Source organism: Bos mutus, chromosome 22, assembly GCF_027580195.1.
Source record: "Bos mutus isolate GX-2022 chromosome 22, NWIPB_WYAK_1.1, whole genome shotgun sequence".
Taxonomy (NCBI): domain Eukaryota; kingdom Metazoa; phylum Chordata; class Mammalia; order Artiodactyla; family Bovidae; genus Bos; species Bos mutus.
Genome location: NC_091638.1, coordinates 10,992,506 through 11,136,684, shown reverse-complemented (window position 1 = coordinate 11,136,684; position 144,179 = coordinate 10,992,506). Strand labels below are relative to the sequence as shown.

Below are 144,179 nucleotides of genomic sequence, written 5' to 3'. Positions count from 1 at the left end.
TCCAGTGTTCTTGCCTGGAGAATCCCAGGGACGGGGGAGCCTGGTGGGCTGCCGTCTATAGGGTCGCACAGAGTCGGACATGACTGAAGTGACTTAGCAGCAGCAGCAGGGAACCAGGGGCCCTAAGGAAGGCAGAGTCAGGAAGGACCCCACTCCCCTGAGTGTAGAACATCCACTTCAGGACCCGAGCTGGTGCAGAGGTGGTGCCAGGACCCTGCATACTGCTGCCCTTGGAGGGGCCTGCACACAGCCAACTTTGCTCTGGGGTGTGTGCGTGTTGCAGCATTTCCAGGCTAGACAGTCCAGAAGGGCTGGGAGAGGTTCAACATACCAACAGATGAACTGAGATGGAAGAAATTCATCCCATGCCTTTTTGATGCTGAGCTTTGCAGGGGGTGGGGGGCAGACCTAAATCATCTTTGCTCTCATACTTCTGGCCATTTATACAGAAATTCTGAGTCTGAGTGGGTTTCTTTAACAATATTACAAATCCAGGGGTGAATCCTGAACACCAGCAGAGGTGGCATCCTTCCCCATCTACTCTCCAAAGGAAACTTTTTCAGTAAGCCGTGGGAGCCAGGAGCACTCAAGGGAGCAGATGGAGGGAGGGAAACCCAGAGAGGTTAGGATGGATACAGGGAATTCCAGAATGTTCCATATTTCCTAGGACATATCTGTCCTAACTGTGACCTAGGGTGAGCGAAGACCCTACAAACATCCCTGGCAGGATGACTGGTCCCTCTTTCCTGAGGGACTGAGCATCTCTGGAAAGCAAAACCCCAGTATCTCCACACAGGTAGCCAGTGGGTCCTGAATAAACATCTGCAAAGGGTGTCATTGGTAAGCTTCCAGAACCTTCTCAGGAAAGCAGGACAGAGTCTCACAACACAGATGTCTGGGTGCCTTGAGGCCCTAAACTCTTCTTGAGAGGCAAAGGTGCAGGCCTCAGTTCAACTACTCTGTCCCTCCATGCCTCAGTTTCCCCCTTGTGAATGAGGCTACAATGACGACTAGCTGAAGCAATTGTAGGGAATGTTGAGTCAATACACATGAAGCAGGTAGAACGGTACTCAACATGGGCTAAGCAATCAGCAGTGCTGTGGCTGCTGCTGCTACAAATTTAAACTCGTAACAAGAGTCCCAGAAAAGCAGAAACTGGGGACCAAGTGACCCTGTGGTTTCAAAGACTGGATTCTCACCAATCTTGGATTCGCTTTCACTTCCTAAGGCTCCCTCTAGCAAAAAAAAAAAAAAAAAGGTGATGATCAAACACTTTTCTCTGCTTCGGCCTCAGTTCAACTACTCTGTCCCTCCAAATCCACACGGCTTAAGGCTTTGTGGGTCACAAGATACCAGGGTTGCAGCTCTGGTCAGAGGCTCAGGATAAGGTGGGAGCTCTCTTCCTCCTCCGCCCCTCGCCTGTGATTTCCCCGAGGTCAGGAAGAGTCACCCTGCAAGTCTGCTTCGGGGCTTATCCTAACAGCCCAGAATCCCAGCACTGCCTGGGCTGATACAGCAGGATGAGCAGGAGCACAGATTATCCCAGCCACGCCACAGGCCGAGGGACACACCTCACACGACCCTTCACACATGACGGGCTCCGTGTCCACCACTGAGCCCAGCACCTCGTCCATCGGGCTGCAAGGGGACAGTGAGCTGACAGCCGCCAGCTGCCACCCCTTTCAGGCAATCAAGCTGAGGCCAGGCCTTCCCCAGGCAACCACGGGGGCTGACTATGATCATATGGGGTGCTGGGGATTGGGGATGCCCCTGTTGAGTTAGCTAAGACTTCTTCTTACTGATGTTTATTGAAGTATAGTTGAATTACAACGTTGTTAATTCCTACTATAGAGCAAAGTGATTCAGTTGTGTGTATATATATATATTATATATATATACACATTCTTTTTTTAAATATTCTTTTCCACTATGGCTTATCATAGGGTATTTTTTAAATTGGAGGACAGTTACTTTACAATGTTGTGTTAGTTTCTGCTGTACAGCAATGTGAATCAGCTGTTAAGTATACTTATATCTTATTCCTCTTGACTCTCCCTCCCACCCCCTCATCGCACCCATCTAGGTCATCACGGAGCACCAGGCTGAGTTCCCTATTCTATACAGCAGCTTCCCCCTAAGTTGACTGAGACTTTTATCAGGCCCGCATCACCGTCTGAGGCTTTCCCTGCCCAATTCTGTTTCATCTCCCCTGTTCTTTCATCCGCCTTACTCCCCGTACCCATAATTCTTTTCAACTCCTATCTCTGTCTTAGCATCTGCTTCCCGGAGGACCCAGACTGACCGAGGGCCCCAGTGCACACTGATTAGCCAAGGCTGGAATGGACCCTGGTCAAGGCATGTAACTCCGTGAGCCTTACTTCTCCATCTGGCAAACTAGACACCAGTCACCATGTGGTCCTGAAGATTCCCCTAGAGACTATCACACTTGTGAAAGATTGGACCTCTTGCAGATGCCCAGCAAGTCCTATCTGATGGGGTCATTTGTTTTGATTTCTTAAAGTTACATTTCTTAAAGTTTCAAGTTAAACCCTTGAAAGCAAGTGGTTTCTGAGAACACCATGGCTGCTTTTAATAAATGTGACAACAGCATCCTCCGCAGACAGATCACAATGGGAGTTATCAGAAGGAGACCGTTTCCTGACCAGCAGCAGCTCGCTGGGGACTCAGAGCTGGCCGGGGCCCGGCCCTTCACACTCTCACACTCTGGGCTGTTAGAGACTGGCTGGAGAGAGTCTGTCTTCTTGCCTTGGAAGGTTCTCTCCAGAGTGTGACAGCTGCCTCTGCCCCGGCCAGTGTTCAGCACTAGCTCAGGAAACAGCACCCTTGCCAGTTTCTTGAGATCTTCAGGGAAATGTCACGGAAACCCTCAAGGGATGCTGTCCAGGGCCCCTTAGAACTGGGGCCTCATACGCGTGTCATCTCTTCTTGAGCACTTTCAAAAAGCAGGCACTGCAGGGCTAGTAAGAACCTGGAACAAGATCTGAAAAAGCTACTTCCAGAAAACCCAGATGGGGAAGTGGGGTTACAGCCCAGCCTGAGAGCTGGGCAAAGACCTCGCCACAGGGGTTATGAGACAGCCTGGCTGCCACCAGCATCTCTGGGTGCCTCTGCACAAAGCCAGGTCGGGGTGGGGAACAGGGCCCATGATCCCAGCATCCCCCTTCCAAAGGTTCTATTTTCATGGGGCTCTTTTCTGCCTATCAGAACTCCCCCTGCCTGCCTGAGGACCTGCCCTCCCACATCGGAGCCCACATCTTATTTCTGCCTGACGTACAAGGCGAGAAGCCCACAGTCTTCTCATCCATCAGGCTGAGTGCATTTTTCATTCTTGAATCGCTAGCCCTCAGCATAGAGCAGGCACTCCAATGTTTGATGGATGAAAAGAGGCTGACAGCTATTAAGTTTTAATTAAATTTAAGCTCCCTCATTTCAGTTTTAATACTCAGATATGCAGAGGCTGACTTTTTTTTCTTGGTTACATTGCCTTTGGATCTCTATTGAGCTGTTTAAGACACAAGTCAGGGACTTCCCTGGCAGTCTGGTGGTTAAGACTTCACCTTCCAATGCAGGGGGTGCCAGTTTGATCCCTGATCAGGGAACTAAGATACCACATGCCTCATGGCCAAAAAATCAAAACATAATACAGAAGTGATATTGTAACAAATTCAATAGTAACTAAAAAAAAAAAAAAAGACACAAGTCATTGCTTCAAACAAGCACTGGAACTCTCCACAATGGTGAAAATGTTCTGTGTGCTGTTGAAAACAGCACCCATAAGGCACCTGTGGCTACTGACAAGTTGAAATGTGGTGGTGTGACTGCAGGTCTGAATTCTTCATTTTATTTGGCTGCAATTTTTTTTTTTTTTTTTTTGGCTACACGGTATGGGATGCAGGATCTTAGCTCCCCAACCAGGGATCAAACCCATGCCCTCAGCAGTGAAAGCACAGTCTTAACCACTGGACCACCTGGGAAATCCCTGGTAGTAATTAATTCAAATGGCAATACAGCTGGCTCGTGGCCACTGCACTGGCAGTGCAGAACCAGCTAGCTTGTTCTCTTAATTCTCAAGCTTCATGCAAATGAGAGGATGCCATGTTCCCCTCGGCTCTGAATCGCCTCCTGTTCCTCACTGAGTGATGCTCAGACAACCTTAACAAAGCGAATGCCGGCGCCTCTTCCATTTCCGAGCACTTGCTCTGGGCCGGAGCACAGCCGTCTTGATGTGTCCCGGGAGATGGGGCAGGAAGCACGTCTCCAGAAAGGAAGCCAGGGCACCCAACCGCCTCAGACTCCGGGGCGTCTGGGGCCCAGAGGAAGGAGGGGAGGGGAGGGTGTGAAAGAACCCCGTTCCGGGGCCTGGACGCCTGCCGGGCTGCATGTATTTATCTCACAGGGTGTCACAGTTGTCTGCCCTGCAGCTGAGGGACTGTCCATGTCTACAGGAAGGGGACAGAAATCTGCTCTGTCCGTGTTCCCTGGTACCTCTTGCTTGTTGTTCAAATGGGGCAAGAAGAGCTGGGGGTGGCAGGTTTGGGAGAGGACGCTAGCTCAGGGCAGGCAGACAGGGATCACTGGGAAAAAACAGAAACCGAGTCCCTTGCTGTTTGCATCCAAACCGATACCAGCGACGTCTATCACACTCCCTGGGGTACTGCGGTCCATCTGGCCAGGGGGACAACGCTCACTGCCCAGAGCATGCGGCAGAGGCCACTCAAGCCACACCCTCGGAGAGAGGTGGGTCGTGCTCCGTTCTCAACGCAGCATGACTGCAAGTGCAGGATGAGGGTCCGCGGCTCAGAAGGCAAGCCCCCCACCACCACCCCACACACGGAGAGCTAGGACCTCAGGTCAGTGACAATTCTGGTTTAAAAACGAAATGCTTGGAATGCTCAGTTATGGGGTTCGAGAAGACACAGACTAGTCCCCATAACTAGTTCTGCTGACAGAGCACATGCGGGTGCTCTGTGATGTGTGCGTGGGGGGCCCTCGGTCCGGGGACCCCTCCTCTCTGACCCCTGCAGAGCCCCCACTCTCCCCGCCACGCAGCACTCCCCTCCCTCCTTACCTTACACAAGACAAATCCTCCCACCTGTAAAAAGGTGTTTAATTAGCATGAGGCAAAACTATTAAACCATGAAAGACTGAATGAAGAAGCTACAGAATAATCTCTGCTCAAGAAGAAAGACGAAAGACATGAGGTTTAGTGAACACTGCCTTCTGTTCCATTCAGAGTTTCAATACATGACTTTTCCTCGTCAAGTCTACCACTTACACCCAACCCGACTCTGTCATCTTTTTGAAGTCTCCTTCATGTAGGTGGCTCTGCTCCCCCATTGGACTGGAGCAGCCCTTTGGTACATTACTCCACAATTAATACATCCCCCTAAAGTTCACATTTCAGCTTCATTGGCACTATGGAAACTCAGAGAAAATGCCTGAAAGCCTCCCTCCCTCTCTGACAGAGTGATTCTAAGCCCAGGAACTTATGCAAAGGAAATAATTAAGGATGTCCGCAAGGCTTTTGTTAGAAGGATGTTTACCCTGCTGCTGTTTATAATCGTGAATCATTGGAAACAACTTGCCTGTCCCTCAAGCAAAGCTAAAAGATCCAGGACCCAAGAACTGCCTGGTAGGTAGAGCCCAACCATCAGTCACTAAGTCAATCAATAAACCCCAGAGCTGAAAGTTAAGGTAGAGACCGAGTAGCAGTTCCAGATTCCACAGGGCCTGAATCCTACAAATACAGGACAACTACCCTTAAGAAAATGAATACAAAATTATGAGTACAGAATTAAGCACAGGGCCTGGGTAGAGGCCTATGCAAGTGGGAGGCCTTTGGAGGAAGTTTCGTGATTATCACAGTAAGTCTAGCCTCTAAAGATAGAAGGAAAAGAAAGAAGAAAATAGGAGATGCTGGAAGTCTCTTCCTTCAAAGGCCATGGTACACCAAGACTGGGCAACCCAGTCAGCAGAGAATAATGTTCAAGGTCTAAGACCGAGAAGCGAGAGAAGGGAGACAAGATGCTTGGCGCTGGTTGAGTCGCTCAGTCATGTCTGAGCCCATGGACTGTAGCCTGCCAGGCCCCTCTGTCCATGGGATTCTCCAGGCAAGAATACTGGAGTGGGTTGCCATTCCCTTCTCCAGAGGATCTTCCTGATGCAGGAATCAAACCTGGGTCTCCTGCATTGCAGGCAGATTCTTTACTGACTAAGCTATGACAAAAGCCCAAGATGCTTGGAAGAAACAGCAGAAGGATACAAGTCAAGGAGATAAGCAAGAACTAATACAAAATCAAGGCAGTGTGGAGTAGGGGAGAGGCAAAGGAAAAGCTGCTTTAAATAGATCACAGGAGGGATTAGTTGGTACTTGAAAATTTATAGGGACAAGAAGTCAGATAAAAAGAGCAGGCTGTTGGGTGATTGAGATTCTACTATGTGTAAAATAGGAAATTAATGAGAACCTACTGTAGAGCATAGGGAACCCTACATAATACTCTGTGGTGATAGAAAGGGAAAGGAAATCCAAGCAAGAGGGGATATACATACATGTATCACTGATTCACCTTGTACAGTGGAAACTAACATGACACTGTAAAGCAACTATACTCCAAGAGAATTTAATAAAAATAAGTCGTGGAGATGTAATATGCAGCACGGTGACTATAGTTAACAATATTGTATTGCATATTTAAAAGTTGCTAAGAGAGTAGTAAGTCTTCAAAGTTCTCATGGCACACCAAATTGTAACTGTGTCTGATGACCGATGTTAGGATGAACTTATTGTGGTGACCATTTCAAAATATATATGTATATCAAGTCATTATGCTGTACACCTGGAATTAATGTTATGTGTGAATTATATCTCAATAATAATATAAAAAAAGAATAAGAAAAAAAAGAGCAGCCCACTCAGTATAAGAAGCAGAGAGAAAGCTTTTGAGACCAGCAGCCTGGCTGTGATGAGGGGCTCCTCTGAATCCCTGAAATATCTGCCCCACATCTCCCGTGACACCACGGCCACTAACCAGCATGACCCTCCATCCTCAACCCCTCTCTGCCACATACCCTGGGTCTTTCCCTGCACTTGCCAAATTTATTCACATCACACAGGCTTTCCTCATCCCCTTTTTTAAAACAAAGCAGACTGGGAACATCCCTGGTGGTCCAATAGTTAAGACTGTGCTTCCACTGCAGGGGGCCCAGGTTTGATCTCTGGTTGGGGACCTAAAGATCCTACATGCAGTGCGGCTTGGCCAAAAGACTTTAAAAACACAAAAAGCAGACTGAACTCTTTTTCCAGGTCTTGACTCCCCCTACTTGCTCTGAGCTAGGGCAGCTTCCACCTGCGGCCCGTCCAAGTCCAGGAGGTAGGTCCTGGCAGCTCTCTGTACGGTAAAGGTCCTCCCGCATCAGTGATGCTTCAGCTTCCCCGCCTGCCCCTCCTCAGCAGCCCCCTGCCCCAACTAGTCCTATTTTTGACAGCCCTCCCCACACGCTTTGTGCCAAGGTCACACAGTCCCCGAGCCTAGCCTCGGATCCTGGGATGTGTTCTCTACCTGCTCCTGCCCAGGCCACCTTCTCTACCAAATTCAAAGTCCACAGGGCACACTGAGTACACGGGAGGACACAGAAAAGGTGTCAGCCTGCTTTGCTGTCAAGGGGGGATTTGGCAATTGCAGGAAATGACAGTTGGCCTTTAACTCAGGAACTGGGGTAAACAGTAGGGAGGGAGACAGGGAACTGGGCAGGAGCTACACAGACCTTCAAAGCTGGTTCTCCTGGAGGCAGCTCTCCTAAACGTCATGATTGTTAAAGGGCTGGCAGGTCACAAAGTTCCCGATTTTCCAGGAATGCTCAAGACGAATCTACCAACCCTCCCAGTTCCATCAGTCTCTGTCCAATTCCAGGCGGAACTGCAAGCTGAGCACAGAGGAGGTCTTTGCCCTTCCAGCCTGCAATCCCTAAGGATGCTCACAATAAAACCAGTCCAGGACTAGCTGCCGCCTAGGCCCCACTGGGGAACTATCCACCCTCTAACTCTTTGAGGAGTGCCTGACCCCTCCTGGGGTTGTTTCATTTGCCCTTAGGCGGGAGGAAAGGGCCAAGGGGAGACCAACCTCCCTGGTGCTTCTCCTCTGGGGTTGGCCACTCAAGCTCTGTGCCGCTTTGCAGATGGTGCCTAATGAGGAGAGCTCTCAGGGGGACTTTCAGGGGGCAGCTGTCCTCCTCGACCTCTATACAGTGCTTGTCTCCAGGGCAGCCGCCTCCATGTGTGGTGAGACCCAGGCCGCCCCAGAAATCACTCACTAGCCAGCCCTACCGGCCTTGTCACTGAGTGTCCTGGATTGTCCCCCTTCCCTGCCTTCCCGACCCTCTCGGCTCGCTTCCCCAGAGGGCCTGATGAGCCTGAGGACAACTCAGTTGGCATCTCCCCCAGGAACAACGGGCCCACTCCCCCTCGCATTTCGCGGTTACACCGCTTCCAGCTGCAAAGCCGGCAGGAGACGCTTAAACCGGGAGAGTTGGGGGGGCGGGGGGTGTCACCAAGAGTTCTCGAAACTGAGAAGTCTGCCGGTCACCCCGGAGAGGGACGTTCGAGGTGCTGGCCCGGCCTCCCGAGCCCCGTGGAGGCAGAGGAACCAAGTTACTTCGCGCCCCTGAGTTAAGCCGAGACTGCCTGGGAGGCCGAGGGGCAATCCCGGCGGTTCTCCCACCCGGAGAGGCGCCCGGCCCCCTCCTCCTGGGGAGCCCACCGGGTCGTCCGGGAGCGAAGACCGTGTCTTCCCTCGTCCCTTCTTTTCCTAGGCGGCCGGGCTGCACGCAACGGAGACATTTAAATCGCCCCCTCGGGACGGCGGCGTGGAGAGGCCGGAAAGGCGGCGGCGGCCTCGGGGCTGCAGCGGGACCGGGCCGGGCCGGGCCGGGCCGGGCTGCGGTCGGGGTCCGGGCCGGGAGGGCACTCACCAGCGCGTGTTGTCGTGGAAGTGCTCCAGCACCGCGTAGCCGAAGAAGGACCCGGCAGGACCTTGGAAGCGCACTGGGCGCTGCGGGTCCAGATTGTAGGCGCCCGCAGGGGTCCCTGCAGCCACCAACGCCAGGAGCAGCGCGCGGAGCCCCCCGGCGCCCCTCTGCGCCGCCGAGCCGCCCATCCCCAGCTGGCCGCCGCCCTCCCCTGAGCCCCGCGAGCAGGGCGCCGAGCGCGCCGGCGGAGGGGCCGAGGGGTCCGCCGACGGCCGAGAGTCTCCTGGGGGCCGGAACTCTGCGCTCGGGCTCAAGAGGGACGCGGTGCCGGGCTGGGGGCGGTGGGCCGAGCGGGAGCCGTAGGACAGCACAGGGGCGGCCCGGAGCGGCCGGCGTCCTCTGTCCAGCCGAGAAGTGTGCGCGCTCGGAGCGAGTGGGTCCCGGGCCGGGCGGCGCTGGACTGCGGAGAGGCGCGCCCGCGGGGTGGGCGGCCTGAGTGGCCGGCGGCGGAACGGCGCAGCAGCGCTCCCTGCGGGCCGCGAGCCCGGCACCACCTCCCGCGGCCGCGGAGGAGCCCAGAGACCCGCCCCAGCGCCCAGTGTCCCCGGCGAGCCCTGGGCGCCGGGTCCTGAGCCCACCCTACTTGTATTTTGTGTTTTTACTCTTTATTTCTTAATATGTCTTTGTAGGAACCATTAATTTTATTAATTTTTTTAAAGAACCCACTTTTAACGTTAATGATTTTATTTCTGTAACGCATTTACTTTCCAATTTTAAAATTTTATCAATTTGTTTTTTACCTTTCTTTTCTTCTACTTTCTCTAGATTTGCAACATTTTTCTCTAGTACCATGAGATGAACGCTTAGATTTTTAGCCTTACGATTTTTCTTTTTCTAATATATATTATTTGTAATATGCATTATATATAAATATTATACTGCTCCTTGGAAGAAAAGCTATGACCAACCTAGACAGCATATTAAAATACAGAGTACTTACTTTGCCAACAAAGGTCTGTCTAGTCAAAGCTATGGTTTTTCCAGTAGTCATGTATGGATATGAGAGTTAGACCATAAAGAAAGGTGAGCGCCAAAGAATTGATGCTTTTGAACTGTGGTGTTGGAGAAGACTCCTGAGAATCCCTTGGACAGCAAGGAGATCCAACCAGTCCATCCTAAAGGAGATCAGTCCTGGGTGTTCATTGGAAGGACTGATGCTGAAGCTGAAACTCCAATACTTTGGCCACCTGATGCGAAGAGCTGACCCTGATGCTGGGAAAGATTGAAGGCAGGAGGAGAAGGGGACGACAGAGGATGAGATGCTTGGATGGCATCACTGACTCAATGGACATGAGTTTGAGTAAGCTCTGGGAGTTGGTGTGGACAGAGAAGCCTGGTGTGCTGCACTCCATGGGTCTCAAAGAGTCAGACACGACTGAGCAACTGAACTGATGATACACGTGTACACACACACACTAAATTTCCCTGTGAGCACTGTCTGAGCTGTAATTCCACAAGTTCTAACATGTTGAAAATATGATGACAAATGTAGGCTTTTGTTGTTGTTCAGTCACTAAGTCCTGTATGACTCTTTGCCATCCCATGGACTGTAGCCTTCCAGGCTCCTCTGTCCACATGCGCATTAAAAAAAAGGTATGAGGGAGTTCCCTGGTAGCCTAGTGGTTAGGATTCTGCGCTTTCACTACCATTGCCCAGGTTCAGTCCCCAGTCAGGGAACTGAGATCCAGTGAGCCACAGATCATGTCCCCCTGACAAAATAATAATAATAATAGAGATGAGGAAACTAAGGCACTGAGGCTAAGTGATTTATCTGAGTGTCCCAGGATGAACAGCAAGGATTCAAAGAGAGGTCTGAGTGGGGAGAGGGCAGGGATAATATGGGGGTGGAGGAGTGGGAGATACAAACTATTAGATGTAAAATATGCTTAAGGATGTATTTTGCAACATGGGGAACACAGTCAATATTTTATAATAATTGGAGTGTAACCTTTTGAAATTATATTTTTAGAATTTTTAAAAGAATGGACATAATCAAAAAAATTGATAAAATATAAAACAAGTAAGCAATAAATAAAATTAATAATGCCCCCCCCAAAAAAAAGAGGTCTGGATGTTTACCTGAAACATTAGTTATGGTTACAGTTGAGATTGTGGGCTATTCTTGCTGACTTACACATCATCTATCCATCTATCTTCGTACTTACCTATCCACCATCTATCTATCCTTTTTTACTGCCTAAGTTGTCTACAGAGAGCCACCAATGGGATGTAGAAGATGCTCTATCCATAAAGCCAAAGCATTCATCAAAGTGAAATCCTGTTAGAATAGCCTGGCCTCTGTTGAGGGGCCGAAACTCACTTGCACTCCCAGCATAGGTTAAGGAGACCAGCCAACCTATGGAAGAAAGTTATCCTTACCATATTGTCAAAGAAGGGAGAGAAAGCAAAAGGGCCAAGATCATTCACAACCTGATAATCATTCTCTAAATGATTGATACTTGGCTTAATATGCTTGTTGATGTTAATTCTTCAGAAGTTGCCGACTTTATTTTTTTATGTAAGACAAACTACATTTCCACATGGTTTTGAAATCCAGAAAGTTCATAGGAAGGGCAAGTACTATCACCAAACCTTCAACTATAATAGCAGGCAGAGATTTAAACAAATACTTTACCATTGAATTATTTCATATGCCAAAAACTCCCACTGTTATTATCGAGTGCAATATTTCCAACCTGCTTCCATGCTCAAAACAAATGTTTTTTTCCAGAGATCCAAATTTAGTGAAACTGCTTTAAGTAACAACCATCAGTGTTAGAATAGGTAATGCCACATTTTTAAAACATGTCTTCAGTTCAGTTCAGTCTCTCAGTTGTGTCCAACTCTTTGCGACCCCATGGACTGCAGCACACCAGGCCTCCCTGTCCATCACCAACTCCCAGAGTTCACCCAAACTCATGTCCATTGAATCGGTGATGCCATCCAGCCATCTCATCCTCTGTCGTCCCCTTCTCCTCCTGCCCTCAATCTTTCCCAGCATCAAGGTCTTTTCCAATGAGTCAGCTCTTTGCATCAGATGGCCAAAGTATTGGAGTTTCAGCTTCAGCATCAGTCCTTCCAATGAACACCCAGGACTGATCTCCTTTAGGATGGACTGGTTGGATCTCCTTGCAGTCCAAGGGACTCTCGAGTCTTCTCCAACACCACAGTTCAAAAGTATCTATTCTTTGGCACTCAGTTTTCTTTAAACATGTCTTACCTCAATTTAAATATTAAGACTATCATGGCACTTGTCAAAAGATAAAAATTTTTGAATGGTATTTCTAGGTTGTGGTTTAGGGCAAAGAGTAAGGAGCTCTGGTGCTTATAATCCCAGTGTGGTGGGTTGTCGGATGGATAGCCTGTGGAGGGTGCCAGGACAAAAGCCCCACAGACTGGGTGGCTTAAACAACAGCAATTAATTTTCTAACAGTTCTGAAGGCTGAAAGTCCAACCAACGTCAAGTTGCCAGCAGGGCTGGTGACTGGTGGGAGCTCTCCCCTTGCGCTGCAGCCAGCCACCTTCTTGCTGTGTGTCATTCAACCTCTTCCTCATGTAAATGTATGGAGAGAAAGCCAGCTCTCTGATGGGTCTTCTTATAAGGGCACTAATCCTATCGGGGAGGGGCTCCAGTCTTATGACCTCTTTTAACTTCAGTTACTTCCTTACTTGGAGTACAGTCACACTTGGGGGTTAGCACACACAAATTCTGGGGGGACACATACCTTCAGCTGTAACATCATATAGGTCACCTAGAGAAGTTACTAAACTCTCCAAGCCTCTATTTGTAAAGAGAGGATCACGGAGGTTGTTGTGGGCTTCAGTGACATATGCCTTGGAAAGCACACTGTACTGTGTTTGGCACATAGGAAGCAAGTGATAAATGTTAGCAATTTAATATTATGATGATGATGATGCAATTTATTTTACTGTTAGAAATAGCTGTCTGTATTTGGAGTAAAAGAGAAAAAATTCAAAACACTGTTCTTAATGCAGCTTCATGGTTAAGTGGGCAATTTTAGAACCTTCTTTGACTTAAAAGTTCAAGACCTTGGCTTCCCATGGCCTGGCAGCTATAACCTCATCCTCCTGTCGGTGGCCCACCCCAGCTGGGCTTCCTTCTCTACAGTCACTTTTGTAAATTGTCAAATCTGCCTCCAGATTTGAGAAATTGTCAAATCAGCTTTCCAGATGTGAGCCACTAGTGGACGCTCCTGAAATATCCTCCTTAGTGATTTCCTGCAGCTGCTACCCACTGTTCTGAGGCTTTAAATGCAGTGTGTGCAATGCCTCTGTGTGTGTGTGTGTGCGCGTGTGTGTGCGTGTGTGTGCGCGCGCACTACCTTTCCTCTGTGCTCCTAAAAGCCTTCCCTGATAGCTCAGTTGGTAAAAAAAAAAAAATCTGTCTGCAATCCAGACCACCCCCACCCCGCCATTTCAATCCCTTTCATATTGTTATTAACTGCTTCCCTCACTGGAGTGCTTTCTGGAAGGGCTGGCTTCACTGGTTCAGCTCAAACACTCAGCAGCCTGCTAAGGCATTCGAGCTTGGAGGGGCACTTCCTCTTTCTGTATCATGTGGCATCACCTGAGGGTCTCGGGGGTACTCACCGGGTGGCAGAGCTTCTCCGAAGGACCCAGCACACCTTCACGCACGTGGCTGGTGCTCTGCCGGGAACAACTGAAAGTCTGAGCTTGGCTGGGACGTCAGCAGTGACACAGACACACGGCCTCTCCAACATGGACAGAACTGTCCAAAGTTTCATTTCTAAAAAAATGGTCACGTGTTCCCTTCTGATGGTGGGACCTGGTGAACCTTCCCCAACATGCAAGCAGCAAAGATGCAAACCAAAGTGTCCTGACAACAATTGGCATATGTGGTCTGTACTGGTGGCCTTTCAAATACTGAGATTCTTCTACAGACACGAATGTTGCCCACAGGTTTCATTCAAGTTGGACAATAATGCATCAGTTACAGTCTCTCCTCTCAACACAGGTCTCCAGGAATGAGACAAATGTGGTTTTGATCCATAATAAAGTTGGAAGAGCAGAAGGGGGTTTCCTTTTAGATAAGAAATCTTGAAAATCCCTGAAACATGGAAGTCAGTCTAATCAGATTTTGAAAGGAATCCTACGCTTAGGCACACATGGGAGAGGATTCTTGCTTAGAAGAGGAGATTGGGCAGTGGTTCCAATGATGCTCAAAATCTGAAGGTACCGGAGAGCAGGAAATAGCAGCTTGGAGCTCCAAATGGGGCATGAGCAGGGACACCAGAGTAGGAACTGCCAGGCAGCATGCCCTGTCCTGTCCTCACTGCCCCTGGGACCAGGCAGCAGCAGTAGAGCTATCTGCTTCCATGTGGGACCACGAAGAATGAGTCTTTAGACAGTGTCCCAGGGGATGGATACACCAGGGATGCGTGAGGACTTCCTGCCCCCAAGAGAGCGCCCTCTGGTGGCACTGTGTTGACTCTCACCCCTCATCCTGGAGTGGGGCACGACAAGGCAAAAGACCAATCAACCAGGGTCCTCAAATATGACTTCTCAGCTAAGTATCAAAAGCAAGAACACCACCACCCTCTTACTGTAACAATTATGCGGAGGAAACAAAGCTCACAGACTGAGCTGAACTGAATAATTGCTCTTCTCAAGGAGATGCAAGATTCAGTTCAGTTCAGTCACTCATTCGTGTCCGACGCTTTGCGACCCCAGGAATCGCAGCACGCCAGGCCTCCCTGTCCATCACCAACTCCTGGAGTTCACTCAAACTCATGTCCATCCAGTCGGTGATACCATCCAACCATCTCATCCTCTGTCGTCCCCTTCTCCTCCCGCCCCCAATCCCTCCCAGCATCAGGGTCTTTTCCAATGAGTCAACTCTTCGCATGAGGTGGCCAAAGTATTGCAGTTTCAGCTTTAGCATCAGTCCTTCCAAAGAAATCCCAGGGCTGATCTCCTTTAGAATGGACTGGTTGGATCTCCTTGCAGTCCAAGGGACTCTCAAGAGTCTTCTCCAACACCACAGTTCAAAAGCATCAATTCTTCGGCACTCAGCTTTCTTCACAGTCCAACTCTCACATCCATACATGACCACTGGAAAAATCACAGCCTTGACTAGACAGACCTTTGCTGGCAAAGTAATGTCTCTGCTTTTGAATATGCTATCTAGGTTGGTCATAACTTTCCTTCCAAGGAGTAAGCGTCTTTTAATATCATGGCTGCAGACACCATCTACAGTGATTTTGGAGCCCCCCAAAATAAAGTCTGACACTGTTTCCACTGTTTCCCCATCTATTTCCCATTAAGTGATGGGACCAGATGCCATGATCTTCATTTCCTGAATGCTGAGCTTTAAGCCAACTTTTTCAGTCTCTCTCTTTCACTTTCATCAAGGGGCTTTTTAGTTCCTCTTCACTTTCTGCCATAAGGGTGGTGTCATCTGTATATCTGAGGTTATTGATATTTCTCCCACAATCTTGATTCCAGCTTGTGCTTCTTCCAGCCCAGCGTTTCTCATGATGTACTCTGCATAAAAGTTAAATAAGCAGGGTAACAATATACAGCCTTGACGTACTCCTTTTCCTATTTGGAACCAGTCTGTTGTTCCATGTCCAGTTCTAACTGTTGCTTCCTGACCTGCATACAAGTTTCTCAAAAGGCAGGTCAGGTGGTCTGATATTCCCATCTCTTGAAGAATTTTCCACAGTTTACTGTGATCCACACAGTCAAAGGCTTTGGCATAGTCAATAAAAATGATGACTGATTTGATTTTTATTTTAAATATTTGATCATTGAAAAAAAATTCAACTATTGAAAAAATTCAATAGTAGAATAGGTTGCCAAAGAGTAAATCTGTGAGTTGTAAAATCAAACCAAGAATTCCTCTAGAAGGTACCTAAGGTTTTAAAATATGAAACAGAAGTTAAGAAATGTGGAATATAAATTGGACTCTAATGGATAAACAAGGTCCTACCGTAGAGCACAGGGAACTACACCCAGTATCCCGTAATAAACCACGATGGCAAAGAATATGAAAAAGAATGCATAACTCAGTCACTTTTTTGTATGTAGAGCAGAAATTAATGCAACATTGTATATCAACTTCAATATAATAAATTTTAAAATAAATAAAATTGAACTTCACCAGAGTTAAAAACTTCTGTTCTTCAAAAGACATTATTAGGAGAATGAAAATACAAGCCCAGACTTGAAGAAAATCTCTGCAAAGCAGGTAACTAGTAAAAGACTTGTATCAATAAGTATTAAAGAACTCTCAAAACTCAGTGATATGAAACAACTCAAAAATATGCAAATCATTTGAAGACTTAACTAAAAAGGATATACAGACTGTAAACAAGCACATGAAAACATATTCAGTATTATTAGTCATTAAGGAAAGGCAAATTAAAACCGTAAGAAAATCTGTTATCATGACATGCCTATTAAGATGGCAAACATTTCAAAGACTGAGTATACCAAGTGCTGACGAGGAAGAACCAGAACTCTCATATACTGCTTCTGGAAATGCAAAACAGTGCAACCAACCTGAGAAACAGTTCAACAGTTTCTTTAGAATTAAACCTATACCTACCCTATGACCTAGCCCTTCCACTCAGAGGTATTTATCCAAGAGAAAATAAAGCTTATGTCATACAAAGACTTGACCACAAATGTAATCACTGTATGTACACACACACACACACACACACACACACAGTGTTTCTCAGATTTATGTGCGCATGACTCCTTCTGCCTCCTCACCTATTACCCAGCTTGCAGAACCACAGCATATGCAATGAGACCGACCTAGGACCCATCCTAGCTCAGCTCTCACACTAGCTGTGTGCCCTTCAGTAAAGTGATTTGCACTTTTAAAACCTCAATTTTCTCATCTGCAAAATGGAGCTGGGGTCAGGACTAAAGTAGCAAGTGTCAAACACCCACCACATATACGGTCGTAAAAACCTTTCCCAACCCAGAGACTGAACCCACGTCTCCTGCACTGCAGGCAGATTCTTTACCATCTGAGCCACCAGGGAAACACCCCACTCCCCCAAAAAAACTTTAATCCATTAATCATCCCAGAAATTAAACCCATCAAATTGATAGTTTCCCCAAATGCACTGACTTTATTTGGAATTAGAGAAACTAGCATTCAGTCATCTGGAGTCCAAAGGTCCAAGAGGAGAGACATGGAAGTGCTCAGCACTGACTGCCCTGCAGGCCCATCTGCTCTGCATTAGCTGCTTTTCCTATGTTTGTTATTCCTGGTGTTAAATCTCCTCCAATTCTTGTGTGAAAAGTTCGGACACACAATAACCTCTTTATCACATTTTCAAAATCTGGGCCTGTCCTGGAAAGTTTACACCTTTTCTTGTTGCCATTGTTTTCATGTGGATTTGGGTTTCTGAAAAAAGGCACTTGGAACACTTTACTGGAAACCCTTCTGTGTAAGCTGGATGCAGACAAATCTCGTTGAAGAATGAAAACGAGATGTCAGAGGAGTTACAACCATACCACGTGGTCTCTGTGTTGTTCCTCAGCTGTCGTCTTGCAAGGAAGACCCGGGGCTGAAGCGCGTGGTCAGAAGTCTACGGCTGATCAGCCCCCTCCCTCAGCCTCTCTCCTTTGGGGGTGAAACTGAATAATACCAAAAAGAGAAACAGAGACATGCCAATGTTAGGATACGGAATAAAAAAGCACACATAACTATGTAAAAATATGTATAACACAATAACAATACTGGGGACCACTCACTGAGTATTATTTGTGTGCCACGCTTCGTTCACTTAAGTGCTATTTAAACCTCACAATAAGCCTATGAGTTAGGTACAGAACTTGTGAGGACTCTGAGGCACAAGTGATAGAAAATTCACCTCAAGCTGACTCATAATATAAACGGATAGTTACTGGGTATGTCAGTTAAAAATCCTGATTTAGTTCCGGCATCAAGTGAGACTTGATTCAGCAACTGCAAAGGATATCCCCAAGGCTGCAGATTTCTCCTTTTCCTCCCTGCCTTTTCTTATTGGCTTTCTCTTTGGAATTCGTGCAGTCAACCCAGAAATTCCAGGATTTCCCAAGATGGCAAAATGAGAGATCAAAAATCCTGTGACAGAAATGAAGAATCCCTCTGATGAGAGCAGTTAGTAGACTGGACATGACTGAGGAGAGACCCTCTGAGCTGGATGATATGTCAATAGAAACTTCTCAAATTGAAAATTCAAAACGGGAAAAAAAAAACTGGAGGAAAAAAGGGAACAGAACAACTGGAACTGTGAGACGACTATAAAATGTGTCACATACATAGTATGGAAGTATTGAAAGAAGGAGAAAGGAGCAGAAGAAAAATTTAAGGTAATAATGAAACTGCCCCCAAATTAATGTCAGACAGCAAACCACAGATCCAGGAAGATCAGAGAGCACCAAGAAGGGAAAATGCCAAAAGAGAGAAAGAAAGGGAGAGAAGACAGGAGGGAGGGAGGGAAGAAGGAAGGAGAAAGAGAAAGAGGCCCCTGGGAGCAGGCTGAGGTGCACAGACAGCCAGGGCTTACCTACACACTGACTTGAGATCAGTTCAAGAAAGTGTACACCTTAAAGAAAAAAAAGAAAGAAAGAAAAAAGACAAACCCTACACATCTGTGCCTGCTCAGTCGCTTCAGTCATGTCTGACTCTTGGCGACCCTATGGACCACAGTCCACCAGGCTCCTCTGTCCGTGGGATTCTCCAGGCAAGAATACTGGAGTGGGTTGCCAGGTCCTCCTCCAGGGGATCCTTCTCCAGGGGATCTTCCCAACCCAGGGATCTAACCTGTGTCTCTTTGTGTCTCCTGCATTGTTAAGCAGGTTCTTTACCACTAGCGCCACCTGGGAAGCCCTCCCCACATCCAGACGTATCGTATTCGAACTGCAGAAAACTCAATGTTAACGAAATAGATGAGTCCACTATCAGAGTTGGAGACTTTAGCACCCCTCCATCAGAAACAGACAGACTCAGCAGACAACCAGTAAGGACGTGGCTGAACTCCACAGCACCAAGAGCCAATCCCGAAAGGGAGACCCGCACAGCAGGAGACCCAGAGCAGGCAGAATGTTCCACGAGTGGGCCCCGGGTCTGCCCCCTGGGAGAGGCTGCCTCAACACTGTTTCCTGGGCCTATGCCCCACACTCTGGGGGAGGTTCCTTCTGTGTTGTCCTTGGCCACTGGAGGCTCTGCCCTCTCTAGGGCTGCACCAGGTCACAAACCCTGTGCCACCTCCGAGACTCTCTTGATGACGTCCTTCACCCACAGTTCTAGGAATCCACCCTGAAAACATCCTTCCAAATCACAAAACACAAGATCAAAACACAAAGCATATACATAAGGTCATTCACTGCAGCCCTATTTGCAATAGCAACTCAACTGGAAAGAACTCACATGTTTGTCAGTAGGGGTCTGGTTGAATAAATTACATCCATGCAATGAAATTCTGATGTAGCTGTAAAAAGAATGAGGAAGTTTTCTGTGCACTGGAGTGATCTCCACGATATATTGTTCAGTGAAAAAAAAAAAATACACAAGATACAGAACAATGCATATAGTATGCCAACTTTGGTGTAAGGAAAAGGGGGGAAATACATATATGTGCCTATTTTTGCCAGAAGAAACACTGAAATATGGGGTCAAGTGTCGTAAGGGAAATGAGATTTCTCTAAGGATGCCTCTTAATACTGTTTTGACTTTGAACTGCACAAACGTTTAATATATCCAAAAATAAAGTTACATCAGAAAGGAAAAAATGCAAACCCCCAAACCGAAGGGAGAGATCTAAGGATCCAGTGACCGTTAGGAGTTGGTGAGGAGACACGGAAGCCTTTAACTGATATGGGGGTGACGTACCAGGAGCAGGTCTGGGGGATCAGGATTCAGCCTGGGCCAGGCTAAGGTCGAGCTGCAATTACACAACCAAGCAGAGACGTTGCACGCGCAGTTGCGAGAGTCTGGAGACCAGGGAGGAGATATAAGTGAGCGCCACTGGCACGCAGCGGGTGTTTAAAGCCAGGAGACAGGATGAGATCACCGAGGGGATGCAGATAAGAGAGAGGAAAAGCCTGGAGCCTGAACCCCAGGGCCCTAGGTTGTCAGCGGTCAGGGAAGATGAGGATGTCCCGGCCAGCGAATCGGGAGGCGGAGTGGATTCCAAGTGAGGGGAGGGTTTCCTGGAAGAGAAAGGGGCCACGTGTTCGACTCAGATGAGAGCCAGCAAGACCACCTGCCTGCGCAAGGGTCCTGGCCGAGGGCAGTTTCCAGGGAGGAGCTTAACGGGAATGGAGGCAAACAGGTCAGGGACGGTAAGCGTAGTTCTCTCTTTTTAAAGTCTTTTCTCTAAAGAGGCAGGGAGCAATGGGGTGATAGGTGGGGGGAAGACGTGGAATCCCAGAGCTTTGCCTTTTGAGGCAGGAGCGGGACAGCCTATTTGGGAGCGGCTGGTGAGGGTTCAGCAGTGAGGGGACAACACGATGGCCAGAGAGAGGGTGTAATAATATAACCTCTACCAGGAGGGAAGTGCTCCACAAGGAGGACCAGCCTCTGGTTCTGCCTGTAAATGGCCACAGACCTGTGAGTGGCTCCTGTCTCCAAGGGACAATCAAAGTGAAACCGCCTCCGTCAATCAGCACCCGGATTAGATATGAACGGCGGAAGCCTCGCCAACCGCTCCAGCTCTCAGAGCTTCCTGGGAAGATCTAGGAGGCTCTTGAGCCCCCGTGTGACTCTCAGAGCTTCCGACAAGCCTCTCTGCAAGCAGTCACATCGCTCACACAGCCGTCCAGGGTCAGAGGACAGGGGACCCCACAGAAGCCATCGCTGCTGGCAGCCAGAGCACCACACCCAGGGCCCAGACAAAACTAGAGATGGGAAGGCCCGGGATGAAGAAGTCTCTCTCCCTCTTTCTTCACAGCTGTGCCATCTGCACGCTGGCCTGACCCGGTGACTTGCTTGAACCAACAGAAGGTAGTGGAAGCAACAGCATGCAGGAAGGGAGCTGGGCCTTATGGAGGTCTGTGGGCTCCCACTGCCCCCAGCCCCCTGCTGCGCTGCCCGTGAACAAGCACGTGCTCCCTGCTGGACTCGGGGTGACCACACAGCAGAGACCAGACAGCCTGGCCCCTGGACCAGCACATCTCAGCAGGCACAGAGCTGACTCCAGATGCACGTGTGAGCCCAGCTGAGATGGGAAGAACATCCGCCAGACACAGCCCAAAGGGCCAATCCACAAGCATCAATTGACACATCCAACTGATGTCCACTGGTGACCAAGAAGAATTCAGTCACTGCTGTTTACAGCACATCTTTGGTGAAGAATTATTCAATGAGACTTTAAACCTCTGGGCACAACAGAGTGTGGGCTGAGGCCAGGCGTGGGAATGGAAGGCAAAGGCCTGAGGGAAGGACCAGCATGAGTAGGGTGGGCCCCGAAAGTGCACAGCACAGGATGGCACAGCTGGGCAGCCCTAGATCCGACCTGTGACCCCACACCTCTGCCCACCAGCCTGACACACACAGGCCTCAAGGAGGTAGATTCCTGGAGCTCACATGACCAGTACAACCCCAGATCACCCCTCCTCAAGAGGTCATAGGTCCCTGTCCACCACAGTCTGGCCAGAATTCTCCTGCAGTGTAGAAGCTCTGAGGAGGAACAAGGTAGACCTTCAAGCCAGTCATCCAAGGGGCACCCTGCTGCCAACACAAGCTGAAAAAAGCTGCAGGAGAATCACAGAGGAGAAAAAGGGTTTCACTTAAATCAAGAAGGCAAAAGGAGGGCTTCCTTGGTCACCCAGTGGTTAAGAATACTCCTTGCAATACAAGGGACACTGGTTCAATCTCTGGTGGGGTAAGATCCCACATGCCTTGGGCAACTAAGTCCCAGCACCACAATGACTGTGACTGCTCTCTGGAGCCCTCAAGCCACAGCTAATGAGCCTTCACATCCTAAAGCCTGGGCACCGCAACTCCCTGTTCGCTGCAACTAGAGAAAGCCCTAGAGCAGCAATGAAGACCCAGTACAGACATACATAAGTATTTGGGGAAAAAAAGAAGGCAGAATGAGACTTCAGACCTGAGACGGAGGATACTGAGGATTGTGTTAGCGATTCAGCCTGAATTTGAAAAGGCCCAGGTTTGGAAGGTTTGAAATCATTGAGTCCAAGGTTCAAATCCTGCCTTCTAGATTACTGGCCTGCAGCTTTCTGACATCCACGGTGACCCAGTTTCCTCACTTCTGGCTGTTATGAAAGTTAAAGGAAATAAGGCATGCACACATGTACAGTGAGTCAGCCAGGGCCAATTCATCTCCATCCTATGGTTCTGAAACCTGAACTCTCAACCACCGCTTCTGATGAGCAAACATGTTTCAACGACCATCATATCTGCTCTGTCTGCTGAGGGTGCTCTCTCCCCCTGCCCTCCCCACTCCATCTCTAGTTATGCAATTCTAGCATATTCCATCACTCCCAAGGAAAGAACCCAACTGTATATCATCCATCACAAGACCACGAGGCAGGCATCTGACATTTTCTGATCCTTGCGGCATTTTATTGTTTAAGCTATCTTTGTCATGGCTCAATAAAGCTTCAACTTTTAAAACAACTAAGTCAGTCAGTTCAGTCGTTCAGTTGTGTCTGACTCTTTCTGACCCCATGGACTGCAGCACACCAGGCTATCCTGTCCATCACCAACTCCCAGAGCTTGCTCAAACTCACATCCTACAGTCAGTGATGCCATCCAACCATCTCATCCTGTGTCATCCCCTTCTCCTCCTGCGTTCAATCCTTCCCAGCATAAGGGTCCTTTCTAATAAGTCAGCTCTTTGCATCAGGTGGCCAAAGTATTAGAGCTTCAGCCTCAGCATCAGTCCTTTCAAAGAACATTCAGGAGTGATTTCCTTTAGGATTGACTGGTTTATATCCTTGCAGTCCAAGAGTCTTCTCCAACCCCACAGTTCAAAAGCATCAATTTTTTGGCACTCAGCTTTCGTTATGGTCTGACTCTTGTATCCAAACATGACTACAGGAAAAACCACTAAAGGTGAACCCTAATGAGTCAAATGGGACAACAATGCCTACACCCTCTAGGAGGGCTTGAATGCTGTGAGGAGGAGAAGATACTCCATGAACGTTCCTTCCTCCTCCATCTTCCCACTTAAACAGGAGCAGTGAGCTCTGCAGCTGCCCTGGAGTGAATCTAATATTAGGCTGTGTAAAAGAGCAGAAGGCAAATAGTCTTGTAAGAGTAGAAGGAGGGAGAGGAGGAGAGAACAAAACAGAGAGAAAGAATCCAAGGGTAAGACACTAGCCCTGCCCACTTCCACAGGGTGCAGAGATGGCCCTTTCATTCAGGGACACAGCTGTTGAGCAAACAGATCTAAAACACAAAGGGAAACTCATTCAGGCCATGAGGGTGATCCATCTTGTCCTTTGACAGTCACTGAGGGACTGCCAGCCACTGGGAACCCCAACAACAGGAAAAGAAAAATTCACAAACAGAACAACTATCTGCAGAGAAAATAAGAGCTGTAGGATAAAGGAGGGGGAAAAATGTAATTCCAATTAGTATTTTCAAAGAGATTTAAGAGAAAGTTTTCATTAGAAGACTAGAAAGTGAAAGTGAAGTCGCTGAGTCGTGTCCCACTCTTTGTGACCCCATGGACTGTAGCCCTACCAGGCTCCTCCGTCCACGGGATTTTCCAGGCAAGAGTACTGGAGTGAGTTGCCATTTCCTTCTCCAGGAGATCTTCCCGACCCAGGGATTGAACCCAGGTCTCCCACATTGTAGGCAGACGCTTTACCATCAGCCACCAGGGAAGCCCCCATTAGAAGACTACTTCAGTTTAAAAAAATTAATATTGAAATTATTAACATCACAAATATAGAACCTTAAGTTCAGCTTTAATTTCATTAATTATGAATCTACCAAATTTCAAGCAATTATTTTCAGGAGGTTTTTGTAACTTCATTAAATACCCTTTGCTTGAAATTACTATATTAATAAATGTATTACATTTGATTTCCTTTATAAGCATTTCATTCGGCTTCCCTTGTGGCTTAACTGGTAAAGAATCTGCCTGCAATGTAGGAGACTTGGGTTTGATCCCTGCATTGAGAAGATTCCCTGGAGAAGGGAAAGGCTACCCACTCCAGTATTCTGGCCTGGAGAACTCCATGGACTGTATAGTCCATGGGGTCATAAAGAGTTGGACATGACTGAGTGACTTTCACATACATAAGCATTTCAGGATTCACAGAACTCTAAAAGCTCCCAAGTACTTAAATAATTCATTATTTGACCAAGGTTGATAAATCTAACGGATAAAACTTAATATCTATCTTGGTATCTTAAATATTCCAATATTATTTATAAGCTTAATAAAGTTTCAGCTTAAAATCACAAATCTAAATCAATTCTTCAATCATACGTTTTAAAATGAATCCAAGGCTAATTTATTAGCTCACTTAATATGCCAATTATCTTAAAAATACAAATAACCCCAAAAGATTAGGACCATGGATTTATTTCAACATTTACATTCGATTCTAAATTCAGAATCATCCTAGAGGATGATCGTGTTCTTTCCAACAACTCTGGGCCAAGCCTGAATGTTGGATTAAACTCCGGGAACCTTGGTTTACTCCACCTAAATTTGGAGGTGCCCACTGGAGTGAAGATCCCCGTTGACCCTGTGTGATCAGATGTTCAGAAGTTACAGGAGACTTGGTGGGCTGCGCTCTTTCTGGGCCGGAGTCCTGCTTCCCTGAGAGCCCAGGGTGTTGTCTTCCAACCCTCAGGCCCAGCCCTGCCCTCGCCCCCCAGATTAGGCCTCCCCCAGGGTTGCTCACTGGGGAGGACACCTGGATTCTCAAACCCACAGATGGGTGCCTCCTACCCTCCTCAGCTGAGTACCCCAGGCTAGGCCCCTAGACGCGCCAGCAGCAGCCCAGTGCCTTCACTGGCCCTGGGAGCAGCCCCCTGCTCACGGCTGGCCTGGACTGAGGAATAACTGACTTACTGTATGAAAGAACAATCAGGGCTAGAGGAAACGCGTATTAGAATCAGAAGGCAAGTCCAGGACAGGAGAATAGAGAGAATCAAGCCAGCAGGGGCAGCCCAGGGGTTCACACTGAAACAGAATCTCTCTGGCTACAGCCTTGCAATCTGTATTTTAGAATTTCAGTGGGCCCATTCTAATTTTAAGAGTTATGAAATGTGGGACCTAAATTTGGCACCAGGCTTCCATGTGGCCAAAGGGAAAAGAGAAACATGTCATGTGATACATAAAAGAGTTCTCATTGGCCAGAAGAGAAAATACATTGACACTTTCCCTGGCACTTGTCTATAAGTAAACTTCTTACCTATTGGTGACCCATAGTTGTAAAGAACACATAATCATTGATTCCCTTGAGTTCTTCCTTACGGAGGCCTTTGAGTATCACCCAAGGTACGGACTGAAACTGATGAGCAAAAGCACTTATACAGGGACCGAGGAAACATGGGTTAAGGGTGTTCTTCCTGTTGGTCTGAATACATCCAAAGAGAAAATTTGTTAAGGTTTGTGGATGGCAGAATTTTTTTCAAACAAAACCTCATGGAGAACCTCAATATACGAAACAAGTAAAAGTGGAGCAGCCCTGAGAGGATGCCCAGAACCTCATCCTTTCGTCCTGCCCCTGGCTCTGCAGGGTTCCCTGAAGCATGTCCTTCGGGGAAATACACTTACACTTGTGCCAGCAGGCAGGCTGGACGCCCTGTATGAGCTCAGCTGACTGATAGTGACTGTACTGAGCTGAGAAGTGTTTTGACAAACTGCTTGCATTCAGCTCCCCAAATCGTCACCTGCTCACTGCATTCACACCCTTACAAATCCTTTCTGAATCCTCCTCTTGAGAGATGGTGTGAATTTCCCCACCCCTGAATTCTGAGTTTGGCCCAGGTTGTGATCTAAGCGGAAGCTTCCAAAAGGGTTTGCAGGTTGCCATTTCTGCTCCTGTATCTAAACCTTTGTTACCGTCAGTAGAAACTGTTAAGAGGCTAGATGAGAATTTCAGGCAAGGCTTTACTGGGACCCCTGCTGCGGCACAAGGAGCAGAAGTAACAGGTTCCCTTGCTCCCAGTGGCTGGCTAGTCTCTTAGATGCGGTGGGGTGGGGGATGGTGGTTCAGATTGGTGGGTCAGGCTGGAGGGGTGGCTTAGGTGGTCTGCCTACCCCCTTGGTGGTGCTGTGTGCAGGGACCATGTGTGGGGCCCTGCTTTGCTCCCAGTACCTGACAAGTTTGTGTCTTATTGTTCATAATTTGTCCCAACTGCAAATACACACAGTTTCCTTAGTTCCTTATAGTTTCCCGTATTCTGTTGCTCAGGGAGAGTTTGTCCAGGTGCAAATACTGCAGCAAAGGGCCCACGATCCCACCCTGTCTCAGATCCCTTGGCTAGTGAGTAAATGGCCAAGCCAGACCTGGAAGCCTGGCAGGCTGGCCCCACAGTCTGCGTTCTTAGCCAGCATGCTATGTTGCCTCTCCAAGACATTAGGGAAATTTAAGCTCTTTGGAGCTTTCCCAGGTTCTTTCCCTGGGCCTAACCTAACCTTCAAATCTAAGGTGGCTTAATCCCCTCCCCCCAAAAAAATCTAGGAAAGTAGGAATGAAAACAGGGGAGAGACCCTCTCTAGCTGTACTCATTTCTCCTGGTGTGTCCTGATCTACTGTGATGTGTGTGACAAGTAACTGGTTCCTTAAAATATTAATATTTGTGATGAACTCACTTATAAAACAAGTGAAAACAAAGCCCTAGTTCTGCTCATAACTGTATTCTTATTGCTCCCTTGTGTTCCCATGTCTTAAGAGAGAAAGAGGTCTTTAAAATTTTTCCCAGTCTTAAAATGTTTTTTTTTGTTTTTAATTACAGAAAAAGTACTGGTACTTTTTATCTTCTTTCTTAATTCACTTGTTCATCCATTCATTCATTTATATTCAATACACATTTATTTTGTGCTTATTACATATTCCAGGTCGTAAGGATACAACTGTAGACAAGACAGATAATGAGCCTGGCCTCTTGGAGTTCTCATTCTAGTACAAAGAAAACAATAATTTTTACTGCGGGCAGGCAATACTTGATGCCCTGAAAAAAACTAAGGAAGGATGAGGAAATAAAGATTCCATGGAAGTGACCAGGGAAGACCAGTTATAACCACTATTATGAATTAGCTGCTAATGCTTCTAGTTTACATCTATTAAAAAGTGAATGTTCTCTGTCACAGAGCACCAGGTTGCGCTCCCTGCATCATACAGCAAATTCCCACTGGCTATCTACTTTACATACGGTAATGTATACGCTTCCATGCTGCTCTCTCCATTCATCCCACCCTCTCCTTCCCGCCCTGTGTCTGCAAGTCTGTTCTGTCTGCCTCTCTATTCCTGCCCTGCAAATAGGTTCATCAGTACCATTTTCCTAGATTCCATACGTATGCATTAATATATGGCATCAGTTTTTGTCTTTCTGACTTACTTCACTCTCTATAATAGACTCTAGGTTCATCCCTCATCAGAACTGACTCGAATGCATTCCTTTTATGGCTGAGTAATATTCCATTGTATATATGTAGCACAACTTCTTTAACCATTCATCTCCAACACCCTAGAAGGGGTGGGAAGTTCAAGAGGGAGGGGACATATGTACACCTATAGCTGTTCACGCTGATGTGTGGCAGAAAGCAACACAATATTATAAAGCAATTATCCTTCAATTAAAAATAATTTTTAAAAAATATTTTTTAAAAGTGCATATATCTGGAACAATATATAGAATTCTTCAAATCACTAAATAATACACACTAAATATATACTAACTACAATCACATTGTGTAAGAGACCAGCTTCAGGGAGGATAGAGCAGACATATTTCTCCCTAAGCCTCCTACTAAGTACAGCTGAAAACCCTGGGCACTGTATTAATATATAAAACAAACCTAGGAAGACTTGCAAAGTGGAGTGGAAGAGGCAAACTGGTCAGGGCACTTGGGTCCTGAGGCATGACATGCCATGAGCTTCCTCTGCCTCGTATACGTCAGACATGGAACTGAAGAAACTGGCTAACTGGAAACACTGGATGCTCAAGCGAAGGACCAGCAAAGGGCAGCCTGGCAAGACAGAAAGCTTTTAGACAACCACCGCTCTACTCCAGCCATACACATAAAAAACTTCCAGCAAGAAACAATGTGACCTGCCTCCAACCCCTGCTAGCAAAGGCATAGTGGGGAGCTTGGGGCTCTAACTTCCTCCAGGCTGTAAGGAGGCACCCAAAACTCATGCAGGGTGATGTCAGAGGAGGCTGAGCAGCAAGCAGGGGTAGAAGAAGAGGAGGCTCAATGGAGAGTGGACTTTCACTGCTACTCAAAGGTAAAAAAAAAAGGTGAAGAGATCACCCTCCTGTGCGGTCAGTAGAGGTCTAGTGGGCAACTATTAACTCGATACCCCCACCCAGCAGTGATGAGGAGGACCTCCCCACCTTTGGCGTCAATGAAGGCCTAGTAGAACATCTGGACTTCTATCCCATCCTTTACCTGACAAAGATTCTAAGGCAGCCATCAGACATGTGCTTCAATGAGCAATTACAAACACGCTTAAAGCAAAGAAACAGAACGTCTCTGCAAAGAAATGGAAGATATGAAGACCTGAGTGGGAATTTTAGAACTAAAGAATACAATCATTCAAATTAAAAGCCCACATTTGGTAAAAGACATAAACCTGTAGGTTTAAGAAGCTGGGCAAAGACAGACCTAAAGAAATCCACACCAAAATATCACAGTCAAACTTCTAAACACTCAAGACATCACACTATCCTGCAACAACTTTTTCTTTTTTTGCACAGTGTGTCAGTTTTCACTATGTTATGCTAGAGTAGGGCTTCCCCGGTGGCTCAGATGGTAAAGAATCCACCTGCGATGCAAGAGACCTGGGTTCGATCCTTGGGTTGGGAAGATCCCCTGGAGGAGGGCAGGCAACCCCCTCCAGTATTCTTGCCTGGAGAATCTCCATGGACAGAGAAGCCTGGCAGGTTACAGTCCATGGGGCTGCAAAGAGTCGGATACGACTGAAGTAACTTAGCAACTTAGCACGCACTCGCATGCTATAGTAACAAATGACCCCCAAATCTCAGTGGCTTATAATAATAACTACTTATTTCTTACTCTTGTTACACATCTGGTCAATGTATCACTTATCCCAGGGCCCAAGCTAAGGCAGAACTCTGTCTCATGTCTTTATCATAGTCTCATGACAGAGATAAAAAGGCAATGGCTGAACTATGCAAGGGCTCTTAAAACTGCCGCTCAGATGTGGCAAAGTCATGTCCACTCAAAACTCATTGACCAAAGTCATACAGCCAATCTTAGTGTTTAGGTAAAGAAATGTACTCCACACACTCTAACAGTAGGTACTGTGAACCCTGATAACAAAGTATGTGGATGCATGATCCAAATACAGGGAGGGGGAGAAGAACTGGAAGCAACAATCTAGTCCACCACAATCTGCTCACTGGGTCATAGACATTCATTTCCTTCCTGACTGCCCGTCAAATACATTCATCATCTTCCCAAAATTTCCCCAAAGTCTTACCCAATTGTAGCATCAAACATTATATCCAGGATCTCATGAGCCACCCCAGATCTTGAGTTAACTTTTCTTGGAAACCTGTGAATGAGAAATACGAATTATCTGTCCTACCCACCCCCAACACACAGTGGTGGGATGATAAAAAGGGGCAGGGAAACACACTACACATTCCCCATTTAAAACAGCAGGGCATGGGACTTCCCTGGTGGTCTAGTGGCTAAGACTCAGAGCTCCCAATGCAGGGGACCCAGGTTCGATCCCTGGTCAGGGACCTTGATCCCACATGCTGGCACAGTCAAATAAATAACCATTTTCCAAAAAAACAAAATATAGGGGAGGGTGGCCCAATCCAGGTGTGTGGTAAGCAAGAAGCAGCCTTCCTGCAGCAGGGGAATAAGCAATGGAAAAATTATAAGAGATGTACCCATACCCACAATTTAACTCTTCAGAGTAAAATTTTAAATGGCCGTATTGTTTACTGAGTGTCGTATATTCACATATGTTTGGTGTTTGGACACTTCTGAAGAACTTGACAACAAAACCTGATTGAAGAGGATTTTAAAGGAAAGCACAAGGGAACTGTTATTACTACAGAAACAATGGCTGGAGTGTGGAAGGAAGGCCTCTGCCTCGCCCACACCCCCACCTGCACACCCCTGTAGCACCGCTGCAGGCACTGCTATTTCAATGCATCTTTGACACTTCAGATCTGAGTGAAGCTCAGTTTTGAAGCAGTGCTCTTAAGAGTATACTGATTCCGAATGCTCGCCCACACATCACATCTTTGGAATGTTTGGGGAAAGAGTGCCAGACAAACCTGGCACACGGTCTTCTGAAGTGTGTCCGTGTTTGGCAATCAAAGGTTGTTGAGAGAAAGACGGGTTGGTCCTGGACTGTTCTTTCCAGTGTGCTTACAATATGGACAGGCCGATCATCATGGAGTACTGAATCAAAATGACCATCCTAGATGTTCAACAGTAGAGAACATGGTGTTAAATGATAGTATCCTGAGGATAAAATATCATGCAATTAAAATCACAGGAATTTTAATGGGCCTTAATATAAATAGACTTATCATTGTAAGCATGTATACACACACACACACAGAGCCTATTCTCCCATACAAGCTCTGACACATTAGAAAAATACTCCATGATTAAATGCATTAAGAATCTTTCCAAATACTTAGCAATTCAGCTCTCTTGACAAACAGTTCCTCATTATAATTCGCCCAGACAGAACATAAATTCTAAACTACTTTGAAGAGATTTCAATTTAGGAAAAAACACAGTAAGCACATTTCATACAGTAAATAAACTTTATTTTTCTGTTCTGAGATGATATTGCCAACAGTCACAGATTTGCATACGATACAGTTATGTATTGGCTATTTACAATTTACAGTAGTATTTTTTCCTCTGAAAAATATAAGTACAAAAGCTAAGTAAACAATGAGGTACTGCCATTTGGATTTATCATATGTCAGAGCTTAAAGAACTAGTCTTCAGCAAATATTCAATAAATCAATCTGGATAAAATAGTCAATTAAATGCTCTAATTTATCAGAAAAAAATCCACTAAATTTCACCTCAAAATGTATTGCACAAGTCTTTAAAAAAAAAAAAAAAATCACCCTAGAAATAAATAGGAAAGTCAAGCAGTTCTTTAAAAAGAGGGACAAAAAGAATGGAAGAAAGGAACATGAAGTGAGCCCATAAATCAGGTTAAGTTATTCAAAATATCTTTTAAACAACACAAAACTCTTCCCAACAACAACAAAAAATTGATAACCCCCAAAACTATTATTGTTTCTCCACTGATATAATAATCTATTTTAAAGGCAGTCTGCAATCTTTCCGAGGGCCAATGTCAGATTTTTCTTGGTCTTCGGGCTACATGAGGGGCCCTGAATACAGCTTCGTACTACCAACAGCAAATGTGCACAGTTTTCCAGGTCTGTCCAGCATCACTCTCCCAACTTCTTTAAGATGAAGGCCGCAGCCATGACTGGAAAAGAAAAAGGATGAGGAGAAAAAAGAAACGAAAAAACAAAAAAACTTTTAAAGCTAACTTTTTGGGAGATTTATTTTTTCAAGTTAAATTATATTAAAATTATATAGTCTGAAGACTGAAGTACAAATATTCTAAATATTAAATCCTGAAGGAATCTTCTAAACATTACAGTCCTTAGAATGATCTTTTTAGTCAGCAGTCCTGAAAGCAGTATTTGTATATGAAATCAGAAACTGCAGCCTTGCAGCACGTACCGAAGGCTGCCAGGTCACGATTAGAAAAAGCCAGGAGAAAGCGTGCTAGCATGGGAGAAGCCTTCAAGGATGCAGGCTAGATTTAAGAGGAGAAAAGGCTTTTCCTTCTTCTCTATTGATGTTTCTATATATTACAGTTCTCCTAGGATGCTAGGCATAGCAGCAAGGGACAACTACCTATTGGTTTAAAAAAATTATGTATGCCTCATCTGAAATTAACAAACTTAATTTTAAAACCTTAATATGTTTAGAAGACATGATGTTAAACCTTCCTAATAAGATTTCTCTAGATAAGATTCTAATAGCCAGTGGTCAAATCAAGTATGAAGTTAAAAATGCATAAAAATAAACCACCAAAGAAGATTAAGTAACAGAGAGAGTCTTTCAGTTCTAGAGAAAGTACTACAGTCGTCCCGACTTTATTATAATCCACCACTCAGGACGTATTTCCAGGAGTTTACAATTTATTAATATAAAACTCATTCAACACACGTTAGTCCTAAAAATCTAGAGAAGATAAGAAAAAGATCTCCTGTGATATTTAAAACCGTTTTTCAGTTATTATTTTCAAACGTGAGCTTGCACTGTTGCAGGAAGAGAAGTTCATGTGTGATTCAATAATGTTGCACAATGTCAATGTCATGAGACACCAAAAAAAGGCTGGGAGGACTTTTCTAGTTCAAAAGAGACCTGAAGAATATGACGACAAAATGCAATCTCCCAATGGATCCTGGAATTTTAAAAATTATGAGACATTATTTGGAAAACTGGGAAATGTATTTACTATATATTAGATAACAGCATTGTGTTAATATTAAATTTCCAAACAGTGGCAACTGTATTGTGAGTATATAGGAAAAGGGTCCTTATTTTTGAAGATACTTAGTAAGATATTTGATTTATGTTTGGCAAGTAACTGTCAAATGCTTACAAGCACAATGTTTGCAAGCAACTGTCAAATGTCATAGAGGAGAAAAAATATATATGGAGAGAAATCAAGAGTGAGAGTGAGAAAATCTGGCAAAACGTTAATAACTGGTAAATATAGGTGAAGGGTGTATGAGTGTTTACTTAAATTTTACAAATCTTGCTTGAAATTTTTCTAACTGAAAGTTGAGAAGACAATCAAGTTACCAATCAACAGAAATGCTACATGGTAGCATTTTAAGTGATAAATGATGCTATTTAAATGCAGTAAGGAGCATGATACAGTATTTATAATATTATAAACAAAGGTAAAGGTGAGGACTTACTGAGTTAGATATGGAATTTACATGACTAATGATAGCTTTAGACAATCACCAAAACAAGTTAACTGATACACATTAAAAATAAAAATGAGATTCAAATGTAGGCAGAAAGGATATTTGAACTTAGAAGGTTAAAAAAATGCTGTATATTAACATTTAAAACTTGATACTGTTAGTTCCATGTTAGTTCAATTAATAATCACAGAGAATCTTTAATTATAAGTAAACTCTATTGACCGTGATTCAACTTGTCACTTGTGAAAATTCATGCAAAGTTTGTTTAGTAATCCCTAAAAATTTAGGGAGTACTAAATCATGCTAATAACATGGATAATATGTAGAGGTGATGGGAGGGGTGTTTAAATGTGAGGACAATCAAGTGTATCCAAACATTTTAGATGCCTCCACCTCATTGTACTAACACATTAATTAGAAACAGCCACATTCAATTAAAGCAGCTGCCTAAGGGTCTCCTCAGGACAAATGTGTTATTTTGCTATACTGTATGCTCCCCTGGAGCAGGAAATGGCAACCCACTCTAGTACTCTTGCCTGGAAAATCCCATGGACGGAGAAGCCTGGTGGGCTGTAGTCCATGGGGTCGCTAAGAGTCGGACACGACTGAGCGACTTCACTTTCACTTTTCACTTTCATGCATTGGAGAAGGAAATGGCAACCCACTCCAGTATTCTTGCCTGGAGAATCCCAGGGACAGAGGAGCCTAGTGGGCTGCCATCTCTGGGGTCGCACAGAGTCGGACACAACTGAAGCGAGTTAGCAGCAGCAGCAGTGCTCATTATTTCAGACTAGCCTGACTCTAAGCAAGCTGTGTAATATTTTACATTCTGGATTTGTGAAATATATCACTCTTATCTAGAAAATGATTTTTCATTTCTCTCTCATAATCTTTATTAACTTTGAAGACCATTCTCAAGAAATAAAACACAAATAGGAATATAAAATACATAAACATTTTTGGGGGGATTTTTGGGCAAAATTTCAAACAGCAATTTTGAAACTTTCAATTGCTATTTAAAGAACTAAAATTTCCTAGAATTATATAACATTGGTGGTGGTGATTATTAATCTACATATTAAAGCAAAATTAACAGAAAATCCCTGTATTAACCCATAGCATAATCATATTTTCATTAAACAAAAGAAAAAAGAATTCCAGCAAAATGGTTAGTATCATGCAATACATTTGATTTTTTGCACAAAAGACACAAGACATATTATTCTTCACTCACCACATGCTAACTAAGCACAGACTGATGGTTTACTCAGAAGATACCACTGCGAGGTGAAGTATACTACAAAGCCAGGAAGAAAAAAAGCTTATTGGGTTAGTTTTAAGACTTAACATAACACAGAGATTATATGTGTTTATGAACTTCAAAGGATTAAACTGAATGTACTTAAATTTCTCACATATCCCCAAACCAAGGAATCTATAATCACTCCCTCCCATCCTAAATAACTATAACACTACACAGTGGAGATTTTACTCGGAACTTAAAGAACACAATTATAGATGTACTTTATACTTAATTACATATTTATATGCTAGATATAATTAAGTCATGATTATTCAGTTTATAAAAGGATTTGCTTCATAATTCCATTCAAGCATACATTACAATTTGATTTACGTAATTTCATTTTACCACCAACAATTTGGGGGGAAATGTTGATGAACGTGAATACAGTGCATCCATACATTGAATTTCCTCCTAAAATATGTTAATTTTATCAACGAACAACTCTCTTGTAATTCAACACCATATTAGAAAATGGTTTCAGGAATGATGACCCAAACCAAAGTTTGCCTTCAAAGGGACCCAACCTCTGCAAACACAGTTTTACTGTAGCAACCTTTTGCAATAAATTCAATGTCCTATTTAACATGGTCATAATCCAAGATTATTAACTGACTTCCTAGTTTGCTTTAAAACAGTATCAGCAAAGACAGGAATTGTTTATAAGATCTGAGCCTACTCTTAGTGTGACCAACCTTGGAAGCATCATTTTATTTATCATTTATATTTAATGTGCAGTTAGTAAGAAGCAACAAAATCAAAAGACAAACTAGAAAATAATATTTGCAACACACACAACACAATAAGGCTAACATCCTATTGGAAAACTTGTGGGAGTATGCAAAAAATATATATATGTATGTTCCCTGTGTCTATGAATGTTAAGTATTGAAAAACTAAAATAACCTACGTGTCTATGGATAGGAAATTGATGAACTCAACTGCAGGACATCCATATATCAACCAATCAAAAGAAGAAGGTAAATCAGTTTGTAATGAGGTGGAATATAAAAATAAGTGAAAAAAGCAAGCTGTTGCACACTCTCATTTTTATAAAGTCAAATACCTAAATGATAGAGGAATAAATATAATTATGTAATTATAAAGCTGGGAATGTTCCCAACACCAACAGCAAACATGATCTTGTCAGGGTGGAAAGAGCTGGGAGGCTGAAGATCATCGAGGTCTCCCTTTCTAAGCAATGTTTCTGCATTGTCTGCAGTGTTTCTTTGCAATGATCACACACTATGTATTCTGAACAAAATTAAGAGGCAAAACCACTTTTAAGAAAACAAATACATGGTCTACAGGGGCCGTATTTTTCACTATGCATCGGTTTTACGTGCATCTGTTTCTTGAACCCACCTTGCATGCAGCTACAGAGACCATGCAAAGGAAAACGGAAATGTCCACTGGAATGGAGAATGTTTATACCTATTGATACTGAAAAGTTCTGATGGTTTTATTAATTCAGACTGATCGAGGATGTGACACGACACAAAGGATCAGCAAGAAAACAAGGCAATAACAAGGTCAACAGAAGGTCGGTCTTTAAAACCGACCAGATTAGACGGGAAATGAAAACAAGCCAAACCTTATTCAATAGAATAGAAAAATTTTCTTTTAACAGAGTCAAAGGAAATAGTCATTAAGTTTGCTAGCACCCTAAAAGAACCACTTTTTAAATAACAAAAGAACTTCTCAATCCCAAGAGATCATTTAGCACCTCATTTTAAAATAAACTTTCTTACTGTAATTATCCTAAATAAATAAGACTTTCTTTAAAAAAAAAAAAAAAATCTGATGGTGTAAGGGCAGTCTTACTCAATTAGACAATGAGATGAGCTAAACACGTGCGTATTCACTATTGCTCCCATCCTGAAACTCAAACTACTCTGGCCATTTAAATTACCTAAACCATCACAAAATCAAGTATCAGGCACAAGATGCTAAAAACTGAGAGGAGTAAAAAGGCTGCCTTAGGGAACACAAAGCTATGTGCATCTGGCATGTGTCTTTAACTTCTGACTCCTGCATATAAGACCTTTTTTTCTCACTTGAAAGAACTTCAAAATTTACAACTGACTTAATACTTCAGAGGAAAAGAAACCTTGCAGATAGAATAATCCAACATACTCATTTTGCCAAGCAAGGCCAGAAATATGAAAAGTGTTTGTTTGCTCAAAGTCATCCAGGGGCTGAGCTGTTGAGCACTAACTAGTTCTCCCCACAACAAAGCTGCTGACACTCGAAGGTGCAGGGACTGGAGATGGGACACGGCTGGAGCAGGTATCCTTCCCATAAAATGACTTGACTGTCGTACTCAGTGAGGTCTCTCATGATTTATCTTGAACATTATTAGATTACCTTTCCAAATCTCATTTTCTAGGAAAGACTAGTCCTATCCATTGCTACATGGTGGCTAAGGAACCAGCCCCACCAGCCCCACCAGTCGCCCATCATCACAAAACTCCAGCTGGGGCAGTAAACATACTTTGGTTCTTCAACAATCCTAGCAAGATAATGTAGTTTTGTGAAGAAACAAAGACTCTGTGAAGAAACAAGTCTCAGAGATTCTGAGACTTGTCAAATGAAGGATTAGAATTCCTTCTCTCCACATTGTGATCCTTAAGTAAACAGACTTTAATTAGGCTCAGCAATGTAATCTTACTTAACAGATAATGGTTTCTCATCTACAAAGTATGTTCTCGAAATTAGGTTAAACTCTGAAACCACTTATTAAATAATAACTGTTGAATTCTGTAGTGGGGTTTCTCAAAGACTATAAAACTCACTGAGGGGAAGGGAGATACATATGGTACAGAGGTGCTATACTGAAAAATACCTTATGAGCAGTCAGGGACAGTTTTTGATCCATGCCAGAAAGCAAACTTATAATCATTAGGATTATAAAGCAAAGGTTTTAGACAGTATCCCTCCTCTAGTATCTGTTAAATAATGCCAATGCTGATATGGCCCACATTGTCAGCACAAAGTGCAATGCACCATCTCTCAAGCGCCCCAATTACTAACAGACAGAGAAGGGAGCTCTGCAATGCGGTGGGGTTTGCTTGGCTTACTTATACCAGCTTTGCAGCCCTGAAATTTAAAATAACAAAGCAGTCAACACTGCTGATTTTAATAGAGAGGAAACTGTAGCTGTGGTTACAACAACTTGCATAAATGGCCCATCTGGAACATACATTTAAATTAAAGCTAAGGTGACTAAGTAACTTTAAAATGATTATTTAAAAACCTTCTAAAAAGCTTTGCTTTCTACACATTTAGACGTCTTTCTACTGGATACTTCTACAGAGAATGAGCAGTCATCACTCTTAGCAGTGTTTCACTCTCATCAGGTACAGCTCATCAGTGTACGAAGTTAGTTGTGATTTCTTTAAGAGGTTTGTTCAAAAACAATGATTCCCATCATTCATTTATGAATGACAATGACCTTAAAGCCAATGTGACTTAGGCTTCCACTTTCTCCATATAATCTTAATTTTCCATCAAATAAGGAACAATCATGAATGACTCTATCAAGTACCAAAAATCTCTTTATATTGACAAAAGTTTAATCAAATCAATGTATACGTAATCTCTGAGATCTCCCTCACTTCATGCTTACTATAACATTTCAAATTTCCTAAGCATCTGCTTTTATAACTTGAATTATATTACATAACCATGTCTTTTATTCATATATGAATGAATGGATGCTTTTCCCTCTGCCTAAAATGAAAGATTCCAAAAGGTCAACAACCATACCTTCCAAGTCTTCAATTTTCCTATATTCGCCATAACAAGCATCAATAGAAGAGTCAACTGAACTCATTTATTAAGCAAAAGATTCAACTTATATGCAGAGTACATCAAGAGAAACACTGGGCTATAAGAAGCACAAGCTGGAATCAAGATTGCCGGGAGAAATATCAATAACCTCAGATATGCAGATGACACCACCCTTATGGCAGAAAGTGAAGAGGAACTCAAAAGCCTCTTGATGAAAGTGGAAGAGGAGAGTGAAAAAGTTGGCTTAAAACTCAACATTCAGAAAACGAAGATCATGGCATCCGGTCCCATCACTTCATGAGAAATAGATAGGGAAACAGTGGAAACAGTGTCAGACTTTATTTTGGGGGGCTCCAAAATCACTGTAGATGGTGACTGCAGCCATGAAATTAAAAGACGCTTACTCCTTGGAAGGAAAGTTATGACCAACCTAGACAGCATATTCAAAAGCAGAGACATTACTTTGTCAACAAAGGTTCGTCTAGTCAAGGCTATGGTTTTTCCTGTGGTCATGTATGGATGTGAGAGTTGGACTATGAAGAAGGCTGAGCGCGGGAAGAATTGATGCTTCTGAACTGTGGTGTTGGAGAAGACTCTTGAGAGTCCCTTGGACTGCAAGGACATCCAACCAGTCCATTCTGAAGGAGATCAGCCCTGGGATTTCCTTGGAAACTCCAGTACTTTGGCCACTTCATGCGAAGAGTTGACTCACTGGAAAAGACTCTGATGCTGGGAGGGATTGGGGGCAGGAGGAGAAGGGGGACGACAGAGGATGAGATGGCTGGATGGCATCACTGACTCGATGGACTTGAGTCTGAGTGAACTCCGGGAGCTGGTGATAGACAGGGAGGCCTGGCGTGCTGCAATTCATGGGGTCGCAAAGAGTCGGACACGACTGAGCATCTGAACTGAACTGAATGATGGATGAGACTGCTTAAAATAGTAGTGGAAGTCTGGGGCTTTCTTTCTGAGCAGGTCAGCCTCTGGGATAAGTAATTAGGAAGGATCAGTCACCAATTCATCCCTATCTAGAATGAATACCACTTTATTCATGAATAAACAATGTAATGTTTTGCAAAGATTGCTTTTCAGTTAAACTCAAGAAAGAAAGAAAGAAACTTTTCCATCTGTCTTCAAAGGTTTTTTGTGTGTTTTTTTTAAATTTTATTTATTTATTTTAATTGGAGGCTAATTACTTTACAATATTGTAGTGGTTTTTGCCAAACATTGACATGAATCAGCCATGGGTGTACATGTGTTCCCATTTTACATGATTCACTATTTACATGTAATCTATTCGAAGTTTCTTTCAAGGCAAAACAATCTAAGGCTGCATGTGGGGGACCGGCCGGGGCAGGGGGGCCAGGGGTACCGGTACAGGATGAGGGCAAATGTCCTACCACATTGCCAAAGCAGTGACTTAGGACGAGCCTATACTATATTCCAAATCCTGACAAACTGCAGCCTAACAGTAAGAGGAGAGGTTGGCCATACCTCATCATCAAGTAGCAGCTACAGGAGAATGAATGAAGATTTAAAAAAAAAAAAAAAAAAAAACTTTCTATTTACTTCATTTTAAAATATTTTCTTAAATATCTGGACCATAATGACAGAATCATGTCAACAGGCTCAAACTGCATTGGAGATTTTGTTTTCATAAAGACAATTGTTTTACTCAGTGAAGAGGAAAACCACTCTGAGTGAACTACAGGTTACAGAATTGGATGTTTGCTAGAATTTAAAACAACATTCTCTCTAGTGATGAAGGGCATACATTATAGTTACCTACTTCTCTATCAAAAATACCTATAACCAGAGCTAACTACAGAGGTATGACAATATTTTTCAGACCACTAGATACCAGGGAGAAATGTTTTAAGGAAAAAAAAAAAAACACATAATTAAAGGCTAGCCAGAATAGCTGCAGTTGTCCCAGAAAATATATACAGATAACACAATATACAATGGAGTTGGGCCTAAAGTCAGGGATGCTGGATGACTTTAAAGGACGCCAGGAAGATGTCAGAGTACGCATTGGGTCAAAGAAAAGGAGCATCACAGGGGGCTGATAAGTGCCAGGGGGGTTAGCCTGTAGGATAAAAGCCTTCCATCCAGGCCATCTCAGGGTTTTTGGTTGAGTTCCACAGGTTAGAACCAGAACAGACTTGCGACCCCAACAGAAAGGGCTATTTGGGCTCATGATAAGCCAGAATTTGTTTAAGAAACACACATAGTCAGTAGAGATAAGATGGTATTCTTTGAGATGTAACTACTTATTGACTTAGTCTTTCTTACTGGAGACATTCAGATGTAGGCTAACCCATCACTAAAGAGCAGATCTTTGTTTGCTTTAAATAGGAGAGTAAAAGAAGAGCAGTACTGTCATCACAAAATAGGTAAAGAGATTGCAGGGGAAGATGTGCAAGTCCTGCAGGCTACTAGTAAGACAAGAAAAGACAGAAGAAAGAGAAAGTTTGGGGTCAGACAGGAAACATCACAGAGTTCATACTCTGCTTAGAATGGATCTTATTCTGGTATTGGTGCAGGACAAAAAGAAGTTAGGCAAGGGCAATTTTGTATAATTTATGAGGTGTGTACTTGTTTCATTTCAATCATAGCTGACTTCACACAAAAATTTCCCAATAATTCAGTTATCTATTGATATTTTCCCTTGTAGGGTAAAGGCCAAAAGCTAAAAAATGCTTTTCTTTCACTCAGAATTATTATATTTGGAAATCAATTGAAATAGATTTAGGAACTATAATCTACCAAACACCTACATCATGATATAATTTGGTTTAAAAAAACTATTACTCAACATACCAGAACAAATGCCTTTTCTGTCCTTCCCAGAAAGAGCCCAAGTTCCAGAAATTTCATACAGCTCATGTAAGTATCAACCTCATATATATTATTAAATAAGATTGTTCTTTCCTTGAGGGCATCCATTCAGATTTGCCCTCAGTTTAATATTCATAATGTAGTTTCACTTTTCAGGCTATACTACAATAAAGATGAAAACTTTTAAACTTCTCTTACCAACTCAGTCTTTGTAAATGAGACAGAATGTAAACAGACAAGATAAAGTTGTCTTCTATCTGTAGCCTATACTTAAAGCTTACCATGAGTCGAGCATCTTCTCGTTCCAAAATTTTCTGGGTCTGATCATCAGGGAACTTCAGTACAGTGGTTATAACCTTTGCCATGGTCTACAAGAAAGACAGGAGACAGTCACCAGGCAGCAGGGCAGATGGCTCTCACCCCATTCTGACATGTCCTGCCAGCGGGATTCTTTAGTGCTCTCAATGGAAGCCACGACCAAAGAAGTATGATGTGAAGGTATCAGTCAAGGAAATAACAGTCAATTACAGAATTTCAATTTGAAAGGACCCCTCACAATGCCTGGGTTGATATTATTTTAAGAAGATGTATTCACAATAGCATGAAGCCATATAAAGTTCTAATGTTCTTGGCCCTTTGTCTTATTAAAATGAAACTTTATTACTCATTCATTTTATAAGGCTTTTTATTTGTAGAAATCTATCTAATAAGTGATGTATTGCCAAAACATATGCTCTAAATAATCAGAATTAGATACTCCCAAGTTCCGCTTGAACTAAATCACATCATATATCTCATAAACATGGGCTACTGCATGAACATGAACATGCTTATAGGTATTTTTTTAAGACATGCAGCACATCAGCCTAATAGAAATACAAATTACATTTTAAATAAACACAAGATGTTTTGTTTGGTAGAAAACAGGATGAATCAAAACATTACACATGGTGGCTTGCAAAACAAGATCATAAACTGTGCAGATCTAAATAAATATACCGTAAGCCAGACTGTCACCCATAAGTTCGTGGAAAATTCTCCTCAAAGGCTGAAATTCCCTATTTTGTATCAAGATGAGATGGTTTGAGGGAGACAGAGAGGAAAGAAGATACCACTTATGAAATAAGTAGGATAACAAGGTCAGCGCTCACATACAAATTCAGGTACTAGTGCTCTGTTGAGGACGAGGAGCAGTGCTCCTTACTGTAGGGCTACAGAGGACGGGGAGGCTCACCCAGGAAACTGACTCTTAACATTCTGTGTTCACAGTTACGTGACTGTGCATGTGTTCTGGGCAGACTGCAGGGAGGGAGGGAAGTGTGACTGCAGAAGGTCACGGAGCAAAAGATGACATAATATAGTTAATCAAAATTTTAGGAACACACAGCATTAGGAGAAAAGCATAATTATTTCCAGGAAGAATGGAGATGTTAGAAAAGAACTAACATTTTTTAAATTCCTATTATGTGTTAAACCTAGGCAAGGCACTTCATGTATTTCTAATACTTATTTCAACTAACAGGTCAACTAACACTATTCTTCAACCCCAAACCCCAAACCATAAAGAGCAAGATTTTAGAGTCTGACTCTCCTTCCTTTATCTTTGCCTCTGCCAGCTTGGGAGAAAGCAATGGCACCCCACTCCAGTACTCTTGCCTGGAAAATCCCATGGACAGAGGAGCCTGGTGGGCTGCAGTCCATGAGGTCGCCAAGAGTCGGACACACGACTGAGCGACTTCCCTTTCACTTTTCACTTTCATGCATTGGAGAAGGAAATGGCAACCCACTCCAGTGTTCTTGCCTGGAGAATCCCAGGGACAGGGGAGCCTGGTGGGCTGCCATCTATGGGGTCGCACAGAGTCAGACACAACTGAAGTGACTTAGCAGCAGCAGCAGCTGCCAGCCTGATGATCAAAAAAAACCTTTAATACAACTCAGTTCCTGGAGAATACCAAAGGCATTTTACAAAAATCCTCACCCTTTAAACTGTATTGCCTAGACAGAATAGAATCTTCTGTGCTAAACTGAAGTCTAGAAACCAAGCATATATGTGGCATGAAATGGCAAGAGAAATAAGCAGTAGTAACTGTTTCAATATTCTTTTTATTAACACTCTGTAAATTTAGCTTATCAAGTTCGAATAACCCGAAAGTCCACTTATACCCATTATGAAACCATATATATTATACACTTAGGCACAAACATGTTAAAAAAAAAGAACTGTGGCTAGTTGCCTCACCACACTTCTAAAAACATTAAATGGGAAACCCACCTCTAAACTCATCAGCGATGCTGAATTTGCAGCTTGTTACCCAGTAAAGACTTACAGCTCTTCCCTGGCTTTAATGGAAAGCCCAGGTTCTCTGCCATACCATGGGAAAGAAATCAGCCTGTCTACTCTACATACAATATCCTCAGGCCCTGGGAAGTAAGGAAAAGTTCAAATGAGCCACCTGGTTTAGAAGTGGCCTCTCCTACCAGGTTTTCCTTAGAGAATTCAATAAAGGATAGAATGAGAAACAGTTTCTATTGAAATGGAGAACAGGCTGAATTTAAGTACCAAAAATAGCATGAAGGATCAAAATCCAAGGGAAAAAAGTGCCAGGACAGAAGAAAGACCGGAGTTTACTTAACTTCATACTGTAAGAATGTGTATCACACATGTGGTCTAAAAAATCATCTGCCTCATAAAGTAAGGAACAACGTGTGCAAAAGCAAGATGAAGAAAGACAGGTGGGATGACATACAGATCCTGCTGGACAAGAAACAACGGCAGATGATGACCAAATCACAAAGGCCATTAACGTATTCTGGCTCATCCTAAAACCACAGCCTGGTCTCCATTTCAAATTCTTTGTTAATATACAGGAACTGGGCAAATCAACAAAAGAAATGTCTAAAAACAGACATCATGTCTACCCTTGAGTGCGTCGACTCTTGCTTGAAAATTTTCAGGGCCACCCTCCAATAACCTACAGGTAGAATTCTGAAACACTCCAGGCCGTCTACACCCTGCAGCCCTAAGCAGAGTCACTTCCACATCACAGAGGCAGTGCTTTAGTTGGAGCAGTCTCCCTGTCATTCGAAAGCCCACACTTACTTTCCTGTCTAGGACTTTCTGTCTGGGCTTTCCTCCTCTCTGAGCTCATCTATCAAAATTTATGCCCCCTGGTAAAGGCCTGTATACACCTCCTTCTCCATGATGCCCTTGACCTCCCCACAAGTAAATATGGGGGTGCTGCTTTTCAGAGCCCTTGCTACACTCTGTATCACACTGTGCCTAGTGAGAACAGCTCCACCTTCCCACTATATGGTAAACAGCTTAAAAGTAAGGATGATATCCATTTTCATCTCCAGATTCATCATGGAGATAAACATCAGGCCACATACAGTAAGTGTTCAATAAATATGCAATAAATTAAACTGAGTATCTATTTCAATATTGACTTATAAAATGTGATGGCAGAATGAAAGACTACTCATTCTTAGTAACCAGGAAAGCACACTGAATGCTGAAGATACAGCTCACACAGAGGCTCCTCAGCAGAGATGCCTAGCTGCCTGGGCCTCAAAAACATTCCTTATAATATAAGCTGTCTCCCGAGTCACAGCCCAGGATAACTGCAGAGCTCCGAAAGCACAGGCTGAGACCTGGCTGAACTGGCCCCACCCCAGAAGGTAACTGCTGCTGGGCTGGGCCTTTCTTTAGGAATCAAGACTCTGAAAGGATCTCACCCCATACATGATTGCAACCTCCAGGACACACAGGCTGAGGCAGTCACACTCTCATTTCATAGATTGAGAAAAGGCTAAATAGCTAATTTAGCAACAACTCTGGGATCATAGCTTTAGACTCACAAATATAACCAAAGGAGCTAAACTTCTGAGAGGCTATTTTTCTTAAAGAAATGCTTTTCTCCCTTCCCTGCAATAACAAGGTAACTTTACCTAAGCCACCTCAAATATAGGCTGCTATCCAACAAGGGCATAGTAATAGAAAGTTACATTTCATTAGCTTTGTTTTTTAAAGATAAGGAGAAAATTCAGTTTTAGCTATCCTTTGAATTAAAAAAAAAAGTTTTTAAGAAAAAAAGGCACTGAATTACTGTGAATTAATACATCCATCTTATGATGCACATTGAGGATCACACTGGATATTTCTTTAACTTGAACTATTTCATACACTGAAATTAGATTTCTGTTGTATCAAGGATTCAAATGATCTCTAGCCCTGTAATTCCTGATGTTTAGCAGGATCTAAAACCTATAAATTCTTAATATTCTCTTAAGAGATTTTTTAATGCCTTATTTTTAGGTCTTATTTGCCAAAACAACCCCTGAACTGTCTTAATTCCTGAATTTAGCACTTAGTAACTCCCACAAACCAATGAATTAAAACACTGACTGACTGTTTCTTAGAAAATGCATTATCCCATTCTCAGCAAACATATAAGGACAATGTAAAAATTCATGAAGGTAAAAATTTGAAACAGTATCAAAAACAGAAACTGCTTCAAATGAAAAATTTTGTTTTAAGAAACGCTCATGAATTTTCCTAAGTATATTTAATTAAAGATGTATTTGCAAAATGCCCACTATAAGGCTTTTAAAAACACTGCAGGGATACAAATAACAATAAGACTAGACTCCACTCTATAAGGGACCTTATAGCAAATTTAACATCCTAGAAAACAAATTAACCAAGCATTATTACCTATGCAGTGGGGTCATTTTTAAATGATCAATACTCTATATGTACAAGAATAACTTTCTTACACTGACCAAAGTACAATATTTCTAAATACCCCTACATAGTCATTCTTAATTAGGACCATTTCCAATACTATCCACACTACCCTTAAGTCTCCATGAAAATGAAATTTCATCTCCTAATCTTAAGATCTGAAGTCAAAAATAGCCACATGCTTCACAAAGTATTAAGTCAAAGAAATTTTTATCTTTATTATTTAGCATCAACAATCAGTATTTTTAAATTAATATTTTATAAATGTAACAAATACAAGCAAGATTTGCTAACTCACTTTTGCAAACTCAGAGCAATAACACAATTACCTACTGCCTACTATCAGCATATATGGTCTGCTAGCAGTAAACACACAACATCAATATGTTTATTAAAAATGGGATACATTTCCTTCTAAATTTAACCATATGACAAATCACCAGACACAATTTATACCTTAGTCTCACGACCCATCATATACTCAAAAAGCACTTTGCGCAAATACTCAAACTCCGTAGGTTCTCCAAAGAGTGAGACATCAGTATGGTACAAATTGCCACCTGTCAAACAAACAAACAGATTAAACTGTAAAGAGAAAACCAGATAAGCTACTTAGCACTTAGAAAAAGATAAACTAAAACACAAAGTAACAAAGAGAGAGGCTTTATTCTTGTATCAACTGTATTGTATTAGATTGCACTACGATATGTATATACATTGTATACTATAATGTATATAGCATTCCAACTAGTATTTTTCCTTTAGAAGAGAAAACAAGTATTATTGCAGCAGTTTTATTTCTCACATCTTCCCCCTCCTCCAAGCCTTGACCTTCTTCTGCTTCATCTTTCTGGCATAACAATTTAAAAAGACAAGGCCTAGGGAAGACGAAGATTTCTTAAAACCAGTATTTCTCTCCCAAATACTATGTGGTTGGCTTCAGATAGTCTATGGTGACTAAAATGAACAATTATTTTTACTTTGTTAAGGAGTTCAGTAGCTCGTCAGAACTGGACATGGAACAACAGACTGCTTCCAAATAGGAAAAGGAGTTCGTCAAGGCTGTATATTGTCTCCCTGCTTATTTAACTTATATGCAGAGTACATCATGAGAAATGCTGGACTGGAAGAAACACAAGCTGGAATCAAGATTGCTGGGAGAAATATCAATAACCTCAGATATGCAGATGACACCACCCTTATGGCAGAAAGTGAAGAGGAACTCAAAAGCCTCTTGATGAAAGTGAAAATGGAGAGTGAAAAAGTTGGCTTAAAGCTCAACATTCAGAAAACGAAGATCATGGCATCTGGTCCCATCACTTCATGGGAAATAGATGGGGAAACAGTGGAAATAGTGTCAGACTTTATTTTTCTGGGCTCCAAAATCACTGTAGATGGTGACTGCAGCCATGAAATTAAAAGACGCTTACTCCTTGGAAGGAAAGTGATGACCAACCTAGATAGCATATTCAAAAGCAGAGACATTCCTTTGCCAACAAAGGTCCGTCTAGTCAAGGCTATGGTTTTTCTTGTGGTCATGTATGGATGTGAGAGTTGGACTGTGAAGAAAGCTGAGCGCCGAAGAATTGATGCTTTTGAACTGTGGTGTTGGAGAAGACTCTTGAGAGTCCCTTGGACTGCAAGGAGATTCAACAAGTCCATTCTGAAGGAGATCAGCCCTGGGATTTCTTTGGAAGGAATGATGCTGAAGCTGAAACTCCAGTACTTTGGCCACCTCATGCGAAGAGTTGACTCATTGGAAAAGACTCTGATGCTGGGAGGGATTGGGGGCAGGAGGAGAAGGGGATGACAGAGAATGAGATGGCTGGATGGCATGACTGACTCGATGGACGTGAGTCTGAGTGAACTCTGGGAGTTGGTGATGGACAGGGAGGCCTGGCGTGCTGCAATTCATGGGGTCGCAAAGAGTCGGACATGACTGAGCAACTGAACTGAACTGAAACCTAAAAGCACTGGTTTATATCAAGTTTTCTAAACTGTTTCAAAACATAAGGTAGATAAAATAACTTGAATGCATTAAGTAGTAATGCCATTTTAGTGGTTTTCAAATACTTTGATTCAATATCTTAAAGACTGTCACAAAATATATAGTTCATCTATTAGATCAAGCTCCATTTCAATTTAAAAATAAAGAATAAATACAGTTCAAGTATATGAAATCGTAATATGAAAAACTTTCATCTGAATAAATTCATAATTCTGTGTTATGTGAAGTCTAAACTCGCATTCACTTCCAGTACAATGGCACACTAGGCAATCTGAAAAGCCTTCTGCACTAAGAACTATCTAAAAGCATAGCAAAGAGATTAATGTGCAGACTCAACCATATTACTAGGACTGTGGACAGGAATAAGTGAACTGATAGACAAACTGTTTTATAACAGTGCCTAACACCTAGTACTATATGTGTGTCAGTTATAAAAACTACATGTGTGTTCATTTTACAATTTAAAACTGAAAAAAAATGAAAGTATAAAATCCTTAAGTTGAAACTAAAAAAAAAAAAGAATCAATACTATATTCTTTATGTATTGCTGGGCACCAGTTTAGCAGTTCTATGCTAAGAATCACACATGTTGACTTAGCTATGGAAAACAGTCTTTGAAGCAAGAGTCTTCTCTGCAATGAGCCATAGGAAACATCCATGTTGGTTTTCTCTTCTTTTTGAAGTGTGTTTTGGAAAGAATCTAAAGCAAGTCCTTGTTTAATTAAAAACTGTATAATAACTTATGCTATTTCATAACAATAAGTAAGAGCTTTCAAAAACACAAAAGAATGTGAAATGGCTTAGATTCATGCCTGACTGCCTTACAGGAAAAAGCAGAAAGCTTTACAAAACATTTAGCAAAATAAAACTATTCATAATACAGCAAGGCTGTGCAACTGAGAATGGGAAAATTGTTACAAGATTATTCAAAGTCATGACCATCTCAAGGGAACAACTACATAAAGACTCAAGCCTGTCTTCAGAATTCTTTGTAAGCAGCATATATAATTTAAGTCAAGAATACTTCTAAATCATCCTTCGCCACTTTGAAATAAGTTATTTTTATGAAATTCTTTTATCCTTAAATCCTGGTTTAAATACAGCAATTAGTATTACTGTAATTAGTAAAAACAAAACCAAACCAGAAGCACTTAAAATATATAACTCTGTGTTTATATGGGTACATGCAGTAGAAATTATGAATGTTTGCATATACACAGAACAGTCTGGAAAAATATACACAAATCATAAACTAGGTCCATTTGGAAAGTGGAGAACAAAGTGGGAACCTGCAGTTTCACTTCTACATGGCAATACTGATTTTTTTCCAAACAACAAATACACATTAATTTTGCTTTAGATTACTATTCTTCTTTCCATAAAACTAGCTGTTATTGATGAATTTACATACATTCCTTCTAAAGAATGAGATTAGCAAAGACAAAAATAAAAATCATCCAGAAGTCCCCCAACACAAGATATGCATGGATAACATGACGAGAGATCACTCCTACCTCTGTAAGGTGTCCCTACAGTTGTTGCGTATACATTCTTCTCGTATTTCTTCAAACGATCTTCTAAATTGTGAATCTAAAAATAACAAATATTTCAATCACAAGATTCATATGGAAATAATGTTTAAAAAAAGACTGCTATAGCCACTAGATTTTTATAATGTGCAATACAGAATATAGACAAAAAGAAATTAATACATATGGTTTCTTAGATATGACACCAAAGGCAGAGACAACAAAAGGAAAAGCATCAAAATTCTGTGCCTCAAAGTACATTATCAAGAAATTGAAGACAACCCACAGAATGGGAGAAAATATTTGCAAATCATATATCTATTAAGATACTCAGGAACAACAAAAAACAATCAGATCAGATCAGATCAGTCGCTCAGTCGTGTCCGACTCTTTGCGACCCCATGAATCGCAGCACGCCAGGCCTCCCTGACCATCACCAACTCCCAGAGTTCACTCAGACTCACGTCCATCGAGTCAGTGATGCCATCCAGCCATCTCATCCTCTGGCGCCCCTTCTCCTCCTGCCCCCAATCCCTCCCAGCATCAGAGTCTTTTCCAATGAGTCAACTCTTTGCATGAGGTGGCCAAAGTACTGGAGTTTCAGCTTCAGCATCAGTCCTTCCAAAGAAATCCCAGGGCTGATCTCCTTCAGAATGGACTTGTTGAATCTCCTTGCAGTCCAAGGGACTCTCAAGAGTCTTCTCCAACACCACAGTTCAAAAGCATCAATTCTTTGGTGCTCAGCCTTCTTCATAGTCCAACTCTCACATCCATACATGACCACAGGGAAAAACCATAGCCTTGACTAGACGGACCTTTGTTGACAAAGTAATGTCTCTGCTTTTGAATATGCTATCTAGGTTGGTCACAACTTTCCTTCCAAGGAGTAAGCGTCTTTTAATTTCATGGCTGCAGTCACCATCTACAGTGATTTTGGAGCCCAGAAAAATAAAGTCTGACACTGTTTCCACTGTTTCCCCATCTATTTCCCATGAAGTGGTGGGACCGGATGCCATGATCTTCATTTTCTGAATGTTGAGCTTTAAGCCAACTTTTTCACTCTCCACTTTCACTTTCATCAAGAGGCTTCTAAGTTCCTCTTCACTTTCTGCCATAAGGGTGGTGTCATCTGCATATCTGAGGTTATTGATATTTCTCCCAGCAATCTTGATTCCAGCTTGTGTTTCTTCCAGTCCAGCGTTTCTCATGATGTACTCTGCGTATAAGTTAAATAAACAGAGTGACAATATACAGCCTTGACGAACTCCTTTTCCTATTTGGAACCAGTCTGTTGTTCCATGTCCAGTTCTAACTGTTGCTTCCTGACCTGCATACAAATTTCTCAAGAGGCAGATCAGGTGGTCTGGTATTCCCATCTCTTTCAGAATTTTCCACAGTTTATTGTGATCCACACAGTCAAAGGCTTTGACATAGTCAATAAAGCAGAAATAGACGTTTTTCTGGAACTCTCTTGCTTTTTCCATGATCCAGCAGATGTTGGCAATTTGATCTCTGGTTCCTCTGCCTTTTCTAAAACCAGCTTGAACATCAGGAAGTTCACGGTTCACATATTGCTGAAGCCTGGCTTGGAGAATTTTGAGCATTACTTTACTAGCGTGTGAGATGAGTGCAATTGTGCGGTAGTTTGAGCATTCTTTGGCATTGCCTTTCTTTGGGATTGGAATGAAAACTGACCTTTTCCAGTCCTGTGGCCACTGCTGAGTTTTCCAAATTTGCTGGCATATTGAGTGCAGCACTTTCACAGCATCATCTTTCAGGATCTGGAATAGCTCAACTGGAATTCCATCACCTCCACTAGCTTTGTTTGTAGTGATGCTTTCTAAGGCCCACTTGACTTCACATTCCAGGATGTCTGGCTCTAGGTCAGTGATCACACCATCGTGATTATCTGGGTCGTGAAGATCTTTTTTGTACAGTTCTTCTGTGTATACTTGCCATCTCTTCTTAATATCTTCTGCTTCTGTTAGGTCCATACCATTTCTGTCCTTTATCGAGCCCATCTTTGCATGAAATGTTCCCTTGGTATCTCTGATTTTCTTGAAGAGATCCCTAGTCTTTCCCATTCTGTTGTTTTCCTCTATTTCTTTGCATTGATCGCTAAAGAAGGCTTTCTTATCTCTCCTTGCTATTCTTTGGAACTCTGCATTCAGGTGTTTATATCTTTCCTTTTCTCCTTTGCTTTTCACTTCTCTTCTTTTCAATAACCCAGTTAAAAATGAACAAAAGACATTGCCCTAAAGAAGATACACAAATGATAAGATGCTTAACATCATCAGTCATTCAGTTCAGTCGCTCAGTCCTGTCTGACTCTTTGCGACCCCATGAATCGCAGCACGCCAGGCCTCCCTGACCACCACCAGCTCCCGGAGTTCACCCAGACTCATGTCCATCGAGTCAGTGATGCCATCCAGCCATCTCATCCTCTGTCGTCCCGTTCTCCTCCTGCCGCCAATCCCTCCCAGCATCAGAGTCTTTTCCAATAAGTCAACTCTTCGCATGAGGTGGCTAAAGTACTGGAGTTTCAGCTTTAGCATCATTCCTTCCAAAGAAATCCCAGGGCTGATCTCCTTCAGAATGGACTGGTTGGATCTCCTTGCAGTCCAAGGGACTCTCATTAGGGAAGTACAAATTATAACCATAATGAGATAGCACTTCATACCACCTAGGATAGCTATAATCAAAACACCTGCTGGGGAGGATGTGAAGAAATTGAAATTCTTATACTTTACTGATCAGAATGTAAAATAGTATCCACAATGTAAAACCATTTGAAGGCTCTTCAAAGAGCTAAACAAGTAACTTCCATATGCTCTAGCAATCCCATTAATGAGTACGTAACTCAAAAGAAGGAAAGAAGTGTTCAAACTAAAACTTGTAAACAGTGTTCCTAGCAGCACTATGCACAATCGGCAAAAGGGAGAACAATCCAGCGTAATAAGAAGCAGAGGCATCACTTTGCCAACAAAAGTCCGTATAGTCAAACCTATGGTTTTTCCAGTTGTCATGCACAGGTGTGAGAGCTGACCATAAAGAAGGCTGAGTACTGAAGAACTGATGCTTTTGAATTGTGGTACTGGAAAAGACTCCCGAGAGTCCCTTGGACTGCAAGGAGATAAAACCAGTCAATCCTAAAGGAAATCAACCCTGACTATTCACTGGAAGGACTGATGCTGAAGCTTCAATACTTTGGCCACCTGATGTGAAGAGCCAGCTCACCGGAAAAGACCCTGATGCTAGGAAAGACTGAAGGCAAAAGGAGAAGGCGGTGGCAGAGGATGAGCTGGTTAGATAGCATAACCGGAGCTGGTTAGATAGCATCACTGACTTTATGGATACAAATTTGAGCAAAGTCCAGGAGATAGAGAGGACAGGGAAGCCTGGCATGCTGCAGTCCATGGAGTAAGAGAGTCAGACATGACTTAGTGACTGAATAGCAACAAGAAACAATCCAAACACACATCAACTGATGACCACACTGTAGTATCATCCATACAATGAAATATTATTACTCATCAGAAAAAGGAGTGAAGTACTAACGAATATTACAACATAGATGAACCCTAAAAACACTATGCTAAGTGAAAGAGGCTAGGTTAGAAAGGTCATGTATTATATGATTCTATTTATATAAAATACTCAAAATAGGTATTTTGATTAGTTGAGCATGCCCTGGAGGAGGGCATGGCAACCCACTCTAGTATTCTTGCTTGGGGAATCCCCACAGACAGAGGAATCTGGTGGGCTATAGTTCATGAGCTCGGAAAGAGTCAGACACAACTGAACGAGTAAGCACATTTATATAAAATACTCAGAACAGGTAAATCCACAGACATAAAAAACAGATTAGTGGTTGTGAGATACTGGGGAGAAGGTAATGGGGAATGAATGCTTAATGGGTACAGGGTTTTTTCTTTTGAGGGTCATGAAATGATCTGGAACTCGATAATCACGATGGTTTCAGAACACTGTGAATGAACTAAATGTCAATTAATTGTGTACTTTAAAATGATTAAAATGGTCAATTTTATGTGTTTACTACTATAAAAATAATCAGTACAAAAATTGTTATGCTAGGACAGTTTGAAGACTTGCGTGTGCTAAGAGAAGAGAATTTTAAAGCAGTAAACTTGAGATAGATGAGAAAGGCAAAAACACTAGGAAAAAAAATAATAAGGTAACACTGGGACTTAGTATCTATCTTTGGGAATTTTTTTAAAAATATTATGAAAAGTTTCAAACATACTCAAATACAAAAAGTATACTACAGTTAATGCCCGTCACCTAGTTTCAACAATTATCAACATTTATATGTACATATGAATTGTAAAAAACTGGAAAACTCCTAAAGACTTAGTCTTCAAACTCAGCCAGTTGACTTAGGTCACTCTTCCTCCAGAGTTTGGAAAAAGACTAAGTATCATGCACCACAGGTATACATATACTGGTGTCTGCATGCCTGTGCATCCTTCTAGGTGTGCACACACGATCCTACTTAATCACTAGATAACTTACGGACAAATAATATTAAACCAAGACACTATAACCACTAGGAAAAAGCAGGAAAGACTGATGTTAATGTATTTTCCCTCTGATAAAAGCTTCTTCTATAGAACTTAAGTCATTACAAATTGTTATCCAACATGTTAAGCACTAGAATAACAGGATGCAAATGTTCCTGTTTAAATATACGTGATCACAAATTTATAAAGATATCCTCCAGCACTTTCAGATTTAAAAATAAAATTTCCTGTAAGACAAGATTGGAAAACCAACTATTAAATGAGTATTAAATCAGTTCTTTTTAAAAAATTAGCTAAATGAGTTCCAAGAATATACTTATATAAATCAAGGAAGTCATTTCAAAATTAAAAGCACCAAATAGACCTGTACCTGTTCTCTGAACTCCTGCTCTTTCAACTTTGAGTCACTGATTAGAGTAGTCTTCTGTGCTAGTTGTGTCTGAAAGAACAAAAGGTCAGATCTGAGACTGTGGGTTTCATCATCACTTGGACACATTTCTATACTGCCTGGTAAGTTCTTCCTTGTTAAAACAAGTCTCTTCATATTTTAACTTAAAATACAGAATGCTCCTGAAAATGGATTACCTTCACTCAAATTCAATGAAAAACTAGTCTTACCTGTAACTCCATAATTGTTACCTAAAAATGGAAAAAAAAAAGAAATAAGTCCATACACTAAAATCTACAAGAAACAATAAAATGGAACAATATGAAATCACAAGGAAACAAAAATTCAGTGTTACAGTCTTAAGAGAGTGGTCAGATTTGACATGAGGCAACTTTAACTACTAGCTTTTAAACCTGGTCTCTTTTGCTATATAAACTATTACAATGTAAATATACATGTGTGCGCTCAGTTGCTCAGCTGTATCCCACTCTGTGACCCCATGGACTGTAGCCTGACAGACTCCTGTCCACGGAATTTTCCAGGCAAGCATACTGAGGGGTGTTTCCATTTCCTCCTCCAGAGGTAAATATACATAAACACAGGTAAACACCAAGAAAAATGACTAGAAGGTCACTTGTGAAACTCCTAAGAATGATGACCACTTGGGAAAAGAAGGCACCCACCAGGAACAGTTTATCTATATACATCTGTATTATCTGACTTTTTTTTTTTTTACAAGAATATATTTATCTATTATTTGTACAATTTTAAAAACTAAACACATTAACATCTATTTATAACAGATGGGCTCTTTAGGGAAAATTCTAAAGGACCATTTCTGGGAATCCACTGTATGCAATAATCACAAATTATTTCTCACCCAACTCAACACTGATATATAGTTCAAGACCTCTCAGAAGCACCAAAGATGTTCAAGAAGGAAAATAATAAAAATTCAAAAAGAATAAAACAGAAAAACATTTTTTTAGAGCAGGAATAAAAATTAAGGATATTCTCTCCTTTCTTATGCTACAAGTTAAAGGACTCAAAAGACCTCCTGAATATTAATTTCACAACGTTTCAATACTCTGGCATCTTGACACAGGTCTCAAGGCCACTTTATACAACATCAGTACTTAATTTGATACTGAGGAGAACACCTTAGAGAGTACAATACATGTATCCATCTCATAGGAAGCAACATTTCACAGTACCAAGTATATTCAAATAGTGACCAAGTGGCAAAAAATTTTAAAAATAAAAAAAAGGAAATATTAAATGTAACTAGTAGCTATTGAAGAAAGGAAGGAAACTGGCTCATTGCTAAAACCCAGAATCTGTGCACCAAGTGGCCCAGTGGTCTTGCTGTTGTTATTTAGTCACTCAGTCGCATCCAGCTCTTTTTTGACCCCATGGACTGTAGCCCGTCAGGCTCCTCTGTCCATGGGATTTCCCAGGCAAGAATACTGGAGTGGTTTGCCAGTTCCTTCTCCAGAGCTGTTTATAAAGTCCTTTTCTCTCCATTTTGGAAAACTGATCCATGCAACTGGTTATCTAGAAAATTACTATCTGGTCACTGACTTCTGTGATGAATCCTCTATAACTCTGGAGGATGAAGCCATGAACAGTGTCCACCTCTCCCATGGCCCTCTTGACAGTGCTATGAAGATCACACTAGATGAGTTAGAACATATCAGAAGGAGGACGGCACACTGCCCTGGCCTCTCGAATGAGGGCTCACAAGCCCTGAGGATATGCATTTTTTGGGGTGCACAGCAGGTCAAGAAGCCACAGGGTAAACATGGTCCATCTTTCATAGCATCATTTTTACTTAAAGACTGGGATTATAAAAAAGCCTAGATATGTAGTGCCAGATCTCTTTGAATTGAACCCAATTTTCCAAAATAATCCCCTTACATCTACAACCAAGGAGAAAACACTGTTTTTCTCAAAGGTATATAACGAAAACCATTTTTATGTGACTACAAATAAGGATATATTATAGAGTAGAATATAAAATGTGTATGAATTTTTAACACAAAATATAAAAATCTAAAACTGAGATACATTCTATGGACTGTTTTTGGCTCTGCCCCAGGGCTACGAGGTTAACTGTCCTCTGCTGTCCTTTCCACAGGGAAGCCTGAGAAGCTTTGGTATCACAGAAACACCTAGGTTTGAAGTCTGGCAGAGTGGATTTATATTCCCAATACAACATTTACTGTGTGAGTGCCAACATTTTATTTAATCTCTTTGAAATTTAGTTTCATACTCTATAAAGAGAGGCTACAACTTCTCTCTTCAAAGATTTTTGTTAGGGTTAGATGAGGTAGGTGTGCATAGTAGGAGGCGAGTCAACAAAAACGACAATGTTTTCAAGGACTGAGTAAAGCCCAGTCCAGGTCCCCTCACTTTATCGCTGCCGGGAGTCTCCTCCTGCTCTAGCCTTTGCTGGTATTTCTTCTGCAGGTCCTCAAATTGAGTCTGCAAGTCCATTACTTTTGCAGTCATTTCTTCTTCACGAGCCTTTGGAATAAAAAAAGATATATATGTTAACAAACATCTCAAAAAGAATGCAGTAAAGAAGCAACATGATATTGCAAACTACCTCTGGGGGAGAAGCAAACACCTACATATTTTCTGAAACATAAACCACTATTTTATTGTCATTCATTTCTGTGCTCTGAAAACTTCCATTCATGCCTCACTTTTAACTCCAAGCCCTTTTTAAAGCTGCTCATTATTCCTAGGATCACTTTTCCCACCTTTAGTCCTCTTATCCCCACCCCATAAAGCTCGTCAACCTGACCCTTAAACTTGGGTTCCCAGGTTTAAGCAACATACAGGTGTGTGACAGCATTGTGACTGAACTATAATACACAATCTATGTTTTAAGACTTCCATACTAGGATTTAATTTCCAGAAAATATCCAATATAAACTAGCTTTATGCACAGCACAAATCAACTAGCTAGACGCTTACTAATCAAAAGAAGTATGGGTTTTTCCCTCCCCCAGCTCCTTGGGATGGGCTGCTCAAGTCAAGATGGTTCTCTGTCTTAGTTAGCAAACCTGCACGTCTCCTACACATCAGACTGAAAACCATACCAGTTCTTCTTTGGAGTAAAGTGTTCAACTATAATCCATTTCTGAAGGGAAAAAAAAACTGTCCAATATATCAGTAACTAACTAATGTAAGGTATCCATTTGCCTTGACCTTGGCAGAACACAGACAAGGCTGCAAAAGTAATATGTCACTTATTGGTTGAAAACTCTTCGTACAAAATTTGGCAGACAAATCATTCTCTCTTCTGTTCTGACTGCCCTGCTAAAAGGCCTGCCCATCTTAACATTTTTTCATTTGTCTTGATAATTGCCATCATTTGTTGTATAAAGCAGTCTGGACCACTCCTTGCTCTTATAAATCTTGCAATAACCTTTGTGCTAAAAGGACATTTGGCGTTGGAATATTGATCAGATTTGAGTAATGAAGACAGGACAAGTATTTGCTGAGTAAGAGGCTAAACAGGAAAACAGCCATAAGCAGGTATCTTGATTTAACAGAAGCTGACTTGTCAGAACCAAGAAATGTCATCATTCTCAAGAACAGGTCCAGAGGCACAAAATAAAGAAACGAACCATGAGACACCTCAAAAGTCTAAATAACTTGATAACTTATAATTTGTCATGAAAATTCAAACAAATAAAAAAAGAATGAAGCCCTTCTCAAAACATAAGCGAAACAGAGGTCTCTCGTAACTAGCCTCCAACATCTGCCACAGAGGCACTCAAACATAGCCTCCACCCCTCACACATTACTGACCAGAAACTACTGTAAATCTGCAGTTCTGGCTTATTTACCATTTTTATTCCACCATCACATATACTGTGTGAATGTCTTGTTGATGTGGCCCAGCTTTGTCTGAAAGATCACCTCTACAGCTATGAATTTGGTTAGGCTCCAGTTCTGCTATGACAATTAGCTACATCCGACATTTCCTTTGACAGCTGGGAGAAACCAATCTGGAGCAAGCCCACTAAGAATTAGAAAAGAATCCTTGATGTGTCATTTCTAATTGAAGAAACAGCTCTGTGGTTTCCTTTGTAAAAGTTTTTTGTCTTCTTCGAGAGAGGAGGGGGAGCAATATTGCTTACTCTTAAGTAAAAACGGTAAGAAAAACTAAACTAAGTATTTATGCACATACATGGAAATTATGTTTTAAAGACTATTATGCCAAAGCCAAATCACTAAAATGTGCTAAATGTCAAGAAGAAATCAGTCTTGTATCTAACATAGCTGTAAGAGCGCCTCCCTCCCAGTGAGGCTGCTCTGAGGTTGAGAAGGCAGTCAGCTCCCTTACTTGTCAGACTCAATTCCTTTCAGATGTCACCACCATCTTTTCCCAAATGAATGCTCCCTTGCCTACCAGGTGTCACTGCCTTCAAATTCACCAAGTGTCTAGAATGTGCCAGGCATTTGGCTAGGTCCTTAAGACTCAACATGGATAGCAAGATACCTGGCCACAAGATACTAAGAGTCTAGGGGAGAGGACAGATACATTAATACATTCCTACACACATATGTATGTATGATAAAAATGACATGTCGAAAGGAAGTAATAAATATAAATAAATATAGAATATCAAAGGAAGACAGGTGCAATTCATTCTGTTTTAAAGGGTTGCAAAAAACCTAACTGAAAACAATATGCTGCAGAAAAGCACATTCAAAAAGCTAACTTTGGGTAGCTTTTTATAACAATTTTTTTAATAAGAATTAATAAGAATTTAATAAGAATTTTTTTTTCCCAGTCTGCATAAGGAAACACAGGACTGATAACATAAGAGACTAACGGTCACCTGTGGAGGGAGAAAGGGAACAGGTCAGAGAATACAGAGAACAGTGTGGGTGCAATTTTCATTAGGCACCATCCTCCAAGTATACTTTTTATATTATTTTGATCTTTAAACCATGGAACATATTTGACTCAATTTTTTTTTTCTAAATACAAGTTGAATTTAAAACTTAAAAAATTGTCCAAAGAGAGATGACAGCCAGCAGTACTAACTCATGAAGTGTGAGAATGAGCTCTTATGGCGCCAGGAAAAGCAGGAGCAGAGGTGAAATACGAGGAGGAAGGAGTTAAAGCTGAGCTCGGCTGCACCACAGACTGACCCAGAAGAGGGGCACCAGGACAGAGGGAGGACACTACACGTGCTCAGGGCAGGGGATACGACCCCACCTTCATTTCCAGACACTCTTGACAGGAAGAGAGGAAAAACCAAGAGCAAAGAGGCCAACCGGGAAATTAATACAGCAGACCAGACCAGATGCAATACAGTAGCCAGGACCGTGGAAGAAGTGGTGGAATTAAGAGGAGGGGAATGTTCAATGTGATTCAATGAAACACTACAGCTGAAAGTCTATTACATGTTGGAGACCATGCTGGAGATAACACAGTTAAAGGGAGAAACCTGCTCTCTCCTTAGGAAGTCAGGGAAAATAAACAGATTTCATGTCCTAAAAGGTGTGTGGATGTGGACGCAGATGTGTTAGGCGCTGAGAAAGACAGGAGGCATGAATCAAGGATGACAAAGTTCTCAGCTTTCTCCAGTGGGGAAGCAACTCTAAGAACGTGAGCTAAGACAGTAAAGGCAGGAAAGTGAAACTGTCTCTGTGTTCCACTTTGCTAGTAACAAATCCCACAATAACTTTAATGGATGACAAAAACACACCATTTTACAATGTCATCATTAAGACAAATCATCGATCCGATAATAGCTTTTTTAGAGAGAAAAAACACTACTACATAATACATACAAATCTCATATAAAACTCCAATTCTGGAAATTTTTAAGTGGGAGAATGGTAACAGAATATGTCTCAAAACCAAAGCAATATGGTGTGTGCTCAGTATTGGTAATACTAATACCTTTTAGTTATATTTACTCTTTAAAAAAAAAATCTTCAAGACAGAGTATGTATTTGGGTGTTTAGATGGGGAGTGTTGATTTAATTACCAAGTCAGTCCTGGAGCTGGCATTGGACCAGCTCTGAGGCCACACCGTCTAACACAGTAGCCGCTGGCCACCCTGTATAGTAGGTATGAGCACTTGAAATGTGGCTAATCCAAGCTGAGACAGGCTATACATGCAAAAATACACCGACTCTCAAAGAATTAATATATATATATAATATGTTAAATATAATATATATATCATTTTTATACTGACTATATTTTGAAATGACAATGCCTTGGATATAATGGGTCAGTTGCCATATTATTAAAATTAAATTCACCTGATTCTTTTCTTTCTAATGTGGATACCAGGAAATTTTAAATCCCATTTGTGGCTTGCATTGTATGTCTAGTGGACAGTGCTGGTCTAAGGTACAAGAAGGGGTCTGCGGAAGAGTCCACCCAACTCCTCTGGCCCATCCTCTACTTCCTTTCTCTACTGCTCTACTGCTCCAAGCCTGAAGCTGGGGGGACCATTTATCTTCTAGTAAACACCACATCTTCCAGAAGGAACCATACAGAGGTCAACTGTCACCTGTCTCCCTGTTCACTGACCTCCCTACCTACAGAGGTGTGTTGTGACCTGCAAAGTCTACCTTGTGCTACTGGTCCCCTGACACACACATTCAGAGACAGAGAGAGAGTTCACAAAAGGGAACAGTACAGCTCTGGCACAGTCTGTCCCCTGCACATGAAGCTCCCTGACTTAACTGCCCATGATATATAACTGTTCCCTTCCCCAAGTTCCTTTCTTAAAGAGAAGCCTTTATAAAATACATGAAACTAACAGTCAGCGCTCTACTGCTCACTTTGTAGTTTTAAGGAAATCATTTAACTATACTGAACTCATTCTCCTTCTGCAAAAAAATTAAATAAACAAACAAACAAAAAAAAACAAACAGAAAGTAAACCTAAAACTAGCTTTAACGTATCTTCCAATCCCAACATTCTCTAAGCATTCAAGAAACAATGATATTTTTGAAAGCTCTGCACACATATACTCTAGGGAAGTATAAGAAAATGTGAAATTATTCAAATTTTCTTTCATACTGAAATCTATAGCTCAAAAACTATATTTAAAAAATCGCCAAAGAATTGATTCTTTTGAACTGTGGTGTTGGAGAAGACTCTTGAGAATCCCTTGGACTGCAAGGAGATCCAACAAGTCCAACCTAAAGGAAATCAGTCCTGAATATTCATTGAAAGGACTGATGCTGAAGCTGAAGCTCCACTCCTTTGGCCATCTGATGCAAAGAGCTGACACACTGGAAAAGACCCTGATGCTGGGAAAGACTGAAGGCAGGAGGAGAAGGGGACGACAGAGGATGAGATGGTTGGATGGCATCACTGACTCTATGGACATCAGTCTGAGTAAGTTCTGGGAGTTGGTGATGGGACAGGGAAGCCTGGAGTGCTGCATGCAGTCCATGGGGTCACAAGGAGTTAAACACGACTAAGTGACTGAACTGAACATTTATATTCATGTAACATATCCCAGAATTTCAGCTTTTTCAATTATACTTAAAATAATTATGATTAGAATCTGTTCCTGGCTCAGACCTCTACTGCTGCCACAGCCAGACTAAGGCAGGATTCTCTGGTTTACCTATTCCTAATCATCAAATGGTTCTCAGTACATTGTGAACTAAGGCTTGCAGTAACTAAGAATCTGCACTCCAAGAAAGAATAATTTACATTGTTTTATATTCAAAAATATTCTGGAGTCTGAATACTCACTAGCATTCGTGGCTTATCTTTATACATAAAAATGACAACACTAATCCACCACTAGTAGAATAAATAGTATACTGAATTTATCTTTCAACTGCATATAAGATTTGGCTGATGTATTCTTTTTTTTCATCTATCTCTTCCCTTGAGATCAACAAAACTATGCAAATTGGGTAGGGATGAAATAAAGTTAACTAGCCCTCCCAGAAAGATCCCAGTTAAGCTCATACACACACTAACTGTCTTAAACACAAGCTCTCAATTCTTAGTCTGCTGATCTCACAATTTGATCTGAATCTGGGAGACAGAGAAGAAAGTCCATTCTTCCCCTTACTAACACGCTGTTGCTTCAAGTATGCCTGGTAAGCAGACATTGATCAGAAAACTACAAACCTAGCAGAAATCAAATAGACTCCTCATAAATCTACAAACAATGGAAAAATACTAATTTGAATAACATTGAACTCCCTCCCAAAAAAACCCCTCTACATTAGAAAAACAGGAAATCTGACAGCCCAGTCTTCTTTACCATGAAATCTATTTCACCTAAATTTCAAGAGAGAGAGAGAAAATAAGGTACATCAAGGATTTCTTCATATCTTTTCGCCGTTCTCTTTAGATCATCTTCTTTCTCTGCAATTTTTTTATATAACTGATTTGTCTCTTCTTGATGGCTTTCTAAAAGTTCAGCCTCCACTTCCTGGGCTTTATCTAATCAATAAAAAAATGGACACATACAAGAAAATATATTAGGTAAGAATTAATATCTATATCCCAGTATCTGTAAGAATCCCTGTTCCAAATTATCAATAAACTTGATTAAAATCAACTGATCAAATTGATCAAATGTATCCTGCTCAGGGAGCAGCAGTGCCTTCATCAGGTAATAATCAGCTAATGCTTTCAGGTTCCTCCACCTGCTCCTTCCCTCTGAAAGGCAAGTCACTTTCAGGCAGCACAGTTTCCATCAGTGAACTTCCTTGGGCAAGAATCATTTTGTTTCTACTGTTTGTAATTACATAAAGCACTTAGCACAGTGTGAAAAGAATAAGCTTAAATTATAAATAGCCACTGCTGACTGATTCTGATTTGGTTTTTATTGAATTCAAAAGTGTACTTACCGATGGTCTCCTTTATGGTCATTTCCAGTTCCTGTTCCTTTTGTGCCAGCTGTGTATGAAACTCTCTCATCAGCTGTTTTAATGTGGAATTGTGCTTCAACTCAAGATCTTCCTGCTCCTGTCTGAGTACCAAAATATGAAGAGCTAATTGTTGTTATACAAAAAAAGCAGTGCATATAGTCTGATCTCACTGGTATCAACCATATTTAAGGGTGTGTGTGTGTGAGCACGCATGTGTGTGTCTCCAGGCACAGAAAACTTCTGGAAGGCTAAGTAAACTATGATTAACTCTAGGGAATGGTCCTGAGGATTTGAGAATTTTCATTTTCCACTTAAAATTACCATATACATCATATACCATATATATCATATACATCTATATAACATTAATACTAAAAATAATAAAACAAAAAATAATTACTGGGTTATGTACCTAATAATCATCATCTCATATGCAAGGAAAGGGTTTTTTCCCCTTAAGTAGACATGGAAAAACACTGCTTCTTGCATTTAATTGCTTTTATTTCTCTTCAGTATTTAACTTACTATATTTATGCTTGATACTAACAAATTTAGGTTATGAAATTTAACTGTATTAAGACACAAAAAAGATTTCATTAGGGAAGATTACCTTAAAAATAATCATACTGGGGAAAAAAAAAAAAAAACTTACTTGGGGCTTCTCTGGTGGTCCAGTGGTTAAGACCCCCTGCCAATGCACGGGACACAGGTTTGATCCCTGGTCCAGGAAGAACCCACATGCCTCGGAGCAACTCAGCCCATGCACTACTAACCACTGAGCCCACCTGCCCAGATCCCGTGCACCACAACAGAAGCCACCACAGTGAGGAGCGAGCGAAGAGTAGCCTCTGCTCACGGCAACTAGAGAAAGCCTGCACACAGCAACAAAGACCCAGCACAGTCAATAAATAAAATAAATAAAAGCTTACTTGATTTTCTCTTCCATTTCTTTTTCATACTCTTTCTTTATTATATCCAGTTCTTGCTGATGCTCCTTCCGCAGCATTCGAATATCTTTCTGCAGTTTAACCACCTCCTGGCTCAGCTTCCGCTTCTCCTGCTCCGCCCCTGCTAATTTAAACTCCAGGTCATTGTGATCGGCCTCCATGTTACTAAGCGAGCTGGGCTGAACCACGTGTGATGTGGACTTTCCTTCAGCACCTTCTTCCAAAACTTCTGTGGGTTTACTTTTTCCATTCATCTGCTGTAGAGCCTGTAAACTTTCAAGTTTTGAGGTCAGCTCTTCGATTTCAATTCTGTGTCCTTCCCTCTCTTTCAATAAGCAGGAATCCAGCTCTTTCATTTTTTGCTCCAAGATCTGACAGGTCAAGTCCTCCCCCTGGAGCGTTTTCTGGACATTGTCAACCACATTTTCCAAGTTCTGCTTTGCCCCTGCGTTATTTTTGTCTCCTTCTGCTTCCAAATGCTGGGAAGAAACCAAGGAGTGTTTCTTGTTTTTTCCTTCAAGTTCTTCTTGAAGCTGATTTATCATCACTCGATCCTCATGTTGTTTTGCTTCGGCCTGTTCTATCTTTATTAAGAGCTCCTGGTATTTGCACTGTATTTCAGAATGAGAGGAAATTATTTCTTCTTTTTCCTGCTCCAGCCTCTGCACTAGCATTTCCTTTTCAATTAGATTTCTTTGTAAGACACCGAGTTTTTCTTCACATGCATTATGCACACAGCCTTGGGAATCTGCTTCTTCTTGCTCAGTACACACTGCCACATTTTCTGACAATCTGGGTACAACTGACGTTTCAGATTGCGGTGAACTTTCCGCGGACTTCAGTTTTTCTTCCAAGATGTGAATTTCTCTGTCTCTTTCCTGCAGTTTTGTAGTTAGCTCACTCAGATGGCTTTCTTTGTCTTTTCTGTATTGCTGTTCTTTCTCTTCCATTTGTGATAACAACTGCTTCTTGATGGCAGCAATCTTTTGTTCAGCTTTTTTCTTCAATTCTGCTAATTTCGCAGCACCTTCTAATTCAAGTCTATCTTCCAATGCTTTTAACTCTTCTTCTTTGCCTTTCACAATTGAATTCACATGGTCCAATTCTTTCTTCACAGATTCAAGTTCAGATTTCATGGAAGATGCTTGCTCTTCAAGTCTTAAGACCTTCTTCAGCCTCTTTAACCCTGTTGTCCTTCTCTTCTCCTAACTCTTGGATGTGTTGGAGTTTCTGAATCATTTCTTTCTGTTCACTATCCTTTTGTTGATGGTAATTTTTAAGAACTTCATTTAAGGACTCAATTTCAATTGTTTTCTGAGCAACATGCTCCTCTAATTCCACAATTCTCACTGTTTGAGTTTTTAACTCAGTCTCTAAATTAAAATCCCTTTTCTCCATCTCACTCTTCTTATCTTCCATCTCACTCTTTAAATATTCAAATCTTTTCTTTTGCTGATCAAGGTCCTCCTTCAATAAAGTTAACTGCTCTTCCTTTTCACTGGTTTCCTTTGTTTTTAACTCAAGCTGCACCTGCAATTCTTTACTAGTATTTTGGTACTGTGTAAATCTTGATTGTGCTTTCTTCTTCCACTCTGAGAATTTAATGGACAAGTGATCTGCCTGTTCCAGAGCAGACGTTTTCTCTTTACTCAGAGTTTCAACTTTCAAAGATAAATCTCGCACTTGATCCAGCAATTCCTGCTGTGCTTCATCATGTCGCTTACTTAGTGATGAGATGGCTGCTTCTTTTTCAGCTAGGCTGATGCTATTCTGAAGCTGAGCATTCAAATCAGCTAGCTGTTTACTAAGACTGCTGATCTCAGCTTTTTTTTCTTTAAGCTCTTCTTTCATCATGGTGACAGCATTGATGTTTTCTGACAACTCTTTCTTCAACTGTGTGATACAAGATTCCTTTTCTGAAGCTGCCTGTTGCTGATTTCCTCCTTCCTTCTGTAAGGCTTCCTTTTCTGTAACAAGACCTTCGATATCAGCCTTCATGCTCTGAATCTGACTTTCTTTTTCTTCCAACTGATGTGCAGCATGTTGAAAAGAACTATTTAGTATATTCTGCTCTTCTGTTAGCTGTCTAAGTTGTGCTTCTAATTCAGAAACCTGGCAAGTTTTGCTTAGTAGTGCCTCCTTCACTTTAGCTGTGTGCTGTTGACAATGGGAGATTCTACAGAGAATGGCACTGATTTTACTACTGCTGATGTCGATGAGCTCACTTGTTTTAGCCTGTAGTAAGGCTTCGGTTTTCTTAGAGTAAATGTCTAGCTGAACTGCTAGCTCCTCGGACAGTTTTTTGAATTCCAGGCTTTTGTCCTCTAGGCTTTTCTTACTGCTGTCGTGTGAAGATTTCAGACTCTGGAATTCTTCATCTGTGGTTTTCAGCTTCTCAGTAAACTCCAAAACCTTGAGCCTGTCTTTTTCTGCCAGCACCTTCAGTTCAGCTACTTGCCCTTGAAGAAAAATGTTTTCCTTCAGAGAGCCATTCAAGTCAACCTCCAGCTTTTCAAGTTCAGCTTTTAGTTTAGCCTCATTCTGTGTGAGAGAATCCATGAGAGCAGCATTCTGCTTCAACTGTCCCTGTAATTCCTTTAACGCGGTATCCTGCCTAGCACCCTCTTCCTTCAGCCATGCCATTTCCTTGTTCATCTCTTCCTTTTCACACCCAAACAGGAGCATCTTTTGCTTCAGTTCTGCTACCTCTTGTTCTTTCTCCTGTAACTGGATATCATGTTTTTCCTGAAGTTCTTCAGCTTGCTGACTAAGTTTCCGCTCCCAGACTGCTATGAAATCATCGAGCTCTCGCCTGTGTGCCTCAGTGAGACTTTCTATTTGCTCCTTTTGGTTTGTCTCCAGTCTTGATACTGCATCATTGATTCCAGCTGAGTTAGCCTGTGCCATTTCCAAAATTTTGGCATTGAACTGTTTTTCTTTCTGACTGAGCTCCAGAGCAGTATTTTCAAGCTCTTTTTTAAGTTTGGCTTCCTGATCCAACAATTTCTTCTTTAATATTTCTTGCATCTCCTTTGCTTTCTGCTTAATTTTTTCCATCTTTTTCTCTTGATTTTTAAATTTGGCTTCATATTCCTCTTGCAAAACACGAATACTGTCCTCCTTGGCTGATAATTTCTGTTTGAGTATTTCTATTTCTTTGCTCTGGGCTTCTCTCATTTGTAAAATAACATTTTCCTTTTCCATTAAGAGTTGCTTTCTCTGTTCCTGCTCTGTGTTGTTATCTTTAAGTTGGGATTCATAGAGCTGGGTTAAAGATTTCACTTTTTCTTCCATTTCACGATTCTGTTTTTCAAGCTTCTGCAGTAGATCCTGCACCTGGATTTTGTGAGCGTCTAACTCAGCACAAACATCCTTCTTTTGAGCTTCAACTTCAGCTACCTGTTTAGTAAGAAGAATTCTTTCTGTTTCCAAATCCAACAACTGCTGCTGCAACTGGGCCAGCTGCTCCTCATGGACTTTAGCCTGCTCATGCGTTGTGTTCTGCAGTGACTGGAAAAGCTCCAGCTTAGTCGATGCCTGCTGGAGTTCCCCTTCAGACCTTTTGATGTCTGCCTCTAAACTTTCCACACGGGCCTGATGTTCTTTTAAATGCCTGTCCTTTTCCTTCAGAAGAAGCCCAAGTTGGTTAATTTCATCTTTTAAGGCCTTTTCAGTTCTCTGGATAGAAATCTCTTGTTCTTTAATGATATTGTCAACCTGTTGTTGGTGATGATTTTTCTGTTCATCCAGCTTGGCCTCTAATTCCTGCTTCACTCGATCAGCTTGATCCTTTAGTACAGAAAGTTCTTCTTCTAGCTTGTCACGCGTTTTTAATACTTCCGACAGTTCAGACGATAATGATTCCAATTCTGTTTGCTTCACATCAAGCTTTTCTAAAGTCTTTTCATTCATTTCTTCTATGTGGGCCTGAAAGAGTGTCTCTCTGTCTTTCACCAATGTTTCTTTCTCTTGCTCGTACTTTTCTCTAAGTTCTTCCATTTCAGTCTGATGCTGCTGCTTTAAGACTTGGAGCTTTTCAGTCCAAATGTTATCTTGCTGATGCTGCAGACTTTCCAATTCTGTCTTGTGTTTTTCAACCATGATAGTAATTTCTTTATTGTGCTTATTTTTTTCAGCTTCCAAATGACTAGTTAAATCTTCTGATTGATTTTTATTTTCTTGCAAGCTTTTTTCCAAAGAACTTTCTAATTCGAGAATTCTCTGTTAATGAAAACAGATGTGTTTTTAATTTATTAGCAATGATATACACAACACGATGTCCACACCTCCTTAAAAATTACAATTTAGATAAACAATTTTGCGTGTCATATCAAACACCAGAAAGGGCAAAGAATCTGTGCTCGGTTCCTAAAGGAATCATGTAATGAAAAAAAACATTCTATTTTTTACACAGCTCATAATTCCAGATTCTATTTGGGTAACTATTTCAACTATCTACTTTTCAAAATCATTCTGAACGGATAGTGGCGGGGGGAAATGATAAACTAGATAACAGTAATTGTTGGTTGAAAGATGAGTGTTTTTTTCTGTTTTTAAAAAGCCCTATTATAGTATTCTATTACTTTTATAACTTAATTTTGAAAGAAAAATAATGTATCTGGCTTTTACACAAAAAATTATTACTTAGAAGATGTTTTTCAAAAAGAAGGAACTTACATCAAAGTAATTTACCAAATTTTACCAAAGCAGTTTAGAAAAAGTTAATAGTAAAATATTATTATCTCATGAAAATATCAATCTTGATTGAAGGAAAAAGAGCTAATTAAGGCAGAGCCAAGGAATATCAGAACTGGAATGGTATTAAGAAATTATCAGATCCAACCTCTTCATGTGACATGTAAGGAAATTAAGGTATAATTAATTTATAAAGCTAACAAGTGAAAGATGCAGGCCTCCTGAGTACCCATTCCCTTTGACTATGCCACCTTACAAAATGTTGGAAGTGGGCTAGTAAGACACAGTTTAGAAATACGCATAAGAACTGAGACTGTTTCACTGTCTAAATCAGAGCAAAAAGGCTTAAAAAGTCTAAGTAGTATTAATTCACTCCTAATAGGTCAAATATTTCATGCACTGTTAAGGGAAAGAACAGAGGGCCTTAAAAATGTGAACACTGAGATAGACATACTTACCTGCTCATCACAGGATGATTTTTTAATATGGGAAAACGGGAGAAAAATTAAGTCTAAAAGTAGAGCAACAGGGTAACTAAACTGATACAAACAGAAAATGAATTATGTCCAGACATGGCATGAGATGAAGGTGAAGAGGTAAGAAGGTGTCAGGGCAAGTGCTGCCTACAAAAGGAGGCCTCTTTCTAAGGATGAAGGTGAGTAAGCAGTGGAGCAAGGATGCTGCACTGCTTACTGAGGGCACAGAATCGGAGTGAGTGCCTGACAAATACAGTCAACCAAAGGCAGAGAGTCAGGAGTACCATAGGCAGACACCAAACCACTCCCACAAATAGCTCTGACTATCTAAAATGGAGCGTACGTATGTGTGCGTGCTCAGCTGCGTCCTGACTCTGCGACCCCATGGACTCTAGCCCACCAAGCTCCTCTGCCCACGGGATTCCCCAGCAAGAATACTGGAGCGGGTTGCCATTTCCAGGAGCACACGTATATGTGTATCTAAACAAAGTCTTTGCTACAACTTTATATTGACTATAGAGATAGTAAGAGTTTTCATGTATTAATACAAATAACCCCACAGCCCAGGGCCCTGAATAGTGTTTAAACTTACAGTTCTGTATGTCTCTGCTTCTTGTTTAAGGTCCCGAAGTTTATTTTCACTCTCTGTGAGGATTGCTTTCTTCTGCAACTCTAACTCTTCCAAGGCCAACGATTCTTGCTGATCTTTTTCTTGAGTGATCTTCAAATACTCTGACTGACTTTTTTCCTGTGCCAAAAACAATCATACCACCTTAGACCCATGTAGATCTTCAGCATTCTCAAAGCACTGCCACAGAAATCATTCATTTCATTTGATCTGCACACCAGACCTGCAAGGTAGGCAGCATCATATCTCTCTCTTCTCACACTCTGGTCTGCAGAAACAGGGCATAGTGGCTTTTCCAGTATGGTCTGGCCAGTCTTTGCCACAATTAAAACTAATATGAAAAATTTTGTTTCCAGTAACCCTACTGTGCGAGTGCGTGCTAAATAAGTCACTTCAGTCATGCCCAACTCTCCGCAACCCCATGGACTGCAGCCCACCAGGGTCCTCTGTCCATGGGACTCTCCAGACAAGAATACTGGAGTGGGTTGTCATGCTCTTTTCCAGGGATCAAACCTGTGTCTCTTACGTCTTCAGCACTGGCAGGTGGACTGTTTACCACGAGCACTACCTGGAAAGTGTGTCTACTATGTACTCACTACTTAAAATGCTTTGCAAAATATCACTGAATGTGCAGGGTCACATAATTCTGTGCCAAAAATAATCATACCACCTTAGACCCATGTAGATCTTCAGCATTACCACTACCACTTCTCTAGAGTTTGATATTTCTACTCTAGGCCACAGACATAATTTATATAAATTTAGGCTGTAAATTTATATAATTTGTGAGAAATACCTTACTATAATAGGGAATACCACATGGAAAAGCTAATCAAAATGAGATTACATGTGAATACATGGATTAGATCAAGGAACTCTAAAAACCTATACAGCTCCTAAGATCTGGCCCATTTCACTCTGTGAAGTATATTGCTTTAAGGAAAGATTATGTACCATACTGTAAGCAGATTGGTTTTTTAAAAATTAGTTTCTATAACATCAATTTTGAAACATCATTTTAAACATACTAAACTGTTTAACATGAACTATAATTTAAATGCATTGCCATCTATGCCCATAAATACAAAAGAGGAAATGCTAACAGTCTGCAGAATTGACTCTCAATGCCAAACTAACTTCTTTGAAAAACTAGGTAGGAAGGGGACGAGCACGTGTGCAGGTATGTGTGCTTCATGTGTTATTAGTGTCCTTCGATCACTAGGCTGAGTATGTCTGAAACTATCGATTCCCAAAACACAGTATTAACAAGGTCAATGTTCAGAGTGCAGTGCCCCAATTGTGTGCTACTTGCTCAGTCATGTTCGACTCTTTTGCGACCCCCTGGACTGTAGCCTGCCAGGCTCCTTGGTCCATCGGATTCTTCAGACAAGAATACTGGAGTAGGTTGCCATTTCCTTCTCCAATTACAGTGCCCCAATTACTCCAGCATGAAAACCCACAGCAGGTTTTAATGACAAGAATTTTTAGCACCATCCCCTGCTGTATTTATGTCCCTAGTGTCTCGCTTTGTTCCTTTAATTTCCATGCTACTATTTTAAATTTATGCTGTCCTGTTGTAATTTTTAAGTACTCTTGTAAACAACTTCAAATCCTTTTTGGACCAACAAAGAATACAAATATGTGCCCATACAGATGTATATTTCACAACCATGAACTAAACCCCTAACCTCAGCCAACAGTACTGTAAATCCATGTGTCTCTTGGCCCCACAGAGATTACAGAACTCCCTGACTCAGTTCAAGGATCACAGCTGCTGGAAAGCCTCAGAGCCCCAGGTCCAAAGCAGAGTGAAAACAGAAATGTGGAAAAGAAAGGAGATGAAAATTATAAAAACTATTTCTCATCCTTTCACACTAAAAGTATTTTTTAATTATACCTATTATCTTATGGATAATAACTTCATGTAAAAACAATAATCTACATTTTTGGCATTAATACTTCTTAAGGTAACTTATCTAAATAGGCTTTTCACTATTTAAGTAAAATATTTTTTGTTTCAAACTTTCAAATTATACCATGCCAACAACTCTTTCTTATCTTTGCTTTTTTGGTTATTGTTTTAGTTAGTTCAGCCAATTTTTTTCTTATTTTATTTTACTTTTTTTTTTTAACATCATATAGACTGAAAATTACTGATATCATTCTACATAAAAGGAAAACTGCATATGTGCTCAGTCGTGTCCAACTGTTTGTGATCCCATGGACTGCAGCCCACCAGGCTCTTCTGTACATGGGATTTTCCAGGCAAGAATACTTGTTCCTCCAAGGAATGTTCCCAACCCAGGGATCAAACCCAAATCTCCTGTGTCCCCTGCATTGGCAGGCAGATTCTTTACCACTGTGCCATCTGTGAATTTGGTCATTTTCATTTTGTCCTCTTTAAAATGCATTCAAGCAAACTTTCTGAGCCTTAAGCTCTGATACATTCAGTCTGGTATCTGATATCTATCAAGACATTCTTGCTAAATTATGCAGTTGCTGGCCAATTGCTTCAATTAACCTATCCTCCCCTTTATTTCCCCCAATCATAGCCTACAGCCAGGGTGAGAGGAATGATCTACAAACTGATTAATGAAAGCTTGTTAGATGAGCAAATTTAATTTTCAGACAATAATAAATTAACAAATTCTGACAGCCTCATTCCTGCCTACAGTCAGTCTCTCTGCATCCTCAAAGGCCAAGGCTGAGAGTAGTGTGATCTCAACCTAGAAGGCAGGGATGAGGGCGTGACAACTTTATAATAAGGGGAAAACAAAATACTGTAGGTACTTACAAGAGCTATTCTCATTTGCTCCTGAAATTCTGTTTCTTGGGTCTGAAGCTTCTTCGTCAGTTCCTGCTCTTTGCTAGCCAACTCCTCTTCATGAAGCTTCTGTAATTTAGCAATTTGTTCTGAGGATTTCTAAAAAGCAGCCAAATAGTTAAAAGTGAAACATCCAGATAAAACATGTCACTCTACAACAAAATAATACTTTATTATAGTTCAATCATCAAGCTAACAGATTCCTAAGAGGAAAAATCAGAACATATTTCCCACATAAATCAAAATTCACCAAATTCTTGAGAGTTTAAAGAAAAACCAGTAAAGTGTTGCTCCTCATTTAGGACATGAAGGGCTACAGCTTCAACAGTCAATCCCATGGGGCTGAAGCTCCAATTCCACATGTTACAAATATGTTCCCACCAAACAAGATGGGGAAGCGTAGCAAGGGGAATACGGATGCGTTGAGAGAGGGCACTCCATCATGGGCAAGGTGCCCTGGCTGCACCCATCTAATTATGCCTACCTTTCCAGGCATGTACTACTACTTACTAAAAAGTTTAAGTATTGGTCTTGTTCTTTTTTGAATAGGAAGACTCAAATCTTATAAACATGTCAAACCACCCTAAATAAATTCAAAAATTTAATAAAATCAAATAAAACTACCAAGCAAATGAGGGAAGGCCCACTGGACAAAATAAACATGGAATAATAGCCAATCTCTTCTTAACATAAGAGTAATGAGGAGGGGCTATCAAGCAGTAGAACAATATAAAACTAGAACATATTGTAAAACTAGTATTAGTGTAATACCAGCCTATGATCAGACAAAGCAGTGGAAGAGCACAGAGAATCCAGAAGACCCATACACAGCACTACAATAATTTAGTATGTAATAAAGGTAGTATGGCACGTCAGAGGGCAAAACACAGGTTACCAAAGAAATGATTTGGAGACTACTAAGTAGTCATCTGGAAAAAATTTAGGTTGGATCCCTACCTCACTCCTCACACTAAATAAATTTTAGTTGGATCAAAAATTTAACCATAAAAAATGAAAGCATAAAAGTGTCACATGAGAAAAACAATTTTTTTTTTTTTACTCAATTGAGAATGTCTTAAAGCAGAAGAAAAATTTGCTAACATTTAAGGAAAAGAAAACTTTTCTGCATATCGCTTCAAAAAAAAAAAAACAACAAAAAATGATAAAGACAACAAACTGAAAATTATTTGGATAAAAATATCTATCTCCAAGGGCTAATTTTTACTACAAATAAAAAACTTCTGTGAGAAATCAGTAAGAAAAAGTCCAACAGTCCAAGAGGAAAAGGAATCAGGATTTGATCCGGCAACTCAAAACAGAAAACTATAAATTCCATGTAAACATACAAAAACATGTTTGTCATACTGGTAAGAGATATGTATATTAAAACTACAATGATGTCATTTTTAACTTAGCTCATAAAGACTTTTAAAAAGTCAGGTAACAACATCTTTGTCGGGGTGGGAACATATTCCAATTCTTGAATATAAATGGTCCTCCACCAAGCTTGTAGCAACTAGGCAATAATTAAAAATACACATAACTTTTGCCTGAGTAGTATTTCACTTCTAGGAATCTATTCTAAAGAAACAGATGTTAGTGAATATGATAAGGATATTCACAATTTCCAACAATAAAAACTGATAAATAAGACTGATAAAATTATGAGCTATTCAAAAAATGAAGTCCTGAGCTGTCTTTAAAACAAAAGGGGCATCGTTATTAACTCAATAACCAAGACAGATTATTAATTTGGAAAAGCAAAATACAGAACATTAAAAATAACATGCCATCTTTTATTTAAAAAAAAAACTAAAGAGAGGGTTAGAAAGCAAACAAGAGAAATTATATGCAGAGATTATCTCTGAGAAGTATACTCAAAAAGATACACATTCATTTCTTTATCAGAATGGTTTTTCCTATATCCTGAACATCATGAAATGGACACGGTCTAAAATATAAATTACTCTTCTTTACTGCAGACAGTGTAGGAAGAACATAAGACTTAAGTTTCAAAATTGCTATAACCCACTGCAATCTAGAATTATTCTTACTTTCGTGACATCAACAACCTCCTGCTTCACGCAACTTAATTCCTGTTGAAGTCTGACACGTTCCTCCTCACTTGCTTTTTCAATGGCTTTTATTTGCTCATCCATTTCTGCTTTCATTTTTCTCCGTGCTTCTTCTGTTTTTTGGGCTGTACTCAGGGCTTTCTCAAGTTCCTCAAAAGCTATAATGAAAACAGCAGAAAACAAGTATCTCAAGAAATACTATTATTGAGCTAAAGTGTTTAAATTCAATTGATGGGAACTAAGAGCAGCAGTAGCAGGACGTGTTAAAAAACTCATCACTGTTTAAAGCCAAGAGGTATTTGACTGGTAGTTTAACAAAGCCACAAGAAAGGTCCAGTCACTGAAAGCAATTTGTCATTGAGTTCTGGATTCAGATGTTAAGATGGCTTATACTGTATGAACTTAGGCTCAAAGTTGGAAAAAATATTAAATGACTAAAGATTTGCCCCACTCTCCCCACAAGTGTCATTATGGATAGCAAATTCATAGAAATGAATACTTGTACCTACTTCTGTAGCATATAATTGCAATTGCTTCTTTGTCTGCTATGCAAGTTCTTGTCTATTATCAATAACTAGGTAACACTATTGTATACTCACTGGGATATTTTTAAGAATGAAAAAATTATTCTTTGACTAATCATATTTAAAAAAAAAAAAACCTCTTAACCATATAATAAAACCAGGGTTTTCTCCCTAAACATTTACTGACTGAATCACATACTTAACCAATGTATTTTGATATGAAACCTACTACTTACGTAAGTTTCAAATTAATGTAGCTAACTAGTAAGAAATCTTTTCCTGTTTCAAAAGTGTACAAAAAGGCACTACTAGCAGGGAGTTTTGGGGGTGAAATAAGTAAGAATACAGCTCTGCAAAAACAGTCACCTGGGCTACAACAGTAAGATCTTTAAGGACAGCTCACCCAGCATCAAACAGAATCTGACAGCATGGGTACAAGAGCTGAGTAACTAGACACCAAAAATACATGAGTATGTGTGTTTATGTATATTTGTGTATACGTGCATGTGTGTGTATGCATGTGTGTGCTGTATGTGTGTAAACACACACGTTCTCTCTCCTCCCCCCTTCTCTCTCTACTGACAGAACAATATCCTGTGAAAATCCTAGTGTTATTACATCCTCAACTATTTTCTTCAGTCCTCAAAGAATAGAAGACTCCCCTTTACCAAAGAGAAGAACTATAAATAAAACACCAATTTTCAAGATGGGTTTTAATCCTTTTAAGAAATAAATATTCAGGGTGACAATTCATTGACACGTGCAGTATTTTCACTTTCAGTGGTGTAAGAAATGAGGAACTTCAACTGGTGGTATCCCATAAAAAAGCCCCTTCATTAACTACAATTTCACTTAACAGATAGTGGTTTTCACAAACAAACTGCATACTGAAGACAAACTTGTATTCTAAAGCATTTTCTTAATGGTGAAGTATAGTAGGTATAGAAAAAGGCAACAGAAAGGTGGAATTCTGCTAACAATTGGGAAACACAACTTACTTTGCTTACTACCTTAAAAAAAAAAACTTCTCTGGCAATCATGCATTTGATATTAAAAAAAAAACCTATCCAACTTATTCATTTTATATGCCCAAAGTATAAAACCATAGCTCAAATAAGGTCTAAATTTTAAAGGCATATTAATTAAGTTTAATTATTTTTAAAGATTGCCTACTCCAACTTCAGTGATATTTGCCTGCAAACACCAAGATGATAATCCTTAGACATAAATATTCTGGTAAATAAAATATTTAAAGGAATATGATATATTTGTTTTAGATATTCTTTTACTATAAATTCTAGTGTACAGCATAAATAAACATCTCTTGCTCGTAATAAGAAATTAGTTTCCTTGTTTCTCAAAAACCAGTCAAGTGAGGTGATCAATTACAGGAAAGAAATCTTGTAACAGGGTGCGTACTGCTTAAGTTTGAGCCGAAGGCTTACATCTGGGAAAGAAAAACATGGAAAAAGGAATGATGGTATTTTTTAATGTTTGGATGTCATCACCGTCTTTTCATTACAGCTAATATTCGGCATATAACATTGTATCTTAGCATTTCTAAGCACTTCACAGAAATATCTTAAATCAGGCTCTAGAGAACCTGAAGATAGTTATGATATTCTTCCAGCAAGACCCAGTTTTAAATGAAAAGCTTCTATCAATTAAGCAAAACAAAGCTGTACATAGTCAATACCAAGTGAAACTTCTGTTTTTTAAATTCCAGAATCCAATACAGTATAAAAACAGATACAGGGCTCTCACTTTCTTAATCAATAACAACAAAAATCAATGCCACAAAGTTCCTTTTGGATATAATTTTCCAAAAGTTAATCTTCCTAACCATACTCAGTAAATTTTAGTACATTCTATATGGCATTGTAATTTTAGTGTTTAATACTCCAAAACAGTTAAATCACTTGATTATCCATCATATAATGATTAATGTAGGACAGATCTGGTTCCAAAGTTCTCATCTAAATTTAATCCTTTCTTCCCATGCTCTGCCACCTTGTCAAAAAGCCATGTAATTTTATACCTAAAAGGACATCTTTGAGACTTTTAATTCAACATCTTCATTGAAATGTAAGAACTGAGTCCTCCAACTTTTCCTTTGGATGATAAATCAACTTAACTATACAAGGTTGGAGGAACAATCCTTACCTTGCATTATTTTCTAAAACTAAGAATGCTGGCATTGATCAGGCTCAGCTGAGCAGTAACATACCTTACTGAACCAGAATTTTTTTGAACCAGTTACTGATGGCTTCTAACTCTCAACAAAATTCACCATGTTATACCTCTGATAGACTTACAAAAACTCACTGCTTTCCATCTCCATCGTGCTTTATGAAAATGTTAAGTCCCCCCAAAACAAAATTTTAAAGAGGCAGCAAAACACGTTTCTATATCCATGTACAGAAAACTTATTTCAAACACATTCTACACTGCACCACAAATGAAGCCACTTCCTTACAGGAAGTCTGCCTCCAAAAACGAGTCCCATTTCAATGCTGAAGGAGGATATGCTGAGAGCCTACTTATTAACCAGAAACATCTCACCTTCTGATCCTGCGACCACCAGATACAGTAAGTGGAGTCCATGGCCTGTAATATTCTAAACGTGAATTCCCCCTCCCCTTTCCAAAAGGAATCTACACTAGGATTTTAACATTGAGTACTAAAGAGGTATGTTCTGAAGGCCTACGTAATTTACCTTCCAATTCCGAACAACATGAGTGAGTGGGGAGAAAGAAAGCGTGCATCAGCCCCAGCTGACGAGCCTTCTGCCAACATGCAGGAGTGCGCGGGGAAACCGTGGCCACAGCACACATCAACGGGAAGGCTAAGCACCAGCTGCCGCCAAATGTTGCAAGAACACATGGTGTTCTTCCAAAGCAAAATTCAATGTATCTCAGGCAATTTTCGTTTTCAAACAAAAAACTGTGATAACATTTCTACGAAAAATGTAATATACCTGAGGAACAGTCCTCTATCAGTTACAAACACAGGTCAGACCTTTTACTGCCAGCTCCTTACCTTCCCCTTAGACAAGGTTCTCTTACATCCGTGGGAGGTATAAAAATGGACAAATGCTCACTATAAGAGTTACATGAGCTCAGTAATCCAACCATTCATTCATCATATATTTATTAGATGTTTGCCATTTGTCAAGCATATGCTAGGCACTGGGTGATATCAAGAAAGTATTTCACAAAGACAGTTGAAGTTGTAAGGTGTGTGTGTCAGGGGCGGGGGGTGCAAGTATAAAAGAACTAAGCCTCAGGCTAAGCTAGGACAATTGTGGCATTTGCTTTTGTCACTTCAGCATCCTTCCCTGCACCATCCTCAAAGTCCTAACCAGTCATATTAATAACAGCAAATGCCAGAATTCTGAGATTCTAGGCAGTGTTACTATTTTGTAGCACTGTCCTGGAAGACACTTTATGACAAATATAACAAGACCCACTCTACTCCCCCTGCGGAGAATAAGGAAAGAGGCAGAAAAGTGGAGAGGCTGGCAACCTCTACATTAACTAAGAAGATGAGTAATAACACCAAGAATGAGTAAGTAAGCCAGTGCCTATTTCTTTATTCCAGCAAAAAGCTGCCAGAAATGCATGAGGTATTAAAAAAAAAAAAAAAAAAAGCTAGTACTACGAAATGAATAAAATGCAAATTAACAGAAAAAAACAACAAAAGTTCTTATCAGAATTCCCACCCAATCATCAAGCCTCTTTTGTGAATAAAAGCAAAAGTCTAGAGCAGCAGTTTTCAAAGTCTGATCTCAAAATCCTAGAGTCCTGAGACTCTCTGAGGAGCTATGAGATCCTTTTTTTTCCAAATACTTATCTGCATGAGGGCAGATGTTCTTGATCTATTTCAACCAAATTAACATATCACAACAGACTGAATGTAGAAACAGGCATGAAGATCCAGTTATCTTCTATTAAGTTAAACAATAGATAAGCAAAGATGTAAAATAAGGTTTTTCTTCACACTAAATTGTGTTTTGGGAAATACAGGTAGTTTTCATTAAAGCATTTATACTTACATGTAACAGGTTTTTAACTGTTATTTTTAAATGAACTATTTTTTAAATTTCTTAGCTTTAATTTCTAATATAATAAATACCAATCCATATTACCCACATAATAAAAACTCTTTGGAATCCTCAACAATCTTTAAGAGTACAAGGAGATCCTTGTGTCTACAAAGTTTGGAAACCACTGGTCTAGAGTTTACATAAATGAAAATAAAACGATACTACCACCCAGCGGCATAAACCAGCTAGTGCCAATACTTGTAAGCTGGGGCCTTCAGAAATCTAATAAATAATCACATTTTGCAACGGAAATCTACTTTCAAGCCACTTCCCAAAATACATAACAAAATTCACTCTAACAGATTAACTATGCTTTGACCTTTCAAGTTTTTACAGATCTATCCAGATTTTCACATACTCCTTACATTAATCATGCGAATTTATCTGTCAAATATTTTGAAAACTTCAGGATGACCTTGAAAAATCTTAGGCTAAAGCTAAGTAAATTTAATTAAATTGAAAATACGATTCTGTAATAAATGTGTTCCTCTAGTTGCTGATGCTTTCCAGTAACAGTGACAATTGCCAAGAACAGAAATTAGTGCAGGGTGACAATGACTTTCCAAAGATAGGGATGCGCAGCTACTACTGCAGAAATGCACCAAGCACCTACAAATATACGATTGTTAAATAAACAACCCATATTAAAATCTAATCCCATTTAAAATAATCAAGTTTTCCATCAGGTATTCATTCAGTGCCAAAATGTGTACTTACTATTTGCCTAAAATGGCACTCTTAAATTCTACTTTAATTCCTAATTTTTTGCCTGAGAAACATGGAATTTTCTTTGTAAAGCTTATACTAAGTACCCATGATAAGGAAAAAAAACAGCCCTTACCCCAGTCCTGTTCATACAAGGCTTGGGAAAGGCACCATGATTCACTTATTGGCATGTGTGGATGCACAAAAATAAGATGTTTCGTGAGACTTAAGACTCCAAGAAAACTCTGTGACAAATTATCAGCAACTAACAAAACACTTAAATACACATGTGATTTTTGTTTGTTATATAAATATGCATAAATCTTACACATTGTTTAAAAAGAAACTATTTTAAAGGGTTCTTCAAATAAATATGTTCCACTGAATGCCTTTGGCATTATCAGGCCTATCCTATACAAATGAAGGAAAAAAAAAAAACACAACTTATTTCCTGAACACACACAACATGACAATAAAAAAGCAGACAATGTTATGAGTTAATCTACATTTTAAAGTGCAGCCAATCATATAAAACACAGAACTTCAGCAAAAACAGGGTACATGAAAAGGAAACAGGGTTTATGAAAGTTAATTCACTCTGGAAACTTTCCTAATCCAAGCAGAATATTTTACTCATTTTGCAGAATTGTAGGCAAAAACAATGGGAGGAAGGTGTTAATACTACGATGCGGGTTTTCTTTTATAATGGCTATATTTAAATAATTTAAAAATAACTAACAAAAAAGAGTAGAAATTTATGGGTCAGACTTTATCCTGAGAAAAAATTCAAAGATGGAATAAGCTATATTATAAAGTTGTTATAGTATTATTCATAATAATGAAAATAGAAAATAATCTAAGTGCTGATCAACAGGGAGATGGTTAACGATGTACATGCATTCTGATAAAGCCATTAAAATATGTTAGTACATTAGCAACATGGAAAAGTTCTCCTAATATAATGCTAAATAAAGAAAAGGGAGCATACAAAATTATATGGACAATTATGATTACAACTATATAAAATAAGGATTATGGAAAGACTAAATGGAAGTGTATTGCAACAACAGTGATGTGCTTTCATTTTCTCTATTTCCCAATTTGTTTTTTGTAATATACTACATTAATGATTAGCCAGCTACTCTACCTCCTATTTCAGTTAAAAACATACGCACATACAAAATAGCCAAGACTTAGTGTGAACTTAACATTCTCTACAGGTGCTGAACTGAAGAGATAATATTCTAGACAATTAGTAGTAATACCCAGCACTTGAAAAAACACCATTACATATTTAAGCTGAGAATTCTCCAAATTTAAAATCTGGTTACTTGATGATATGACCATCTATTTTAAAATAACACCTAGAAAGGAATACTATCAACAGTGTTGTACAATGCTTGTAACAAAAATATTTCTTTTTTGGCTTTCTTTATCCACTGAAATAAGTAATTTTAACAACACAAAAGTGCTACAGTACTGTGCTTCAGAAAACACGCCCAGCAGTTCCACTGTAGGGCTGAACCGAGTAAGTACTACAGGCTGATACAACATCAAGCAGGCGTGTTACCATGCACCCACAGTCTAAGTATTTTATGATAGTATTATTCTTTTTAAAATCAGAGACACTCAGATTTCCTTTGTCCTCCAACGTATGAGAAGCATCACAGTTCGTCGAGAAAAACTGTGAGAAGCAGTGCAATAGACTGTTTTCTAAGAAAAGTAGTGAGGAATGTATTTGAGCTGATTTGACCTCCACAATAAGTGTGCCCCCAAAATTAGTTATTTGTCTGCAAATACCCACATGTCAAGAACTGCTAAATATATAAATTAATTTTTTACAAAAAAAATGCATTAGAAAAAAAAATGCATTAGAAGAGTTCAGATTCTTTGATAATTATTTTATCTACACATTTACTTCTAAAAATCTTAACCATTTGTTTAGCCTTTGAATTTTAAATCTAAGAGAAAGACAAACATTTAACAGAGAAACTAAATTCTCCAAGTGCCAGATGATATTCATATGCTACTACAGAAACTCTACTTCCTTTACAAAGACATTTTCTTACTTTCAGTACTAAATTTGGACTTTTCTGTTAATTGGAATAATCACTTATAGGTGAACCAAGAACCATATTATATTTGAACAATTCTGTTCAGACTAAACTAAAACCATTAGATGAAATTCAGTTGATGCACAAAACCAAGTTTCATTATAGATTTTAAAGGACAACATCCTCATATGGAATCAGTATGCTACAATTTTCTATCATAAGCCCAATAATTATGACTACAAATATAATTTCAAAAATATCTATAAAAGCACTCGTTGTTATCCAAAGACTTTCCAAAGTAAATATTTCTATTAAATAACTATAAATGTTAATTCTCTCTTTAAGTGTTTATTAATTTTAAATACTTTGACAGTACTATAAACAGATAAGTTTTTAAACTTATAGGCTATGAAATATTTATAAAGTTTTATGAAAATCATATTTAAAGACAAAATACATAAAAGGTACAAACTACCATGTATAAGCACAAGGAATACAGCCAATATTTTGCGTATAAATGGAATACAACATTTAAAATTGTGAATCACTATGTTATATACCTGAAACGTATATATATCAACTAAACCTCAACTAAAAAATAAACAAATCAAGACAAAATATACCTGAGTTTCAGAGAAGTAAGAGGAGGAGGACTATATTACAAAACCGTTGACTGCAACAGCAGCCTGGGAAATTGTTATCCTACATATGAATTAACTGTATGTTTCACCTGCCTTTTCATCATTCACCCCAATTTATTTGTTATTCATGGGTTTCTATCCCCTCATCAAGATATACCTCAATTTAAAAAGGAAATGAAACCCTTCACCAGCATTATTTTCTCTCAGCTGGCTACAACAGTCAACAAAAGCAATCCTAAAAATGAAAAGGCTTGACATGAGAAGCTGAGACTTTGCAGTAGGTTCTTCCATTCACAGAAACCAGTGTTTAACAGCATCTCACAAGTCTCCAACTGCTTCCAGGAAGTTGTTAGAGATTATAACCTGAGAGATTTTTCTACTAATGTTCTCTAAAGGGAAATCTTCTTAGGTTTAAAACAACTTCAAGAAGATATTTTGGAGCACATCTAGTGTGAACCAACTACCCCTCCCATTCAGACCCATTCCTCTCCTTAAACCTTACAATCTGGTTTCTAAAATCATTTCTGAAATTGCATTCTAGGAATTGAATCCTCATGCAAATTAAAAGAAATTTAAAAAATCTTCATCCCACCTTCTGCATTTTTGGAAATGCCTCCTATATTCCCCAGAAGCCTAAGTTTCCACAATTCCTATGATGTCCCAAGTTAATTTTTTTCTTCTCATTTACTTCTCTTCACCAAATGCAAGATCTCTATGTTAACAGCCCAGACACCGGATGCAAAATGCCCCAGATTCAAATCCTGACTACCCATTTAGTTTCTGTGGGTGAATCTAAGCAAGTTACTTAACTTCTACCTTCTTAAGTTTTCTTTAGTTTCTGTGGGTGAATCTAAGCAAGTTACTTAACTTCTACCTTCTTAAGTTTTCTTGTCTCATTCCTTATTTGTAAAATAAGAATAAAAGTAATACACATGTCATAGAAATTTTAAGGATTAAATACAAATACATACATGAGTGACTACAAGCAAGGCATTCATGACAGAGCCTCGCATAAAGTAACTGCCGGCCATCCGCAGCAGGCGCCACCACTGCTGCTGCTGCCAGGAAAGCAGTCTTTCAGGGAAATCAGCCTCTTTTGTAAATTGAACCATAGCCTTCAACCTTAGGCTAATGACTCCAGAAAGATGCTCCAATTTCTTATTTCCAAATTTCTACAAGTCAATTCCATTTGGAAAGCTCATAATTGGCTTAAATTCAGAGAATCTAAGCAAACTCATCATTTCACTCCATTCCTCAGTGTCCCCATTTAGACTTCCTTTATTCTGGCGTCATGTAATTCATTCAGTCTTCAAACCTTAAATCGCTGATGTCTTCTTAGACTCCTACTTTTCTTCTGCCCCTTCAAGCTGGCTGGATACCAAATTCTGCAGAATCAACCCCTCCTCTTCTTCCCAGATCCACCATCCTAGACAAGGCGGCCAAAGCTCTCAGTTCCCAAAACCTGGGTTTCTACCTTTGCTCTTAAGTTCAACTTTGTACTTCATTTCTTTTCTACATACAAAACTGGTTTCCATCACATTTATACTTTCCTATTACTGGTTCCTAACATGGAAAACACACCAAAGTCTAAACTCAGCTACTCAGTATCTTTACAGACTTTAACAGTCAGTTCCTTCACATCCAACTTCATTTTCCACTTCAGCAAGAATGATTTCCAGCTGACACACACCACCTGTGGTCACTGTGCCTGCTTATGATCTAGAACCTGAAATGCGTGTTGCCCCCGCCTGTCTGTGTAGGCCCACTCTATTCACTGTCTGAGGCCCAACTCAAAACTCCCATCTTCACGAACCTGAAGGTCCCATTCACTTACTCTCACCTCTTTCAAGCACCTCTCCTTTTTTGTCTTGCATTACTCAGTATCATACCCTGCTGAACACTGTGCTGGTCTCAACACTTCACAGCCTAGCATTTGTTGGGTCAGAACATAATGCTGCTATGTACAATGCTGAATTATTCCATCATTCTCTTAAAAAAAGCAAACTGTATCTTATACTTTTTGTTTATCCCCAAGCATCCATAAGGTAGCAGTTATTTAGTATGTACCACACTGTGCCTACTTGGGCTGTTCCAAAATGTACACCTAAATTTTGATAGTCCAAGTCACCAAACATTTTCCACAAAGAGCCAGATAATAAATACTGTAGGCTTTGCAGGGTTCTAGGCCAAGCATGAGCTGCATTACCAGCACAGGCCATAGTTTACCAAGCCCTGCCTCTTCTAAGGAACAGTCTACTGTATCTTTATAAAGAGGCTCTAGAGTTGAACGTTTTTATCCATATTTAACTAATTTTTCTAAATGTTGGTTAATCAAGCACTTCACCTGACTTCTGAGTTCCAATATAAAACAAGTAACCCCTGATTTCTTACCAGCTCTTTCAGACTTTTCTTTCTGTTCCCGTAACTCCTCTCCCTGGGTAGTCATCTGTTTGATGCGACTGCGAAGTTGGGCAATTTCTTCTTCTTTCATTTCCAGGGTTTCATGCATCTGACGTTTTGTCTCTGCTATTACCATTCCCTAAATAGAAGTGCAGACTCTAAAGCATTTGCATAACAAAACTGCATTATTAAGAGCACACAACAAACTTACTTTCAAGGGCAGAAAACATAATGTTTCTTACTAAGTAGAGCATAAGAATTATTTCAGTATTTCACAAACTGAAGTCTGTGTCCTGAGTATACACTACACTATGTACTACAGTAACTTCAGTTACCTGGCATATCAGGGTATTTTTAATATAAAAATTGTTTTAATAATAGTTGAAACTGTTAAAAACACATTTTAGTTAAAAGATTTATCATCTTTTCATAAATGCTTACTATAATTTTCCCTGTCTTATTAAACAGTTTACAATAAATCAACAAAATACAGCCTTTTGTACTTGGCTCACAACCAACCGTGATTACTGAACTGTGCTCTAATATGGGGGAAGACCCAAAGGCTGCCAAGAGTATAAGGTCACCGCTGCCATACTGGATGGACCAAGACTGTGGTACAGATCTACCTGGTTTTTCTCTTTCCTCTTGTGACAATCTCTGGTCCCAACACCACTCCTTATTACTGTCAGTGGGGCAATCCCATTCCTCCAATTTGCTAACTGTCTTCCCACTTTCTGGATAATCTACACAAGAAATGAAGGTCGCTGGGGGGAAATATAACCAAACAGTAGATGTTAAATCAGTCATTTGCAACTAACAACAACAAAAAAAAGTGTAGTTCAACTTGTCTCTTGAAAACTAAGACTCTGTGACAGCTAGTTTATGATATTAACCTTACTTCTAGGGTTTGTCAACTCTTGCTTTAGGGTCTGACTCTTCCAGACAGCTAATATTAATGAACAGATTAAAAACCAGGTAAGAGGGGCATTATTACACAAATTTCAAAACAAAATTGTGAGCCTTCAGTTTCCTCAAAAACCAACTCACAGTGGAAAAAAAGAGATAGAGAGAGGAGTGGAACCTATAGATTTAAAAAAGCCTTAAGAGTCACAACATCAAACTGCAATAAAAGAACCTCATTTGGATTCTGCATCACAAAAAAGAGCAAAAGTGTATGAGACAAAAGGGAAAATCTGAAACTGCTGAGATAGTTGACTGTTAACAAGGAATTGCTATTAAATTTTTAGATGTGATTATAATAATGTCATTATATTTTTATAAAAATAAAAATAGTCCTTTATTTTAAAAGACATATTAAAATACTTATAGAAGAAATGATAAAGATTTCTTAGATTTGCTCTAAAACAATCCTAGGATGAGGATACTGGCAGCTGGGAATATACACATGAAACAAAATTAGCCATGAGATGTTAAGCGTTGAAGTTGGGTGATAGATTCACAGGAATTCCTTTTATTAATCTCCATATTTTCTATAATAATTTTCTCAAAAATTTTTTTAAGCAAAGTCTTTATGAAGTTAATGGAATATAATCTAGTAAAGTGGACAGAATGAAAAGACTGACAATACATTTCAACAGCAGAACAGCTCTGATACTTTCTTAATCATATGGTCACTTAAAATCTGTAGCTCTAAGTACCAAACTAAAGAACATGGTGGATGGTATAGAACTAATTGGAAGCTACTTGAAAAAAAAAAAAAAAAAAAAAAAAAGGACCCATGAACTTGGCGCTGAAAAACTTTAGTCAAAACTGTTTGTTTGTTTATGAATTTTTTTAGTTGTCTTTGCTGTCATAGCTGAAGCTACTGTCCCAACTCTAAACTGCCAATCTCACCTATACACTGTAAAGTTTATTTTCAGAAATTTTTATTTATGCTAATGTATATATTACCACTGCTGTACTTTTTGGGCAATCTGTTTCCATTATATTTGAAAGACAATACTTACATCATTCACATTTAGTAATGCCTTAACTGTAACTAATTTAACTTTTCTCTAAAAAGTAGTTATGTACTATAAACAAATTTCTTTTGCAACAGCATTCTAACCTAGAAATCAAAATGCTGACTGGATCAAGAAATCACAGATTCAGCTTCACATGATACAAAACTAATAGTTATATAAATCTAGAAATGAAAACAAAGAGGTTTTTTCATGGAAGCAGGCATAATAATTTTGGAAAGCAGAAGTCTGAATGCTTCCAATTGCTTCCAAAAATGAACTGGGGCGGGGGGCCTTCAACAAATTTTAGTATCGTAAGTTTTGTTGTTTTACCTTATCTTGTTCAAGCTGTTCAATTAAGTTCTTTGCATCACGCAACTGAGTGATAAGTTTAGTCTTCTCAGCCATATGAAGCTCCTAAAAAAATTTTAAAAATTCATTTCCATCTCTAATAAAGTTTCTTCTTATATGCGAACTCTAAACATTTTATCTAAATTTGAATACTCCTACAAGTCTAGTAGGAGAAAAGAACACAGGATGTGTCAAAAGGACGGTAAACGGTAGACTCCCGGGGCACTAGGGGGCCCTCTCCACGCTGTCTACGGAGGAAGGGGCAGGCCTTCCAGAGGAGGTGCAGGCCGCGCTGGGGCCTGTGGATCTACCGTCACTGGGCTACGGTAAGCCACACTCATTCGCTCTTTACCTTCATCTTTTCTAGTTCTTGAAGTCTTTCATCCAGTTGCTCCTGCAGGGCTTCTTTCTCACTAGTTAACTGCGCACACTGTTCCTTATGTGACCGAATGGTCTCCTTGCAGCGCTGCAGCAGGTTCTCCTGACGCTTAACTCTCTGCTGAAGTGCTTCCACTGCTTTAGCAGAAGCTCCATCTCCCACTGTCAACAGTAAAGCAGCATAAACAGGGGCTGTCAGTGAAGAACCTGAGGACTCCCCTGGATTCTGTTAGTGCACAGGAATGTATGGTCATCCCAACGCTTTGCTATACTCTGAGCCACTCAGAGAAGAGAGGGATGCCCTTCCCAACTTCTACTTTGCAGCTGTTTGTGTGATCTGTAGCTGAAGGAGCTGAGCAGTACATTCACCTCTTCCGTGGTTGCACCCCAGCCCAAATGACACACAGCACTCTTGAGTTAACATTAGTTAACTGAATCCACCCTCCTTAAAAGACAGTTTCATGGCCATCTTTCACTCTTTGCCAGTGCCCCCTATGTCTCAGTGCCTGTAACAAAATGATCTGTAAAGCATTCCTTCCAAAGCATTCTCATCTTGTCCAGAAAGGAGTCCTGGCATGTAAACTTTCTCCACCTCCTTACATTAACGAAACAGGCCAGAGAGTTTTTCAAGAGCCCTTACAGGCTGGCTGCTCAGATAGATGGCTGTTCAGCTCTTTGCTCTGGTGCTGGCTAGACCAAAAGTTTATCATCAATTTCTTTGCAAGGAAGCTAGTAAACAAAAACTGGGAATTTTACTGAATAGATAGCTCACAGTCTCTAAGACTAGGATGGACTACAACTGGATTTTAAAACAGAATTTAACTATTCTTTCTTTTCAGTTAGAAAGCAAATAATAGGGCAAATACTGGGATCTTTTAAAGTAGAAATATGTAAGCAGTATTACTCAAAAACAAAAGACGACAAATATGACAAAGAGCATATTCCTTAATCTTGAGCAGACCTGACCTTTTATATGAAGTCTAGCTACCACTCTCAATAAAACAGTATAATGTAATGAATTTCAATGACAATGCAAATGTATGCTACTCATGGACTTTCAAGTAGTAAAACACTTACTTACTTTCTCCCGAATAACAATAAATAAAAAGCCCCAAAACCATCAAAACTCTTGCATCTGTTAAAAACAAGACAACAGGTCCAAGATGGAGGGATATGTTAAGCCCCAAGCCACCAAACTGAGACTTAATTACAGTTTTGACCTCTCCCAGAAATGGAATCTTAAGCCAGTTCAGCAGGAATCACCTGGTCAACACTAGAGAGGTCACATGCCTGACACACCCCTGCATCCTCCAAAGGAAAGGGACCTTGTCACAACCAATCCACTCTTTGCTACTCTAACTTCCTTGTTCCACTCTCTTCTGTCTATAAAAGTCTTTCATTCCTTCATTTTGTACAGCTCCCAGGAGCTCTTTTGAATCTGCTAGAGGAGATGCTGCCCAATTCATGAATCACTGAATTATGCCAATAAGATCTTCTAAATGGACTCAGTTAAATTTTGTTTTTTAACGCATCTTTCTAGAAATATGAGGGTCAGGGACATTTTACTTCTACCTCAGTCCATGGCTATTAGTTCCCGCCCTAGAATCTCTCAACATCCTCCTCTAGTTTTTAACTCAACCTCCTGACAAGCTGAAGCTTACCTACTGGCTCTACATCACTGTCTGTGTTCTCTTTAGTGACGCCTTCAGCCTCTGGTTCCGTTTGAGGCAGTGGTTTTGGTAGATCAGCATTCACTGGGCCATTTCGTAACCGTTGCTTCAGCAAAGAAACCTAAAAACAAAAAGGTTTTCATTAGGGGGAAAAAAAAATTATGGCAGTAGTACTTTCTTTAAAACAGAGAAGGGAAGAGTAAAAGGTATCATTTTTGCTATAATGGAGGGAAAACAATAAAAGTACAAATTTACTCCCAGTGCAACCAATTTTGGTATTTGCTATTTTCAGTGATATCTTAGCCAGAAAACACAATAAATCAAAAATTATCCTTAAAACTCAGTTGAAAAGCAGAGAGTTTTAAAAATAGGCCTTTTAAAAAAAAATCTAGAGCCTATCAGATATTCCATCAAAATCCCTTTATTTTCCTTTATCCAAAAATTCCACACTTTTTTTTTTTACCTGAGTCTGGAGAACACTGATATACTGATCTTTTTCCTCTAAAGATGCATCAAACTCCTCCTGAAGATGTTTTTTTGCTTGTTGGTCCATTTGAAGCTCCTAAAACATAAAGGATTCACAGGCAGTTTTCAGTATAAAACAAAAAATATGAACCTGAAGTTTTCAAAACTTAAAAACTGATCAACCCAGACTGTATTACTCTTAAGGTATAAGCAACAATAATTAGAGAATAATTAGCATTTAAAACAGTAGTATTTACCTCAACAAATAATTCTGTTCTTTAAACAGTATAAAGATCCAAGAAGAGAAAACATACTTTTAGACCTTAATCATTGCTGAATTAACAATTCTGTAGAAAGGATTTAAAAAATGTTACTTAAGATAAAGGTAAAACTTTATCCTACTTTAAGACATCTTACTGCCTGTGCTATCTTAAACTCACTTGATCTAAAACTGAATGGTTATACAGTAAGTAACTAGATAATCAACAGAGCCTTCCTTTTTCCAATACATGAATTGCCAAAATCAGAAGCTTCCTCAAATGAAAAGGTTGACCTACTGGATCACCAAACAGTGATATTTCAAGTTCTTGACATTACTTAAAACACTGCTTTTCTCAGGTCATTAATAAGCTGCTGCTGCTGCTGAGTCGCTTCAGTCATGTCCGACTCTGTGTGACCCCATAGACAGCAGCCCACCAGGCTCCCCCGTCCCTGGGATTCTCCAGGCAAGAACACTGGAGTGGGTTGCCATTTCCTTCTCCAGTGCATGAAAGTGAAAAGTGAAAGTGAAGTCACTCAGTCGTGTCCAACTCTTAGCGACCCCGTGGACTGCAGCTTACCAAGCTCCTCCATCCATGGGATTTTCTAGGCAAGAGTACTGGAGTGGGGTGCCATTGCCTTCTCTGCATTAATAAGCATTCCTAACTAAATCCAATGGTCTTTACCTCTCCACTCAGTCTCTAATAATTACTTCCTTAAGTGAGGTACCTGCTTTCTGCAGGTGCAGAGCTCCTCCCTATAGTCCTGTCTTTTAGAGTTTCCACCATGTCCTTCATTGATTCTATCGGCAGCTATCCCTCTGGGCTCAGTTTCAAGTCCTCAGGGCTTCTCCCTGACACGTGCTCCATTAGAATGCTGGAGATTAACACCTGGAACACAGTGGATATTCCATCCAAACCCCTCTCTTTTTCTAGGATTTGTACTTTTCTCATTCTCTAAGCTCAAAATAGTCAAAGTCATATTTTATTTTTCTTTGCCGATCTCTGCATATAACCAAATTCTTTCGTTACTTTCTCCACAATGTTTAGGTCCTTTTTCCCCATACATAACCATAATCCCAATCTCTAATAATTTTGAAGATTAATTTCCTTCAGTAGGCTTTCAGAGAGAATTCTTACCTCAAGTTTTCATCTGATTTAATCCATCCCTCACACAACTCTAGAAACTTTTCTTCAAACAATATTTTCAAGGACTCATAAGCAACGCCTCTTCTTGAATCGTTTCAAATTTACTAATTCTCAAAATGCTGAGGTACTAACTGTCCTCTCTTCCCAACACCCACACAGCCTCAAGGTCTCCCAGCACAGGGTCTGCTCCTCTCACTACTGGCCTGACCTTCCCCCACAGCCGGAGTCTCCAAATGCTGGTCTTAAGATCAAGACAGGTTTTTCTTAGACCTAAAGATCTTTCATCTAAACAACTGTATCTTATCCTGAGACTATGTCCTTCCTAATTGTTATTAAAAAAAAAATTTTCTTTCATGAAATAATGACAATAAAAGAACCTAGTTCCTCATTCCCAATGTCCTCACTTGAAAAAAATAAAAGTAGCCCTATGACAAGTCTCTGGTCCCCCATTTCTGGAAGGAAATGAAAGGTAATTTCTCAGTCCATGAAATCCCAAAGTCTGGAAAGCCACTGTCCCCCATGAACCTGCACAGGACAATTCTTTAGTATGGAACAGCTGTGCATCTCCTTAATAGCAATGCAGTCCTTTACTTTCTTTAAAATTCATTTCTTTCAAATAATTTTCTGCTGCTGCTGCTGCTAAGTCGCTTCAGTCGTGTCCAACTCTGTGCAACCCCATAGATGTCAGCCCACTAGGCTCCTCTGTCCCTGGGATTCTCCAGGCAAGAATACTGGAGTGGGTTGCCATTTCCTTCTCCAATGCATGGAAGTGAAAAGTGAAAGTGAAGTCACTCAGTCATGCCCGACTCTTAGCGACCCCATGGACTGGAGCCTACCAGGCTCCTCCGTCCATGGGATTTTCCAGGCAGGAGTACTGGAGTGGGGTGCCATTGCCTTCTCCGAAATAATTTTCTACTTTCTACCACACTAGATACCAGCCCACAAAAACTTCTGTGATTTATATTAATATGACAGTTTTCAGGTTCTGAATGTTTTCATCTCATCTTAAGAAGTCCTTGCATACAATGGAAACAATTTTTAATCATGTCCCCTCCTCCTTCCTCTTGCTACCTTATTCTACCACTAAAAACTTCACAAATAATAGAGACCATGGTTATAAAGGAACTGTCTACTTACATCCTGACTACAGCCTACAGGGTGGCTAGCCAGCTGTCCACCACCACTGTAACAGGGTCCCACTAGCTCTAGAACTGGACCCAGCACCAGGGGTTACTTTCCACTTTCAGAAAGTTCTTCTGATTAGATCCTTGGGGTCACTAAGAACAACCCTAATCCTTCTTCCATGTGACACTACTTCCAGACTCTGAAGCCTGATTTCTCTCCCAATAAATCTCCTCTTCACTATCCCCTAACTCAACAAATGATGCTGCAATTCACTGTCACCCAAGCCAAAAGTGTTGGGGTCAATCTTGACTCCTCTCTTTTCCTCTCAATCATCAGCAAACGCTCAAAGTAATAGCAAGTCTGGCCATTTCCCACCACTTCTATCCCTGCCACCACTCCTACCAGCACTACAGCTGTAAGACCTGTTAAAGGGCTCTCACTTCCATTCTTGATTCCCTATAATGAATTCTTCAGAGAGTAACCAGTGTGTGACCACCCTCTAAAGGCCTCACTCAACCTTCAATCCTTTATGCTGCTTCATTTCCCCTAATAGAACTGTTTACTACCTAACAGTGTGTTGTATATGTATGCATATACGTATGTGTGTCTATGTCTTACCCACTAGAAAACGAGCTTCATTTGGTCAAAGACTTTGTCTTATCCATCCTTATATATTTGGTATCTAGGAAACTGACCTTTGATGTAAAGCTACACTATTTGAACTTTTTAGCACAATAATAAATGGCTCTGTACCATTACTAAACATAACAACCAATTCAATAATTGTCCTATTGTTGGGCCATTTGGACTGTCTGCAAATTCAGGCAAATCCTGGAATTAACATTTTTATGCAGAAGTTTTATAAGATCTGATTATTTCCCCAGGTATTCTGATGAGTGGAATGTATCAAATATCTTTAACTAAAAAAAAACTTTTGGGTAAAAGTGCCATATTATTTGTCCCTCAACAAAGTGCTAAATGTACCCTCTTTTCTAGTAATAATAGAAAGTGTGACTGAGAAGAAACAACACCTGAACTCCTACTCAGCCCAAGACTCCACATTTCTAGTTTGACCTCTAAGACATGTCACAGAAGTGTTAATATTCAGAAAACCATGCATAGGGGTCAGGGGCCATGCAGTGGAGAGGCTGGAGGAGGTGCGAGTATAACAGCTGGGCATCTTTTCTTTCTGGTGAACGTTAACTATACTTGTAGAACAAATACACCACAAGAGTTAAAAAAAAAAGAATGTATATATTATGCTTTATGATCTAACAGCATAGATATGGAAAAGGATTTTTAAATGTTGGAAGGATTGCAATAGCATATAAAAGTGCATTTAACTAATTTCAGTAATCATAATTGATGATGATAGTATTCAGTTCAGTCATTCAGTCATGTCCGACCTTTGCGACCCCATGGACTGCAGCACGTCAGGCTTCCGTTTCCATCCACAACTTCTGGAGCCTACTCAAACTCATGTCCATCGCATCGGTGATGCCATCCAACCGTCTCATTCTCTGTCGTCCCCTTCTCCTCCCACCTTCAATCTTTCCCAGCATCAGGGTCTTTACCAATGAGTTGGTTCTTCGCATGAGATGGCCAAAGTATTGGAGTTTCAGCTTCAGCATCATTCCTTCCAAAGAACACCCAGGACTGATCTTCTTTAGAACGGACTGGCTGGATCTCCTTGCAGTCCTAGGGACTCTCAAGAGCCTTCTCCAACATCACAGTTCAAAAGCATCAATTCTTCGGCGCTCAGCCTTCTTCACAGTCCAACTCTCACATCCATACATGACCACTGGAAAAACCATAGCTTTGACTAGACGGACCTTTGTTGGCAAAGTAATGTCTCTGCTTTTGAATATGCTATCTAGGTTGGTCATAACATTTCTTTCAAGGAATAAGCGTCTTTTAATTTCATGGCTGCAGTCACCATCTGCAGTGATTCTGGAGCCCCAAAAATAAAGTCTGACACTGTTTCCACTGGATGCCATGATCTTAGTTTTCTGATTGTTGAGCTTTAAGCCAACTTTTTCACTCTCCTCTTTCACTTTCATCAAGAGGCTCTTTAGTTCTTTGCTTTCTGCCATAAGGGTGGTGTCATCTGCGTATTTGAGGTTATTGATATTTCTCCTGGCAATCTTGATTCCAGCTTGTGATTCATCCATGCTGGCGTTTCATATGATATACTCTGCATATAAGTTAAATAAGCAGGGTGACAATATACAGCCTTGATGTACTCCTTTCCCAATTTGGAACCAGTCTGTTGCTCCATGTCTAGTAATAACTGTTGCTTCTTGACCTATATACAGATTTCTCAGGAGGCAGGTCAGGAAATCTGGTATTCCCATCTCTTGAAGAATTTTCCACAGTTTGTTGTGATCCACAGTCAAAGGCTTTGGCGTAGTCAATAAAGCAAAAGCAGATGTTTTTCTGAAATTTCTTTGCTTTTTCGATGATCCAGTGGATGCTGGCAATTTGATGTCTGGTTCCTTTGGCTTTTCTAAATCCAGCTTGAACATCTGGAATTTCATGGTTCACATGCTATTGTTGAACCCTGGCTTGGAGAATTTTGAGCATTACTTTGCTAGCGTGTGAGATAAGTGTAACTGTGTCGTAGTTTGAACACTCTTTGGCATTGGAATGAAAACTGACCTTTTCTAGTCCTGTGGCCACTGCTGAGTTTTCCAGATTTGCTGGCATACTGAGTGCAGTACTTTCACAGCATCATCTTTTAGGATTTGAAATAGCTCAACTGGAATTCCATCCCCTTCACTAGCTTTGTTTGTACTGATGGTTCCTAAGGCCCTCTTGACTTCACGTTCCAGGATGTCTGGCTCTAGGTGAGTGATCACACCATCATGGTTATCTGGGCCATGAAGATCTTTTTTGTATAGTTCTTATACGTATTCTTGCCACCACTTCTTAATATCTTCTACTTCTGTTAGGCCCATATCATTTCTGTCCTTTATTGTGCTCATCTTTGCATGAAATGTTCCCTTGGTATCTCTAATTTTCTTGAAGAGATCTCTAGTCTTTCCCATTCTATTGCCTTCCTCTTTTTCTTTAAACTGATCATGGAGGAAGGCTTTCTTATCTCTCCTTAATATTCTGTGGAACTCTGCATTCAAATGGGTATATCTTTCCTTTTCTCCTTTGCCTTTCACTTCTCTTCTCTTCTCAGCTATTTGCAAGGCCTACTCAGACAACCATTTTGCCTTTTTGCATTTCTTTTTCTTGGGGATGATATTGATCACTGCCTCCTGTACAATGCCACGAACCTCCATCAGGCAGTCTATCAGATCTAAACCTATGAATCTATTTGTCACTTCCACTGTATAACTCTAAGGGATTTGATTTAGGTCATACCTGAATGGTCTAGTGGTTTTCTCTACTTTCTTTAATTTAAGTCTGAATTTCGCAATAAGGGGTTCATGATGTTATTTCAAGTCTACGAGGTTTATAATGTTGGGATTATGGCCAATGAGCAATTTTGGATCTTCTCAATTATCATCAGGTTCTTCCACAAATTAAGTGTAAGGAAAAGAGAGGGATGAAGAAGACAAGTAGACTTAGAGAGACTTAAAAGATACATCAAAAAATTTTTTACATAGGCAAGACTATAACATCTCAAGGTATGCACTTAGGTGATAAAATCTTAAAAGAAATACAAGGAAATACATTTAAGTTAGCATGGCAGTTACTTTTGGAGAAAGAGAAGGTGCTGTGAATGGGCTGGGAAGCACAGAGGAGCTTTTGGATGGCCAGCAACATTCTTGACCTTGGTGATGGCTACACAGTGGTCACTACATATGTGGAAGCTATATTTTTGTCATGATTTTCTACATCTATTATAGTTTATGATTAAAAGATGGTAAAATGATTATGATAAATGATATAGCAGAGACCTAAAATGCTGTTCGCTAACCAATTTAAGCCAATATTTTCGAATCTTCTTAAGGTAGGACCAGAAACAGAAATTAGCAAAGCATGACTCCAAATGATAAATATTTGCCTGGATATGATAGTTTATTGTAAAAATTACACCCTTCCTCCCAAATTACAAGAAACATAATTCTTGTTTTACTTCACCAAAAAGGTAAAAAGGTTGCTGATTAGGAAAAAACAAGAAGAAGCCTGAACTACCTAAGAGACAGGTTAGCCTTAGAAGTTGTCACTGACTGTCTATGCAGGCAAATTATACTCTATTGTTAAATAAGCCATTCTTAAGTCATTACAGGAACATCTTGGAGATATAATGGATTCATTTCAGACCAACACAATAAAATAAGTATTGCAATAAAACAATACTTTTGGTTTCCCAGAGCATGTAAAAGTCATGTTTACACTATTTACACTAAATAACTATTTAGTGTGCAACAGCATTAAAAAAGCACATACCTTAATTCAAAAAATATTTTATTACTAAAAGATACCATCATCTGATAACAAAGGGTTGCCACAAGCCTTCAATCTGTAAAAATGCAAGATCTCTGAAGCACAGTAAAGTACAAAAAAATAAGGTCTGCCTGTAATTTCACCAACATGTATCTTAGGGAAACCACACAAATAAAAACTAAAAGAACTGACCCCTGGTCTTGTAGGCTGATCTGGCTAGTTTTCACTATAATGGGGTACATATGAAACTATCCCAAAACATAAAACAGTCCTGATAAATATGAGAAATTTAGTCACTATTCTCAAAGTACTATTCTCAACTTACCTCTCTTAACTCTCCAATCCTCCGAAGTGCTTTATCCTGACTCTGACTTAATATACCCTTTAATTTAAAAGGAAAAAAAAAAAAAGCTGGTTCAAACAATCACATGACATATCAATGACAATCAAGTTAAAAAGATCACAGATCACTGAATTTTATTTCCAACATCCTTTACTTCTGCAACTATGCAATCACAACTCTCTCCTGCCACTTAGTGGTAGATTTATGTACATCTAGAAACAAAAAACCAGACAAATCAAAGAAACACAAGCAAGGTACTCACAGAACTTAGGAATAAGATGACCTTTTGAGAATGAGTTTATGGATTATTAATAATACAATGCATTAAATCAGAACTATTCCCCCACTTCTATAGACCACATGTTTAAAAAATTATCAAATTAAATACTTTATGTGTAATAATCTAATTTTCACACTTGTTATGGACAATTAGAATAGTGAAATCAGCAACAAATAACTGATGTTACTATTCTCAACTGGTTACATTCCAAACCAAAGTCATATAATTTAATGTTGTACTCAAAGCAGACTATTATTAATGGTAAATTAAATATTTTAAAATAATATACATGGGGAGATAAAGTTTACCAAAACTCACTTTACAAGTAATTTTTTGGTTATACAATTAATGTCTCTAAATGGGACAAGACATTAAACTGTTTTAAATAACTTCTACAGTAAGAACGAAGACTATCTGCATTTTATAAATAACAGCACCATCTGAACTGGAGTGCTACTTCCCCTTAGCTCTGACATGTGAATTATCACCTGGGACGCCGGCTGGGAGATTTCTGGCCATGAACAGGATGACAGAACAGGGCAGAAGTAAGTCACCAGGAGAACTATCATCACTCCTACTCTCTACACACTTAACCAAGGGCTTTATAAGCAACAACCTCAGGAAACAGAAGAGAGGATGCTTATTTTTGGACCCTGATATAAAGATAAGAAACAGATGTCTTCAGGTATTTGAAAGTGAAGTCGCTCAGTCGTGTCCCACTGACTCTTTGTGATTCCCTGGACTGCAGCCTACCAGGCTCCTCCGTCCATGGGATTTTCCAGGCAAGAGTACTGGAGTGGGTTGCCATCTCCTTCAAGTTGTATATTTATCTACCAGTAAAACAAACATGCAGCCTACAGACTGACCCACCAGGAAACATACTTGAGAGAGGCAAGCAAGTTAAATCCAAACTTCTTATATACTGCATACTTGAGGAAGCCCATCCCTACCAGAGGCAAAAACATTTGATACTTCTCTCATTCTCTGCATCAAAATTCCTAATAGTAAAACAGGTTAAATACTTTGGTCATATGAAAAATTATTAAAAGCCAGGGTCTTATTACAATATCCTTTCTAATTTTAAAATTACATATGAATCAATATAAATAGCCAATAAATCACTTACTTGTAGCTTTTTCTTCTCTCTATGAAGAGTCTGATAAGCTGTAACAAGCTAAAATAAAGAAAAAGTCACTAATAACATCAGTCATTCCTACATAAATGCAGTTAATTGTTCTAACCTCTGCTAAAACATCTCATTATGAAAGTCAAAAAATAAGTCAAAGGAACCCTTTAATAGATAATTCAAGCTAATCAGATGCATATGCAGTTGAAACTAAATAATATAGATAATATATTTTTAAAAAATAAAGTGTAACTTGACCATAAAAATACTAAATTACATTTGATTTCACCTAGACACATACCTCACATACCTAATTCACAGAATGGGATTTCACCTAGACACATAAAATAGGATTTCACCTAAACACACACCTCACATATCTAATTCATAAAATGGGATTAGAGCCCATCGCCTAAAGACTACTCAAACTGTGGTCACAGGTCAGTCTCACAAACAAAAGCATCACCTGGAGCCTGCTATTAATAGAAATAGAAGTTCTTAGGCCCCACCTCACACCAACTGAATGAGAAGCAGAGGGAGGGTGGAGAAAGAGCAATGTGAGAATCAGAAGGCTACAGGCAACAATCTGCTCCAAAATTTTACTAAGAGTCCTGGCCAAAGGGCCTCAGCACCGGTGAAGGTCTTTAACTAGATACTGCCACACACTACTCACCACCAGGATCCAGCAGAGCTAGGGAATCAACAGTTCAGCCAACGACAGGCGTAAAGACCAGGCCGTAACATGAATTAGAGAACATGAGGAGGAAATTTTCACACTAGCAAAAAAAAATCATGCCCTTACCTCACAACATTTCCCTTTGTAGCCATTCAACCTTCGTTCCGTCCTCCGCAACCACTGGATCAACTGCTCTTTGCTGAGACTGTCTAAATTCCCAAGTGAGTCTTCAGTCTCACTCTCCATATCAGAGGGTGGATCAAAGAAGGCAGCAGAAGAGTCCAGGTCGAACCGATTCAGGGATTCTCTAGAAGACGTGCGTACCAAAGATTCTTTAGAGGAAGATCGGACTAGAGATTCCTTTACTGGACTCCGAAACAAAGACTCCACAGACGGCACCCGGAGTTGGAGCTTCTGTGCAAAAGACTGCGTGTCACTTGACTACGACCAAAACACAACAGAACATGGGAGTTAAAATACACATTTAGACTTCTATTATTCCCTAATCACCAGCAAGAATCTGTTAAAAGCTCTAGCACATTTAACTTCATTCCTGACATTTTACACAATACATTGTTTGCTGAAAAACAAGAGACGCCCGGTTATTTCTGAAAAGGCTCTGGACCTTGAGTCTGAGGACTGGGTTATAGCTCCCAGGTCTGTCACTGAGCAGTGGAATGACCTTCACTGAGTCACTTCCCTTCGGTTTGCCCATTTGTAAAAAAGAAGGAAGCCATGCTTTCCCAGCAGACCTCACCTGTGCGCTGTGAGATTCATCCACTAAACTAAGATCCTTGGAGGCAGGGGCCAACAATACCACAGTGTACACCCAGGACCGCAAATGGGGATATGTACTGTGAAGTGTTAAGTGTGTGGCTGAATCGAGTCTGCCTGGAGGCGCAGTCCTTAACACTCTTCCCAGGCAGAGGATAAGTAACGCAGAGTGAACCCATTTTGCTCAGTAAGAGAACAAAAGGCAGAGCTGACTGGTGACATTCGGCTCTGCTCTACTTACCACTGTCTTCGGGGATAAACGTAACCGTTACAAAATCATGAAGGGCAGTCAGAGTCTGAGCTCAAGCCCCTCTGCGTGGATCAGTAAGCCTCATGTCAGAAACAATCATCAGCAAGAGCTGTTCTCTTAATTAGCATATTAATGATAATGCATTATTTTGTAAAACAGCCATGGAAAATACTATAATTCAATAACTTGCATTATTTAAAGCAGCATTGTTTTGTTCACATGACAGCAGTCAGTACTTTAGGTGTTTCCTAGAAACTCATTCTCATTAGTGCAACAGGGTCACTGCAAGATCTCAAAGATGCTAGGAACGAAATGCTCAGAGGAGACTGAGGCCATGTGCAGGCAAAGATTACAAGACAACAGAAACAGTCTCTTTAATACACAATAAAAAAAATCAGACCAGGAATACTTTATAGATTTTAGAGATTTAATAATAGTAGTTGGCAGGGTGTGAGTTAGCAGGGGCTCACCCTCTTCATCAGCACAGAGATTTACCACAGATTAGTAACAGTAAAAACTGAAAACAACCCAAATATTCACCACTGGAGGATATATCAAGTACGGTGTATGTACGAAGATTCAAGACATACTATTATTAAACGGGAAAACTCAGGTTATAAAATGACACATACACCGTGAGGTCGTTTTGATTAAAGTAGTTACGTATAGTTTTGAATCGGTATGTATGTGTCCACAAACACCTTGAGAACCAGGCTGTTAAAGGACCAACACAAAAAGTTAACAGACAGTGGGTCTGAGTGGTTAGATTTTAGGTGATTTTTACTTTCATTTTTCTATTTTCGTGTACTTTGCAATTTATTCTTTCCTAATGTGCAAGTTTTACCTCTCTTCTGGGACAGGGTGGAGAAAGTCTTAAGGGAGAGGAGGGTCCCTCATGCTCAAAACCCTGAAGACCCACTTTACGCCTACTCCATTACCAGCCACTTCTGACCCACACAAAAAGTGTTTTTCAGCTCCTACAGACAATCTCCTTGTAAACTGCCTAGGGCAAACAAGTGAGAAATCTGACTAGCACTAGAAATAACTGTTATTTTAGGTGAGCCAGGACTAATGAACAATGTCAAGGACATTATGTGCAGAAGCTCGTAAGCTGGGTAACTGTCACATCTACTCTGCTTGGCAGGAAGGTGACTGAGTGTCACGATTTAGCCTGTTGGGCTGCCAAGCAAAGCTGCCTAAGTTTAAATCCTGGTTCCACCACAATCAATGTTCAAGACAAGAGTCAAGTTACTTAACCTCATGAGTTTTGTTTCCACCTCTCTAAAATAGGGATGATAAAAATAATAATGATGGTAATAGTAATACTACCTACCTCATAAGGATGCCACAAGACTGAATTTGTTAACATGTACACGCAAATTGCTTATAATGTAGCAAATATGCAATAAACATTGATTATCAGTATTAGAGAAAGAAGACTAAAAGACAAACTTTACTTAAGAACCATACTCAAGCTTATGTGGCAGACTCTTCTGGCTCTACGATGCAGTAGCTTAGAGCACAGGCTCTGCAGCCAGACTTCATAGGTTCAAGTCTTCCTTCCACCACTGACCAGCAATATGACCTTAGGCAAGTTACACTGCCCCTCTATGCCTCTGTTTCTTCATAAGTAAACTGGGGAAAACAGCACTCACCTCCCAGGGTGCCCATGACGAGTACTACACGAGGACATGTGAAGCACTTCACGCCATGACTGGCTTGAGCTGTCATCACCAGATATCCAACACTATCTATCAAGAGATATCTAATCCTCCCTTCTTCCTTTCCACCAGACGCCAGTTTCGTTCAGGCTAACAATACAGCCAGGTTAAACATTCACCTTCTCAAATATAAACTAAAACCACAATGACACACTACCACATATCCACTGGAACGGCTAAAATACAACTATGGAAAACTCCAAGTATTGGTGAGGATATAAAGCCATCCATTTTGGAAAACTACTAGCATTTATTAACATTAAAACTAAACACATATGTACTCTGTGGACCAGCAGTTTGATCTGCTGGAGAAGTGATAGGCTACCCACTCCAGTATTCTTGGGCTTCCCTTGTGGCTCAGCTAGGAAAGAATCCGCCTGCAATGCAGGAAACCTGGGTTCAATCCCTCAGCTGGGAAGATCCCCTGCAGAAGAGAAAGGCTACCCACTCCAGTAGTCTGGCCTGGAGAATTCCATGGACTGTATAGTCCACAGGGGTCACAAAGAGTCGGACATGACTGAGCAACTTTCACTTCACTGTATATCCAGTACAAATGTATAATTATGTTCAACAAAAGACATGCACTAGAATCTTACAGCAGCACTGTTCAAAACAGTGCCAAACCTGAAACTACTGTTGATGCTCATCAATAACAGACAGGAAAAATCAACTGTTGTCTGATCATCAATGGAATACTAGACAGCAACACGGAGAAGGCAATGGCACCCCACTCCAGCACTCCTGCCTGGAAAATCCCATGGACGGAGGAGCCTGGTGGGCCGCAGTCCATGGGGTCGCTAAGAGTCAGACACGACTGAGTAACTTCACTTTCACTTTTCACTTTCATGCACTGGAGAAGGAAATGGCAACCCACTCCAGTGTTCTTGCCTGGAGAATCCCAGGGACGGGGAAGCCTCATGGGCTGCCATCTATGGGGTCAAACAGAGTCAGACACGACTGAAGTGACTTAGCAGGAGCAGCAGCAGATAGCAACAAGAATGAAAGATTAATAGCCACAAACAAGAATATACATGAATCTAACACTAACAGTATTAAACAAAAGAAGCCAGACACAAAAGAATATCCACTTCTGATTCTATTTACATTAACTCAGAAACAGGCAAAATTAATCTATAGTGTTAGAAGCCACAACAGTAGTTACCCCCGCCCCCAGTGTGAGAGGAGAACAGAAAGGAACACAACAGTTTCTGGGAAGCTGGTAATTTCTGTTTCTTGATTTTGGGTGCTGGTTAGAAAGCTGTGTTTAGTTTGTGAAAATTCAGAAAACTGTATATGGAATACATGATACTTTTCTGTATGTAGATATTATAGTGTGATACATTACATTTCAATTAAAGGATTTTTAAAATTAGCTCTGGGCTTCCCTGCTGGTTCAGTGATAAAGAATCCACCTGCCAATGCAGGAGACACTGGTTCGTTCCCTGATCCAGGAGGATCCACACGCCTCCGAGCAACTAAGCTGCGCCCCTATGAAGCCTGTGCTCTGGAGTCCGGGAGCTGCAACTGCTGAGCTTGGCTGCCCTGGAGCCCGTGCTGTGCAACAGGAGAAGGCACGGCGATGAGGCCGCACACCACAACTAGAGGGCGCTGTGCAACAGGAGAAGGCGGGGCGATAAGAAGCCGCACACCACAACTACAGGGCACTGTGCAACAGAAGGCAGGGCAATGAGAGGCCGCACACCACAACTAGAGGGCGCTGTGCAACAGGAGAAGGCACGGCGATGAGAGGCCGCACACCACAACTAGAGGGCGCTGTGCAACAGGAGAAGGCAGGGCAATGAGAGGCCGCACACCACAACTAGAGGGCGCTGTGCAACAGGAGAAGGCACGGTGATGAGAAGCCGCACACCACAACTAGAGGGCAGCCCCGCTCACTGCAACTGGAGCAAAGCCCACACAGCAACAAAGACCCAGCACAGCTACAAATAAAAGAACTAACAAAATTATTAAAAATATAAATGTAAAATAATAATAAAATTAGCTTTTCCCAGACTCTGGTTCAGCCACGAGTGGGCTGTGTGCCAAAGCTCAGCCAATAATGGATACTACTGAGTGGGACTCTAAAGGATGGGACCTTCCTCAGTTTTCTGGCAGTCCAGTGGTTAGGACTCCACACTTTCACTGTGGGGGCCTGGGTTCAGTTCCTGGTCAGAGAATTAAGAGCCCACAAGCCACACAGTGCAGCCAAAAACCACGATGGAACCTTCTAGAAGAAATATTATTTTCCTGATAAGGAATGTGTCTTTTGTCCTATTGAGAATGGAGATGTATTTCCTGGAGGCCAAACTTGGAACTGTGAGGATGAAAGGCAGTGATGAGAATGAGAGGAAAAACGGAGGGCAGGACAGGAAGCCAAAGGGAAAGGGTCTCTAACAACTGTCTCCAGCGCTTCTGCTACATGAGAAACTCAGCTCCCGCGGGCTCCAACCACTGCCAGGCTTCTGGCACCAAAGATATTCCCTGATTTGTAACTCACTGTTTAAAAAGCTGATGGGGATTAGAGGAGAAATGTATAAGGAAGAATAAATGAACACAGAGTTACTTTTTAACGCCTTTCTGTCTCACCCGCTTGACCCTGTTTTCACTCCTCCTTCCTATTTCCCCAACAGTGTTATTGTTCAGACTTTTATCCTCTGCCAGCTGGATATCTGTAGCAACCTTCTGTTCTCCTGCCTCAGATCTCTTACCCACCGGTCTGCCGCTGTGTCACACAGTCACTAGGATTTTTAGGATTTCTTCCTAAAATATAATTCGGTTCATTTCATTCCAGTTCTTAATTTGAACTCTCACTTAATAGAAAGATCAAAATCCTTCACTTATGTTCAAGATTCCCAGTTCCCAAGACCCATTTCTTTGTAAAATCACCCCTCCACGTAACAGAAACTTAAGTTCTACTAGGGAACTTCCTGTTTCCTGAGCAAATGCGTTGTCTGTGTGCCTCTGTGCTATCGCCCAAAGTTTCCATGCATATGGAAACCCAGACATCCTTCAAAAGTGAGTTCAAATTTCTAGGATTTCTCCCATCAGAAACTGCCTTTCTTAATCGCTAAGCACTTTACCAGGACCACTCCTGGAGCACATACTGCCTTCTGACTCAACATTACTTACTCGCTGATATAACAACTAACTGTTTATGCCTTAAAACAACTACAGAGATAATACAGCACAGTGGTTAAGAACAGACTTCCTGATTTGAATTCCAGCTTTACTACTTACTAACTTTAAGACCTCTGTTTCAATTTCCTCATTTATTTAAAAAAAAAAAAAATTAGTAGATTGTTATGAGGATTAAATGGCCAAAAACACTTAAAATAATGTCTCGTATAGGAAGCACTAAATATGTTTTCCTACATTGTATCCACTGCACACACACCCTCACCCCAAACTTTATACTCTTTTAGGACAGGATCCATATTCTCTATTTCTGTAGTCTTGCCTCAGTGCTTTCCACAGGAGGTGCTTAGGACACATTTGTTCAGCTGAACCCTACCTGGCAATATGATAATGATGATCTAATGGGAAAACTTGAAATACTCAATGATTGATCAAAATGATACATATCATTTTTTTATATAGTATATCTTATTCTAGAAATCATGGGAAAGCATTAATACGACACCAGTAACACTCTACAATAACGTTCATAAGCTTTATTCATAATAGAAAACTTCAAGCAGCCCAGGTGTCCATCAATAGGTGAGTATCTACAGAATATTCATATAGAAAAACTACACAACAACAGGTAGGAACAAACTACTGATAAGTACAGCAAGGATAAGATTCCAAAAATACTGTGCTGAGTGAAAGAAGCCTTCCACAGAACAGTGCACTCTATGAGGCCACTTACATGAAAATCTAAAATAAGCAAAACTAATCTGTCGCATGGTGGAAAAAAATTAAACCAGGTTGCCTCTGAGAGGAGCACCACAAGGGAACTTTCTGGGGTGTTGATAATCTTCCATAACCTGTGGCTGGGTTTGGCACATACAACTGTCAAAACTCAGTCAGTGCACATTTGAGGCTTGTACATTTCATTTTATGTAAAATTCACTTCAAAAAAGAAATTATAAACACTGATCTCTAGATAACGATATGCATACTAAAACATTAGTACTGTGGCCTACAACTTTGAAAGGCATCAAAAAAATAAAATAGATTGAGGTACAAATAGAGGAATGAATATATGGACAGAAAAAAGAGTATGGTAATGAATGCATCAGTGACAGAACTGACGCGTTAGGTACACATATGTTCACTTTATAAAGTTCTTTCAACTTTTCTGTATGTTGGAAATGTTTCATAACTATTGAAAATAAAATTAAAAGCAGTCTTTCACTTCTAGCAGTATTCAAAAACAGTAACGAAAATTTCAAAATTTAATTTTACTACTATAATTTCTTTTTAAAAAAATTAATGATTTTCAAAACCAGACTTTTTCCCACAACCTAAAAAAAAATAACAGCATATGAGAACGGCCATTTAAATTCCTATGTTTTGCTCTATTGAATTTAGTGAAAGTCAGTTGTTATTTTTTGTTGTTTTTGCTGAAGTTTAGAACATACAATGATATGTTCATTTCAGGCATGAAACATACTGATTAGATATTTTTACAGATTATGCACCAAAGTTATTACAATATTACTGACTCTATTTCCAGTGCAGTACATTACACATCCCTATGACTTATTTATTTTATAGCTGGAAGTCTGTAGCTCTCTATCCCTTCGCCCATTTCGCCGTGCCACCACCCTCCTCGCCTCTGGCAACCACTACTCTGCTCTCCATATCTCATTTTAACAACATATAAATTTAAATGAGGCAATGCATGGCAAAAAAAAAAAAAAATTATAGCTGGGGAGACTGATGTTTTTGTCAATCTATGATAATTCCACTATCAATAACTAATCACTAGTCTCTGGGCAAGTAATTTAAGGTTTCATGCCTAATATCTTATCTACACAATAAGACAGTAATACTAGATCCTATAGTTATCCTAACTGCCACAACACTAAAACTATAATCAAACTATTTCACAGCTTCTCAGATAAGGATGAATGCTCATATATACTTGTTTTACAAACTATATTTTTCTCTATTACATGGTGGCATACACTGATTATTTTCAAATGTCTGAGTTTTTTTTAAGTCTGTCTAAGGTAAAATGTCCGGAGAAGGCAATGGCATCCCACTCCAGTACTTTTGCCTGGCAAATCCCATGGACAGAGGAGCCTGGTGGGCTGCAGTCCATGGGGTTGCTAGAGTCGGACACGACTGAGCGACTTCACTTTCACTTTTTACTTTCATGCATTGGAGAAGGAAATGGCAACCCACTCCAGTGTTCTTGCCTGGAGAATCCCAAGGACAGGGGAGCCTGGTAGGCTGCTGTCTATGGGGTCGCACAGAGTCGGACATGACTGAAGCGACTTAGCTGCAGCAGCAGCAAGGTAAAATGTCAACCTATGAATGAAGAGTCATTTTGATTAGCTGAATGTTATGTACTGATTACCTGAATTTTGTGTACCAAATTAAACTGAAGAGTTAACTACTGTTAAGTATAACAGACATTTTTTTGAAAAGGGTATACTACACTTTTCTGCTATTTTAGATAAAGACAGTGAGTAACCCTTTTTAATAACATCTCTGCCACAAACTGTGTGCCAAAATCTACTGATTTACAGAAGATGATCTACCCAGTAGTAAGGGGGTCACAAGCAGCTACACTTTATAAACTCTTGGGCTTGCTTTTCACCATCTCTTCTACCTTGGTGTTAACTCTGATTTCCTGCTCCCAATTACAGTAAGCATTCTACCTGCTTCAGGGATATCCATTGTTCCTAATTTGCTAACAGCAACCAACAACCAACCTGTCAGAATTTTGTATAAAAGCAAACAGACTCTGAGTGGAGGTGTCTCCTTGTAACAAGAATTAAATGAGATCATGTACATAAAATGATCAACAACACCTGAGACACAGTAAACGCAATAAACACAACTAACTTTCTGAATATCACACAAGTTCATTCCTCACCTTAATCAAAACTTAAGTCTCTCCTGAATTTGATCAAAACATTGGTTGTTATTCACTCTAGTTTTTGCATTCACAATTGTATTCAATCTGTTTGGACTATTCTACAATAGAATAAGCATTCTAAATAATATTTTCTGATAAATATTCCTCAAAGATCACTGGATCTGTCCAGTAACATTTAGACTGATGCCTCCCAATATTTTACCCCTCCTTCAAGGCACTTGCAAGAAATTATGTATTTGTAAAAGGAGAGTAAAAAAGTTGGCTTAAAGCTCAACATTCAGAAAACAAAGATCATGGCATCCGGTCCCATCACTTTATGGGAAATAGATGGGGAACAGTGCAAACAGTGTCAGACTTTTTTTGGGGGGGCTCCAAAATCACTGCAGATGGTGACTGCAGCCATGAAATTAAAAGATGCTTACTCCTTGGAAGAAAGTTATGACCAACCTAGATAGCATATTCAAAAGCAGAGACGTTACTTTGCCAACAAACGTCCGTCTAGTCAAGGCTATGGTTTTTCCTGTGGTCATGTATGGATGTGAGAGGTGGACTGTGAAGAAGGCTGAGCGCCGAAGAATTGATGCTTTTGAACTGTGGTGTTGGAGAAGACTCTTGAGAGTCCCTTGGACTGCAAGGAGATCCAACCAGTCCATTCTGAAGGAAATTAGCTCCGGGATTTCCTTGGAAGGAATGATGCTAAAGCTGAAACTGCAGTACTTTGGCCACCTCATGCGAAGAGTTGACTCATTCGAAAAGACTCTGATGCTGGGAAGGACTGGGGACAGGAGGAGAAGGGTACAACAGAGGATGAGATGGCTGGATGGCATCACTGACTCGATGGACATGAGTCCGAGTGAACTCCAGGAGTTGGTGATGGACAGGAAGGCCTGGCGTGCTGCGATTCATGGGGTCGCAAAGAGTCGGACATGACTGAGCGACTGAACTGAACTGAACTGAAAAGGATTTGGGATTAACTGGGGATGTTTCAAGGCCCAGGGACTTGGCCCAGAATCTGACTGGCCTCCCTGAAAAGAATGAGGTTCTCAGCTCACAGGTAAGCTGTTCATGGAGTTTGGGAAGCTAGACAATACTTTAGAATGTTTAGTCTGCATGATTTAGTTCATAAATCAGACTGTTGAGAAACTGCCCATGTTCGTGCTCCAGGTCCACAGAATCAGCAATGTTACTGCCCTACACTAGACACTGTTGAGAATAGCCAGGTTAATGATGAATAATCATCAGTAAAGCCAAAAATAATAAATGTTCATCTCAGACACTGCTATCATTAAGATTTTTTTTTAATGAATTTCTTTCTTTTTTGGAAGGAGTCAAAAGAAGGTTACATGAGTCCCACTCTCCAAATAACTTTTTAAAGTCAAAGATAAACTTAACTCGCTAGTAATAAGATATTCTGCATTAGAACAAACTTTAAAAGAAAATGCCATTTTCTTCACATCCCCATTCTAGAATATGTAAATCAACATGTCTTTCAGTATGGCTTACTCCTAATCTTTTACAACTATAAAGTCAGTCTGTTTTTCAAAGTTTTATCTTCGGTGCCATTAAGTTTTTAAATGAGCAATAATGGAAACTTACAATACACACACACACACACACACATGTATTACTTCACTTTAAACTTTTTCCAAGAAACCATCAACAAACTTGGATTTACCATACATACTGTATCAAGTGTTTGGACATCACTGTTTCATTGTAAAGTCAAATGCTAATAATATAGATTGACTGACACTGAAATGACTTGCTCTTTCTTTTAAATAACATTTAAAACAAACCTGAGGAGTTGTGGGTTCACTTCCATTAACACTGTCGGGAGATTTTGTGGCTTGGAAAGACGCATTCTAAGAAAAACAAAGAAACACTGTAAAGAGAGGATCAGAAAACTAAAGTTTTAAAACCGTTAAGAACAAAGGCCAAGTACCAAAACCTATTAGACACACGTATCTATTAAACAAAATTAGTAACTGCTCACTTATTAGAATTTTTTCATGCAAGGCAAAACTAGTATGGTAAGTATTTTAGAAAATTCATTTTGCTATTTTATCTGTAACTAAATAGCAAGGATTAGTATGTAGCAAAATTTACAAACTAATCCCATGCCTCCCCCCATTACCATCACCCCAGTTTTTTCCCTCAATACAAAATTAACATCAGGAATTCAGTCAGCAAAACTCATTCAAGTAGAAAACTATCCAGAGGAAGTAATGTCAACTGTTCCTTACAATTAAATACTATTTAAAGTTATTCGGGCTAAGCTCTGAAAAATATCTTCCTAATAAGAAATGGAAATGCCTCATTCATTTAAAGCCACCAGTCTAAATGAAATTGGTAGGACAGTTTTCAGAAAAACTTAAAATTAAAAATAATTTCTTCCACAAATGAAAGGTTTTTGTTCTGTTCTGTTGGTATGACAAATGTTCTAAGTTACACAGCATTCTACTTATTACATCAAACCTGTGTTAGTTCCGTAAGGTTTGATATTCTTCGAGATTCAAAATTCTACACTATTCATAATACACTAAGTGTCTAACTAAAATTAAACCTACAGAAGCAGCTCATGATAAAGTAACATCCATGTTTTAAACAAAAGCATTCAACCAAATACTAGTCCCTATGTTTCAGTAACTTGGTGCTTAAAAAGTACCAAGTTTTCCCCTACAACCTCTTAGGGCTAACCAAGAAAAGGTCAAATATATGACTCTTCTTATTCTTAAATACAAGTGGGGAAAGCATGCAACTTTGCAAAAGTGTTCTCAAATTTTTGAACTCTCATTAGGTATCTGATACTATGAAATTATTAATTTTCGCTGTGATAAATGTACTATGATTTTGTAGCTTTAGTCTTCATCTTTTAGAAATATATACCAAAATAGGTAGGTAAGATTTCTGAAATTTGCTTCAAATAATCCCATGGGGATGGGGGAGAGGGGTATCTGCATGTGTGATGAGGGCGGGAGGGGTATGGTTAGGGAGGTGTGAGGGGATGGTATAAGATAGCCATGAGTTATTATTTGCTGACACCGGACAATGGATATTGGGGGAAGGACAAGTAATCTTATGCAATTTTTATTGCTATTTCCACTCTTGCTATATGTTTAAATTTTTCCCTTATAAAAGTTTAAATACCTTGCCCCTCTAACATAAAAAGAGCTATCAAATTTTATCAGTCCAAGACACCTCCTTAAACTTACACAGGGGAGAACGGTTAGGGGAATATAGGAATTAACTTTTATCTTCCTCTTCTCTGCCATTTCAAAGAATTAGAAGCTGGATACACGGCATACATTTGTACAACATTGCAATTAATGCTTTCCAGCCCTAAAAATATCCTACACTACACACTCTAAAATAAAAGACATATTTCACAGAGATCAGCAAGTCTCTCTGCCAGGCAATTGAAAAGTAATTGTCTATGTGCAGTAAAAATGCTTTATGTATACTTCATATTCAGTTGCACAGAATATTAAAAAGATGTTTACTGAAGACTAAAACTTTAATAAATAAAATTAAATTAAATGAATTTTATTTATCAAGGGAAAAAAAGAAAAGTAACTGACCTTTAAATTATGGAGAAAGCAAACAAGAGGGCTCCATAAGATATTCTATTTTATGTAGTAAAAAAACCTGGTACATTATTGTGATCCATACAAAAACAGCTATTCTACAACTGTTTGAAATACCACTCTACCAAACAAACAGCATAATATTTAAAAACTTTTCTTTCCTGTACCTATATTTTAATTTACTTGCTATACTATATATCAGGCTCCCCTGGTAGCTCAGACGGTAAAGAATCTGTCCACAAGATTCTTGCGGGAGACCCAGGTTCGACCCCTGGGTTAGGAAGATCCCCTGGTGAAGAGACTGGCTACCCACTCCAGTATTCTTGCCTGGAGAATCCCATGGACAGAGGTGCCTGGAAAGCCCCAGTTCATGGGGTCGCAAAGAGTCAGACATGACTGAGTGAGTAAGTGCAAAAAATACTATATATCTGAATAAATGCAAGACAACTAAAGAAAGTACTGAACTATGTTACCATGAAAATGTAAGTTAGGAATCTCTAGAAACAAAAATTACAGATATTGTCACTACATATAATGCCTTCTTCATTTCTGCCCTGCAAATTCTTTCTCATCTTTCAACTTTCAAACACCTCTTTTTTTGTGAAGCCTCCTATGGCTGGCCTGAGGGACTAACACATTTCCTATGCTTGTATTTTCTTCTACAAAGCCTTACTTCTTTTGAATTGTTAAGCGTATTTTGACATTTTTGTCTCAGTACTAACTACAAACGCTTAGAGAGCAAGAACCCTACATTTGCCTGACTGATAGCAGAGGCTCAGGAATTGCTTCTTAACCCCTTATGCAGCCCATCTTTCAGTGCAAGAAGACTTCTGAATGCCTCCCGGCAACAGAAGCCCAGAGAACTAGCTCAACACATGTCAATACTCAATGGTCACCAACACTGTCTCCTGGAGGCAATTGTGAGATAACAAAAAAATGTTTCTGAAGTGCATTTAATTTAAAAGTACACACAGGTTCCCTGCCAGATTTGTCTTCAATTATAATTTGTTACATCTTTCAACAATCACTTTTAACTGCTGTAAGGTTATACCATGGTTTTATGTGAGGAGAAATGTTATTACCAGAATAAACAAACAAACAAACAAAATTTAAATAAGATTATCACAGACTTTTAGCCTACTTACCATATTTTAAATAGTTCTAAAGGCTTCATTTTAAAATTATTAGCATTTTTTTGTAATAGGATAGGTATTCAATATGAATTGTTTTTGTGTACTTATGGAAGTGGACCTAGAAGAAGTTCTATTTTTTTTTTTGTCAAGCCTCCATTACTACTACATGAAGTGGAACATCATTTTATATTTTTAAAATAAGTTGGTAAGTTATCTCTAACTGGGACTCCTGTCTCCCTCTCAGGACTGAAAACAGTGAGGTATAACTGGTAGCCCAGAACCAAGAAGAGACCTCTATTCCTGAGAGCCAACCTAAGGCATCACAAGAACTCTCAGCTGCTTTCTTTCCTAAAACCCAGTTGAGAAGGAAGGTAATACAGCATTGCTACTGGCCACATGCAGACCAAGTCTTTGCTGGCTGCATGAATAAGTATGTGAGTGCGTGCTTAGTTGTTCAGTTGTGTTTGACTCTTTGAGACCCCATGGACTACAGACCGCCAGGCTCCTCCATCCGTGAAATTTTCCAGGCAAGAATACTGAAGTGGGTTGCCATTTCCTCCAAGGATCTTTCCAACCCAGGGATCAAACCTGTGTCTCTTGCATCTCCTGCACTGGCAGGCATATTCTTTATCACTAAGCCAAGTTGGAAGCCCCATGATTAAGTACAGAAATGTTCTAATTTCATCACCAGCTGCTTAATAAATTAAACCAACTCTTATTGTTTAAAAAAAAACCTCAGTCCCAGTTCAGCTGGTGTTCATTCTAACACCAAAAGCTAACCTTACTTGGCAATCAAACTTCTAACTTTTAACTTGCTAAATTTATTAATTTAGCAAATTTTCCAAAGTGGAATTATACACAAGATTCAAAATTGTATGAATTCGGTCAGCTGAAAGATAAAGAGTAATTTTTTCCTTTCAAATGTTTTATACACAGAAAACTGGTAGTCTCCCAAAATAAGATGCAACTAACTTGTTATAGTAGACCCCACCTGCCTACTCAATATTGCTTAATTACGGATTTATATACAATGATTTTTTCATTCCTAAAAATGTGAGTCACATCTCAAAATATTCTTGGCCTCCTACCATGAGTAGAACAGAGATTCCTAGCAATACGTACCTCTCTTAGTTAATGAGCAAACATTCCCTAGGGAGGAAAACTTAAGAGTTCATACCAAGTGAAAGTATTCTTCGCTATGTTAATGAAAACAGTGTTAAATTTTGTTGCTGTTAAAAAGCTAGCAAACACACACCAGCCATCAGAACTCAGCAGTTTACACTCTGGTTTTTTTAGAGCAAGGTTAGCAGCACAGCACTGAAGATGCTTTGAGAGGTGGTCAGTGACAAGCAACATGAGATATGCTTCTAGAATGACCAAATTACTCTGTTTCCCCACACAGGGAGTGCAGAAAGCGGTGGAAGGACTCACCACACTTTCAGTCTGGGTTTTAGGCTGCTTGGAGGAATCCAAAGCAAAGATAGTATACTCAGAGAGAAAAGCAGGCTCTGCTATCATCCCGGCTAGGAGCTGTCTCATTCAGGGTAATGAGCAGAGGCATAAACATAAAATAAAGGATGAAAAACAAATCATAAGGGCATGTTGCAAAGTTCTCATCCCACAAGCACGCACACACTCCAGTGGCCTTGCACTAGCACCACTCCACCCACAGAAATAGTAAGTTCCTGGGAAAGTTCAGGGAGATGAGCTGAGCTGTTCTGGACCTCAAAACTCAACTTTAAACAGCTTGCTTATTGACAGACAAATGATGTATGCAACAGGCACCCTAGCATACACCACGTCTGGCAATTCAGCATTAAAGTCTACACCAATAAGAACAATTCATGGTAAAGAACACAAAGTCTTAAATACTGAGCTGCTCCTTTCTATAGACAGAAAAAGACAGCATGGAAATTTATGGGGCAGATAAACACACAAAACTTTAATCATTTATTTGTACTTATATACAAATAGTCTTCTCCAATACATACAGCAGAAATTTTTAAAACAAATTTATAGTAAGTTTTAAGGATAAATCCTATTATACTACTGATAGCTCTTTTGATATACATTCTTATCTGCATAATTTTCTTTCATAAACTGTATACTATATACCAAAATACTATCATGATTTAGATGTGTAAGAAATTATAATTAAAATGAACTTTTTGATGGTGGGGGTTACACAAACACACAAGTAAAAAATAACATTTCTAATTATTTTTCCCTACCTAGCCCATTTTGGGGCCTGCTTTTTTTTTTTTTTCCTGCCCACAATTTTCTGTTCTTTTTCAGGAAATTATTATTACTTCATTTACCTTACTGAAGATACTTGTTTTTCAAAGTCTTGTCCAGACTGCCCTTTTAATTATTTTAATTTCACCTGGAATAAATTGTTACAGCCCAATTTCTGTTTTTATTGGTTGTCTTCTCAGCATTTCTTTTATCATTTTCATTTACAGGCTCCTTTTCAGGAAAGCATTACCCTTCCCCTTCCTTCTGTGCTCATCCCTCCTTATCCAGTCAGTCTGACTCCCTGGGGCCCAGTCTGGGTTTCCAGCCCCACAGCAACACAGAGGTTATCACAGATTCAGTCACTAAGCCCATGTGAGGGAGGTATGGTTCAGTTCTTGGTCACAAAGCCTCCCTAGAGACAGCAGCTTCTCACAATGGGCCACAGAGAGCTCTAGGCAAAAGCTGGGAAAAGCTCTTCTCAGCTGCCTTTCATGCGTGCCGTGAGCCCCACTTTAGCCTCTGGCCTGTAGCACTAAAACAAATTCTGGCAGCACAGAACCCTCCCGGTCCTTCTCAACCAGCGTTCAAAGAGAAAATTAAGTCCTAATGCCAGACCTGAGGCATCTGCTAGCTAGCATCCACTGTTATACGTCATGAATTAGTATATCCCCTATGTACTACTCTATCCTCTTTTAGGAAAGAGACCCTAAAAAGCTTTGGGGTATTATTTTTTTGTCACACCGCATGGCTTGTGGGATTTTAGTTTCCCGACCAGGGACTGAACCTGGGCCCCAGCACTGAAAGTGGAGAGTCTTAACCACTGGACAGCCAGGGAACTTCCAAAAAGTTTAGAATCTTCTAGTAGCTCTACTGTGACGAGAAGAGGCCCTGTTTCTATCTTCCCAAACTCTGTTATATATAGCTGTTGTAGCAACAACTTACTTTTTTGAGTCAAATTTATTTCATTCTTATTTGCAGTAACGTATACATTAGGTACATAATACACTTAGAAAATACAAGAAAAAAAAATCCGCTATAGCAGTATATGAGAAAATACGCAGTACAGACTGAGGTTAAATCATTTTGATTAAATCCAAGATCATAAATTATAGCCCTATTTTGTCTATATGGGTAATTTTACTAAACATAAAAACATACAGTCTTTAAACAGAAAAGACAGCAAAAAAAGGACAAGGTGTCTAATGTTCCCTAGCTCTAATTAGCACTGAAAAGACCAAGGGTATATAAAGATGGTAAAAACTAAAAGAAAAAACAAACCCACATATCAAGCCAGAAAACTGGGAAAGTAGCAACACAGATTCAAGGAATTTCTGGTAAAGTCTCAGGGTACCTGAGACTTAAGAAAAATAAGTCATCAAAGATCAGCCTGCTACCCCAGTTAAAAAAAAAAAAAGATCAGCTTGCCACTGCAATCCTGAGGATGCTCAGTACACTCAGCAAGAGAATGGAACCAACTGGTTCATCATTTGTCGAACAGAGAAAAATACAGACAGAAGACTCATATTACTAATACCAGGGATGAAAGAGGGAAAATTACTACTGTGTTTACAAAATAAAAAGGATTACAAGGCAATAACTGCATGCCAACAAACTAAACAACATGGGTGGCATAAAGTACCAAAACTGATGCAGGAAGAAACACAAACTATTAACAGAACTGTAAAAAGTGAAGAGACTGAATTAGTAATCAAAACATTTATCATAAAGAAAAGCCCGGATCAGATGGCATCATTAGTAAATTATACCAACTATTTAAAGAATTAATACTAAGCTTAAAAAATATATATATATATATACACATATACATATATATGTATATGTATACATATATATGTATATGTGTATATATGTGTGTGTGTGTGTGTGTGTGTATATATATGAGGGAACACTTCTCAATGCATTTTATGAGACCAATATTTTCCTGACACCAAAATACTGAAGACCAACAGACCAATATCTCTTATGCTGCTGCTACTGGTGCTAAGTCGCTTCAGTCGTGTCCGACTCTGTACGACCCCATAGATGGCAGCCCACCAGGCTCCCCCGTCCCTGGGATTTTCCAGGCAAGAACACTGGAGTGGGTTGCCATTTCCTTCTCCAATGCATGAAAGTGAAAAGTGAAAGTGAAGTCGCTCAGTCGTGTCTGACTCTTCTCGTCTTCTCGACCCCATGGACTGCAGCCTACCGGGGTCCTCCATCCATGGGATTTTTTGGTGTCATTGCCTTCTCCAAATATCTCTTATGAATACAGACAAAAAAAATCCTTAAAAAAAAACCTAGCAAACCCAGCAATATAAAATTAAACACCATGAACAAGTGGAACTTATCCTATACAGGGTTGGTTTAACACCCAAAACCAGTTAATACAGTACATCAAACAAACAGAGTAAAGGACAAGGTCACAGGTCAATCTCAAGATGCAAAGAAGGCATCTGAAAAAATCCAGCATTGCTTGACGGGAAGAACATTCAACCAACTAGGAACGGCAGGGAATTTCCTCAACATGAGAAAGGGAATATACTAAACACCATGTTAGCATCATACCCAACGACACAAAGACTAACGCCTTCCCCCTTCCCTTTAAGACTGAACGCCTTCCCTCTGAGAGACAAGTAGGTCTGCTTTCACTACTGCTCAACTGAAGGTTCTAGCCAGGGAATTAGGCAAGAAAATGTAATAAAAGACAGCAGATTAAGGGAAGATATAAAACTGCCTCTACCTCCAGATGACGTGATCTTCTACAAAGAAAATACTAAGTAATCCACTAAAGGAATCATAGAACTAATAAGGTTAGCTTTGAAAGTCAATCCATTTAGGGGCAAAATTAATTCCAACTAATAAGTATCAGCAAGGTTATAGGATAACAAGATTAGTAATAATTTATAAAAATCCTATTTTTTCTGTAGAAGAACAAGAAAACTAAAATGAAATTAAGAAAACAATTCAATGTATATTAACATTAAAAAGAATATTTGTGAATAAATTTTAACAAAAGTAGTATAAAATTTAAGCTGTGAAAACTATGAAATTTTTTGAAAAAAATAAAGAAGATCTAAATACATGAAGGAGTAGAGGGAAAAGAAAGAGGAAATAGTAAGTTTCCAATTATTTAAATCTGATAAGTGAAAGTGAAAGTGAAGTCGCTCAGTCGTGTCCAACTCTTTGTGACCCCATGGACTGTAGCCTATCAGGCTCCTCCATCCATGGGATTTTCTAGGCAAGAGTGCTGGAGTGGATTGCCATGTCCTTCTCCAGGGGATCTTCCGACCCAGGAATCAAACCCGGGTCTCCCGCATTGCAGGCAGACGCTTTACCATCTGAGTCACCAGGGAAGCTCTGATAAGGATGGCACAAAAAGAAAAGTATAAATCTCTCTCTTTACAAACAGAGGAAATGTAAATAAAATAAGTATCAGACAACAACAGGATATTAATGCTGCACTCTGACTAGTAGAATTGATTCAAGGAATGACCAACTGGCTTAATATCAGGAAACCTATTGATTTAATTCATGTTTTATCATTAGAGCAAAAGAAAAAATATGAGAACTGAATAGATATCAAAGGCAATCTAACAGGCTTATCTTCTATTTTGATTAACTGACAGAGGGTAGGTAGGTTATAATCTAACAGTCTAACAAAGAAAAAAGCATATCCAGCTTTGAAAGTCAATCCATTTAGGGGCAAAATTAATTCCAAACTTATGAAAAAATATTTCTCACCCATCACTTTGGAAGATAATTCTTAATAATTCTTAAAGAACAACACCTTCAGAAGCCCCGAAACAAAGAATAAATTTCAAAAAAATGCTTAGGACCTGTCAAAACCTGAGAGTATCAGGAATCCCTGTTAGGGGTCATCACATGAAACAGTGAAAATTTTCTGGAAATACAAAGACAACTACTGAGGTAAGAGACGGCATTTTGTTTCTGAAAAATAGCTTATATCAAGAGAATAAGAAAGAAAAGGGGATATCTTTCTTGAAGCTTGGGAAAGCATCTAGTCCAAAGCAGCCTGATGCTTCATTATTTCCTTCCCTACAGTGTCACTCTTAATATAAAATGTCCTGTCTGTGCTGTTCAACAGATGGTGAGTATAGATAAAGCTTTTTCTTTTCTGTACAATAATGATCTTTTGTATATGATATACAAATTACAAGTATTTTCATACTTCTGAATTCACTTGCCCTTCACAAGAACCCTGTGAGAATGGATACTCATTTTACCACAGTTTAAAGCTGAGGCTCTGAGAAGTTAAAGGAAGCTGCCTAAAGCCACACAGCATGTAGGGATGGAATCCTAGGATCCTTTTCTACTCCAGGCCTGTGCTGCATGTAGGGAAGCAAAAGAACATACAGGACATGTGCACAGACATCTACTCACAGAACAGAATCCGTCAAACAACTCAAATACTAAAGTTCAGCAGGCAAAGACAGAGAGAGAGGTAACCCCCATGGGGCCCTAATCCATGTAAGGCTCCATCTGCTTCCCTCCCCTCTGGATGGGACCTAAGCAGAGACAGTGAAGCAGGCCACCCTGTCTTCCCAGGCTGCCCCAATAACAGCGCAGGAAGCGCCCACCACGTGCCCGGCAGCATGTGAGGAGAGGGACATGCTGTGCGACTGGCTATCCCCACAATCCCAGGAGGAAGGCACTGCTGTTCCCATCCTGCTGCTGCTGCTGCTGCTGCTAAGTCGCTTCAGTCATGTCCGACTCTGTGCAACCCCATAGTCGGCAGCCCACCAGGCTCCCCCGTCCCTGGGATTCTCCAGGCAAGAACACTGGAGTGGGTTGCCATTTCCTTCTCCAATGCATGAAAGTGAAAAGTGAAAGTGAAGTCGCTCAGTCGTGTCCGACCCTCAGCGACCCCATGGACTGCAGCCTTCCAGGCTCATCCGTCCATGGGATTTTCCAGGCAAGAGTACTAGAGTGGGATGCCATTGCCTTCTCCGGTTCCCACCCTACACATGAGAAAATCTAAGTCACTGAAAAGTTAACTTTCAAAGATCCTTCAGCCAGCAAAGCCAGACAGTTCCAAAAACCACCCCCTTCTCACTCATCTATTCCAGGTATTACTCCAAACAAACAAACATGTTCTCATTTTCTCAGAAAAGTCTTCAGACTGAGCCATAAAAGGAATGCAGGAGTTACACCTGTTGCAATACAGATATACCTTGAAAACATGATGCCAAGTGAAAGAAACCAAATGCAAAAAGTCACATATTGTGTGCATCCACTTGCGCGAAATATCCAGAAGAGCTAATCCACATCAGCGGTCACCTGGGGCTGGGAGAAGGGGAGAATGACTGCTTAATGAGTAAGCAGTTTCCTTTAGCATAATGAAAAATCGTGGAACTAGACAGATGTGATGGATGCACAACACTGTGAATGTAATAAAAGCCACCTTTAGTTCACTTTAAAACGGTAAATTTTATGTTATAGGAATTTTATCTCAGTAAAAAGAAAAATCAGAGTGGAGCAGAGGGCAGGTAGTTCATTTGCCTAGTTAGCCCTTTACCTGATCCTACACTCCATACTGCTCAAAGGCACGCAGCTCCAGAGGCAAAGATTCAACTCAAGCAACACAAAGGGGAAGGAAGCCTGTGCTGAGGGTACTGAGGCTGGGCCTAGGAGCCCAGGAGAGAGTATCAGCCCAACTGGACAGATTCACCGTCTGTGCAGGATGAGATCCCAGAGCCCCACAGACCTCCGTGTCAGGGCACATCAACCTACTCCCCTTGGCCTTCAATGTCTACAATCATACAGATGATTTTTTACATCCCTATAAGGAAGCCTCTGAGAAGGCAATGGCAACCCACTCCAGTACTCTCGCCTGGGAAATCCCATGGACGGAGGAGCCTGGTAGGCTGCAGTCCATGGGGTTGCTAAGGGCATGACTGAGCGACTTTACTTTCACTTTTCACTTTCATGCATCAGAGAAGGAAATGGCAACCCACTCCAGTGTTCTTGCCTGGAGAATCCCAGGGACAGAGGAGCCTAGTGGGCTGCCATCTATAGGGTCACACAGAGCTGGACACGACTGAAGCGACTTAGCAGAAGCAGTAGCAGTAAGGAAGCCTGGGGCTTCCCAGGTGGCTCACTGATAAAGAATCTGCCTACCAATGCAAGAGACACAGGTTCAAAGCCTGGGTCAGGACTTCAGTATTCTTGCCTGGGAAATCCCATGGACAGCAGAGCCTGGCAGGCTACCTACACTCCATGGGGTCGCAAAGAGTCATACACGACTTAGTGACAAAACAACAACAAGGAAGCCTGAGGCACTGCTACCAAAGACAGACTTATTTAGATTTATATAAAATACTTACTAACACGGGAAACCAGACATATTAGGATTTTCCCCAATATCTGAGAACAGGCAAAACATTAAATTGACCAGAAAATCAATGTAATGAAATCATTCTACTTCTCAAGCTTTCTAGATAACACAGACTTTATGTACCTCCTGGAGAGACAGACAAATAAATATTTGTATTTTGAATTAAACTTCCACATTTTGCTAAAAAGAAACTTAAAACTAAAAGTGAGGATCCCATCACTAACAGAGTATCCTTCACCTCAAAAGTTTAACAAAATGAAAAACCCAGGGAGTTTGAGAGAGAGCTGATGACTTAAAAAGATAATTTTATGTAATGTCCTTTTAATCAGTAACTTGATCATGAAATTTAAAAGTCCCTTATTTATTTCAAAATAAGTTGACCCAAGGTTTACATTTCACTTTGTGATCAAAAATATTTTTTAGAGTTGTTTAAAAATGCTTTGGACGAAGTGATGATATTGCTTTGGCTGTCAACCAGAAACCATTTCCTAAGCTATACCTAGAAGCACAGGAGCTTTAGTGGTGGAATATGGGGAAAAATTAAAAATAACCTTTAGCTTACTTAGCCTGCTGTAAAAGAATGCTGAAACCATCCCTTTCAGAAAGGATTACTTTGTAAAGATACATTCAATTTAAAGGTCTTAAAGTATCCTAGAAAAAACAAATCTTAAAAAAAAAAAACCAATAGTATCAATCAACAGTTATTTTCCTTGTTTCAACTGTATGTAAGCCAATATACCATAATATCAACCAATATACTAAGTGTAGGAATGATGCCATTAACACTGACTGCAAAAAGTGTTTTTGCTGCTCAATATTCTAGCTTTCATTCAAACTGCTTTCACATATAAACTACATTCAACAACATTAACTTGAAATCTTAAAGTTAAAAAAATGCAATATTGTAAATAATGCATAAGAAAATAAGATTGCAAAGAAAGTATGCATATACTCTATACTCGTATATAACTTTGTCAGATTATTTAAATATATACACTAAGGACACAGTATACTATTAACTTTCAATGCAAAAACTACTATGAAGTTTTTATTTTGCGATCAACATCTACTAAAAAATGGTTTTCAAAAATACACCCTATGACCTAGCAATCCCATTCTTAGAAACCTATCTTACAGAATAACAGCATTGCCAATTATGCATTACATACAATTCTCAGTCCAACACTACTTAAAATATTGAAAGGTTATAAAATTGGATTCATAATACTGAAACTTTTTCCAAACTAATCTATAGAGTCAGTGCAATCCCAATTCAATTCTCTGTACATGTGCTTTTTGTTGTTGTTGTCAGTGTTGTGTTTTGAGTTTGTTTTTTTAAGACTTGAAAATCTGATTCTAAAATTTACATGAAATTTATATGGGAAGGTATAGGAATAACTAAGACATTCCAGAAGAACAAGGCAGTGCTATGGACTGAATGTTTGGGCCCTAAACCCCAGTGATATCTGGTGATGGTACTTGGAGGCAAAGCCTTTGGGAGGTAATTAGAGTTAGATGAGGTAAAAAGAGTGGGACCTCTATGATGAGATTACTGCCCTTACAAAAAGTGAAAGACAAAGACAGCGGGCTCCCTACTCCTCCATTTCTCCCTAGGTGCATGCAACAACGAAAAGTTATGCTGGGACATAATGAGAAGATAGCTGTGTGCATCTCAGGAAGAGGGTCCTCACCAGATACTGAATCTGTTGGCACCTTGATCTTGGGCTGCCCAGCCTCCAGAATTCTGAGAAATAGATGTCTGTTGTTTAAGCCAGCAATCTACAAAATTTTGGTTTTAAAACCAAGACAGGGAAGACCTGCTCTACACTGAAGGCAAGATTTAATATAAAATAGTTATGAAGACAATACGGGAACAAGTCAAAGACAAAGCAAACAGGAGAAGAGAAAATAGAGTCCAGAAACAAATCCACTCAAATATGGACACAGTTTCTGGTAGCACAGTAGAGCAGTGTGGAAAGAATCAAACAACTGGATAGCTACAGGGGGAGAAGGGTGGTAGTGAAACTTGATCCCTACCTCATACCATATTGAAAAAACTCATTTCCAAGCAGAGTATAGATTCAAATGTGAAAGGTAAAACAGGATAACACAGGCAAATACTCTCAAGGATAAGAAAAGAATACTGTAATAAGAAATGAAAAACACTAGACATAAAATAAAATATTGATAAATTGGACTACATTACAACTAAGAACTTCTGTTCAAAGGACACCATTAAGAGAATAAAAGGCAAGAGACAGAAAGGAAGTAGATATCTACAAGGCATATATCCAATTAAAAAAACTCCTATCCATACTGTACAAAAAAGAACTCCTACAAATCAATAAAACAAAGATAAACCAACAGAAAAATGAGCAAGAGCCTGAAATAAGCACTTCACAAAAGAAGTTATCAATACACAGATGAAAAATGCTCAGTCCCATTAGATGAAATACACAGATGAAAAATGCTCAATCTTATCAGTCATCAGAGAAATGCAAATTAGAACTGCAACAAGAGAACATTACATAGCCACCAGAACAGCTGAAATGAAAGACAACTTTCATAAACTCCTGGTAGGAAGGTACAGTTCTACAACTATCCTGAAAAAGACCACAGGCATCAGCTTCCAAAGTGTTAACCTACATATACACTTTAACCCGGTGGCTCTCTTCCTGTAAGTGGGCAGCGAGAGAAGTGCACAAGACTCTTCACAGCAGCACAATTTGAAATAGCCAAAAATTAGGCAACCCACAGTTTAACTATAATGTTTACGACAGAAACCATACTTAAGAGGTACTATTTAGAAAAAGCAGCAGCAGCAGCAGCATATATCAAAAGGGCAGGACGACGGTACTCTTCTGTAGGGGAGGGAGGAAGCACTACAGTGCCAGCAGTTTGCCTCTTCTTGACCTGATGGTGGCCACACGGGGATTCACTTCATAAAAATCCACTGATGTGTGCACTTTGTTTTACCCTATTTTCTGTACTTCTGGGACTCTTACAATCCTTCACAGAAAGAAAAAATATTGGAAAAAATCTAATCTGAGCTATGGTGCCAGCTGCATGTCACTTGGAATCAGTAGTTACTTCAGTGCTTCCAATCATAATCTGAAAATATGGGACTTCTCCCCGCATAATGCTGAACAAATTGTTAGCACATCATTCTGAAAATTTCAAATATTAAAGGCAAAGTACATTATCCTCTCAAATTAAGATATATAAAGAAAACACACTTTATAAAAGCAAAATTACTATTAGCAAAAAAAAGTTACTAAAAAAAGATCTAGGAATTAAATAATTGACATGTCAAAAAAATTTCCCATTTTTCTTATAAACAGAAGCATAATAAGCTTCTTGTAAGTTTATTAAGGAAGAAATTCTAAACTTACCTCTCTGTTGGGTGTACCCTCATCAAGTGACTCTGTAAATGAAGACGTCCTGCTCCTGGTTCTCGTTGGTGTTGAAGAACTGGAGGAAGCCTAGATTAAAAGATTATTGCACAAATTAGAAAGACTACACTCATGAGCACACGACATACTATATAGTCCTTTCTCACAGTACATGCCCAAAGAACCCAGTAAAAGGAAGGAAAAGAGCAAATACATGGAAAATGAAAAAAGGTAAGTGAAACGTCATCAACTAGCAGACCCAGGCTACCCACTGGGTCCTTGGTCTGATTCTGCTACCAACTTGAACTATGACCTTCACTAAATTAACTTTCTGAATGCTAAAATAAACCTCAAAATAAGGTTGTGATGATAAAATTATTTTATTAGGGGAGACTGAAACCAGGTGAGAAGTATATGAAAACTTTCTATACTATCTTTGCAGCTTTCCTATAAATCAAAATTATTCCAAGTTCATTAAAAGCAAGTTTGTCAATTCAATTGTGAAAGTGCCTTCCAGCTCTAATATTCAATTATAATGACCTGTGGAGGTAAATATGTCTCTAGTCAAAGGTCTTACTTTGAGAATACTGTGCACACCACAGCCCAGTACTGAGATGCCAGTCCATTAGTTCTGTGAAGGACTTCAAGACTCCTACAATCCTTAGTACAAAAACGCATAGGATAAACGTAAACAAGAAGCTCCAAATTGAAACTAGAGCCTGAGGTCCACTCTAAGGTGAGCTAAAAACAGTCCTAAAAATATAAAACCAACATTTCAAGATGCCCTCTCATCCATAACAAGATAGGCCTTAACCCATCTACACAAAAAATAACGTCTCGATGTCTTACCCTTTTGTAGTCTGTATAGCACCACATAAATAAAAAGTACTTAGTAAATATTTGTTAAAATAAATGAACAAATGGAACATCCATCTGTCAAGTCAGCGTGTGCTGCTGTGTCTATGCTGGAACAGAGAGGTCACAAGAAACTGTGTACACACACACATATGTACATATTCAGTGTACGATTAAGTTTAACATTTCTAATCAACACAAACTCAGTAAATGGTGCTGGGACAAATGGCCATCCATATGGGGGAACAAAATCACTCAGACCTTTAGTTTATACTTAAGCTATATTAAAGATTTAAATGATTTCTGGACTTCCCTGGTGGTCCAGAGGTTAAAATTCCTCACTTCCACTGCAGGGAACTGCAAATCCCGCAGTCCTCTGATTGGGGAACTAAGAGCTGAATAAAACATATTTTTATGTCAGAAGCAGAAATCAAAAGGAACAGTTTAATTGGGAGGAGGAGAAAACATCAACAAAATGTGACAAAAGTTAAATAAACTCTTTTTCTAAAAAGCTCTTATAAGTACTTAAGTCTGAACTCCAAAAACTCACCAACCTAGTCTTCTTTTCATCTAGGGCAGGTGACCTGAGCTCGCCCGGTGAACACACCCACATGAGACTCTGAGTCATATATGGGCGGTATGAGAAAACAGACATGCAAAATTAATAAAGCTCGGCAGCTGGTGAGCAGGGAGACGCAGAGCTTGCTGCAGTCACACACAAGAGCTGTGCATGCGAGAAGCAGTGCCCCAGACTGAGGCGGCTGCAACATTCTTAGTGCTGTCCCCCAGCTTGGCTGAGCAAAGCCATCAGCCCAGACTTTCAGGCCCTCCTTAAAATTCTGTAAGTCACCAACTATTTATTCATCAACAGATCCCTTTTCTGCTTAACTAGCTGAGCTGAGTTCTGTTGCTTACAACTCAGAATTCCAACACACACATACCTTCTAAAAGATGAACCAGAAAAATCAACACATGATAGAAGGAATGTGCAGAGGGTACCTTAAGGGACTCAACCAAGGCAAAAAACAGGAAGAGTAAGGCCTCAAAATTTTAAACAACAAAATAGTTGAATGTGAAATAAAGTTGAAGCCTTATCAATGTTTTAGAAGGCAAAGGAGAAAAGGAAAGATATACACATCTGAATGCAGAGTTCCAAAGAACAGCAAAGAGAGATAAGAAAGCCTTCCTCAGTGATCAATGCAAAGAAATAAAGGAAAACAATAGAATGGGAAAGTCTAGAGATCTCTTCAAGAAAATTAGAGATACCAACAGAACATTTCATGCAAAGATGGGCACAATACAGGACAGAAATGGTATGGACCTAACAGAAGCAGAAGATATTAAGAAGAGGCGGCAAGAATACACAGAAGAACTACACAAAAAAGATCTTCACCACCCAGATGATAACGATGGTGTGATCACCAACCTAGAGCCAGACATCCTGGAATGCGAAGTCAAGCGGGCCTTAGGAAGCGTCACTATGAACAAAGCTAGTGGAAGTGACGGAATTCCAGTTGAGCTATTTCAAATCCTGAAAGATGATGCTGTGAAAGTGCTGCCCTCAATATGCCAGCAAATTTGGAAAACTCAGCAGTGGCCACAGGACTGGAAAAGGTCAGTTTTCATTCTAATCCCAAAGAAAGGCAATGCCAAAGAATGCTCAAACTACCGCACAATTGCACTCATCTCACACACTGGCAAAGTAATGCTCAAAATTCTCCAAGCCAGGCTTCAACAGTACATGAACCGTGAACTTCCAGATGTTCAAGGGATTTAGAAATTGGAAGAGGGCTTAGATAAGGGAGAGTAACCAGAGATCAAATTGCCAACATCTGCCAGATCTTCAAAAAAGCAAGAGAGCTTCAGAAAAATATCTACTTCTGCTTTATTGACTATGCCAAAGCCTTATTGTATGGACCACAACAAACTCTGGAAAATTCTTAGAGTTGGAAATACCAGACCACCTGACCTGCCTTTTGAGAAATCTGTATGCAGGTCAAGAAGCAACAGTTAGAACTGGACATGGAACAGCAGACTGGTTAGAAATTGGGGAAGGAGTGTGTCAAGGCTGGATATTGTCACCCTGCCTATTTGAGTTATACACAGAGTACATCATGAGAAACGCTGGACTGGATGAAGCACAAGCTGGAATCAAGACTGCCAGGAGAAATATCAATAACCTCGGATACGCAGATGACACTACCCTTACGGCAGAAAGAAGAACTAAAGAGCCTCTTGATGAAAGTGAAAGAGGAGAGTGAAAAAGTTGGCTTAAAACTCAACATTCAGAAATCTAAGATCATGGCATCTGGTCCCATCACTTCATGGCAAATAGATGGGAGAACAGTGGGAATAGTGACAGACTTTATTTTCTTGGGCTCCAAAATCACTGCAGATGGTTATTGCAGCCATGAAATTACAAGATGCTTGCTCTTTGGAAGGAAAGTTATGACCAACCTAGATAGCATATTGAAAAGCAGAGACATTATTTTGCCAACAAAGGTCCGTCTAGTCAAAGCTATGGTTTCTCCAGTGGTCATGTACGGATATGAGAGTTGGACTGTGAAGAAAGCTGAGTGATGGAGAATTGATGCTTTTGAACTGTGGTGTTTGAGAAGACTCTTGAGAGTCCCTTGCATTGCAAGGAGATCCAACCAGTCCATCCTAAAGGAAACCAGTCCTGAATATTCACTGGAAGGACTGATGCTGAAGCTGAAACTCCAATACTTTGGCCACCTTATGCGAAGAACTGACTCATTTGACAAGACCCTGATGGTGGGAAAGAGTGAAGGCAGGAGGAGAAGGGGACAACAGAGGATGAGATGGCTGGATGGCATCACTGACTCAATGGATTTGAGTTTGAATGAACTCTGGGAGCTGGTGATGGACAGGGAGGCCTGACGTGCTGCGAATCATGGGGTCACAAAGAGTCAGACACAACTGAGAGACTGAACTGAACTGAGAAAACTTACATGTGCTTCTGTGTGCTTAGTCACTCAGTCGTGTCCGACTCTCTGCGGCCCATGGACTGTAGCCCTGCCCAGCTCCTCTGTCCATGGAATTTTCGAGTAAAGAATACTGGAACGGGTTGCCATCTCCTTCTCCAAGGGATCTTCCTGAACCAGGGATCCAACCCATATTTCTTGTGTTTCCAGCACTGGCAGGTAGATTCTTTACCACCAGCACCACCTGGGAAGCCCCCAAAAAATGTATGACTAGAAGCCAACACTGTGTTTAGAAAATGGGAAAGGAAAGCAGTCACTGGACAGTGTTTACCCAGGACTGAAACTAAATCACAAATATTCAGAGCACTTCAGAAATAATTCTCACTGAGGTTGAGGGAAACGTAATAACCCTTCCCACCCATAGCCATGAATTTCAACTCATACCAGCTTCAAAGACTCTAGATGTTTCAAACATTACCAATAAGACTGGGAGAAGCTCCATTTGTATCTCCTTTTATATGGTTATATGTAGTATCTCCTTTAATAAAACGGCTATTGAGAGGGCAAAAGTTAGGAAAGTATTTAGTTTTATTAGGCCACAGGAAGTAACTCATAGTCAACCCTCTCTGCCGTGATTCCAACATCTCCAAAAAATTTGGGGGTTAATAATTCAGCTTTCCAAATAGTCAGATGCCAAGAAAGGGCTACTCCAGACAAGGATCTCCAAATCACTTGAAAAGTACACCTCTACTGTGAAACTTAATTGGCACAATGATTTCTCATATGAGCCTAATCTTTAACTGGAGCCTCATCAGCTCTGGAAAAATCAGCAAAATCAAATGTTGGGGTTTATGAAGTTAAAGTATAGATTCTAACACACACTGCCCTCAGAAAAGTAGTACCACATGGCCAAGCTTGGCCTGATGGTTTGTAGGTCTTCCTCTGGAGTTGCAAAAGTAGGAATCAAATGAGGGAATAGATGTGACTGCAAAGTATGAAAATATGCAAAAAAACCAACTAACTGTATTTGAGTATTTATCCCAAAGTCTTGCATCTTTAACAGCTATCCTCACTTTAAAATATGTAAGAATTTACATTCCTTCAAACTAAATTTGTTCTAATTAATCCTCACAGCCATGAGAAATCTGAAGACAGATGTCTAAGCTGTTTTTCAAGAAACCTGATGGTTATATCCAGGCTCACAATATTTTTATTGCCAACTGAATATTAATTGACCATAGCCCTCAACTTCATTATAAGAAAAAAAAATTTTAGTCACCGTGGTACTCAGAATTCGAAGATGACCCAAAATCACCCTCACCTTGCAAATATGTGGTATCATTGCCCTGATGATCTTACCTTTCAGAGCAAAAAGGATTTTGCAGGTATATTTAAGATTACTACTCAGTTGACTCTAAGTTAACTCAGAGAAAGGAGACTATCTGAATGGGATCAACCTAATCACACAAGCCCTTCAAATGAGTCCTGAGTCCAGAGTCCAGAGTCCAGCGGTGCGGCAGCAAGCAAAGAGGTACTCCTGCAACCCTGAAGGAAAGCCAAGGCCTGTGAGGGTCAAGTGGTGAGGAACTGTGGGCAGCACTAGCTGCAAAAGACAGTGAGAAATAAGGACCTGTGTCCCACAGCCACAACTGCATGAGCATGGACCAGGATCCTCATGGCCAGTGAGAACACAATGTGGACAGCAACTTGATCTTAGTCTTGGGAGGCCCGAGCACAGAAGCCAGTCATGCCATGCCAGACTTCTGACACACAGGCTGTGAAACAGTAACTGGGTTATTAGGCAGTAAGGTTGTGGTGATGTGTTGTTACTCAACATCAGGAAACTAACGCAGTCACCTTTAAGAACAGTAGCCTTAAGATTTAACCATCTTGAATTTATAACTTTAGATATCTGTATCTATCTGACAATTCAGCTGTCTTGAATATGGTAGCTCTTTATAGGAAAACTCTCAGATAATAGAGCCCAAATGGAATAAACTTTGATTAACATAGTTTTGACTAACATAGAATTTCTCAGTAATACAAATATCTAAAATTTGTGTTGTTATCTTTAGAGTGTGCTGTTCAGCCTAAGATTAATGCTTTTCAATGTCTAATTTTTTTGGTATAGTTAAAATATATTAGATACATTTGATGTAATAGAGATTTAAGAGTTAGCAGCTACATTTATTAACATTATCTTATACAGACAGCATGGTATGGTGAAAGCACTTTGGCTGGGTTGTGGAATCAGTTAGAGGGTGGGGATCAACTTTTTTTTTTTTTTAATGAAGGAAATATTTTGGGTCAAAATATGGCATCTTATGTCGTAAAGATGAAGATTCTATAAAACTTTTGTCTTAGAAGTGTCTGTGCAAAAAGAATGGTATTGTTGTTTAACTGCTGGTCCCAGTGAAAAAAATTTGAGAAACAGTGATCCAGAGAGTACCGGGGAAGATGAGGGACTCAGAAGAACTGCACGCTAGCCCAGATCTTGCAGCGTGCACCCTGATCCAGCCACATAAGCATTCTCAGCTTTTCACTTTCTTGTCAGGAAATTGGGGATAACTGTCCTCCATACCTCCATCTGTTTCAGCCTGTTACTAGTTTAGAAACTAGATAACTACATCTAATAGAATTGCAGACAAAATAAACATAAGGAAATTCTAAATGAGGGATTTTTTTTAACTGTCTTTATTAATAACTTACATTAATTATGGATTATTAAGTTAGTGACATTAAAATTTTGGCTGCCCAGAAGCCTTTTGACATTACTTACTTCTCAAATTATAGCCCAAGTAGACGAATGGCATTCTTACACAAGCCTAACATCTGGCTTCATTTCTCCCCGCCAGACCCACGAGTAACCAAATCACAGCAAGGACACAGTCACAGACTCCTCCTCACCATGTACTCCTGAAAGTCTCTGCCAATCTACCTGACACCCCAGCTATAAAGGAATGCCAAAGTAACCTGGAGTTAATATGTCACATAAGCTTTTATCTACTAGTTACAAAATTATTAGAACTTTCCATCATGTCTTTAGTAAAGTACCTTCTACATCCTGATGTCCAAACAGTAGTGCCAGAAATCAAATATTACTGCTTATGTTATAAATGTTCACCTCTCAAAAACAGCCCTTTAATATAGTGAAGTCCACTCATTCAAAAGTAATTTAAGGAGACTTCTGGTTAAAAATACGGTAGGTGAACCAAAGTTTCTTATTTTTCTCTCCCCTGAAAAGAATTGGGGCTTCCCTGGTGGCTCAGTGGGTAAGAATCCACCTGCAATGCAGGAGACAGCCTACGATGCGGGAGACCTGGATTCAATCCCTGGGTCAGGAAGATTCCCTGAAGAAGGAAATGGCAGCCCACTCCAGTATGCTTGCCATGGGAAATCCCATGGACAGAAGAGAAGAGCCTGGAGGGCTACAGTCCATGGAGTTGCAAGAGTTGGACATGACTTAGCAACTAAAACACCACCCAAAGAGTTAAATTTCAACCAATTTTCAGAAGAATGGGTGTGGACGAAAGAATACTAAAGTGATAATACAGCTGCTGCTACTGCTGCTGCTGCTAAGTCGCTTCAGTCGTGTCCGACTCCGTGCGATCCCATAGACAGCAGCCCACCAGGCTCCCCCATCCCTGGGATTCCCCAGGCAAGAACACTGGAGTGGGTTGCCATTTCCCTCTCCAATGCATGAAAGTGAAAAGTGAGAGTGAAGTCGCTCAGTCATGTCCGATTCCCAGCGACCCCATGGACTGCAGCCCACCAGGCTCCTCCGCCCATGGGATTTTCCAGGCAAGAGTACTGGAGTGGGGTGTCATTGCCTTCTCCGATAATACAGCTGAGGATACTACAATCCCATGGAGAAGGGAACACTGATAAGAAGCAAGCCTATTTTCATCTCCAGAGCCCTAAAAAGATTTAAGACTTCAAAGTTACAATGCAAGTTATAATGAAGAAGTTCAGAGGCAGGACCAAAATCAGAAAAATTGGTTGAAAGATCCCCATGTCCCTGGTCCCACCTTACATAGCCTCTGAAAAACCAAAGGTTTATTTTTCTGGAGCCATTTCAGCTCCAACCTGGATGAAACCAAGCACAGTAAGACAGGAGTGAAGGGCAAAGTGTGTGACTAAAGCTAGAGGGACTAATTAGGTGATATTCTGCACAGTGAACAGTGGAACCTCCAGCACAATGCTTCCGAAGCAGCTCGGCTTATAACCTGGCACCCCCTGCCCAAAAAACAAAAGGCTTCACTGAAGAAATCAAATGACATCTTAAAGATCTCAGGTTATCAACAGGTAGATATTTCTCCCGATAATAAAGCCAATTGCAGCCTATCACCCAGCAGGGAATCCCAGTGTTGACCACATGATACTTCTAGATAGCATCAGATTTTTAGTGTCCTGCCTTTAAATATGGATACCCCAGAGCAGTCAGTAAAGAAAATTTCCAATGTAAGAGCCAACAACAACAAAATCCACCAAAAAAAAAAATTAAAAGAAAACTTCAAAGCAAAAGAAAAAAATCAGAGCTATAAAAGATATATCAGCGGACTTCTCTGGTGGTCCCGTGGCTAGGACGCCACACTCCCAATCAAAGGGACCCAAGTCTGATCCCTGGTCAGAGAGCTGGATCCCACATGCTGCAAATAAAGATCCCACATGCCACAAGGAAGACCTGGTGCAGCCAAAATAAATAATTTTTTTTTAATGTTAAAGATATATCAGTATAGCAAGAGCAATGCTATGAAAAAGCAAAAGACAAAAATAGCCTTTGGAAAATTTAAAAACAGAGTAGGAAAAATTACAAATTCAACTGAAAACTAACATTGTAAATTAACCATACTTCAAAAAATAAAGAAAACAAAAAACTCATTGAACAGTTAGATACATTGAAGCAAACTCTCAAAAATAGGACAAAAAAAGGAACTTCCCTGTGGTCCAGTGGTAAGACCCCACACTTCCACTGCAAATAAAACAAAAAACAAATCAATAAATTAAAATAGACCATGAAGAGTAAAAAATAATAAATAAGAGACTCTATCCTGAAGGTACAAAAACTAACTGGTCTTCCAGAATAGAAGAGAAAAAACAAAGGAGAGGGTATTATCAATGAAATAATATCTAAAATTCTCCAAGAATTTAAGCACAGGAGTCACCATACTTAGTGAAGCACAATGCAAAAATAAATCTACACAAAGGCATGTTCACCATAAAATTTCAGAAAACAAGAGAAGATCCTAAAGTCTCCAGAAAGAACACAGAGGACAGAGCTGGGAGGCTGGAGGAGACAGTGTGTTTTGTTTTGTTTTAGCATAACAGTCTTTTAGCAGGACTTTATCTTTTAAAACTACAGAATGTATTACTTTGATAAAAATAAAAGCAAAATTTCATTTTAAATGTTTATTTAAAAATCATGAGTATCTAATATATCCAGTAAAAGGTACCCCATATGATTTAAAAGCATAATACACAGATTAAAAGATGATCTATTTCTCATCCTAAATTTCATCCAACAGTTGATAACAAATCATAAGTGAACTGATGTTATTCCCAACATTTCAGACACTAGATACTGTTAACATCATCCATGCTAACTTAGCCAAATAACTCTATAAAATAAATAAAATAGAAAAATCAGACATCTTTACTAATCTAAGAAATATGCATTTGTTAAGAATTCATAATTTAAAAGACAAATATTTAAGATAAATGCATGTTTATGCAGAGTGGTATTAGGTTTCCAGTACAAGAATGCAGACTGAACACTGTTTACTTCTCTTCCTCCCAAAAACCCACTGAAATGAAGGATTGAAAAAAAAAAGTAGAAAAGCAGATTAACTAAAACTCTAGAACAAGAGAGGGAAAATCATAAGTAAAAAGAACAAATTTTTGAAGAATAAAGGCAAAAGGATTCTAATTGGTGGGGAAGTCAGGGCAATGAAGCCATAACTCCAAACATACACAGAAGGCAGCTCTGGGAGAGGCAAAAGATACTTATTGCAACAGGGGGGCGGGGGAAATCAGCTTTATACACTAGAACGGGATATCACTACTCTCAGGAACGTGTCTCACGTCTGTGAAACAAACAGCTACACAGGGTCAGCCTCCTTCAACCCAAACACTTCACCAGACAAAAGAAACAGCCAAATACAATGAGTAACACCTTGGAGGAGTTAGCGCTCCAACTGCAGAGGCTGGCACCATACAGCAGCAGGGTAACAACACACCCCAGCTTCACCACAGCAATCACGGCCCTGCCCAGTCCACGTCAGTTTAAGTTTCAAGATAATTACCAGTGTGCCCATTCATTAAGAATGTTTGGATAATAAATCACCCACCTGGTCTTCATAAATATAAACCAACAACTAATAAAAACAAGACATTTTTCTCAAAAAAAGAAAAACAATATGACCAGTATGAATACATACAAGTATAACAACCTAGAACAATTGATAGATCAAGGAACAGACTTTAAATATGCATGTATACATAACACATAACATCCTGGGAGAGTTTTGAGAAGCTCTGCTGCTGCTGCTGCTAAAAAAAAAAAAAAAAAAACTAAAAGTACTGTGGTTAAGAGAATGGGCTTTAGAGCAAGACTGCCTGGGTTCATATCTCAGCTTTATCACTGAGTTGTGTGGTACTAGCTGTCTACACAGACAAGTTACTTAACCTCCCTTGGCCTCAATTTCTTATCTGTAAAATGAGGATAATAAAAATCCATACCTTTTATTATTTCATGTATTAATTTAGATAATACATGCAATGCACCAAGAAAACACCTAGGTAATAATAACTACCCAAGTTGACTAGTGTTAATTTGTGGAAATTAAATGTGATGACCAGAATAAATTCAATAGAAGCAGCTGAAATAAAAATCTGAAATCTATCAAAGCAATAGAATAAAAAGGAAAAAAGGAATATTTCAAAAGAGGGGAAAAGCATATACAGAGAATTTATTTAGAAAGATTAATAAGATTTTAAAAATAAAGAAAAGGGGGAGACTAAAAAAAAAAGCAAAGAAGAAAACTAGACATTTTTTAGCATCAAAGAAAAAGAAAAAAGATTCAAAGATCAAGTTAGCCACCAATACAGAAAAAAACAAGTTTGAATTAGACTTTTCATTTGCACACAGGATGCTACAGCATATGCTATGCTATGCTATGCTATGCTATGCTAAGTCACTTCAGTCGTGTCCAACTCTGTGCGACCCCATAGACGGCAGCCCACCAGGCTCCCCCGTCCCTGGGATTCTCCAGGCAAGAACACTGGAATGGGCTGCCAGAGCATAAGGGAGAAATAAAGCCAACAGCCTGAGGGAAATTTTTCAACCTAGAATTTTATAGCTAGTCAAGTAAATGTTTACGTAAATGAAAACATCTTCCTAATATTTTGTGATTTAGGAGGTAAAGAAACTAAATGGTTAGTTAAAATCCTGTATTTTTAACAACACATTAACTGAAGTTCTACATCAAAGTTTCCAGTCTTGCTTTCTCACCTGGGCCCAGGAGGATGCTTCTGAATTTGCTCACAGCTTCAGTGGGATGTAAAGTTATATATAATTTGCATCTATGTCTTAAGGTCTTTGAATATCACAATAAGCTCAAGAGACAAAGCTTCTCTCAGAAGTTTTTCCTCCAGTTTTTCCTATCAAACTAAGAGGCAGATGAAAGAACTTTGTACGGCCCTTACCCTATTCAAGTTTCACACTGATTTTTTAAATTACATAAACAAGAACTGTTCTATTACTTAAAATATAAGAACTTAATGTATATTCTATACAAAGCAATAGAAATAGCCACTATATGCTCCCTGATCAAAATACAGATTTAACACTCAAGACACTCTGATTCTTCTGATCTAAATGTTTCTCTCTGGGAGCTATGCTTTTTAGATTGAGGATAATCATTTTGCCAAGCGACATTTATAAAAAAGACTACGTTCCTTCAGAAAGGGACTCTTTTCCCTGCTTGTGAAATTTTTTTTTATTCCTATTACACAAACTATTATTTTGAGACCCCACTCTAAAAAATTATAATCCTGCAAGTTTGGGGCGAGCCCACATTGTTTTGTTTTTTATTGTGGTAAAGTATACACAACATAAAAATTATCATTTTAAACATTTATAAGTGGACAGTTCAGTGGTATTAATTATACTCACATTGTTGGGCAACCATCAGCACTATCCATCTCCAGAACTTCTTCATCCTCCCAAATTGAAACTCTATCCTCATTAAACAACAATGCCTCGTTTCCCCCTCCTCTCTTCAGCCATAACCACCGTTCTATTTTTTGCCTCTCTGATCTTGACTAATCGAGGTAACTCACACAAGTGGAATCACAAAATAGTCCGTTTGTGCCGCTGCTTTTTATAATTAAGTTTTAGTAATATCTGAGTGAGTGAGTGAGTGAAGTCGCTCAGTCGTGTTCGACTCTTTGCGACCCCTTGGACTGTAACCTACCAGGCTCCTCCGTCCATGGGATTCTCCAGGCAAGAATACTGGAGTGGGTTGCCATTTCCTTCTCCAAGTAATATATGAAAAGGGCTGCAAATGTTAAAACAATATTCTTTTATTCACGGCACTATATACATCCTAACAAATTAGGAAGTATCCTATATTACTCTTTATTAATTTTTATCAAATTTATTCTAAGGATTTTAAAAATCTAAGTATAGATATTTGTTGTTAAAAAATTAAGTGAAACTTGATTTGAAATTGTTTAATTTTATTTTTAAAGTCAGAGTTGACCAAATGTTTACTTAAAATAATATTTGCCAAAGAAGGGTTGAAATAATCTCAGCTCCAAAGAGAAGTGACTGGGGACTACAAAACGGTGTCTTGCATTTATTGAATACTTTCAAAAACTGAAGGAAGCCCAAAGTATTAATATCACAAACACTATCGTTATTACTATTACTGAAAAGTTTTGCAAGTATTGTGATGTAAACGGTTCATTTATCCCAGAATTATCAACACCTGACGACTCACTCTATTTGAAACATACCTGTCAAGCAATATCACCTCTGGAAATCAAGCTAAGAACCAGGAAAGATGTACACAAGGGCCTCCAAAATCTCAAATCAAATGTCTCAATTTGTATTAATGCACTAAAATGCATTAAAGAATCTCTTAGGTACTTGCCCTTATTTTACACAAAATTTTAGAAATTCAGGGTCTTGTCTTGATTTAAAGCCCAAAGCAATTTAAAACCTGGGAGAAGACAGACATTGGGCAGATAGCAAGGGAGGCTACAAAGTAATCAGGAAAACTAGACCAAGAACAAACACATAAATCCTCCTGAGCAGGTAAAAGCAAATTGTCTTTCACACCCCATTAAATTCCTGAGGGTATGGCACCCTCAACACAAAATAATTTATAGTCAAAAAACAAGACATAATATTATAAAAATTCAGGATCCTTTGCATGAGAAAACAAGGACATGTTTTATCTGTTACAAAAAGATTATCCCATCCAAAAATATTTGTTTTGCTTAATTCACACTTGAAAGAAATCCTTAACTCTAAAAATAATAATTCAGAATTTCTCAACTTGAAGGGTTCTGAATAGTTAAGGATCAAGACAAGGAACAGAATCAAGTTTCTATCAGCAACTGATCACTAACAATTTACTTTTGCATTCTGGATAAATATATATATATATCTACTATATATACACACACATATATACTCACTATATATATACACACATATATATACCCACTATATATATACATATATATATCCACTATATATACACACACATATAGTTACTATATATATACAGTCATCAAAAAGGATCGTTTTAAATCTGTACACAAAGTGCCATTTCTTGCTCCACACGCACTGTCTTACCAGAGTAAGACATACGAACTGGGAGCCCTAATGCATTACCTGTAACTAGCCCTTTTACCATGATTCTAAAGACAACCTCAGGTTTCCCAAGTGGTTCAGAAGGTAAAGAATCCGCCTGCCAAAACAGGAGACACAGATTCAATACCTGGGTTGGGAAGATCCCCTGGAGAAGGAAAAGACAACCCACTCCAGTATTCTTGCCTGAAAAATCCCGTGGACAGAGGAGCCTGGCAAGCTACAGTCCATGGGGACGCAAACAAGTGGGACAGGACTTAGCGACTGAACAACAACAAAGACAACCTCCCTTTGTTAAAGATCGATAGTAATTCTTTTTCATGAAAAAAGATAACATGGACAAATAAAGCGCCAGCAGCTTGGAGCATGTCCTTCTTAAACTATTTTCACTATGTCATACTTTCCCCACAAAACTGGGATCACGCTTTACATGCTGTTCTCCAATCTTTTAATACCAGTTAGAGAAAGCCCTTTTTCTCTGTGGGCTCTAACTCTAGCTGTCTGACATCAGCCAAGTTACTTAATTTCTCTGAATCCCATTCCAGGTGTGAAAGATTCTACCTTGTAGATTTATGTGACAATGAAACAAATTACCCAAGCAAAATACCTAGCACAGTAAAAACCTAATAAATATTGGCGTTTTTCTAAGGCTGCAGAATAACCAACCATATGACAAAACTTATCTAACCAATTCTCTACTGCTGAATATTTTTGGCCACATTTTACCTATTAAAAACAACACTGAGGTGAAATTCCATGTGGCTAACTCCGTAACACATCCTGAGTTCTCTTTTAGAATTTTTAGAGGTGGCATCCTGGATCAGTGATACATATACAGTCCCTTAAATTCACTGCTGTGCCTGTTTCCCCACATTTCTCACTTCATTTTATTTTTTCTTTCTTTCTTAAATTAACAGTGTTTTGTAAAATTTTAAAAGCTCACGGTAAATGTAATATATTTAGTATTGAAAGTAATATATTTAGTATCCAAATCTTAATCACTATTTACAATTCCCTTGGGAGAATGAACAAGTTTTCAGTACCATAATATACCTCAACCACTGTTTCACTCTACAGAAGCTTTAAACTCAATTTACAGTTTCAGAATAAATTCAATGCAATAGATTCTTGATTTAGTAGTTATTGGTTGTTAGTTTTTTAAAAGTTATGTAAGATAAATGTTCTGTTTAAAATGTTTTAGAAATGCCTGTCAAGTAGTCAAAACCCAGCTTTTCGTGTAGACACTAAATCTGTTGAGACTCAGAAAAGCTGGGAAGCAATTTAGCAGAAGCCCTCCTCATTGCTGAAAGAACCACGTGCTGCCGGCAACCAAAACACACATTCACAGCTGCTTAGGAGACTGTTTCTGCTTCTTTAAATTAACACTACTAACGCGCCTCCTTTTTCCTGGAAATTGTCATTTCCTGAAGCAACAGCATTCGTGAAAAACAAACATTAACAAGACTCCTGAAGAAGCAGAGCTGCGGACGCGCGCAAGCCCTGCGGGCCCCACAGTGGCCCGCCCCTCCGCCCGTCCCGGATCAACCCAGTTATGCGAAGTGACGAACTCGTGACAGCCTCGGGCACTGGACGCCGGCCACGCCGCCACCTCTCTCGGGTCCAGCGCTTCTGCAAGCAGCCCGGCCAGGAATGGCTCAACCCCTGGCCCTCACGCCTGGACCAGGGTTTGGAATTAAGACTCCGTCACGGGCCAGGGGCCCCTCCGTTAATCAGTCTTGGGTCGGGGATGAGAGAGGGGGACTTCAGTCCAAAGGTCAGATATTACAAGGGATCCTGGTTTTCCCATTCCGCCCTCACTCTTGAGTTGGGGGTCTCGGATGCCTGGGAGAAACCTTCTGTATGGGTCAAAAATCTTGCAAGATCAGAGCTCCTCTCATTCTCAGACCTGGTTGGGCATCAGGGGTAAATTAAGAGGTCAGGTGTCACAAACCCAACCACTCACAACCTACTCTCCAGAACTGAGTTCTGGGATGGGGGGCCGGGGTCAGGACTCACGGAGGACCTGGACCGCCCTGAGCTCATTCCCAGGGAAAGATCTGGGGGAAGCCTCTGGTTGGAAGTCAAGGGTCAGGACAGAACTTCCGCTCCCCTTTGCCCACGAGCCGGTGTCAAGGGTTGTCGGGAACCAGGGGAGCACGGAGGCCATAGTACCTGAGTAGAGGCCAACGCCTGCTGGAGCTGCTGCTGCTCCTCGCTGATCTTTTGCTTCAGTTTCTTGAACATCGCGCAACGCGGGGTCCTGAGGTGGATGAGACCTGGGGGGCGAGTGCTCAGAGAGACCCGGCCGCGGCGGCGGCGGAGGCTTCTCTACACCACAGACCGCGGGGGCCGGGCCTCGCCGCCTCCTCCTTGGGCTCGCGGGCCGGTCGGGACACTCGTCCTGCGGGTGTCGGCGTCGCCGCCGCCGCGTCTCTCTGTTCTGGATGCCACCGGTTGGCCTCGGCCCCCCATCCAGCCCCGGCGGCGGCGGCGGCGGCGACAACGGCAGCAGGTGAGCAGTGAGAACAAGGCGCCTGCGCGGCCTACGTGGAGTTCGGCGGGGGAGCACTACCGAGCGCCGGAGGGGACAAGCTGGAAGTCCAGCCCGCGCATGCGCGCTGCAGGGTCGCTCCCGGAAGGTGCGGGACTCGGCGCTGCCTACCTTCATTGCGCGTAGACATGCCCTCGGAGCCCAGGAGTGGGGTGGTCTGAGCCCTACACTGACACACACCCGGGCTGCGGTGCTGCGAAGTCAGGTGGGGAGGGTGCTGCTTCTCTCAAGGACCGCAAAGCTGACTGTCCCGCCGCAAAAAAGCCTGTTGTGTGGGTGTGAGAAGAAGGGATCCGGGGGACCTGCCGGGGACTGTGATTGACAGTGTGCTTTTGTTCAGTATTTGTGATTTGGATTTTTTGTCTTCAGTATCTCGTATTCCTACTGCTTCCCAGAGTGGCCCTTTTCCCTATGCTGGGCACTTCCAGGGGTCAAGAAGTGCCTGATAGGAAGCTCCCAGGGTTCAGATGTTTCAGGCTGATACAGTTTGGACTTTGCCTGTATATATATAGGCTTCCCAGCCTATATATATATATAGGCTACTGATAATAGAATCCCGCTGCCAACGCAGGAGACTAAGAGAAATGCTTCCGTTCCTGGGTCGGGGAGATTCCCTGGTGGGGGACATGACAACCCACTCCAGTATTCTTAAGAATCCCGTGGACAGAGGAGCCTGGCAGGCTAGTCCATAGGGTCGCAAAGAATCACGGCTGGAGTGACTTAGCGTATGCACGCACAAATGTTGTGCTTCGTTCGTTGGGTAAGTCGTGTCCGACCCTCTGCGACCCCATGGACAGAGCCGCCAGGTCTCCCGCATTGCAGACGAATTCTTCACTAGCTGAGCCACCAGGAAAGCCCAAGAATACTGGAGTGGGTAGCCTATCCCGTCCCCAGGGGAACTTCCCGACCCAGGAATCGAACTAGGGTCTCCTACATTGCAGATGGATTCTTTACCAGCTGAGCTACCCGGGAAGCCCCCATACATACATACATACATACATACATACATATGTAATATATATCGTGAATTTGAGCGAACACCAGGAGATAGTGGAGGGAGAGGAGCCTGGCATGCTTCCGTCCATGAGGTTGCTAAGAGTCGGACACGACTTAGCAACTGAAAAACAAATGTATGTATTAAAATATATAAATTCCTGAAATTGGTGTATTTTCACATATTCCTTCAAAAATCTTTATCATTCTAAGTGCCAGGTCCTTGGTGACCTTTCAGTCCTTGACAGAACAAGTAGACAAAAAAATTGGTAACAATGTAGAAAAGTTGAGTCAGCTAACTTTGCCTTATCTTTTTTTTTTTGATAAGATGAGAAAACTGCAAAACACATGTTCTTTTTGGATACACATGGACCAGTCACCAAGATAGACGATGTGCTAATTCATAATACAGCTTTCAGTTTCAAATATCATATACTGTGTTCTCGGATCACAAAGTAATTAAATTAGAAATCAGTAGCAGAGATATCTAGAAAAATCCCCAAATGTTTGGAAATTATGCTGTGCACATCAAAATAGTTGATGGGCCAAAGAATAAACCACCAGGGAAATTAGAAAATATTTTAGAAGAATGAAAATGAGAACAAAGCTTACCAAAATTTGTGAGGTTCAGCTAACACAGTGCTTAAAAGAAAAATAACAGTATGAGGTGCTTTTATTAGAAAGAAAAAAAGATTGGAAATCAATAATCTACACTTCCACCTTAAGAAGTTTGTAAAAGAAAAAATTAAAAGTGAGTAGAAGGAATGAAATAAAAGATACTGAGCAAAACGTTAATGAAATATAAAACAATAAAGAAGAAAACAACAAAACTAAAATTTGGTTCTTAAAAATGATTAATTGGTAAGCCCCTAGTAAGACTCATGAAGAGAAAGGAAAATACTAGTTATCAATATAAGGAGTTAATGAGTGCTTATCACCACAGATTCTATAGATATGATAAGAGAATACCCGACAAATTATCAAAACATAGATGTCCTTCAGTCAATGAATGGATAAACAAACTGTAGTACCTTTTTACCGTGGAATACTACTCTGACATCTAAAGGACAGAGCACTGACACTCGAAACAACCTGAATGGTTTTCCTTAAAGTTTCACTGAGGGAAATAAATGAGACCCAGAAGAAGTCATACACATACATGAGATACATGACAACCAAGATGGTTGTTCTCTTGCTGTCTGTACAGTACATCCCCTGCTCGACCGGTCTCTATCACACCTACACCCTACTCACATGACTGACCTCCCCTCTTAATCATTGATTTGATCAGTAAATACCTGCATACTTGTCCCAGGGCCCAGCTAGCGATTGTTCTCATCTCTAGATCAGAACCTCACCGCTAAGATAGTTTATCAAAGGGAAGATGATGGACATGCTCCTCTACTGGTTTCCCTGATAACTATGAACCAACTGGAGGTCAATTCCCCCTATGACTGGTAACCTCCCTCTACTCCCCACCACCCCAATAGCAAAGACTAGTGCCATGTCCTGCCGCTCATTACGCGGTGTCGATCCCAGAGCTTACTTCAGCCACATAAAATCCCCCTTGAATTAAACCTATGGTGTCTCTGTTTTGCTGACTCCAGACTCTTTCTTTGGTCTTGAGAGTGGGCAGGTAGAAGGCTTGCAGGCCTGTGAGATGCAGCCCAACAGATTCCATTTATGACATTCTGAAAAGGCAAAGCTATAGGGAGGGAGAAGGGATCTGTGGTTCTAGGAGTTTAGTAGGGCAGGACTGGGATGGGATGGAAGTGGTATTAACTACAAAGGGGCAGGACAAGGGAATCTTTGGGATGATGAAACAGTTTGTAACACAACTATAGTGGTAGACGTACAACTTTGCATGCATTTGTCAAAACCCAGAAAGCTATATACCACAAACACTCAACTTCAGTGCATGAAATGTTCTAATTAAAAAAGCCTG

The 144,179-nt window shown here is 40.3% G+C and overlaps 2 protein-coding genes across 2 annotated transcripts in view; both read right to left on the bottom strand.

Moving 5' to 3' along the window:
• Positions 1-9,471, bottom strand: part of ITGA9 (integrin subunit alpha 9) — a 366,537-nt gene extending 357,066 nt beyond the window's left edge. Inside the window, 1 exon segment of the mRNA XM_070360514.1 lies at positions 8,989-9,471. Coding sequence (XP_070216615.1) covers positions 8,989-9,173 — 185 coding nt within the window. The 5' untranslated portion in view covers positions 9,174-9,471.
• A 21,512-nt stretch (positions 9,472-30,983) lies between these two features.
• On the bottom strand, positions 30,984-141,535 carry GOLGA4 (golgin A4). The gene is given in 26 exon segments (XM_070359639.1): positions 30,984-31,695; positions 41,438-41,524; positions 46,357-46,460; positions 49,423-49,498; positions 54,349-54,417; positions 54,597-54,617; positions 56,779-56,892; positions 62,697-62,827; positions 63,238-63,359; positions 64,188-65,375; positions 65,377-68,426; positions 69,969-70,124; positions 72,799-72,927; positions 74,883-75,061; positions 85,324-85,471; positions 87,627-87,710; positions 87,997-88,184; positions 89,684-89,813; positions 90,156-90,254; positions 97,415-97,471; positions 98,839-98,886; positions 99,641-99,955; positions 110,108-110,173; positions 114,460-114,558; positions 125,011-125,100; positions 140,863-141,535. Coding segments are annotated over 26 exon segments (6,846 nt in total). The 5' UTR covers positions 140,935-141,535; the 3' UTR covers positions 30,984-31,671.
• Between the last annotated feature and the right edge of the window lie 2,644 nt (positions 141,536-144,179).